At 45.0% G+C, this 142,817-nt stretch overlaps 5 protein-coding genes and 1 long non-coding RNA gene across 12 annotated transcripts in view; 2 read left to right on the top strand and 4 right to left on the bottom strand.

The window, feature by feature from the left end:
* Window positions 1-12,463, top strand: part of VTI1B (vesicle transport through interaction with t-SNAREs 1B) — an 18,205-nt gene extending 5,742 nt beyond the window's left edge. Inside the window, 5 exon segments of the mRNA NM_001079647.2 lie at window positions 4,817-4,875; window positions 6,497-6,688; window positions 8,857-9,030; window positions 10,851-10,912; window positions 12,135-12,463. Coding sequence (NP_001073115.1) covers window positions 4,817-4,875; window positions 6,497-6,688; window positions 8,857-9,030; window positions 10,851-10,912; window positions 12,135-12,231 — 584 coding nt within the window. The 3' untranslated portion in view covers window positions 12,232-12,463.
* ARG2 (arginase 2) lies at window positions 12,426-47,547 on the bottom strand. Its single transcript, NM_001017942.2, has 9 exons — window positions 47,512-47,547; window positions 47,212-47,377; window positions 46,201-46,273; window positions 23,278-23,455; window positions 20,995-21,154; window positions 16,897-16,991; window positions 16,618-16,722; window positions 15,316-15,452; window positions 12,426-12,898 (listed from the first exon to the last, which is right to left on the bottom strand). The coding sequence occupies exons 2-9, from the start codon at window positions 47,320-47,322 to the stop codon at window positions 12,693-12,695; spliced, it is 1,065 nt and encodes a 354-aa protein (NP_001017942.2). The 5' UTR covers window positions 47,323-47,377; window positions 47,512-47,547; the 3' UTR covers window positions 12,426-12,692.
* Window positions 47,548-66,782: 19,235 nt separating this feature from the next.
* LOC132346402 (large ribosomal subunit protein eL39) lies at window positions 66,783-67,434 on the bottom strand. Its single transcript, XM_059890900.1, has one exon. The coding sequence runs from the start codon at window positions 67,382-67,384 to the stop codon at window positions 67,229-67,231; it is 156 nt and encodes a 51-aa protein (XP_059746883.1). The 5' UTR covers window positions 67,385-67,434; the 3' UTR covers window positions 66,783-67,228.
* A 2,184-nt stretch (window positions 67,435-69,618) lies between these two features.
* LOC132346403 (uncharacterized) lies at window positions 69,619-72,543 on the bottom strand. The gene is made up of 2 exons (XR_009496233.1): window positions 72,329-72,543; window positions 69,619-69,761 (listed from the first exon to the last, which is right to left on the bottom strand). It is a non-coding gene; the product is annotated as an uncharacterized lncRNA (long non-coding RNA).
* Window positions 72,544-72,581: 38 nt separating this feature from the next.
* Window positions 72,582-81,054, top strand: PIGH (phosphatidylinositol glycan anchor biosynthesis class H). 3 transcript variants are annotated; one of them, NR_045138.1, is made up of 4 exons: window positions 72,582-72,849; window positions 77,581-77,785; window positions 78,232-78,315; window positions 80,402-81,054. NR_045138.1 is itself a non-coding variant. In NM_001038116.2 (4 exons), the coding sequence occupies exons 1-4, from the start codon at window positions 72,640-72,642 to the stop codon at window positions 80,492-80,494; spliced, it is 597 nt and encodes a 198-aa protein (NP_001033205.2). In that variant the 5' UTR covers window positions 72,582-72,639; the 3' UTR covers window positions 80,495-81,054. The 3 variants fall into 3 exon arrangements, 2 of the variants coding, with proteins under 2 accessions (NP_001033205.2, XP_015328717.1); NM_001038116.2 differs by having other exon boundaries at window positions 77,576-77,785; XM_015473231.2 differs by having other exon boundaries at window positions 72,612-72,849; window positions 77,576-77,785; window positions 78,235-78,315; window positions 80,402-81,047.
* Window positions 81,055-81,056: 2 nt separating this feature from the next.
* PLEKHH1 (pleckstrin homology, MyTH4 and FERM domain containing H1) lies at window positions 81,057-139,763 on the bottom strand. Of its 5 annotated transcripts, none has more exons than XM_010809568.4 (29): window positions 139,671-139,763; window positions 126,167-126,325; window positions 112,529-112,591; window positions 111,478-111,627; window positions 107,438-107,521; window positions 105,855-105,936; window positions 104,981-105,723; window positions 102,075-102,153; window positions 101,379-101,470; window positions 99,182-99,332; window positions 98,869-99,011; window positions 97,759-97,869; window positions 96,437-96,523; window positions 95,973-96,134; window positions 94,790-94,870; window positions 94,296-94,478; window positions 93,786-93,894; window positions 92,866-92,978; window positions 92,087-92,332; window positions 91,649-91,746; window positions 90,995-91,172; window positions 90,159-90,314; window positions 89,050-89,150; window positions 87,933-88,074; window positions 86,703-86,845; window positions 86,463-86,592; window positions 84,790-84,876; window positions 84,388-84,534; window positions 81,057-83,478 (listed from the first exon to the last, which is right to left on the bottom strand). In XM_010809568.4, the coding sequence occupies exons 2-29, from the start codon at window positions 126,290-126,292 to the stop codon at window positions 83,317-83,319; spliced, it is 4,149 nt and encodes a 1,382-aa protein (XP_010807870.1). In that variant the 5' UTR covers window positions 126,293-126,325; window positions 139,671-139,763; the 3' UTR covers window positions 81,057-83,316. The 5 variants fall into 5 exon arrangements, with proteins under 5 accessions (XP_010807870.1, XP_024853864.1, XP_010807869.1 ...); XM_024998096.2 differs by having other exon boundaries at window positions 92,087-92,263; window positions 139,671-139,762; XM_010809567.4 differs by lacking the exon at window positions 139,671-139,763 and adding an exon at window positions 138,967-139,050.
* Between the last annotated feature and the right edge of the window lie 3,054 nt (window positions 139,764-142,817).

Raw genomic sequence — 142,817 nt, 5'->3', positions numbered from 1 at the left:
GGGAAAGGCTACCCACTGCAGTATTCTGGCCTGGAGAATTCTATGGCCTGTATAGTCCATGGGGTCACAAAGAGTCGGACATGACTGAGCTACCTTCTTTTCTTTTTCTACAAGATGGAGAGGCTGCCACCTTGGTTGAGATGAGGTGGGCTTCCTCTAGCGCTTTCAGAGCTTGGTGTTTCATTTTATTCCATGTCTGAGACATTGTGCTGCCATGCACCTAGTTCGCCAAACATTCGGCTTCAGAGTGAGTCACTCACATGTGAATGGTTTGGAAAGACATGAGGGATCAGAAATAGTGTTATTTAGAGTAGCTCATTCTTTCTGAGTTCCCGGTGTCCATTCTACCTGGTGTCAGTCCTGCTGTTTTGTAGTTGATTGTAGTGTTAATTCTAGCTCCCTAAAAAATGAAGAGATTTGAAAAGATTATACCTGTGTACCTTGGGAGCATGAAAGTACCCCTCAGTGCCATAGTGTACATGGTGTACAGTGCCACAGATAGGAGACTTGCATTCTGTAACTAGTGTTCTAGTTACATCTGCTCTTTTCTATGGCCTTGGGGAAGACAGTTTCTTCAGGCTCTGGTTTCCTCAACTATAAAATGAGGTTAGACTAGATGACTTCTGAGGGCCATCTTAGCTCTTAACATTGATTAATTTCACAATTTTGAGCAAAGCATAAAGGAACAGGTATTGATACCTCTCAGTTGGGTAGGGGTTCCATCTCTTGAATCTTTAAAAGTATACAGGCTGTAGAGCACTCATAGGAGAATATATGTCTTATGAAATCAGAGAGTAGAGTATTCCAAAAAGACTGAGAATAACAGAATCACGCAGGGAAGTTAGTGAAAGGATCAAGACTGTGGACTGCCTTGCCGCCCCCGTACCCCAATTCTTATTATACAGCTGCATTCTTTGAATTATTCTAGAATTTGTCTCTTAGGAAAGTAGATATTCATATCCTTTAACAAAGATTAAACGAGGAGAACTTAGGACTAACAGAGATGTAGAAAAATCTAGGACCAGAATGCACTTATAGAATACTGTCATCTTGGATCAGAAGTGAGTGAGTGTGCTTGAGTGTGGAGATGTGCCTCTTTAGAGGAGTGGTGACACGCAACAGTTTTGTGAATGCTCATTATAAAATAATATGATAGCTCTCCATGGAAGTAGCCATTCTTGATTGCAGATATTTCACTGCTGATGGGTGGAAACACAGCCCACTCAAGGATAATAAGGCTGCTTTGGCACTTCCCTGCTGGCTCAGACAGGGAGATCTGCCTGCAGTGTGAGAGACCCAGGTTCAATCCCTGGGTCAGGGACGATCCCCTGGAGAAGGGAATGGCTACCCACTCCAGTGTTCTTGCCTGGAGAATTCCATGAGCAGGAGAGCCTGATGGGCTACAGTCTATGGGGTTGCAAAGAACAGCTAACACTTTGACTCGTGGTGGTAATTTCATGGTGGTTATCTCATGGTTGGTCAAGAGGTAGGCCTTTAGCTTTGCCTGAACTTTCTCCTTTTGGGGGGAGGGGGGCGGTGCGTTGTGAGCAGTGTGTGGTTGAAAGGTTGTTGTTGAATCACGCGAATACACCAGGATTCTTGGCCCCCGGAGGAGAAGAATTCAATCCGGGGCCAGAGACGAGGCTTGATCGCTCAGAGCTTTTGTGTAATAAAGTTTTATTGAAGTATAAAGGAGATAGAGAAAGCTTCTGACATAGGCATCAGAAGGGGGCAGAAAGAGTACCCCCCTGCTAGTCTTTAGCTGGATGTTATATAGTCACTAGCAGTCTGTTAATGAAAGAAAGGAATGTCTTAAAATTCAGAATGGCACCAGGCCCCTCACCCATAAGATGCATTTTGGGATAATCTTGGCACCAAATGGTTTATCCTGGGCCATAAAATGATTAACTTGAGTATTGAAGAAGGGCAGACCACCATACAAATAGTTTCATTTACATAGATTAGGGGAACAATATCCATACTGGTTTGTCAAGTAGGTTCTGGGCCAAGAGGCGGAACCGACTTGGAGACAGAGTTTGGGGTAAAGGCATGGTACATTAGCATAGCTTAAGACAAACATTTCCATAAGAAAAAGGCATTGGTTATCTCTAGGCTCGAGAATAGCTAACTTCAGGCGAAACCGGGTGTCATTATGGCAACACAGTGTTTTAAGAGAAACCTCCCTTTAAATTTGTATAGAGAAGGAAAAAATATTGCTAGTTTGTTTCCTCCTGCCGCTTAAGAGAGATAAAAATGTCTGACATTTGCAGGCTATTTCCTCTATTTGGAGACCCCTGGCCTTCCTGCCTGTTACCCTCTCATGGTGAAAACTAGTTCACCTGGAATACGTATTAAGGGAATGCGCATGACAATGAATGCAGCTTAGTAAAGGGTGGATTGTCACTTGACTCTTGCAGGCAATAACAGTGTCTAAGAAGCACCCTACCAGGTTTAGAGCTCTAGAACCTATGGGATGTATAAAAGAAAAAGTAAATTTCTCTACGCAGAGGGAGATTGAGCTCAAGTTGAGACTATAGAATATATATAGCCAAGTGATTTACATTAAAAAGTAGTGGACAGCCAACATGCTAGATGCTATGTGATTAACACAATATAAATCTATATAAAGCGTGACAGTGGTGTTACTTCCAACATGGGATTGGGTTTGAAAGTCAAGGTGTGAGATGAAAATCAGGGTAAACAAAGTTATCCAAGAAAATCTTAGGACAGCATGTTAAGTACCCGTGTGCCATCCCTTCATAAGCCTTACTCTGCTGTTTTCTTGGCATTGGTAAAGATTGCTCTTACTTCAGTTGATGGCAGTGCCGGCTTGTATTTGGAAATGACACTGAGTGAAAAACACACAGACTGTCCTCATACATGCTACAGTGTGGAGGAACCTTGAAGGTTTTATGCTACGTGAGATAAGTCAAACACGAAAGACAAATACTGTATGATTCCTCTTATATGGGGTGCTTGGAGTAGTCACATTCATAGACACAGAAAGCAGAATCGTGGTTACCAGAGTCTGAGGGGAGGGCATATAGGGAGTTAGTGTTTACTGGGTGGAGAGTTTCAGTTTGGGATGACGCAGAGGTTCTATAGATGGATAGCGGTGATGGTTGCCCAACATTGTGAATGTACTTCATGCCACTTAACTGTACACTTAAAATGGCCAAAATGGTCAGTTTTATGTTATATGTATTTTACCACAATTAAAAAAAAAGTATCCCAGATTGTGAATGTAATCCCAAAAGATGAATTCAAAAAATATTATAAGAAGTGACAGTTTTGTGGTAATAAGTAGATTATGTGTAGATTTCCAGGGAGAACATTCATTTTGCTGTATACATTTGAAAAAAAACAAACTCCTCATAAATAGGGCTAATTTTTGCTTCTTAGGTGTGATTTGCCTCCTCATTTCCTGGCTGAGGAAGGAGGTTAGGTCCCAAAAAGATGAAGAGAATTATCCAGGCTTACATGTTGAGTTAGGCCCAAAGCTAAGACCAAAACCTAAGCCCATTTTCTCCCCAGCACTTCCCCCCATCCAAAGTTTACCAGGTACTCCCTTCATCATTGTGGTGTGTCTAAGCACCATTTTTACTGTAATTATTTCCTTTATCGGAGAAGGCAATGGCACCCCACTCCAGTACTCTTGCCTGGAAAATCCCATGGATGGAGGAGGCTGGTAGGCTGCAGTAAGTGGGGTCGCTAAGAGTCGGACACGACTGAGCGACTTCATTTTCACTTTTCACTTTCATGCATTGGAGAAGGAAATGGCAACCCACTCCAGTGTTCTTGCCTGGAGAATCCCAGGGACGGGGGAGCCTGGTGGGCTGCTGTCTATGGGGTCGCACAGAGTTGGACATGACTGAAGTGACTTAGCAGCAGCAGTAGCAGTATTTCCTTTATATCAGTATTTCATGTAAAATGCATTTATTTAACATATAAAGTTCCTTTAAAAGGACATTTTATATCACTGTCTTAGATGGAAAATCTGTGGAACCTAGCTATATGATCAGAAAAACTACAATGAAGACAAAAGAATGCTGATTTAGTTAGATGTCCTTGCTTTGGGGCTAAAGCCTGTTCTATTTTTTTAAAGAGGACATTAGTAGTTTTTAGGTATTAAAGACTTACTAGAACTAAAATGACAGGATGCAAAGGATTGAACAAGGAATGACATTTTCCCCTGTGTGAGTCAATGGTATTTTACATCATTTCCTATACCGCTGCCAGTGGGTATGGCTAAGAAACTTGTGCTGTATGCCTTGCAGGCTCTCCAGAGAGCAAAGTAGGTGGGCTTTGAATATATTTGGCAGAAAAGCAGTGGATAAGGGTTAATGTAGAAATGTGATTTACCATGGGGATGAAGATTTCAGAGAACTGGTATTGTTAAACATTCTTATTGATCAAACCGTGCCTGGTCCCTTTGTTAGGGTCCGTGAAAAAAGATTGACAATAATTTAGACCTGTTTTCTTTCTTAGTAGGAATGCTCTTGGTCTTTGGGGCCAGATCATTGTTACGCAGGACTGTCCCTAGCATAGGTACTCTTGTTCCCTGGGCACTTAAATGCCAGTGGTAATACCATCCACCACCTCCCCACCCCATCCCCACTACTACCCCCTCCCCCACTCCCCGTTAATTGTGGTAACTAGTTACCTTACTTTTCTAAGTGTCTTTTAGGAGTGATTAAGTACTGTAGGGTACCCCCAGGAAGGGAATGGGGAGTATATTCTAAGCAGAGGATATGTCCTCTACAAATAAATGTTTGGAAGCAGGATTGAGTATTTAAAACTCATCTATCTTTTCCAGAAGAGAAGAAGAAGTTGATTAGAGATTTCGATGAAAAGCAACAGGAAGCAAATGAAACGGTGAGAACAGGAACAATTCTTATTTCCTCTTCCTGTTTGTTGGTCTTTGCCAGAAGTAATGCTTATGACATTATGATCACAGATTTAACTGTTCCCGTCTGTTGACCTTAGTTTTGATTAGTTCTTACTAAATGAGGCCAGTTGATGGGGATGGGTATTGAGTAAAACTTGAACACTCCCCCGAAGTGAGTCCTTGATAAAACATTGCTGATACAATAAGGACATTCTCCTTTTACAAGGGTGGACTTTTGAAAGCACATTTTAAAAGCTGGCCATTAAGATAACTTATTCTCCTTGTTAAACTTACTGTCACAGAAAATGGACCTCAGAGGTGGTTCCTACTCACATTGCCTTGTTTTAAAAAATAGAAGGTTTTGGTACCTTGGGCAAGGCATGCATGGTCAGGATGAGTTCTCAGTCAGGACCCAAAGCTTATCAGAAGTTGGTTCAGGTTGCTAAGCAGTTTAAGAACTGCTTCTCATTTAACCTGTGACTTTTCTTAAAAAAAAAAAAAAAAAGCAAGTTTTGCTCTTACCTTTTAGAAGTAAGGGTCCTCTGTCTTCATTACACTGTGCTCTAGCTTTAGCAAACCCTTTTAGGAGGCTGGAGCTAAAATCTCGGTCTCTGGTAGCACTCCAAAGAAATAGTTGCCTCTAGTATCTGCTACCCCAGAGTAGACTGAAGAATTCTTTTTAAGCCACAGAACTTTATTGTTTGTTGAAGAATAACTCCTTTATTCCAATGAAGTTTTTAGAAGTTAAGCCCATCTGCATCCTTTTTTCTGCTCTGCATGTATTTGAAGAAGGATCAACCTATCAGACTGTGGAAACTATCACCTTCAAAATGGGAGTACCAGAAACTTTTCTAATACCTTTGCATTACTGGGCATAAATCTGTGATATCTGTTACAGAGCTAGGCCTCTTTTTCAGTTAACATCTTGGTAGCATTTTCTAAAGTTAACTAGTCCTACTCTAGCCATCCAAAGCAGAAGAAAATGACTCATGGCCTCTTACAAATGAGTCTGTGTGTTACAATTTACTTGTCCCAGAAAAATGGAAAGGATTTGGACCCCTGGTTTTTCTGACATGGACACAAACAGTTGATTTTCAGGAGGAGGAAGGGAAGAACCTTGATGCCATACCCCTAATTATTTTTAGTACAGTAGGTCCTTAAGTGCTTCGTGATAGCACTTGGACCATAACAGGCTAAGAACTTGGTATACTGAAAAGAGTATGAAGATCTGGAATCCTGACTTATGTAATCTTGAACAGGTTTCTTCGAGTCTCATATATGAAGTAAAACTATTTTCTACCTTTTTGATCTGTTGTGAGGATTAAATGAGAAAATATATGTCAAAATGTTTAATAAGCTATAAGGTACTTGTTAGTTTTCTCACTTATTCATCACATACTTTTTGAAGGCCTGTTCTGTGCCTGCTGGGCACTATGCCAAGCACTCAGTAATGAAGTGAAGGTGTCACATGTGGTCCCTGCCCTCCTGGGCCACATTTTGAGTATTTATTTAGGATGGCTTGTGGTTTGATTAGTCCAAACTAGACATATTACCCATATGAGAGAGAATAGAAGCAGGCCGTCTACTCACTACTTTCTGCCTTCCTAGCTGGCAGAAATGGAAGAGGAACTGCGTTATGCACCCCTATCTTTTCGTAACCCTATGATGTCTAAGCTGCGAACCTACCGGAAGGACCTTGCCAAACTCCATCGGGAAGTGAGAAGTACGCCTTTGACAGCCACTCCTGGGGCCCGAGGAGACATGAAATATGGCACATACGCTGTGGAGAACGAGCATATGGTGAGCATCAGCTGTCTTCCCTGTGGGTCTGTGGCACAGTGATTAACAGAATTGTGGAGTACAGTTGATGTTATCAGTTGCATACTTGACTGGTTTTTTCCATCTTATCTTCTTTCTTGCATCCAATTTCCCTTCTCCCCTTGGGTGCCTGCCTCTACTGAATTTAATGCAGACCATTCCAAACAATTTACCTGTTTAGATTTTTTTGTATCCTTTATGTATAAAACAGTGCTTGATGGGTAGTGGTGATATGCAGGCGTTACCTATTCATGTTACACCTGGACTCTGTAGTCTGACTCACTAATCCAGTTTCTTTCTCACATATCCCCCCAGAGTTCAGTTAGGATTTTAACTTATCAGAGCATTGTTACAAAAGTAACCCACACTTTTCCTTACATTTGTATCAATGGTCCAATAGCCCAGATACAGTAGAGAAAGCAGGATGTTCCTCAAAAAAGGGGGGCTGACACCTTACTCATCATAATAGAAAGTGAGCCAGACTGCCTCTCTAGCCTACAGTGTTCTCATTTATAAAATTAGACTACTAAATTGAAAATGTGTATTCTCAAACTGTCTAAAGAAGCTAGATAGGTAAAGGAGAAAAGGTTCACAAAGATTAAATTTCATGTGTTACATTTGGGATTATGCTCCACAGCACAAAGTAGAAATGGCCTGTCTGGTAATGTGGGAGAGAAGTGGAAGGGGACCCACTAGTGTAGACTGTATGGATGTAGAAAGGGTGATGACACAGTGTTAAACAAATCCTGTTTCATGAAGCATCCTAAACGTAGTTTGAGATATTCACATGATACTGGCCTGACATTCCTGATGTGAAAACTAGAGTTTTTGAGAATGATATAAAATTTTCAAAGGAGAGTGGGAAAACACACGCAAGGAGCACTTGTTAAAAGTGAGATGAAAGGTGTACAGTGACTTTGGTCATCTGTGACCCAAAAAGCCCCAAAAAACAAAACGGGGGAAGATAATTCCAAGCAATAATTTTTCTTTAAAATTATTAGTTTCAGAAATTATAAAAACAATATAGGTATATAAACTACTTTCAGTAGAATTACTGTTCCAAATCTGGGGTTGATTCATGTGACCTTACTGTCTCTGCCTCCTCTTTCTTAAGCCCAATCATTTGAAAATCCTCATCTTCTATGTTTAAAAATGTTGTTTTCCTGCTGCCTTTAAGCCAGTGTAAACTGGAGTTCATTTCAGCCTCATTCAGTGGTTTCCTCACTTGTCTGTGCTATATATGAAGTGAAAAAGCCTTCTTGTTGCTTCTGATCTGGAAACACACCTTTCGGCTTCTTAATGGTGGTATCGAGTGCTAATGGTCACCTGCTCAGTAAATAGGCCTTGTGAGCTGACCCCTTTTCCAGAGTTGGTGCACATGTATGCTCGGAAGAGCTGAGAACTTAGAGCTGCCTCCATTTCTGTCAGTAGTTATTTCTGGCCTGACAAAGGCTGCTTCGGTCTTCATGCCTCCTGTGCTTAGGAATAGGTGGAATAATACTTTGGTGGAGTTTCAGAAATAGTGCGCTTTACTTGGCCCCGGATACTACCTCCCTTGAGAGCAAATCACCAGTGTAACAACTTCAGGATTTGTTTTCTGTTTGGCCTGAGGCGAAATTCTTTGGATGCTTACCAAGGGTGTAGCTACTTTTTTCCAGAGAGTAGTAGTCTCACACTTTTAAGTGATTTCTATGTGTGCTGAAAACGAATAGCTTATTCATGGTCACTCAGTACCAATCAGTGGGAACTTTCAGTGAATTACACTATTTCTAAGGCTGTAGAGTTTAGTTGGTTTGCCCTATCAAAATGATAGGATGTATGAATTTTTAGGTAGCTCCTGCATCCCAGATCTGGGCCATTGCCTCTCAGATGTTGCTAGTCCAGGAAGCACATGAGTCAGTTCAGATTCGTCAGGAGCACAAGGAAGATGCTCTGGTGTATTGAATCCTCTCCTTGCCTCACTTAAGTGCAACAAGCAGTGGACTGGGAGGTATTGTGATCCTAGATTGAATCCCAGGTTCTCTTGTAGTCTGATTCATTAGCATCTTTGATTGTCTTACAAGTATGAAAATTACTGCACACTATATCCCTTCTTATAAATTCATTTATAACGAAAGAAGTCTAACAATTCCCTTTCATACTCCTGTCAGAATCGGCTACAGTCTCAAAGGGCATTGCTTCTGCAAGGCACTGACAGCCTGAATCGGGCCACCCAGAGTATTGAGCGTTCTCATCGTATTGCTGCAGAGACTGACCAGATTGGCTCAGAAATCATAGAAGAGCTGGGGGAGCAACGTGACCAGTTGGAACGTACCAAGAGTAGAGTAAGTCTGGGTGGATAGAAGGGCAAGAATGGGGAAAGTAAGTGGGCCCATTACACCCTGATGCTTTGCTGCTGTCAGAAGCAACCGCAGTTCCAAATTCAGGGTATGATTTTTTAGGTTCTTATGCTTTTCTCTGTTCGTAATTTGCTTGACTAAAACATATCCCTTGGAAGTAATTTTACTTGTAAGATTTAGAGGTCACTGGGCAGGGGGACTGCGATTGCAGAAAACCCAGTTTCTACATTTAGTGAAGATTGTCAAATAGGATTGTAGCCATACCATCCTTTTATTAGGTCCTATATTAGGTCCTGTATTATGAACTAAATTTCTGTTTCTCACACATCTAGTAGAACACCTGCTATTCTTATGAAAGCAACATTTACTTTAAAAGATTCTAAGCTTTCCTGTCATTTAGAGCCAAGGCTATTTTCCACGTGTCATAAAATAGTACTACTGACAATTTATAGAGGTTTAATCCTGGACTCTTCTTAACCTAAGGTAAGGGAGATCATGGGCTTCCCTGATGGCTCAGTGGTAAAGAATCCGCCTGCAGTGTAGGAGACAGAGGTTCAATCCCTGGGTCGAGAAGATCCCCTGGAGTAGGAAATAGCAACCCACTCCAGTATTCTTGCCTAGGAAGTCCCATGGACAGAGGACGTGGCTGGCTACAGTCCACGGGATCACAGAGTCAAATATGACTGAGCAATTAACACTACTACTACTACAAACTAAGGGAGATGACTGTGAGAAAACAAAATACTTAGGCCAAATGATGACTGTACTGTGGCCTCTAATCTACTATCACTTATCACTCTAAGGGGCTCTGAAAAACAACTTATTTCTTCCTTTCTGTACCATCTGCAAAGGAATGGTAAAAACTGCCAGTGGAATGCTGTATTAAGAACATGAGGTAGATAAATGAAACACAGATACTATGGGCAAGACTTAGGTACGAGAAAGTCATCTCAAATCCCCACACTGAGCCCTTATTTTCCCACCTTAATAGCCGTAATTCTCCACTCTTAAAATCAAGTCAGAATGATTTTGACAACTTAAAATCAAGTCAGGTATCACCCTCCTCAGTGAAAATTCACAGTAAAGTACTGAATTCAAGGTAAACTGCAGAGAAAGCAGCTTGTTTGCAGATTGCATGGTTTGTTTTTACTTTTGAACTTACTAGATGGATTAGTTGAATTTTAAAGCTGAGGAATGAGCTGAGAGATCAACTTACCAAGGCCACTGGTGAACAGGAACAGATGGCAGGTGGCATCTGTTGAAATATCCTCCAGCTATATAGGTTAGTAACAGGCAACCAAAAGGGGGGAAAAAGGCTTTTAAAAAAAGATTAATTCCTTTCATAATTCAATATAAGTATCTCTTAAAGGGTAAAGAAAAAAGGAAAAAGAACCAGATCTCAAAAGTGGTAATCCACCAGGCTACAAAAACAAACATTAGCTCAGGAGGCTGTCCTGGAGTTTGGGCTGATGAAATTCACATCTTAAGTTGCTCAGAGTTACTTCAGTTACTGGCAAGGTACACTCGAAGACTTTGTGTTGTGTAGCCACAGTGAAGGATTAGCTCAGTCCCAGAGGTCTCCTCACAGCAGCCTTGGGATACAATCATTCCTAGGCCTATTGACAAGTATTAAAGTATCTTGTCCTTTCCAGTTTCTTCTACTTACAGAGGCCATCATTTAAATTGATTTGATTTCTGGGAGTTTTTCAACATAAAGCCTTTAACACCGTCAGTTTACTAATGTTCAGTTCTACAGTGTGTACTTCTGTGAGAAGAGGGAAATAATTGCTATTTTCTCTTCTCAGCTGGTAAATACAAGTGAAAACTTGAGCAAAAGTCGGAAGATTCTCCGCTCAATGTCCAGAAAGTAAGTTTCAAAAATTAGTCACAATTAATTTCTCTTAATTCTAATCTTTCATCTGAGAATGTCAAAGCTTTAAACCATGACTTGCAAAGGTACTGATAGAACAGAAGAAATAAAGAATATCACATAGTTAAGTATCCCAGAAAAAAATCCATTGTTGGAAGTATATATGCTGCTCTGATTCGGAGCAGTGGAAAACTGGTCCACCGGAAGGACTTTTCATGCCAGTTTACATTCCTTAGAGAAGACAGCACATGAGAACAGAGCTTGATATTCCTGGAAATAAATTTGTAAAAACTTAATTAGAAAACTTTTCACTGCTTTGGCTTTGTACTTGATTTTGGCTCTGCTTGCCCTTTATGGGAGTCAGCCATTATTTGGGAGTTCTGTCTTGTTAGCAAGGAGTTGATTTGAGAAAAAACCCTTTAGGTAAATGCTAACAGCAGCAGAACCATGGGCAGAAGGGAAGTATTGACACTGAGGCTGAATTTGGGGGGTAAGTCGGTGTAGGTAGTATGAGTGAAACCATAACCAAGTCATGGAACTAGCAAGAGAGTGAGATTTTCCAAAACAGTGGTAAGTTCCTTGTGGAGCAGGAGAAAATGTCTGATTTTGATTCTTTGTGTTAAAGAGTATAGGAGCTTCAGAAAAATTTCTACCTTTATAGAGAAAGGCAAGAAGTTGAGAAGACATTGAAAGGCACTCCCAGCTTCTAGTTACTTATCCTAAAGCAGGACCACCTCCTGTACTCAAGCTGGACTTGGACACTGGGGTCTCCCACCGCCCCTTCTCCTAATGTGTCCTCACAGCTGTAGTATGTGGTCAGGGCAGCTATAGATGGTTAGATAGTGAGCTTCTACTTTGAAATCTGATTTAACTGATTTAAAAAATGGTATACTTTTTCACATGTTTATTTAATATTTTTCTAATTAGCCCATCATAGAAAAACTACTTTTAAAGTGAAGTACTAATTACTATTTGAAGACATTTTAGAAAAAAACATTTGTATGTTTTGGTATCTTATTGCCCCGGTTTTCAATATTTCTGTGAGGTAGATAGTAGTAATTATTTACAAGGTTACTAAGTGGCTACATGATTGAACAAAAATTCAGTCTGCCTCACAGTATCCTGCCTTGGCCCCAGGTCAAACTCCTCAGTATTAAGAATGGAAAGAAATAAGGTTACCCAGACTTCTGACTACATCCCACTTTGCTTCTCTTTGTAGAGTGACAACCAACAAGCTGCTGCTTTCCATCGTCATCTTACTGGAGCTAGCCATTCTGGGAGGCCTGGTTTATTACAAATTCTTTCGCAGGCATTAAACCTCCTATAGGGAAGGGGTTGTGGACCAGAACTGTGACTCTGTGAATGAATGGCGTTAGAGGTGTGGAAAAAATCTTATTGCTGCTGTGAACTAGTGGTTCAAGAAGGCACTGTGTAGCCAGACTGTGGGTGGAGGGAGGAAGACAGAAGACCACTGAAATGTGAAGGAACAGCAATAAGACCAGTATGATATACCAAGGTAATAAATGTCATTTATTTGACTTAAGTTTACATAGCGCTCCAACATATTAATACCCTGTGAGCGTCAAAAAACCAAATACAGTACAGTACTATTATCGGTCACCAAAATGAAAGGGAAGGAAACTGTACAATTGTGAGAATGCACAAATGTTCTCATTAAGGCAGTATTGACCCAGATGATCATTCAGTATCTGTCACCACAAACGCCTCACGGCTCTGGAATGCCCACTGTGACACACGTGTCAACAAACAGTATTCCCTAAATTCTTACACGTTCTTCACTCTCTGATTCATCTGGTGAGCTGGGAGTTGGAAGTTGGTCGTAGACAATATGCCCTCCCTCCCTCGTCTGCCCGAAACTCGAAGCAATGACGTCCACTGCCAGGCTGGCTGTAGCCTTGGCCTCCTCCTCTGACACGGCCAACCGAGGATTGACTTCAACGAGGTCCAGGGCCGAGAGCAACCCTGAAAACACAAAGCAGGACAACAAGAAAACTTGCTAGCTGCTCCTTTCAGTGAGGGTCGTCCCACCTGGGTAGAACACACCAAGGTGAAAGGGTCATGTTCTACTAGAAAATTACCCACTGTCAGGAAGGCCCTTACCCCTCATCCTCTTGGGCATGAATTTAAGTTAGAAACACTGGTAATGCCGGGGCAGGATTGAGAGAAACCTTTAAAGCAATTAAGTCAGTTATCCCTGTGTAATGAATGTAACAGGCATGGCTGACAGGCTTTCTGGTTAGGATGAGCAAGGTCGGGGTGAGGGGTAAACAGGGGTGGCAGTAGGAGTTTCCAGTCTAGTTGGGAAAATGTATCATTTCCAGTATTTCCAGGGACCTGCCAGATGCCTGCCTGTAGTTGTGTGATGAGATCTCTCACGTCTCACTAGCCAGCACTCTATTCCCACTTCTGAACTCTGGCGCTGTGTAGCTTTTAAGGCACCGTGTGTCCTAAAGTATAGCTGTTACTGCATACCTTACTCTCACCCCTGCAAGTTTGAACTCTCAGGACAGGCTCCATGTATGACACAGTTCTTAGGTCTCCCTTCAGATGGATGTAGTATCTTGCACTTGGTCATATTTAGTTTGGACTCCAGTTACCTTCTGTGAGGGTCTGGGTACTTGTGCCAAAGGGTTTGAGGCGGGAAGATTAGACCATAAAAGAACCTATCTAGCCCAGCCCTCTGCCCCTCCCCATCAACATATATATCCCCTACTTCTGGGGTGTTTATTTTTAGTTGGTTATTCTGGATGAAGTTAATCTACCTCCTTTAAGAGTCACTAGAAGAAACTAGATTGGAGGATACAAGTATCTGAATATTTAGGGTGGCCATAAAGCCTGGATACATGGATGAATATACCTAATGACTTATGGATATCCCATTTTAGTACATGTACCTTCACTGCTAGTACATCGGCACAGTGTGCCGTCCCTTAGCAATGCGGAGTTCAGTGCGCCGTGCAGAACTACAGTGAGAGGTGTGTCCACCAGCTCCTGCACATGCATCTGTATCCAATCTCCACCTACTAAATGTGGACCTTTTACATAGCCCAGAAGTAAATCAAGAGGGTACAAACTGTTAAAAACATACTACCTATATTTCTAGACTACTGCCACCTTGTGGATTAAGCAAACTGCTTTATCTAGTTGATAGTCTCAGGACAGACAGCCTTTTGGAATAGAATAACACTGCAGCAGGGGAGGGATGGACAGGGTATAACCACTGCCCCCATCTAAGAGCTAGAGGTTACTAATCTCTGCTCTAAGTGGTGTCAGTGGGAACCTGAATGGAGAACTGAATTTCCAGGTTCACTGGCCAAGGACAGCTGACAGTGTCTCAGTTGTAGGTCTGAGAATAAGATTTTCTGGTCCCATCAAATCTGATTGACAAGCATTCTTCTTTATGTAGTGCCTAAGGTTCTGGTAGGCTCCAGACCCAGGGAGACCATTTCTCAACTTCCATATCCCATCCCAGATAGTCAAGGGTTTCTTGTAGTCCTCGACTTTTCAGTCTGGGGTCTCTATGCCATTTCAACCCCAATTTCATGAGGTGGTATTGAAGTACCATGCAGTAATTGTTTAAATTTTACAATGAGAGGTCATTTAAAGTAGCCTTAAAACCAAGAGCTTTCTGACAGAAATGGAAAGTATTTGCAAATGAGTATGAGTTTGGGGACAGTAACCTCTTGTAGCTACTCTTTTCTAAAAATTTTTTATTAATTTTTTGCGCCATGAAGCTTGTGGGATCTTAGTTCCCCAATCAGGGATCGAACCCAGCCACTGTAGTGAAAGCACCAAGTTAAGTCCTAACCATTGGACCACCAGGGAATTCCCCCCTTGTAGCTACTCTTGATCCCCTAGCTTTCAGTTTACTGATCTTCCTGTCAGCCATTCATCTTCCAGTATCCCCATGTTACAGGTCCTAGCAAACAAGCTCTAGTGTAAGACTTCTATGAAAGGGCACAAGGTGGTGTCCAGCTTTGAAATATCTTCAAGGGAAGCTTCAACTCCCAGTGAACCAGTCTCATAGTGTCAGGGTTAAAATTAGAACTATTTGGCCTTGCCTTTTAGTCTTCATCTGCCTTTATACAATTCAGATGCAAAGAACTACATCAGTTTGGCAGTTTATTTTTGTATTTATTAAGTGTTTAAGTGGACAGTATTTTTTTTTTACTCAGTGTTACCCTAATGTATTTTGTTATCAGCCAGGTCCAAACATGCCTCTAAATGATTCCTTATTGGCCTGACCACATGGCTTTTAGCTATAGAAGTTTAAAGAGAAACAATGTCTCCAGTGACATGTAATAATAGAAAAGATCCCCTGGCAGGCAAGAGGCTTCAGCAGATCTACTTAGGTAATTAACAGGTTGATCACTGCTTACCTGTACTGTGTATTTCCTCAGTAATATATATGCCTTCTCGATAGGTCAGTCCCCCTACAACAGGGGTTCCTGTGGCTGGAGCCAGTGTAGGGTCAAATGCATCAATATCGAAACTCAGATGGATTGGCCTTTGTCTTCTTGAAAGGAGGAAAATAAGAGAAAGTCATTTGGGCTGTACTTGGATGTTCGTCCTTCCTACAGCTACAACTCCTTGGTTTTGTTGCTGTTAATGCTAGTACTTTATTAATACAGCAGATTTCCAGATTTCCTGTTCTGAAAGTTATTATGTTAGGTGCTTACACACCACTTCATAGTCTTGCCCTCGGTTCTGTGTGCCTCAGACTAACTCCAGTTTGTATTTCTGATTTACCCTGGGCTTTAGGGCTTCCCTGGTGGCTCAGAGGGTAAAGCGTCTGGCTACAATGTGGGAGACCCGGGTTCGATCCCTGGGTCAGGAAGATCCCCTGGAGAAGGCAGTGACAACCCACTCCAGTACTCTTGCCTGGAAAACCCCATGGACTGAGAAGCCTGGTAGGCTACAGTCCATGGGGTCGCAAAGAGTCGGATACGACTGAGCGACTTCACTTTCACTTTAGAGCCTCTTACATTAAGAACTATCAATAGAGAGAATTCTTCACTTCCATAGGACATGGGTTCTGACAAATTCTAGTTGAAGTTGGATGGGTCTAGGTTACAGTTAGTTATTCTCTCAGAGTAGAACAGCAGCTCTGAACTTAATGACTTTGATCTTAGCATCTCCCAATTCCAACTTGAGTTTAGCCCAGGCATCCAATGGTTGAAGGTAACATACAGTAAATACCTATATAGTAAATTATTTATACTTCCTAACACTTTAAGAAACAGTACTACCAAGGTGGCAATTAATCACCCAGAAATGAAGACTCAGCACTGGGAAAATGTTCTTAACTAGCATTTGATTAGCATTCACCCGTCATCTTTCTATACTACCAAGATTTGCTTAATATAAAATTTTCAGATGATGCAATAGTTGAGGCTGGGAAGAAGAGAAAAGTTGGAACAATGAATGCTTCTCCTTTCAAAAGATAAGCATTAAAAATGGAGCTAAAGAGAAATTCACCAGAGCTGTTTTCCCTCCCAGCCCCAGAAGAACATGACTGAAGTTTCACAGTCTCCCTTTCTGAATTATCTGAATTTTTTCATATGTATGTTTTGCTTTTATAAGGTCATTATCTTACAAGACAGGCCAAAGTTTACTGCCCACTGAGAGTCTGCCCTGTTCCCTTTGGGACCTAGCAGTAGACATCCATTGTAGTTACTTACTTGCCAATCAGCAGATCGAATGTCTGTTCCATGACCTTCTGGATACCAAGTCGATCTATGTCTCTCATGGAAAAATACTGGATATCATAATTCTTTAAAATAAAACTGGTGAGATATAAAGGAAAGAAGCCTTAGCTAAAGAGCAGTTTTTCAATCAGATGTAGGAGTGGGGCTTGTCTTTATAGTGACCTATAACACGGTAAGTCCAGAAATAATCTATCAAATGGAACATTAGTGGCCAGGACAGGCCCAAAACTCAACCCTAACATATCAACTTACTGTTCAGGAGGGTCCACGTCTCTTAGTCCAATATATACAATACTTGGAGAAGAGATACAAGGTTTGATCCAGGAAAATCCTGGGAGCTGTGGTACCTGTGAAGAGAAGAACTCATCAGGGATTCTCAGTCTCCCCATGATAATCGCTGTGTGTGGTGTGACTTCTCTTCTTACTCTCAGTGTATGTGTAAACCAGCAAACACACAATCTGGGAAAGAACTGATAGAAGTGGAAATGATTCAGAAGGGCAGCTGCAGAACAGTATAGTCTTATGAAGGATAAAATACCTTCTCTTAACACAATCACAGAAAACTAATCAAACTGATCACATGTACTACAGCCTCCTCTAACTCAGTGAAACTATGAGCCATGCCCTGTAGGGCCACCCAAGATGGACGGGTCATGGTGGAGAGTTCTGACAAAACATGGTCCACTGGAGAAGGCAACTGCAAACCACTTAAGTATTCTTGTCTTGAGAACCCCATGAACAGTATGAAAAGGCAAAAAGATAGGACACTGAAAGATGAACTTCCCAGGTCAGTAAGTGCCTAATATGCTACTGGCGAAAATAACACCAGAAAGAATGAAGAGACGGAGCCAAAGCAAAACAATGCCCAGCTGTGGATGTGACTGGTGATAGAAAAAAGTTTGATGCTGTAAAGAACAATATTGCACAGGAACCTGGAACATTAGGTCCATAAATCAAGGTAAATTGGAAGTGGTCAAATAGGAGATGGGAAAAGTGAACATCAACATTTTAGGAATCAATGAAATAAAATGGACTAGAGTTGGTGAATTTAACTCACATAACCATTATATCTACTACTGCAGGCAAAAATCCCTTAGAAGAAATGGAGTAGCCATGATAGTCAACAAAAGTCCAAAATGCAGTGCTTGGGTGCAATCTAGAATGACAGAATGATCTCTGTTCACTTCCAAGGCAAACCATTCAATATACTAATCCAAGTCTGTACCCCAACCAGTAACACTGAAGAAGCTGAAGTTGAACAGTTCTACGAAGACCTACAAGACCTTCCAGAACTAGCACCCAAAAAAGATGTCCTTTTCATTATAGGAATCCAAAAATAGGAAGTCAAGAGAGAGAACAAGTAACACAAATTTGGCCTGGGAGTACAAAATGAAGCAGGGCAAAGGCTAACAGTTTTGCCAAGAGAATGCACTTGTCATAGCAAACACCCTCTTCCAACAACACAAGAAAAGACTACACATGGACAGCACCAAATGGTCAATACCAAAATCAGATTGATTATATTCTTTGCAGTCTAGTGGAGAAGCTCTATACAGTCAGCAAAAACAAGACCAGGAGCTGATTGTGCCTCAGAACATCAACTCAATCTTATTGCCAAATTCACACTTGAAGAAAGTAGGGAAAATGACTAGACCATTCAGGTATGACCTAAGTCAAATCTCTTGTTTATACAGAAGTGACAAATAGATTCAAGGGATTAGATCTGATAGACAGAGTGCCTGAAGAACTATGGAGGAGGTTCGTGACATTGTACAGGAGGCAGTAATCAAGAGCATCCTCAAGAAAAAAAAAAAAAGGCAAAATGGTTGTCTGAGGCCTTCTAAATAGCTGAGAAAAGAAGAGAAGCTCAAGGCAAAAGAGAAAAGGAAAGATATACCCATTTGAATGCAGAGTTCCAAATAGCAAGGAGAGATTAGAAAGCCTCAGTGATCAGTGCAAAGAAATAGAGGAAAACAACAGAATGGGAAAGACTAGAGATCTCTTCAAGAAAATTACTGATACCAAGGGAACATTTCATGCAAAGATGGGCTCAATAAAGGACAGAAATGGTATGGACCTAACAGAAGCAGAAGATACTAAGAGGTGACAAGAATACACAGAAGAACTATACAAAAAAGATCTTAATGACCCAGATAACCACGATGGTGTGATCACTCACCTAGAGCCAGACATCCAGGAATGCAAAGTCAAGTGGGCCTTAGGAAGCATCACTACGAACAAAGCTAGTGGAGGTGATGGAATTCCAGTTGAGCTATTTCAAATCCTAAAAGATGATCTGTTCAAGTGCTGCACTCAATATGCCAGCAAATTTGGAAACCTCAGCAGTGGCCACAGGACTGGAAAAGGTCAGTTCTCATCCCAAAGAAAGGCAATGCCAAAGAATGCTCAAACTACTGCACAATTGCACTCATCTCACAGGCTAGCAAAGTAGCAAAATTCTCCAAGCCAGGCTTCAACAGTCCAGATGTTCAAGCTGTATTTAGAAAAGACAAAGGAACCAGAGATCAAATTGCCTTCCAGAAAAACATCTACTTCTGCTTTATTGACTATGCCAAAGCCTTTGGCTGTGTGGATCACAACAAACTGTGGGAAACTCAGAGATGGGAATACCAGACCACCTTGACCTAACCTGCCTCCTGAGAAATCTCTATGCAGGTCAAGAAGAAACAGTTAGAAGTGGACATGGAACAACACACTGGTTCCAAATCAGGAGAGGAATATGTCAAGGTTGTATGTTGTCCCCCTCCTTATTTAACTTATATGCAGAGTATATCATGTAACATGCCCGTGTGGATGAAGCACAAGCTGGAATCAAGAGTGCTGAGAGAAATATCAATAACCCCAGATACGCAAATAATACCACCCTTATGGCAGAAAGCAAAGAGGAACTAAAGAGCCTCTTGATGAAAGTGAAAGAGGAGAGTGAAAAAGCTGGCTTAAAGCTCAGCATTCAGAAAACTCAGATCATGGCATCCAGTCCCATCACTTCATGGCAAATAGATGGGGAAACAGTGGAAACAGTGACGGACTTTTTCTTGGGCTCCAAAATCACTGCCATCTGGTTGACTGCAGCCATGAAATTAAAAGACACTTGCTCCTTGGAAGAAAAGCTGTGACCAACCTAGACAGCATATTATAAAATAAAGACATTACTTTGCCAACAAAGGTTTGTCTAGTCAAAGCTATGGTTCTTGCGGTAGTCATGTATGGATGTGAGAGTTGGACTATACAGAAAGCTAAGCGCCAGAGAATGCTGAGTGCCGAAGAATTGATGCTTTTGAACTGTGGTGTTGGAGAAGACTCTCAAGAGTCCCTTGGACTGCAAGGAGATCAAACCTGTCAATCCTAAAAGAAATCAGTCCTAAATATTCATTGGAAGGACTGACGCTGAAGCTGAGGCTGTAATACTTTGGCCACCTGATGTGAAGAGCTGACTCACTGGAAAAGACCCTGATGCTGGGAGAGATTAAAGGCAGGAGAAGAGACAACAGCAGGTGAGATGGTTGGATGGCATCACTGACTCAACGAACATGAGTTTGAGCAAATGAGTTTGAGCAAGCTTCAGGAGTATGGTGATGGACAGGGAACCCTGGCATGCCACAGTCCATGAGGTTGCAAAGAGTTGGACACAGCTGAGCAACTGACCTGAACTGAAGGTGGCCTTGGTTTCTCATTAACTTACCTAAATAGCAAGAATACTGCTGACTAGATCTTTTCCACCTCTTTGCATACTATTGAATTGTTTACCGATTGGTTCTTGAGATGGGAACCAGGTTATGTTTCAAGTCCCCAAGAGTCAAAATGTGAATTCTGCCTAGTGAATAACCTTTTTACTGTCCTGGTTTAACTTGGTCCCTTACTGAGGGGAGGGATACACAGATTCTAGTCCATGCCTAGCATGAGCTCCCAAGTCTTCTGAAGAGCCTGGGAAAACATTACTGAGGTAATCATGGTTTTATTTGTCTTCTAGACTGGTGGGTCCAAGAGTGAGGCCCAGGAGCTTCTTACCAAGAATTCTTCAGGCTGTAGGTATATCCATATCACCAGAGGGCACTGCCCACTACCACATTCCTTTATTATGAGATGAGATTATGATTATGAGATTATGAGCCACTCCAGAAGCAGGGCCCGTGTGCTAGTCCTCCTTATGCCCCCAGCATCTGGACTATCTGGTCCGAAATAAGTTTGGTGAACAAATGAAGAAGTGGGGAACATTAGTACCATCACCATAAATCTATCCTTCACAGAAATATTACTGAACTAGATTCTCAGAGCCCCAGGATAACCCTTGCAACCTGCTCTACATTCTCTTCATTTCAGCCCACAGACCTTGTCCTGTAGTTCTCTGAGGAGAAACGAAACTGGCTGTCCATGTAGATTTCCAGATGAAGTGGTGAGGGGTGTATTGATGTCAGCATGGGCATCAACCCAGATCACACCAAGGTCTGGGCAGTGTCGGGCGTGGCCACTGATGGTACCGATTGCCAGGCTGCAAAGAACAAATAAAATAATCTTAAAAGCCCCCTGCTTGGCAAACATCATAATAACAAATATCCTCAGCCAGCACAGCTCACACTTTGTCCTCAGGGTGAAGTCAGGCTCTAGATTGAGTCTGGATTTGGATGAGAACAGGGTCCCTCGGACTGTCATTCCCAAAGACAAATCCTGAATGAAAGACAGGGAGAAATGGAAGGCTCTAAAGATTCAAAGCTGACAACTGGTTATTCTTGTGGTGTACCAGGTTCATTGCTGCCCCTAAATTCCTTTAATTGGATCCATTAGTCTTGGCCCAGAAAAGGATCCAAAATTTTTGTTCAACAAATGAAATCCTGTTAAAGAGGTGATCAGTATGTAACAACTCACTAGTACTACTTAATATCTCTTGAGAGACCAAGAAAAATTACTTTTAGAGAATCAGTTATGTTAACTTTTTAAGGATAAAAATTTGTATTACCGCTTTTTAGAAAGATTATGTGATACTTCCTAAAACAATAAGTCAACGTTTTTAAAGACATTAACAGGGCAACCCAATTAAAGACCTCATTAGATCACTGAATAAAACAGAAGTTTATTTGCATGTTCTATACATTAGCATGACATTCAAGTACCATTAGGTGTTCCTAATGGTTGCTTTGCTTGTCCTTGGTCTCTGCTTACATTAGCCAACTATCCTGTCTGAACTGAAGGAGTACAGCTGATGAAATTGTGTTTGGAAAGCTGCTCAAGCTTCCCAGGAACCAAAGAACTTGTCCTCAGGACGATGGGAAATGCAGCTTAAGCATCTTAGGAACTAGCCAGTCATCCTTTTGGTCAGAATACCCTGAGGTAGCATTTTAAGCCCTGTGTTCCATGTAGGACCTTTTCAAGAAAGAGCATGGTATGGTGCTAAAAGCACTGGATCAATTCAGAATACTGGGGGTCTTTCTAGGAAGAACTGTGTGAAATAGGACAAGTCATCTAACTTCTCTAGACTGCTATTTCCCTTTCTATAAGATAAGGATAATAATGTTAGTCGGGTTGATGATCAAAGCAGTAGTGTATGTTACACTGTTAAAGGGAGCTTAGTGACTGAAAAATGCCTGAGCTCAGAGCAAGAGACCCACCCTTGAGTTATTTAATCAATTTCAGTAGAGAATGTGGGACGGACTTCCTTACTCTACCTAAAATTTTATTCTTAATGAGGAATCTACCTGTCTTTCCAGTTCTGTTAATTGATCTGAAAAGCTGAGTAACTCAGGGAAATTGCTAGATTTGATCTCAAAAGATTATTGCCCACAGTGGTCACAATGGACTTGAATCCAAGCTCTACTACTTCCTGGTTCTAGATGTTATTCAGCCTCTGTCCCTCATTGTCCCCAGCAGTGAATTAGATAAAATAGTATCTGCCTTATGGCACGGTTTTGAGGATTAACTGAGACTATGTATTAAATGCTTGATATTCCTAGTACTTCAATGCTATTTTTCTTTCTACAAAAAAAATCTTCATTACTTAGCTCAAATACTCCCCCGTGAAATCTGACTAGTCCAGCCCAGACTGATCTCTTCCTTCTGAGATGTGGAATTCAGTATTTTTTTCTCATTCCATGTGTATTTATTTCATTTAATTCTAATAGATCACAAGCTTCCAATACTCCTTGGCACTGCTTGACAACTCATCAGAACAGTGCTCAGTAAAGTGCATGCTGATTCACTGAGAGGAAGGATCAACTGGGTAAGCCACCTAGGGTCTATACTGTGGAGGTAGAGACAGTATTCACATGCTAAGTGGGGCATTTCTAAAACCTATTAGCAGAAATGCTTAAAATAAATTCAGCCTATCAATGAATCCCTCCAATTCTCCTAAATAACCAAAATGAAAAGTCATTAGAAGTTTTAAGAAAGTTTTCCAAGAAGCAAGCATGAAACATACCGTCTAAAAACTTTGCTTAGTCTAACTCTGAACTTGTCCTCATACTATGTGACACGTCTTACAAAGGAAACTGTACGTGCCTCGAGTGGTTCCTGATCTTAGACATGAAAATGCTATGTACATGATGCCCTAGAAATTCTAGAGTATTTTACTCTAAATGAGCCATGCGGTCCAGCCCCTCCACCACCCTGGCTCCCTCTTACCTGTGGTCTCCTCCCACCGTGACACAGCTGTAGCCACCTGACACAGCTCGGCTAACCACCTCCGCTAGTTCCTGGTTGGCCAGGCCCACTGAGCGAGGATTCACTATCAAGTTGTTATAGAGATCATCTTTGGGAACTGGAGTAAAATTCAAATCTCCGAAGTCTTTAAGGTGGCAGCCTAGAAATGAATGAGAGATGACAAGAGTAATCATGTTATTCCTCCTTTTACTGGCCTGGGGCCACAAATAACAGTTTTAATAGAGTACACATTGGGTAACTAAAACCTCACACGATAGTGGCAGGGTTCTCTCCATCCTCCCAGCAATCCTGTGGGGTAGATCCTTTTAGGAATATCATTTTGCAGATAAAGCTGAGTTTTAGAAAGTAAAACCCAGAAATGTTCACTCACTTAACCTACCCATTACAAAACTGGTCTCAATTAGAGCTCAGATAGCCTCAAGTTACAGAGTGAAAGTAAAATACCAAGAGGAACTGAAAGGATTTACAGAAAATCAAGTAGCATTAATTTAGGACAAAAAAACAAATATAGGAATTTTCATAATATCAACTTTTTAAAAAATAAAGGCCAATCTGAGTACCTAAATATCTCTTAGGTTTAGGAGGCTTTTACAATTATTACTTATAAGATCCCAAACACTGTTGCAACTGCTCAACAGAAATTCTTAAGACTTACAATCCTATTAGGCAACTATAGTATGCCATTCTATAGGTGAGGGAACTGATGCAAGGCCCCAAGGTCACACAGTTTCCAGGTGTCAGAATCAGGATCCCAATTCAGGCTGTCTGCCCCAAAGTGTGTACTCTAGACTATGCAGTTGAGACCTCAAAGACTCCCTCTTGATTCCAACACTTTAAGAACTAAACAGCCCTCTCTGAGGAGCCAACAAGACAGCAGAAGGGGAGCAGGCAGCAGTGGACCTTCCACACATTCACCCACAGGGATGAGCAACCACCAGCTGCTGGACGTGCTAATGCAGTGACACAGCTGCACGGCACCCCATGGCCGTGGTAGAAGCTCCTGGGCAGGACCAGTCTTGGGGCTTGACCCAAAGAGAAGCCATAGGTACTGAAGTCATCCCGCTCAGATGGTGGGTGTCTACAACTGCAAGACATTCACCCGGGTGGAAATCAAGTCCAAGATTACTGGACACTACCTGGGCAAGTTCTCCATCACCTACAAGCCCAGGAAGCATGGAGCCATCCACTCCTCCTGCTTCATCCGCCTTGAGTACCTGTTTGGCCAGTAAAGGCACAGACTTATCTTTAAAACAAACAAAATGAGCTACTGGTACATTCGGACAGTAAGCTGTAATATTTTCCCACCCAGGCAGGGTTCACAGTATTCCCACAGTGACATTAGTCACTCTGCCTTAACCTTTACTAACTACATGTTAATCTTTAGTGTAAGTACCAGTCTTTCAATCTTAACCACTTATATCAATAAATCAGTTACATTTAGGTGAGGACTAAATAACACTTATCAGGAGATCTGAATAAACAGAATGTTAGAACAGATTGTATTCTTAAGGGCCTCCTTCTCCATCTGGGATACAAGTATGATGGGAGGGGCAAGGGGTGGGTCACGGGATAGATAGACATCTTAGTGTCTGCAGAGATTTGTGTTAAAGATCTGGATTAAGACCAGCACAGACCAGTCTTGAATGTTGTACAGTTTTGAGCTTTACCTCTTGAACCCAAACTCAATCCAAAGCCAAACTTCTGAGAGAATGTAGAAACTTGAGAAGCCATGGTCTGGAACATAAGGCCAACAATGGCCTGGAACATAAGCCCAGCCAAGGGGTCACCACTAGTAAGGATACTGGAAGCAAAACAGACTGCCTTATCCTATTCTCCATTAAAGGTAAGATGCATATGCAGCTAGACTTCTGTGTGTATCTCCTTTGTGTACCATTGCTTTTTAAAAAATAACATATGAGAGATCCAAAACCAGAGAAGATCTCAATGACTAAATAAAAAGGAAAGGTTCTAGAGGTAGAATATGAAAACAGACCAAAGATATTGGGAACCAAGAGAAAAAAATAATCAAAACAACTATAAAAAATTTTCTTAAAAGTCTTTTAAACAGAAAAAAGACATGAGTACGGTCACTATTAAGAAGAGGTAGCAAGAATACACAGAAGAACTATACAAAAAAGATCTTAATGACCCAGATAACCACGATGGTGTGATCACTCACCTAGAGCCAGACATCCAGGAATGCAAAGTCAAGTGGGCCTTAGGAAGCATCACTACAAACAAAGCTAGTGGAGGTGATGGAATTCCAGTTGAGCTATTTCAAATCCTAAATGATGATGCTGTGAAAGTGCTGCACTCAATATGCCAGCAAATTTGGAAAACTCGGCAGTGACCACAGGGCTGGAAAAGGTCAGTTTTCATTCCAATCTCAAAGGGAATGCCAAAGAATGTTCAAACTACCCCACAATTGCACTCATTTCATATGCTAGCAAAGTAATGCTCAAAATTCTCCAAGCCAGGCTTCAACAGTATGTGAACTGAGAACTTCCAGATGTTCAAGGTGGATTTAGAAAAGGCAGGGGAACCAGAGATCATATTGCCAACATCCATTGGATCATCGAAAAAGCAAGAGAATTCCAGAAAAAAATCTATGTCTTTATTGACTAAGCCAAAGTCTTTGTGTGGATCCAAGCTGAGGGAAATTCTTCAAGAGATGGGAATACCAGACCACCTTGACCTGCCTCCTGAGAAATATGTATGTAGGTCAACAAGCAACAGTTAGAACTTGATATGGAACAACGGACTGGTTCCAAATTAGGAAAGGAGTATGTCAAGGCTGTATATTGTCACCCTGCTTATTTAATTTATATGCAGAGTACATCCTGCGAAATCCCAGGCTGGATGAAGCACAAGCTGGAATCAAGATTTCTGGGAAAAATATCAATAACCCCAGATACACAGATGACACCACCCTTATGGCAGAAAGCAAAGAGGAACTAAAGAGCCTCTTGATGAAAGTGAAAGAGGAGAGTGAAAAAGCTGGCTTAAAGCTCAACATTCAAAAGACAAAGAACATGACATCTGGTCCCATCACTTCATGACAAATAGATGGGGAAACAATGGAAACAGTGACAGGCTTTATTTTCTTGGGCTCCAAAATCACTGCAGATGGTTGACTGCAGCCATGAAATTAAAAGACACTTGCTCCTTGGAAGAAAATCTATGACCAACCTGCTGTTGCTGCTGCTACTGCTAAGTCGCTTCAGTCATGTCTGACTCTGTGCGACCCCATAGATGGCAGCCCACCAGGCTCCCCTGTCCCTGGGATTCTCCAGGCAAGAACACTGGAGTGGGTTGCCATTTCCTTCTCCAACACATGAAAGTGAAAAGTGAAAGTCAAGTCGCTCAGTCGTGTCAACCTAGACAGCATATTAAAAAGCAGAGACATGACTTTGCCAACAAAGGTCCATGTAGTCGAGGCTATGGTTTTTCCAGTAGTCATGTATGGATGTGAAGAGTTGGACTATAAGGAAAGCTGAGCACCAAAGAATTGATGCTTTTGAACTGGTGTTGGAGAAGACTCTTGAGGGTCCCTTGGACTGTAAGATCAAACCTGTCAATCCTAAAGGAAATCAGTCCTGAATATTCATTGGAAGGACTGATGCTGAAGCTGAAGCTCTAATACTTTGGCCACCTGATGTGAAGAACTGACTCAGTGGAAAAGACCTTGATGCAGGGAAAGACTGAAGGCAGGAGGAGAAGGGGACAACAGCAGATGAGATGTTTGGATGGCATCACTGACTCAACGGACATGAGTTTGAGCAAACTCTGGGAGTTGGTGATGGACAGGGAAGTCTGGCGTGCAGCAGTCCATGGGGTCACAAAGAGTTGGACACAACTGAGTGAACTGAAGGTCACTATGTACTTTACTGAATCTCAAAATATGGAAGGACACTGGATTTAAGAGAAATGAAGCATTAACTTTCAAGTTAATATTAGGTCTTGCCACTGTTGCAAGACAATCTTGTGCTGGACAGATTCAATGGCAGTGCCTATACTTGGATGTTTCAACTTCCCTCCAGTGCTCCAGTGCTAAGTAGCTTCATTCACGTCTGACTCTTTGCAACCCTATGGATGGTAGTCCGCCAGGCTCCACTGTTCATGGAATTCTCCAGGCAAGAATATTGGAGTGGGTTGCCATGCCCTTCTCTAAGGGATCTTCTTAACGAAGGGATTGAACCCATGTCTCTTAAGTCTCCTGCATTTGCAGGCTGTTTCTTTATCACTAGCACAACCTGGGAAGCCCCTTTAACTTCCCTATCTGTGTTTATCTCAGCATCCCCTTAAACCACATCAAGCATTTAGGCTCTTCCTAGGTGTTTTATGTTAGGTGTATAATTAGAAAGGGTTTATAATCTAAGTAAATAATACTAATATTAATTTTTGAAGACTAACTCATTTAATCCTCCCATAACCAATAAGAAATAAATGAGAACTAAAGTGATCAGCCTGGTGGTTAAGTGACAGAACTTGAGGAACGCTCAAGTCCTATCATGGAATATAGGATGTAGGCTTCGATAAGTGTGACAGAAACAGTACTAACTAGGCTCACTATTGTTTGCTTATCAGAATAAAGCTTCAGAAAGCCTAAAAAGGAACCTTAAGAGAATCTGGCAGTCTTAAAAGCAACACCCTCCATGGCAGAGAGACTGAATTTCATAAAAGGATTTTGGTCATTAAATGTGTAACTGTGGAGTGAATCACCAGATTAATTCACAGCCTGGATGGTGGGTTCCGATTCCTTGCTTGCCAAACAGCCTTCTGCTTACTCAGTTTCCCAGCAGCCCTCATACCAGCAAGAGGATTTCCTCTTCTGACAGTGGATGTCAGAAGGACCATTGCTCACTGTAATTACGTACAGATGGGCATTTGGGTTTATACATCATAGTTAGCATCAGTCTCTGGGTGTTAAAGTCCGATAAACTCTGCTGCACACTTTAAGACTTCTGTTCCTGGATCCACAAAGCTGAGGACCAGACCCCTTGAAGGGATTAATACCTTGAGGGCCCTGCCTGAGTGGACCACCCTGTATGACTCCCAGCTCTGCTCCTGGATTTCCACAATAAAGTCCAAGTAAGGACTAGGAACAGTGAATGCTAAAGAAGCAAAAGGAAATTCAGGGAGGATCAGGTAGACAACAAAGGGCTTCTAAATGAGTGAATTTTGTACCAGAAAATTTTGTTACTCTATTGTTGTTTTCCTTCCTAATTGACAATAGAAATTTTTGTAAAATTGTCAAGGAAGTGTCGAATGGTGAGAGTCCCTTATCCCAATTTCCAAGTTTGACTAGTCTGTCCTTGTAGACCTTTATGCCTAAACAAAATCCATGGTATTCTTTGTTTTTTCAGTTCATTTCAGTCGCTCAGTCATGTCCGACTCTTTGTGACCCCATGGACTGCAGCACGCCAGGCCTCCCTGTCCATCACCAACTCCTGGAGTCCACCCAAACCCATGTCCATTGAGTCGGTGATGCCATCCAACCATCTCATCCTCTGTCGTCCCCTCTCCTCCTGCCCTCAATCTTTCCCAGCATCAGGGTCTTTTCAAATGAGTCAGCTCTTCCCATCAGGTGGCCAAACACTTCACAAATTTGCATATCATCCTTACATACAGACTGTGCTAATCTTTTTCTGAATTGTTCCAGTGTTTTAGTATATGTGCTGCTGAAGCAAGCACCATAATATTCTTTTTTTATATGTATTTTTTAACACCAAAAACATTTAGTATTGGGGTATAGTCGATTAACAATGTTGAGATAGTTTCAGGTGTACAATGAAGGGACTCAGCTGTACATATACATGTTAGATTGGCTTCTTGTTCATTTAAGTATCCAGGGTTCGATATTCTAGGTCAGCAAGCAGCTTTCCTCTATATGATTCAGAAACCAGACTCCTGGCTCGTAGGTCTGCCACACTTAGGAGCTTGTCATCTTGTACGACTAAGGTTAAGTCTCTCCAGGTTCAAGGCAGGTGGAGAGGGAGAAGGCACTAAGAAGGCACACCTTTGCTTTTAAAGGCCCCAGCCTAGAAGTGGCACATCATTCCTGCATATATGGCATTGGCCAGCAAACTAGGTTTTCACATCCAGAAGAGGATGAGACTGGATAATTCCACTGCCATAATCTTTAAGTGATTAAGAACTCAAAATATGAAAGCTTATGTTGCTGATCTTAACTGTTCTAGTTCATTACAGAGCTGAATCAGTGAGGGGACCATGCCATCCTGATGCAGACTGATGCGGCTTTCTCCTATAATGCCTGCTGCACCAGTAGCATTGTAACACCCAAAGGACTAGTGGAACAGAGCCTAAGACTGGTGTCTAAAGAAAATGAGGACCTGAAAGAAGAAATGTATGTATGCCTTGTTTGGAAACAGTTGAACAATTTAATAAGAATGAGATGTCTGCATTTTGGAGCTAAGCAATATGAGGTTATAGGGAACATAAATTATGACCCATAGGCTGTTTTTGAGGTGTAGAGAGGTTGATGGGAGGTTAATTTTTTTGTTAAGAGCAGGATGAACTGAGTAAAGTTAAAGCAGTTACTCTGAGTGCTAATGGAAAATTTTCTGGTTCAAAAAACAAGAAATGATCTCACCAATTTTAATGAATCTTGGAATTATAGTGAAAACTGCACAGAGTATAACATGGAATAGCTACCATGCTGGAGGGAGCTCTCTCTTCTCAAATCTTTTGTCCTTCAGGTCAACTCATCTGCAAGTCTAAATTGGAAGAGACACAATATTCCATTGCTGCTCTTTCCTCTTTTAGAAGGTACTGTAAGATGAAATAAACCCGAAACTTCCAAGGAAGCTCTCATATCAAATAGATCTGGAACCAACTAGAAAGGGCTCTCATTTTTCATTTGCTGTGGGGAAAAAAGTCAAGCCCTATATATACTGGCACCGCCTCATTGCTTCTCTCCCCAGTGCTGGAAATAAAAATACACTGCCTACTACTCTGATCTTTTAGGCCTGGATGTTACCTTTGGCCTTGATAAACCTCTCAGGTTCCATCAGAGTGCAACGAGAACACAAGTGCATCCACAGAATGATGCAACTGGAAGAAATGAAAAGAGCCCTATCTGACCTTAGCAATGTCTGCGAACAGCACTTCTATTTCAGGGCCCTCATCACCAGTGAATCCCTGAAAGAAGCCAGTGACAGGAAACAAGGGAAAGGAGCAAAACTTGTCTCTCTCTGGCTACCATGCAGTGCTGGCTAGATGCTTTACAGAGAGCTGCTAATCCTCAGTACTTCCTCTCTTGGTATCATCATCCACATGCTGCAGAAGAAATTCAGCAAAGGTAAATGGCACCTAAAGTTCAGAGCATGCCTGAATCCTTCTTTGGTTAGAGATCAGATAAGAATATTATGAGTGAGCAGGCATTTCTACAGCAGAAGGGCACCCCGTTCTCTCTGCTGCTCTACTTGTACTTACAGGTAGCTTTAGCTGCTCCCAAGGCCTCTAGCAAATCAAGAGAGATGGGTCAAGTGGGCTGACACATGGGTGAGTATAGCAAGCCACAGGGAGCCTACTGGCAGAATATTCGACTTGGAGTAAAGCTAAGAGTCTATTGTGCTGTTGTTTAGTCGCTAAATCATGTCCAACTCTTAGCCAGGCTCCTCTGTCCAGGATTTCCCAGGCAAGAATACTGGAATGGACTGCCATTTCGTCTCCAGGGGATCTTCCCGACCCAGGGATTGAACCCATGTCTCCTGCTTGTCAGGCAGATGAGCCACCTGGGAAGCCCGAGAGTCCATTAGTGTACAGTCTTTTGAACTGTCCTTGAACAGGATAAGTGCTTATGATTTGTCAGGAATAATGAGTCAGTGAAACGTGCAGAAAAACGAAGACTCTGAGTTCTCATTTGGTGCCAAGAGAACACTGGTGGCTCTTAAAGTTACAGATTCATATATTGTACATGGCAGATTTCATCCCACAGAAAGGGATTTCCTGGTATTTTAAAAGCACTGCACCTGCTAATTCTTAGAACCTCAAAGTTGTACCTGGAAGACCAACTTATTGAAAACAGTTACAATGCTACTCTAAGACCACAGCTGAGGAAGGCCAGGGAGAGTGGCACAGGGGGCTCGAGGATGGAAGGTTAATCCCAGCATCCAGGCTGGTCACTCCAGACATGTCCATCTAACACATACCGGACTTAACCTCAAGATCAGCTGATACAGACGTGGTGTTACTAGATGCCTGTGCGTGACTGTGATCCTGGTGTAAAAAAAACCCCAACACAAAACAAGCTCGAAAGTTTGGCTCAAGACATGTAACAAGAGATGACTTGCAACACCATTTATATTTATATTATATTATATTCATATTTATATTGTTTCCTGCTAATTGGTTTTCCAGCTACATCTGAACTTCTTGCTGAAGGAGAACAGGGCATCGCCTGCTGAGAATAGGCTTAGTAATGTATGCCCCTCTGTACCCAACTCATGTCAACCCTCCAGGCACTTCTAGACCATGGTGAGCCAGCCAGCTCAGCTTTCTCAGGCAGATCTTCAGATCTTCAGTGGACAGATGGCAGCCTGATTCCAACACAGGCAGGGGCAGAGAGAAGAGGAGGGTTCCTCTGGCTTCACAAGTCACTGCAACATAACCACTTTCCCTCATTCCAAACAAGACTGTTAAGCTTCTCTGAGAAAAAGATCTGTTGTTAACATGCTGACAAGACCTCAAGCTACTTCACTATCTAACCACAGAAGGAGATAGTGACGATCCCTGGGGCTAAAATAGTGCTCTTCAGAATATGTGATCTTTTTTCTTTTTTAAATTCTTTATGCTTCACCTTGTTCCAGGAAGGACTGAAAGGGCGGGTAACTACTCAGGCTCTGCCAGTGAACCAGTCCAGATGTGTAGCTCCCTGCCCCAGACCTGGGCTAGCACCCCAGTGAGTTTCCCAAGGAACCTCAACAAACCAGACCAATCACATTCCACACTATTCAAAAGCACAGTGCATGGAGACCAGGTGGCCAGGGTGGCTCATGTATGGTCACAACAGATGCAAAGGAAAGCTGTCCTCTGGCTGTGACTGCCCAGAAGAGTCAAGATCTCCAACCAAGTTCAGTCTCGAAGTATGCCCACCCTCACACAGTTGTTAGTTAAAATAAGGTAACAAGGAAAACACAAGCTGGAATCAAGATTGTCGGGAGAAGTATCAATAACCTCAGATATGCAGATGACACCACCCTTATGGCAGAAAGTGAAGAGGAACTAAAAGGCCTCTGGATGAAAGTGAAAGTGGAGAGTGAAGAAGTTGGCTTAAAGCTCAACATTCAGAAAACGAAGATCATGGCATCCGGTCCCACCACTTCCTGGGAAATAGATGGGGAAACAGTGGAAACAGTGGCAGACTTTATTTTTCTGGGCTCCAAAATCACTGCAGATGGTGACTGCAGCCATGAAGTTAAAAGATGCTTACTCCTTGGAAGGAAAGTTATGACCAACCTAGATAGCATATTCAAAAACAGAGACACTACTTTGCCAACAAGGTTCGTCTAGTCAAGGCCATGGTTTTTCCAGTGGTCATGTATGGATGTGAGAGTTGGACTGTGAAGAAGGCTGAGCGCCGAAGAATTGATGCTTTTGAACTGTGGTGTTGGAGAAGACTCTTGAGAGTGCCTTGGACTGCAAGGAGATCCAACCAGTCCATTCTGAAGGAGATCAGCCCTGGGATTTCTTTGGAAGGAATGATGCTAAAGCTGAAACTCCAGTACTTTGGCCACCTCATGCGAAGAGTTGACTCATTGGAAAAGACTCTGATGCTGGGAGGGATTGGGGGCAGGAGGAGAAGGGGACGACAGAGGATGAGATGGCTGGATGGCATCACTGACTCGATGGACATGAGTCTCAGTGAACTCCGGGAGTTGGTGATGGACAGGGAGGCCTGGCGTGCTGCAATTCATGGGATCGCAAAGAGTCGGACACGACTGAGCAACTGATCTGATCTGACCTGATCTGAACAAGGAAAAGCCTACACACACTAAGGGTCACAGGGTATTAGTTCAACAAGATGAGGCATCTTTGTGGTTTTTCTCTCCACCCTACCCTTTCCTCACAACAGATGGTGTAATTTACGACTTCCCAAAACTTGTTTGTAATATGATTATGTCCTTTTGAGAAGAACAAGGGTTTTCGGTGAGAAGTAGCAAATACACATAGGCCCATTGATTTCTCATCACAATGGCTCCTAAGGAGTCCAGCTCTCACACACAGTTCAAATTTTCTACCTTCCCTACAAAAGAATTGAAAGGCACGGCCAATTTCATTTGGGACACCGATTCTCCAAAAGCCCTAACCACAATGCCACACCCCACTGTGACTCAATTCTCAGTCACACAGGAAGGTATTTTCTACTTCTTTTCCTATTCTGTAATTCTGGTTTCTTGGGATAGAGGAGGGAGCCAGAAAGATGCTATCTTCTCATCAGATCTTAGCATTACTACATCTATTACAGGAATACACCCTCCCTACCAGGAGAGCTTGCTCATTAATACAAAGGACAAGTAAATTTATTCAAGGACTAAGTTATTTAAACTAACCACAGTAATCCCTTAGGTTCTAGGCATCTGAATGGTATTGTCTTGGATATGAAAGGAACAATGCCTCTTCTGTCTAAAGCAACTAGAGGTCAGCCTTTCTTGAAGCAGTCATCATTGGATTCTTAGGTTCTAGATTAAGACCAAGCATGTTTCAAAAAAGGAGGCAAAAACTGGCCATCACTGCTTACCAGCACTTAGTGTGACTAAGTTCATTCAACTGGTAGCCCAACACCTTGTAAGAATTAAACAATTTGATACATGACAGATATATAGATTAATATATATAATCTGATAATATATCAATTTGATATATTATTTATTGTCATACATTTTTAAAATCTGGGAAACCAGGGGGCTTCTGAGGAGCAAACCATTTGGAGAGAAAGGAAGTTGTGATCCTGGAAAATCCCATGGGTCACGATGGGAATGAAGTTCCAGAAGACAGCTAGAATGCTTCGCCCCATTTCTTCCTTCAACAAAAGCTGACTGTGTGCTGACTGTGCGCCTGGCTGCAGCCTTCAGGGTGCTCACAGCCTGGTCAGAAGACAGGCGGGGAAAGCACAGACCGCTGCTAATTGTGATGATGCCGTCATACACAGGGTGTGATGGGAAGAGTCACAAGAAGGTGCTGACTCAGACCCAGGGTGAGCCAAGAGGGCATCTCAGAAGAGTCGGTATCTGAATCTTGAAGGTTTTAGTCAGGAATAAAAGGAGAGAGGCTTGCCAAGCAGAAAAGGCACACAGTGCCTTCAGCCCTACACAACAATGCCCAGGGACGGTCAGGGATGATTGCAGAGAGATGAGGCGGGAAGAAGCAGGGTTCAGGTTCTATATGCAGTAGGAGCTACTAAGGTTCAATCAGGAGGTGACGGATCAAATCTGCACTGTAGATCTGGTGATCCGGTGGCCTCTGGAAAACTGCCTGGCCTGCAGAAGAGCCACTGCCAGAGGGGCTATAAAGACAAGGTGGTGGGAGAGAACTAACAAGATTCCAGCAATACTTAAAAGGGCTACGGGGGAGAAAGGATTTGCCCTCCAGCTTTCTGGCTCTGCTACCACCAGAGATAAGAAAGCACAGGGAAAGGGGGTAGAGATGTTGGTAAGTTCAGTTTTGGATGCACTGACATTGGGGTGTTAGAGACTATCCTCTTGCTCATACACAGGAGTGGGTTAATGGCTCAATTCAACAAGTTAAAGGCTCAAGAAGTATTCAGTGACTGACGAGATCACTTTGAATGAAAACATGTCACCTGGTGGCTCAGATGGTAAAGAATCTGCCTGCAATGTAGGAGACCTGGGTTTGATCCCTGGGTTGGGAAGATACCCTGGAGAAGGAAATGGCTACCCACTCCAGTATTCTTGCCTGGGAAATTCCACGGGCAGAGGAATCTGGTGGGCTACAGTCCATGGCCCCACAAAGAGTCATATGTGACTGAGCACAAGAAGCAGAACTGCCAGGAAAAAAAAACAAAAAGCTGGACCTGAATTTGACCAAGAATCTAGATTCAGTAACCAGGTGACAGGAAATACAGAGGACAAAGAACATGTCACAGAATGCTACAAGGATGCCATCTGCAAAATCCAAGCTGAGAGGTTCTACAGACAAATGACCTAGTTTCCTCTACAGATCAACCACAAGTGTAAATCACTTGGGCACTGTGAATCTTAACTGTGCAAAGATAGATACAAATTGAAAATAGACTTAATTATCCCTGTTGAAAACAAGGGTAGACTTTTCCCCTCCCTGTGTTTCAGAATTTCTTTCTCTGTCCTTTTCACATGCAAGTAATCTTTACGACTAAATAGGCCTCATAACCTAGGAATGTTTCCTCAGGGAGCTGGGAACCACTTTTTGAAATGCAAACATCCAGGGTCTCAACCTCCCAGTTCTAAGGGCATGGATGGTGGGCTCCTTGCTTCAATTAGCCAAAAAACTACCTCCCATGTTAAGATGTGAGATGTTTGTTTCCCCTCCAGATAAAGCCAGTCAACTAAAGTAGTCCCTCCAAGTTCCATGATAATTTAGGATGAACTACATATGATATTTTTTCCAGTAGTCATTTATGGATATGAGAGTTGAACTCTACAGAAAGCTGAGCACAGAAGAATTGATGCTTTTGAACTGTGGTGTTGAGAAGACTCTTGAGAGTCCCTTAGACTGCAAGGAGATCAGTCCTGGGTATTCATTGGAAGGACTGATGTTGAAGCTGAAACTCCAGTACTTTGGCCACCTGATGTGAAGAGCTGACTCATTGGAAAAGACCCTGATGCTGGGAAAGATTGAGGGCAGGAGAAGAAGGGGACGGCAGAGGATGAGATGGTTGGATGGCATCACCGACTCAATGGACATGAGTTTGGGTGGACTCCGGGAGTTGGTGATGGACAGGGAGGCTTGGCATGCTGCAGTTCGTGGGGTCACAAAGAGTTGGACACAACTGAGCGCCTGTACTGAACTGAACATGTGATATAACTGTGTGCCTGCTAAGTCGATTCAGTCATGTCTAACTCTTCACAATCCCATGGATTGGAGCCCACCAGGCTCCTCTGTCTATGGGATTCTCCAGGCAAGAATACTGGAATGGGTTGCCATGCCCTCCTCCAGAGGATCTTCCTGACCAAGGGATTGAACCTGAGTCTCTTCTGTCTCCTGCATTGGCAGGTGGGTTCTTTACCAATAGTGCCACATGGGAAGCCCTGTGACATAAGGTCAACTCTCAAAGTCTTCTAACTGGAGGTCTAGTTATTAATCTTAAAAACATGGATTGTACTTGCACCTGCTTGGCTATAGAAAAGAGTAAGATTTCTTTATCTTTGTAATTTTTCAGCAGATTGCCTGATTTAATGCTTATTCAAAAATAAACTGTTTTCCTTCTCTGTGGACAGGTTCTCAGTTGAGAAATTCTTTTAAATTATATTTCCCCAATACTCTGTATTTGATACTAACTTATTTTAGATGCAGTAAATATTGTAGTTAATTTTAAAGCTTTCTTGAATTTTGAAGAAATACAATGAAATATTTGCAGATGAAAAAATATGATGTCTGTTATTTGCTTCAAAAGGTATGGAGGTGGGATGAGAAACATTGCCAGGTATGGATAATTGGTACTAGGTGATAGACATCAAATTCATTATGTTACCATCTCTACTTTTCTTATGTTTGAACACTTCCATAATAAAAAAGTTAAGATACATGGAAGCCAGCTGGCATATAAGTTTGGAGCTGGAAGGAAAGGGAATTTTAAGTGTTGGAGATAAAGCTCTGGAGGCATTAATGTACCAGTACCAGAAAGGCCATGGAAATGGACAAATTGCCAACCAAGGCAGCATACAGCAAGAGGATCAAGGGCAAAAACCCTGATGAATACCAACATGTAGGCGGCGGAGAATATTGCAAAGAAACCCAAAGAATTAAAAGCAGAAGAGGGTGGTGTCAGCTTCAATAAGGATGGCATGGCTAATAGTGTCAAATGTGAATGTTGCAGAATCTACCGTATTAGAAAGTAGGAGGTCAGAGACCTTAGCAAAATCAGTTTCATTGCAGTGATGGCCCAGGACACCCGGTTATAGCAAGGAGATGTGTAAAAAGACAGTGGGGAAGCTAAGACAGTGGCTCTGAAGAGAAGCAAAATATCGGACAAGGGCTGGAAGGCTACATTTGGCAGACAGGGGTGGGAGGTGGGTAAGATTTGCACTGAATTATTGAAGGGACAGGTTAGTAGACAGGTGCTGAGAAACAAGGGAAAGAAGGGCTAAGTGCTGGAACAAGGTCACTCAGGAAGTAGAAAGGCACAGGCTCTAGACCACAGGGAGATGGCATGGCCAAGAATCACTTGTCCAGTATCTGCTCTTCCCTTCCTCCAGAAAGAATTTTATTAATAGCTGAGACGTGACCCCCTAGAATAGACTAAATTCAGCATCTTCCTTTCCAGCTGGCTGTGGCCATGCGACATGCTGGGGCCAAGAGGACAAGCAGCGGCATCCTCCAGCAACGTCCTGGGAACTTCCCTTAAGGGAAAGCGCAGGCTCTCCCTCTGCCCTTCTTGGTTCATTCTCCCATCCTGCCACCAGAAACAAGGCCACAGCCTTAAGGGACCATTAGATAGAGGCCTTGCTGGTAATACAGCAAGATAAGAATCTAGGTCTGAATGTCAAAGAACTGGGCCTCCAAACCAGCTCTGACTTCTCTCTAGACTCTATTTCCTGGAGAGTGAACTGTTTTTCTTAAAGCACTGTTATCTGGGACTTTCATCACGTGCAATTGTACCTGTCTATTAAGGAAGGACTGGATACCTCATCCTCTAAGGAGAGTGTCATAACATCTTTGTAGATACAACTAATTGGAGGGATGATGGGGAGAAGAGCTAGAAGTTAAGGGAGTTCATACTTGAGTTGGAAAAATAGGAGAAGTGTGGGTAGGTTTGAAATAGTCATCATGAGAAATACAGGAATTTCAGAAGAAGCTGGAGACCATACCTTTATGATGGGGCCACTCAGCTTATTCAGCTGTGATGAACCAAGAAAGCAGCTGACTGCCCCAACTGAGGGGCTAGGTTGTATATGGCAAGTTGTGAAGCTCTCAACTACTTCTACTGCTGACTGTATGACCTTCAGGCCATACTTTTTCTTTCCATTCTCAGTTTTTATTTATAGAACAGTGTGCTAAATAACAAGTTGAAAAAATTTCAAGCATACAGCATTATTATGTCCCTAAGAAGTTACAACCTCAAGTGAACTTCCATGTTCTTAGAATATTCTAATACATTTTTAAATTTTAAATTGTGGTAAAATACACATAAATTTAAATTATGGTAAAATACACATAAAAATAACCATCTTAATCACTTTTAAGGGGTATTAAGTACATTCACATTGCTAGGTAATGATCACCACCATCCATCTCCAGAACTCTTTCTTGTAAACCTGAGATTCTGTACCCATTAAACCATCTCTCTCCATTCCCTCTTCTTCCAGTCCCTGAACCACCATTCTACTTTGCCCCTATGAATCTGACTACTCCAGGTACCTCATAAATGGAATCATACAGTATGTCTTTTTGCAACTGGCTTATATCACTTAACATAATGCTCAAGGTTCAACATGTTACAGCATATGTCAGTTTCCTTTCTAAGGCTAATTTTCTGTTGTATGTTTGTACCACATTTTGTTTATCCATTCGTCCATTAGGGGACGCTTGGTTGCTTCCACCGTTTGGCTGTTATTATGAAGCATGCTGCTATGGATATGGGTATACGAACATCTCTTTGAAACCCTGTTTTTCAATTCCGTTGAATGTGTGCCCAGAGTAGAATTTGTAGCTCATCTATTAACCATTTTTAACTTTGAGAAAATGCCATACTGTTTTCCACAGTACCTGAATGATTTTGTATTCCCACCAAGAGTGCACAAGGGTTCCAACAGCTCCACACCCTCACCAACAGCCGTTTTTTATTTTTGGTGCTAGCCATCCTAATGTCATAATTTGCTCTTAAGAGTAAGGATCTCATAAGAGCAAAAGCCTATCACAGTGCCTAGAACACAATAAAGGTTAGCTATCAAACAACTTTGAAATACAAGATGTAAGTTAAATTCTGTGCTGCCTTTTTCTAAGCAGGAAAGATACAGTTATATTAAAATTTGCCAAACCCCACCCAGTAATGCCTATAATAGATTTGCCTATATTCAAGCTCATTAGTGACTTGTACTTTTGCCAAGGCATTAATTAGCAAATTACTAATTCCAGAAATGTTTAACACACTCCAAAAGGACCCACTAGCAGTCACTCCCCATTCTCTCTCTCCTGAGTCACTGGGAACCACTAATCATTTTCTGTATAGATTTGCCTGCTCTGGACATTTCATATAAATGGATTTATACGATATGTAGTCTTCTTCCTTCTTTCACTCAGCATCATGCTGTCAGAGTTTATCCATTTTGCAGCATGAACTGGCAATTCATTCATTTTTGTGACTCAATATTCCATTTTATGATATCATGTTTTTTTTTTAATCTCCTATAAGAACCCAGATTTCTGGCTTTTCTTGAAAAACTGGAGATGAGAATGTAGAAAGGCCCTCCCCTTTCCACAAGACAACCACTGGAAGGACCTTCAGTTCAGTTCAGTTCAGTCGCTCAGTCGTGTCCGACCCTTTGCAACCCCATGAATCGCAGCACAGCAGGCCTCCCTGTCCATCACCAACTCCTGGAGTTCACTCAGGCTCATGTCCATCGAGTCAGTAATGCCATCCAGCCATCTCATCCTCTGTCGTCCCCTTCTCCTCCTGCTCCCAATTCCTCCCAGCATCAGAGTCTTTTCCAGTGAGTCAACTCTTCGCATGAGGTGGCCAAAGTACTGGAGTTTCAGCTTTAGCATCATTCCTTCCAAAGAAATCCCAGGGCTGATCTCCTTCAGAATGGACTGGTTGGATCTCCTTGCAGTCCAAGGGACTCTCAAGAGTCTTCTCCAACACCACCTTAGGAATAGCTTTTTGTTCCCTCAGCATTCCAGGCACTTTTCTATCTCAGGGTCTTTACACTTCACTTACTGCACTTACCTTTTTCCTAAAATGCTTTTCTTTCAGATATGCACATGGTTCCTTTCCTTATCTCCCAAAGGTCTGTTCACAGGACCCCTTCTCAGTGAAGCCTCCTACCTACATCTGCAATGCTTACCCCATCCCCCAACTCTTACATTCATTTATTTATTTATGTCATTACATCTGACATACTGTATGTTTTAATTATATCAGCTTCCAACTACCCCTCATTAGAATGAGAGTTCCATGATAACAGGTATTTCTGTTTTGTTCACTATTGTATTTCTAGTACCTAAAGCTTCAGTCAGTTCAGTTCAGTTCAGTCGCTCAGTCATGTCCGACTCTTTGTGACCCCATTAATTGCAGCACGCCAGGCCTCCCTGTCCATCACCAACTCCCGGAGTTCACCCAGACTCACGTCCATAGAATCAGTGATGCCATCCAGCCATCTCATCCTCTGTCGTCCCCTTCTCCTCCTGCCCCCAATCCTTCCCGGCATCAGAGTCTTTTCCAAGAGTCAAGTCTTAGCAAGAGGTGGCCAAAGTATTGGAGTTTCAGCTTTAGCATCAGTCCTTCCAAAGAACACCCAGGACTGATCTCCTTTAGGATGGACTGGTTGGATCTCCTTGCAGTCCAAGGGACTCTCAAGAGTCTTCTCCAACACCACAGTTCAAAAGCATCAATTCTTTGGCACTCAGCCTTCTTCACAGTCCAACTCTCACATCCATACATGACCACAGGAAAAACCATAGCCTTGACTAGACGGACTTTGTTGGCAAAGTAATGTCTCTGCTTTTGAATATGCTATCTAGGTTGGTCATAACTTTCCTTCCAAGGAGTAAGCATCTTTTAATTTCATGGCTGCAGTCACCATCTGCAGTGATTTTGGAGCCCAGAAAAATAAAATCTGACACTGTTTCCACTGTTTCCCCATCTATTTCCCATGAAGTGATGGGACTGGATGCTATGATCTTAGTTTTCTGAATTTTGAGCTTTAAGCCAACTTTTTCACTCTCCTCTTTCACTTTCATCAAGAGGCTTTTTAATTCCTCTGTAGTACTCAAATTTTTTGAATATACAAATTAATGAAATTGTGGGCTTCCCTGGTGGCTCAGATGGTAAAGAATCTGCCTGCAATGTAGGAGACCAGGGTTCTTTCTCTGGGTCAGGAAGATCCCCTGGAGAAGGGAATGGCTACCCACTTCAGTATTCTTGCCTGGAGAATTCCATGGATAGAGGAGCCTTGCGGGCTACAGTCCATGGGGTCACAAAGAGTTGGACACGACTAAGTGACTAACACCTGCAGACAGTCACAATGCAAATTAGTGAACTTGTTATAGTCTTTAGTGACTAAAAGCTGATCCTAAAAATAAACCTATTGTTCAATCACTAAGTCATGTCCAACTCTTTGTGACTGTGTAGGCTGCAGCATGCCAGACTTCCCTGTCCTTCACTATCTCCTGGAGTTTGCTCAAACTCGTATCTATTGAGCCAGTGATGCCATCCAACCAACTCATCCTCTGTCGACCCCTCCTCCTCCTGTCCTCAATCTTTCCCAGCATCAGGGTCTTTTCCAACGAGTTGGCTCTCCACTGGAGAAGAGAATGGCAAACCACTTCAGTATTCTTGCCTTGAGAACCCCATGCACAGTATGAAAAGAAAAAAAGAATAAACCTAGAAATGTTTAAACAGCTTTGATGCATACTTTATATTCATTGACATTTTAAGTGCAATGAGTTTTGGCAAATATATGTACTCCTATAACCTCCACCATGCTTAAGATACAGAACACCGAACGTAAAATTCTTAATAAGTCATAGTTAACACACTAAGGTAGGTCTGTTTACCATAGTCAGGCATGCCTAGAACTTGATGATGTTTTCAAGTTTTACGCTTGGGACTTCCCTGGTGGTCCAGTGGTTAAGACTCTGCCTTTCCAATGCAGGTTTGCCCAGTGAAGACACTCCTGCAGCCCTCAGCTCCACTACTGGCAGGTAGGAAGCACTGCAGTTTGCATGGCTGACCCCACGGACTGAAGCTACTGCTGGAACTGCTGCCACCACAGCCCCTCACGGAATGAAATCTTTACTGCTCCATCCAGAATATCAAGACAAAGTTTAGGATGGGTGTTTCTATTGATAGAGCCGAGGTCAAGTGCCCACAACCCTAGTTACAACAAAAATGAAGTGGAATGTGGATGGAGAGAAGTCTGAAGAGGTAGTTGAGGGTCAAATTATAAAGGATCTTTTTTTGAATATTCTCTTTTTAAAAAAAAAAAGTATGTGTTTTGCTCCACTGGGTCTTAGGTGCAGCATGTGGGACTGTCAATCTTCACAGTGGTATGCACGATCTTTTTATTTTTATGTGGACCTTTTTACAAGTCTTTATTGAGTTTGCTACAATATTGTTTTTATGTCTTTTTTGGGGGGGGGACCACAAAGCATGTGGGATCTTAGCTCCCCTACCAAGGACCAAACTGGGGAGGGAGGTAATGAATTTTGTTTCTATCCTGTTGAGTTTGAGACATCTGTGACAGTGAGATGAAGCTACTCAGAAGAAAGCTGGAGGAACACTGGGGACATGAGCACTTGAGAGTTGGGAAGAAGAGGAGGATCCCACAAAGGAGTCCAGGAAGGACCAGGCAATGGGGAGAAGGCTCAGAAGACAGCAGTGTCTTGGCTTACAGGATATTTCAGGAATAAAGTGGTATATAGTAGAGAGGTCCAGCAAAAAAGAGGCTGACAAAAAAAAGTAAGTAAGCTTACTCAGGGTAGTTTCAGTACAATGGTGGGATGGGAGCCAGGCTGAAGCATCACTATCATACAACTAAATGTGTGATGGCTACCATTCTCTACCAAACATTGAAACATTCTCTACTACACACAGACCCCTGCACTCACATAGCAATCTGTTCCAAACAAACAGCTCTGATATCTCTATGTTTAAACTATCTCCGGCTCTCTATTGGTTCTTGCTGAAGCAAACCAGATGCTTAGGTCTCAACCAGAGATTCCTGCCCTGCTCTCCAATGGAGCACCAAATGGGACAAAAGCATAAATGTCCCTCGCCTAGTTGAGGGGAACAATGGCTTCCTGAACTCCAGAACCCTTAGCTGATCTCGGGAGCACTGTCATTTAGGTTTGTCGTTTCAGTGGCTGCCATCACTCCTTACCACAGATGGGTCAAATTACCATAATTACAATAACAGACACCTCAAACTGTTAGTCTCAGTTTATAACTATCTTACCTACAGAACATTCATTCCCCTTCTGGAGGAAAGAGTGCAAATTACCATGACCATAAGCGCTAACTAGAATCAGGAGCAATGGACCTGCACCTAAGCCTTGCCAGAGAAATTACTTCTTCGTTTCTCTCAGGCTCTCTTTATATACTAAAGTGGTCACCCAAGAGAGGAACCACTGAATGGCCTAACTAAGCCCAGGGAAAGGAACAAACAAACCCAGACAAAATCAAATACAAATACATTCATTCAGGGAACAGGAAGTTTAACTGATGCCATGGCAACACCAGCAGCCTGTGACATCAGAGCAGAAGGCGAGGAACAAAGGGATTTGTGAGCTACCTTTCCATGGGTCTTCTCTCCCTTGAAATTTGACTCATGCTGCTTATTTGGTACTGTTTCAGAATACTGCCATTTAAAACTTCTCTTGGTACTTTTCTCCAGCATCTTCTTGGAGATTAGCCAAAACCACATGCTGGAAATCTGCTGAGTGCCACGATCTTATTAATATGCAATGAGATCGTATTTCAGACTGCTTGTAATAGCGGGCTGCCAATCAGCTACAGGGTAAGGACATAAAGTGTAAAACTAAAAATATCTGAAAAAATTAAAGGGGAGACCAAATAAACTGAAACTTCATCATCACTTTAGGTTGGAAATTTACACAAGAAGTTTTTGAGCGAGTGGAATTTTTAGGGAGAGTGGCTTCCCCAGGTTGGAGTGGAAAAATACCAGGCTCTGGTATTTGAAGGTCTACAAAGCAAGAGCAAGAGAAGCTGCTATAAATGTTCCCCTCCCCCTCATTCAGCAGCAGCAGCTGGATTTTACTAACTTCCCCTGTAAGAAGCTACAATTGATTCCAGTCAGGAGTCTCTTAAGGCAGAATAGAATGAGCAGGCAATTTTAGCAAAGCTAGGCTCAGTTTATCAGATGGGCTGCAGGTTTACCCAGTATTAAAAAATAGCGATTAGCAGAAATTGCTTTCCTTAGTGTAAAAGACATTTTTAAAAAGAAAGAATATACAGCTGATTCAAAGAGACAGTATCCTCATTTATGGGGTTCCCTGGTGGATCAGATGGTAAAAAATGCGCCTGCAATGTGGGAGACCTGGGTTCAATCCCTGAAGTGGGAAGATCCCCTGGAGGAGGGCATGACAACCTGCTCCATTATTCTTTCCTGGAGAATGCCCATGGACAGAGGAGCCTGGTGGGCTATAGTCCATGGGGTCTCAAAAAGTCAGACATGACTCATCGACTAAGTACACACACCTTCATTTATAAGCAGGAAGAGGGGGATGATCTCATCCCATCAGGTAACTTGTTGACACATGAAGAGTAAATCTTCTCTCTCATCTTTGGTGGTAAACTTGGAAAGTTATTAAAGTGATCAATTATAGTTCCTTCTTCAGTAGGGTTCTTTATTATTTAACAGAAAAGTTTTCAGTATTCAAACCAAAACACCACATCCATATGTAGCCAGTGGTGTACGAAGGGCCCCTCACAATTCAAGGTGATTTCGGAGAGTTCATTAATCCTGTTTTAGAGGGAGATGACCTACCCCTGGAATGGACTCAATGATCAGCAGAGATTTCTAAGCAAGCGTGGGGAGTGGATTAGCATGCTTAAGGGATTTCTAAGCAAGCATGGGGAGGGGAGAGTCCACCTAGCCTCTGTATTACTGTCTCCAGGACCTATAGTTCCCTACTGCCATGCCTTTTGCACTTTATAGCTCCAGAAGAGATATGTGAATGGTCCTAATATAACAGAGGAAATGGCCTTGAATAGCAGCTAGAAACATCTGAGTTCGATATATGAAACTTCATACCACAAGGGTATTGGAATTTGGTGCCCTGTTACTAAAAAGCTTTTTCATTACTAGACAAATGGCATATATCTGTGGGTGGGATTTACTTCCGGTTCTGTATGTTTAGAACACTATCCTGATTACAAGACAGCAATATTACTTCTGATTATTTGGGTTGTCTGTGAAAATGCACATGCCTGGGTCCCACTTCAGAGCCAGAAAATCAGATTCGTCCTCAGTGAAGCCAAGGAATCTCTATTTCTGACAAGTAAACCAAGTTATTTTCATAATCAGGGAAGTTTGGAGAACACAGATCTAAGTCTCTGCTTACAGTCATAGCAAGTTCTTAAAACTAAGGAAGAAACAAATGACTTGAAGACAGGAAACTGGTTAGACTGATAAATCAGAAGGACCTCTCACTGAGTTAGGAGAACTAGAATTTCGAGGAAAGGTTGACTGTCCAGTGGGAGCAGGAGCCAGCATCCTCAGCACCACTTTGCAGTCACCAGCACTTGCTCCAGGTCCTGCCTTACTCCACTTCCTCGCTCTTCATTGCAAGAAGACTTTGCCTTCATAGATCTTAAGACTCCTCCATAGATCCTAAGCTGCAGGTGAAATCCAAGGGAGGATGGGAAGTGCTTTCCAACGCACCATGCAGTTCCAGGATATAAGAGAATAAGACTCTGAACTGGCCTATTAACAGCCTTCAGACTTCTAAAATCCAGCCACTCACCCAGATCCGAGAGCCTTTTCATCAAGCCAGCTTCTCTTACAGCAGCAGGACCATATTCCACTCCTTTTCTTTTCTGTAAGTTAAATTAGAGCTAGATGTGAGGGAAGATGACTGAAAATAAGACCATTTTAGTTCACAAAAAATACAGAAGTCTGCAATGGTATTCTTAGTTTCCAGCAGATCCCTCTGGAAACCTGTGACACATCAGCCCTTCCTTTCTTTTAATCTGAGTTCTGGTCATTTCAAACACTTGGAGGGAAGGAGGAGAGGGACAACAACCACTGGATTCAAATCAACCTCCCAAGCCACTCGGTGTCGACTGAGGCTGAGCCAAGTCAGAATCTGGCTGTCGGGTGTGTGCGTCGCTGGCCTGGACTGAGCCCCGGCTTCTCCATCAGTGAGCTCTCCATGACTGCAGGTTTCTTTCATTGAAGAGAGGACAAAACAGCCTCTTCAGTCTTCCCGCCGCTGGAGAGACCAGCGCCGACTTCCTTTCCAATGAACGCTCTTTCTGAGAATAGACCCTGGAGGCTTAAATCCTCGGTCGCTCTCTTTAGCCTCTCCGCCCTCGATTTTCCACCGGGAATTCTCCTCGGTTTCTCCTCCTCCAGCCCCTCTGTGAAATCCTCTCCCGTCTTTCCTCTCCTCCATCACCCCGAGGGGAATCCACCCCTTTCTCTCTCCTCGGAGGGGAGGCTGAAGAAACCCACCAGGCCGCTAGCCCCGATCCGCCTCGCAAACAGGGTGCCTTCCATCCATCCCCTCCCTCCTTTCCCATCTTCTACCGGGGGGGTGGGGGGGGGTGGGGGGCAGGGAAAATCCCACGTGCTCTCCCGGTGACCAATCGCGGGAATCCACCACCTCATCCCCCTCTCCGTTTCTCCCCATCCTCTCCTCGCCTCCTCGTTATTTCCACCGGTCCCGATTTTCTCCGGGGCTCGAGTGAGGGGTGGGGGGTGGGGACTGAGGGAAGAGGAACCCTGCCCCAAAGTGCTATGTCCCAGTCCTCACCTGTCCCTGGGAGAATGGGGCTCCAATGACAGCCACGGAGTGGACAGACTTCTTCCGGACGGAGTGCACTTGCGTCCGGAGGAGACGCGAGAGGTGGCTCCTCAGGGACATGATGGGCAGCGCAGGAAGTAGCAGACTCAAAAGTCTGCTGCATGCGGATCGCCGCCTGAGGTGAGCGCCGGGGCCGGCAGCGCTTAAAGCCTAGCGGCGCGCGCCGCCCCGCCCCCGCCCCATGACGTCACCGCCTCCCGGCCCCGCCCAGGCCCCCGCAGCCTCGCCCCCAGCCAGCCCCCGGCACACCTTCCTGCAGGCCCCGCCCGTTGTTGCTCCTTGCCCCTGCTCTCGCTGGTGTCACTTGGCTCCGGTCCGAGCTCTCGGGCCAAGGACATGCCCCTGCCGCTGACGCCACAGGGCCAAGATCGGGGGCCTGGCCAATAAGAAAGAAGTCCCGGAGAGGTGTGTCCCGTGGCGGGAAGCGGCCGCCGCCCCCCACCCCGCCCCCCAAAATTCGCGAACTCAACGGAACACGCGAACGAACCAACACGTACGTGGGCTCGAGGATCGTGACTCTCTCCGCACAAATGAACGCCTGGCAGATGCCAGTTCTACGGAAGAGTTGGCTGGGGCTGGACTTAGTCCGACCCCACGTGAGTGCCTGGCCAACACCAAGCTGCTGTCCATCGGTTCCATTTCATCTCAGAGCTCAAGGTCCAGGAAATGTGCTTGTCACCCGCTTTGGGCGTCAAAGGCTAGGAGATCCAATATAGATTAGAGCTCTCCGGGAGGGCCATGTTAATATTAATAACTCACCTATTTTAGCTATTTTGGATGTGAAGGTTAGGATTTATAAATTACCTTCTAGGCGTTTTCAGTTCTTCATCTGAATAACGGGAGTACCAGTTATTAAAAAACAAGCATAGCAATATATCTGAACTACTTCTCAATATTAGGGAGGCTAAAGAGCTGACGGGCTCTTTATTTAGTATCTCATATAATAACTTCAGATATGCAGATGACACCACCCTTATGGCAGAAAGTGAAGAGGAACTAAAAAGCCTCTTGATGAAAGTGAAAGTGGAGAGTGAAAAAGTTGGTTTAAAGCTCAACATTCAGAAAACGAAGATCATGGCATCTGGTCCCATCACTTCATGGGAAATAGATGGAGAAACAGTGGAAACAGTGTCAGACTTTATTTTGGGGGCTCCAAAATCACTGCAGATGGTGACTGCAGCCATGAAATTAAAAGACGCTTACTCCTTGGAAGGAAAGTTATGACCAACCTAGATAGCATATTCAAAAGCAGAGACATTACTTTGCCAACAAAGGTCCATCTAGTCAAGGCTATGGTTTTACCTGTGGCCATATATGGATGTGAGAGTTGGACTGTGAAGAAAGCTGAGTGCCGAATAATTGATGCTTTTGAACTGTGGTGTTGGAGAAGACTCTTGAAAGTCCCTTGGACTGCAAGGAGATCCAACCAGTCCATCCTAAAGGAGATCAGTCCTGGGTGTTCATTGGAAGGACTGATGCTGAACCTGAAACTCCAATACTTTGGCCACCTCATGGGAAGAGTTGACTCATTGGAAAAGACCCTGATGCCGGGAGGGATTGGGGGCAGGAGGAGAAGGGGACGACAGAGGATGAGATGGCTGGATGGCATCACCGACTTCCTGCACATGAGTCTGAGTGAACTCTAGGAGTTGGTGATGGACAGGGAGGCCTGGCGTGCTGCGATTCATGGGGTGGCAAAGAGTTGGACACGACTGAGCAACTGAACTGAACTGAAAGAGCTGACAGTAACTACTTAAAGTTGTAATAGTAATATTCTAATAACCAATGTAAGTTCTAAGAACTTTTAGCCCTCTGACAATTCCATGAAGTAGGGACTATTTTAAGGTCATGGAAATAGGATTAGAGAAGATATTTACTTTTCCAAAGTCAGGAAGCTTGTAAGTGGTAGCTACCTGACTCTCGATTCCAAACTCTTAACCATGATTAGTGTCTTACAGGAATGACTTGTAAGGAATGACTTATAGGAATCTGGACATTAGTCCTATCAAAAATAAATTTTTATATCAGACCAGGTCAGATCAGTCACTCAGTCGTGTCCGACTCTTTTCGACCCCATGAATCGCAGCACGCCAGGCCTCCCTGTCCATCACCAACTCCTGGAGTTCACTCAGACTCATGTCCATCAAGTCAGTGATGCCATCCAGCCATCTCATCCTCTGTCACCCCCTTCTCCTCTTGCCCCCAATCCCTCCCAGCATCAGAGTCTTTTCCAATGAGTCAGCTCTTCGCATGAGGTGACCAAAGTACTGGAGTTTCAGCTTTAGCATCATTCCTTCCAAAGAAATCCCAGGGCTGATCTTCAGAATGGACTGGTTGGATCTCCTTGCAGTCCAAGGGACTCTCAAGAGTCCTCCAACACCACAGTTCAAAAGCATCAATTCTTCAGCACTCAGCCTTCTTCACAGTCCAGCTCTCACATCCATACATGACCACAGGAAAAACCATAGCTTTGACTAGACGAACCTTTGTTGGCAAAGTAATGTCTCTGCTTTTGAATATGCTATCTAGGGGTAACTTTCCTTCCAAGGAGTAAGCATCTTTTAATTTCATGGCTGCAGTCACCATCTGCAGTGATTTTGGAGCCCAAAAAATGAAGTCTGCCACTGTTTCCACTGTTTCCCCATCTATTTCCCATGAAGTGATGGGACCGGATGCCATGATCTTCGTTTTCTGAATGTTGAGCTTTAAGCCAACTTTTTCACTCTCCTCTTTCACTTTCATCAAGAGGTTTTTTAGTTCCTCTTCACTTTCTGCCATAAGGGTGGTGTCATCTGCATATCTGAGGTTATTGATATTTCTCCTGGCAATCTTGATTCCAGCTTGTGTTTCTTCCAGTCCAGCGTTTCTCATGATGTACTCTGCATATAAGTCAAATAAGCAGGGTGACAATATACAGCCTTGACTAACTCCTTTTCCTATTTGGAACCAGTCTGTTCCATGTCCAGTTCTAACTGTTGCTTCCTGACCTGCATACAAATTTCTCAAGAGGCAGATCAGGGTGGTCTGGTATTCCCATCTCTTTCAGAATTTCCCACAGTTTATTGTGATCCACACAGTCAAAGGCTTTGGCATAGTCAATAAAGCAGAAATAGATGTTTTTCTGGAACTCTCTTGCTTTTTCCATGATCCAGCGGATGTTGGCAATTTGATCTCTGGTTCCTCTGCCTTTTCTAAAACCAGCTTGAACATCAGGAAGTTCACAGTTCACATATTGCTGAAGCCTGGCTTGGAGAATTTTGAGCATTACTTTACTAGCATGTGAGATGAGTGCAACTGTGCGGTAGTTTGAGCAGTCTTTGGCATTGCCTTTCTTTGGGATTGGAATGAAAACTAAATACCTGAAAATTTTTTCACCTGATGCCAACTTACATGCTGCTATTTAAAATATTTCAGAAGTCTCCATGGCGGTGTCATAATTCCAAGGAGCTTTAGTACTATAAGACAGGTTTTGTTTGTTTTTTGGCTGCGCTGCAGGGGCTTGTGAGGAATCGTAGTTCCCCCGACCAGGGGACCAGGGATCCATCTGGTTGTTGGCAGTGAAAACATGGAGTCTTTCCCACTGGACCACCAGGGAAATCCTAAGGCAGTTTTATTTTTAAAGGATAAATTTTATACCTGTCTCCCCCTGCTGGTTTAGAAAGAGGTGTCTTTGGAGCCTTAGCAAAGTAAGCAGAGTATTACTGTGAGGCAGTGGTTTTGAAAGTGTGGTCCCAGATCAGCAGGGTCAATATTTGCATGCTTGGCAAAAATGAAAATTACTGAGTCTGACCCCCAAACAAAAAAGATCTTCACGACCCAGATAATCACGATGGTGTGATCACTCATCTAGAGCCAGACATCCTGGAATGTGAAGTCAAGTGGGCCTTAGAAAGCATCACTACGAACAAAGCTAGTGGAGCTGATGGAATTCCAGTTGAGCTATTTCAAATCCTGAAAGATGATGCTGTGAAAGTGCTGAACTCAATATGCCAGGAAATTTGGAAAACTCAGCAGCGGCCACAGGACTGGAAAAGGTCAGTTTTCATGCTGATCCCAAAGAAAGGCAATGCCAAAGAATGCTCAAACTACCGCACAATTGCACTCATCTCACATGCTAGTAAAGTAATGCTCAAAATTCTGCAAGCCAGGCTTCAGCAATATGTGAACCGTGAACTTCCTGATGTTCAAGCTGGTTTTAGAAAAGGCAGAGGAACCAGAGATCAAATTGCCAACATCTGCTGGATCATGGAAAGAGCAAGAGAGTTCCAGAAAAACATCTATTTCTGCTTTATTGACTATGCCAAAGCCTTTGACTGTGTGGATCACAATAAACTGTGGGAAATTCTGAAAGAGATGGGAATACCAGACCACCCTGATCTGCCTCTTGAGAAATTTGTATGCAGGTCAGGAAGCAACAGTTAGAACTGGACATGGAACAGACTGGTTCCAAATAGGAAAAGGAGTTAGTCAAGGCTGTATATTGTCACCCTGCTTATTTGACTTATATGCAGAGTACATCATGAGAAACGCTGGACTGGAAGAAACACAAGCTGGAATCAAGATTGCTGGGAGAAATATCAATAACCTCAGATATGCAGATGACACCACCCTTATGGCAGAAAGTGAAGAGGAACTAAAAAGCCTCTTGATGAAAGTGAAAGAGGAGAGTGAAAAAGTTGGCTTAAAGCTCAACATTCAGAAAACGAAGATCATGGCATCCGGTCCCATCACTTCATGGGAAATAGATGGGGAAACAGTGGAAACAGTGGCAGACTTCATTTTTTGGGCTCCAAAATCACTGCAGATGGTGACTGCAGCCATGAAATTAAAAGATGCTTACTCCTTGGAAGGAAAGTTATGAACAACCTAGATAGCATATTCAAAAGCAGAGACATTACTTTGCCAACAAAGTCCGTCTAGTCAAGGCTATAGTTTTTCCTGTGGTCATGTATGGATGTGAGAGTTGGACTGTGAAGAAGGCTGAATGCCAAAGAATTGATGCTTTTGAACTGTGGTGTTGGAGAAGACTCTTGAGAGTCCCTTGGAATGCAGTCCATTCTGAAGGAGATCAGCCCTGGGATTTCTTTGGAGGGAATGATTCTGAAGCTGAAATCCCAGTACTTTGGCCACCTCATGCGAAGAGCTGACTCATTGGAAAAGACTCTGATGCTGGGAGGGATTGGGGGCAGGAGGAGAAGGGGACAACAGAGAATGAGATGGCTGGATGGCATCACTGACTCGATGGATGTGAGTCTGGGTGAACTCCGGGAGTTGGTGATGGACAGGGAGGCCTGGCGTGCTGCAATTAATGGGGTCACAAAGAGTCGGACATGACTGAGTGACTGAACTGAACTGAACTGACCCCCAAAGGTTATTGGCTAAATAACTCTGTGGGGGTAGGGCGCCAACAGCCTGGTTTTTAAACAAATTCTCCAGGGTAGGGGAATGTGGAGAGCCTGGATGGGGCTGTGATCAGGGAGTCACTGGTTTGTCACACTTGAGCAGATCCTTGTGATTATCTAAGTGCATTTTTCTTGCCCATCGACCCATCCATTTTTTCCCCCTTGCTATGTTTTCAGAAGTTGATACTGTCACAGATTACCTCAGGCTTTCCTGGAAACCTCAGCTCATGAGCACCTACTGCGAGTCACCAGATTGATTTTCTAAAGTATTACATGAATCCTGCACGTCACTCTCACTGGTCCTCCACCACCTACAGTTTACTCACAGGTAAATTACTAGTTCCACAATACTATACATCAGGGGAGTGAATAGTAGATTTTTATATCACTATTATACTTTAAAATGATTAATTTCATATATCTGAAATATTTTATAGTTCATTTCTTTAAAACCCAAAGTTCAAATAACAGGTCTGCTTTTATTTCCAAATAGGTATTTATTTTCAAAATAAGTAATTAAAGATAATATTCTAAAATTACATAAAAGAATGAGTTAAATTTTAGAAATTTATTTTAAGACTTGTAGTACTCTTTTATAATATAGCTCTTGGACCTTTCCTCAAGTCCAAACCAGCTGGTTTTCTTTTTCTTCTTCCTTTGTAGGAGGACCTAGAGATTCTGCCTCAGCAATTCACTGGCTGCCAATACGTACTCTATCCCTTGATAGGTTGCTGGGAGTGTGTGCTGGGGGTGATAGGTGGGGGGTGGTCAGTAGGTAAGACCTGATGATGGTGTTGAGAGATCTCCCTGGTGTAAATACTTCACAAGGGCTATCATTTCAAGCTACCATTGTGATGTCACTGAACATGAAACTGGGAAAATGTGCTCATTATAAAATATTTTCACCGTATGTATACAATCACCATAAATAACCTCAAGAGGATAAAAAAGTAAAATATAGTAAAATAATTAGGCATAAAGTTTTGAGTATATCTTTGTTTTTATGTTGATTTACTTGTAAGTTTATATAATTTGACTTTTAATGATGGCAATGTTTAACAACTGGCTTGCAAAATTCCTGAAAATTTGACAATAGGGTCTTGTGTGTGCTTAGTCGCTCTGTCGTGTCCAATTCTCTGCAGCCCCATGGGGACTGTAGCCTGCCAGGCTCCTCTGGCCATGGAATTTTCCAAGCAACAGTACTGGAGCGGGTTGCCATTTCCGGCTCCAGCAGATCTTTCCGACAGGTGGCTAAAAGCAGTGTCCAGCACACCACTGTTTACTACAAATCTAAGGGAACTTGCTGCTGCTGCTGCTAAGTCGCTTCAGTCATGTCCGACTCTGTGCAACCCCATAGACAGCAGCCCACCAGGCTCCCCCGTACCTGGGATTCTCCAGGCAAGATCACTGGAGTGGGTTGCCATTTCCTTCTCCAATGCATGAAAGTGAAAAGTGAAAGTGAAGTCGCTCAGTTGTGTCCGACTCTAGTGACCCCATGGACTGCAGTCTACCAGGCTCCTCCATCCATGGGATTTTCCAGGCAAAAGTACTGGAGTGGGTTGCCATTCTTAGAGAAGACTAAATTGCAAATTCTCAAAGGCAGGAACCATGACTCTTTCTGTTCATCATTTGATCCTTTCCAGAGTACATCGCTTGGCACATAACAGGAGCTTGGTAATGAACAAACTTACAGACTTTTATGAAGCCCTTATTCATGGTCCTTGGTCTATGGCTCTGATATGGTAAGTGGAAATTTCCAAAGGGCTGAGCTCATTGACCACACCTTTTCACTTGAAAGTCTGTGTGTATACTCACTCAGTTGTGTCTGACTCTTTGCGACCCCTTGGACTATAGCCCACCAGGCTCCTCTGTCCATGGGATTTTCCAGGCAAGAATATTGGAGTGCGTTACCATTACGTCTTCCAAGGAATCTTCCAAACCCAGGGATCAAACCCGAGTCTCATGCATTTCCTGCACTGGCAGGCAGATTCTTTACCGCTGAGCCACCTGCGAAGCCCTACTCTAAAGTTTAGAGCCTCTTAGTTAAACTATTCATGTATTCATTTATTGTCAATATTTAACACATTTAAATACTGTCAATATTTAATGTGCAAAAAAACCCCAACATTGTTCTATGTGCTGTTGACAACGACAGATAAAATCTCATCACTCCCAGTACTTACATTCTAGTGGGGAAAACAATCAAGTAGATGCATAATTGAGCAAGCTCCTGGGAGATAGTGGAGGACAGGAAAGCCTGGCATGCTGCGGTCCATGGGATTGCAGAGTCGGTCCTGACTTAGTGACTGAACACACACACACAGGTACATAATTTCAGATGGCAGTAAATGGTATGGAGAAAATAATGCAGAGTAATGGAAACAGATGTACTGTTTTAGAGAGAAGGGTCAAGAAAGGCCTCTCCAAACTGACGTTTGAGCCAAAGACCTGAATGATTAAGGAGCTACCGTAACAAGTTCTAGGAAAAGAGCCTTTCAGGCTTACAGGAACAGCAAGACCAATAGCCCTAAGTTGAAACCGGCTTATGGGTCTGAAGAACAAGAATGCCTATATAGCCCAAATGTCCACAGCAAAGGGAACACGGTGACCTGGGTCATGTTGGTAGGTGGGGGTCAGATGTCAGGGGCATCATTGAAGGGGATAAACTTCAGAAAAAGAATTTTTACAGAAACGCAGAGGATTAATGTTTCTGAATCTGCATTAGGGAGTTGGGAAAATGTGGTCCCTTCTTTCTTGCTTTTCCACCCTGGAGCTGGGAGAATTCATGCAATAAGGGTAAGGTAGCCAAGGATGAGTTCTAAGGAGGGTAAGACATAACAGTCTGTTTACCATGCAGTGGGGATTCCTGGGTTCAGTAGAAAGCCCGAAGTGAGGGGAATAGAAGAGGGGACGTAGGAGTAAATGACTGGCCTCATTGCCTGCCCAACCAGTAGTTCTGTGTGGAGGGGGGTGCCTGAGCCCTTCACATACTCATCACTGCCCCCCCCCCCCGCCACCTTCACCCTCACCCCCACAACACAGAGAGGGGTTTTATTTTTAGCCTTGATCATTGATAAAGAAGTAAAAACAGACCGACAGCTGCCATCAAAGGCCAAATGAAATTTAGGTGTGAAGTCTCTTTTGGTGCCAGCAGAGGCTGGGGCTGCAAAGGACACCAGAACTCTTTGTCCTTTCTTCAGGTTCTACTACAAACAACCTTCAAGCCCTTTGCACCTTACTCTTCTTTCTGTTTAGGGCCTTACTTCCTTTCCCTCCCTCCCTCCCTTTCTTAATTCCTTCTCATTCTTCAGGTTTTCAGTTTGAAGTCACTTCTTAAGGAAGCCTTTCCAGACCTTCCAATGCTGAGTTAGACATGCTAGTACTAGCCAACATTATTGAATGATCACTATATACTAGATACCCGCTCAACGTGTTACAAGTGTTATTTAAATTTTCATCACAATGTAGTGAGGTAGGCACTGGTATTATCTCCATTTAAGATATGGACACCAAGACTTGGTAAGGCAAAGTCATTTGCTCAGGGTCACAGAGTAAGTTGTCAAAAGCAGAATCCAAAACCAAGTCAGATCAAAGGTATTGATTACCCCTCCCCTGGTTCCCTGCAGCCTCTGATTTACAATCATCCATTTAGAGGATTATCTCTTTCTCCTGGAGAGCAACTTCTTTGAGAGCCTGAATGGTGTCTTAATATCATTTAACACAGTGCCTGGTACAGGAGGGGTGTTCAATAGATTTCTATAGAATAAATAGATACTAAATTACATATGTAAGTGTCTTTTTAAATTGAAGTATAATTAATTTACAATGTTGTGTTGGATTCTGCTGTACAGCAAAGTGATTCAGATTATATATTAATACATATATTTTCATATTCTTTCCCAGTATCAGTTCAGTTCAGTTCAGTCACTCAGTCATGTCCGACTCCTTGTGACCCCATGAATCGCAGCACGCCAGGCCTCCCTGTCCATCACCAACTCCCAGAGTTCACCCAGACTCACGTCCATCGAGTCAGTGATGCCATCCAGCCATCTCATCCTCTGTCGTCCCCTTCTCCTCCTGCCCCCAATCCCTCCCAGCATCAGAGTCTTTTCCAATGAGTCAACTCTTTGCATGAGGTGGCCAAAGTACTGGAGTTTTAGCTTTAGAATCATTCCTTCCAAAGAAATCCCAGGGCTGATATCCTTTAGGATGGACTGGTTGAATCTCCTTGCAGTCCAAGGGACTCTCAAGAGTCTTCTCCAACACCACAGTTCAAAAGCATCAATTCTTTGGCGCTCAGCTTTCTTCACTGTCCAACTCTCACATCCATACATGACCACAGGAAAAACCATAGCCTTGACTAGACAGACCTTTGTTGGCAAAGTAATGTCTCTGCTTTTGAATATGCTATCTAGGTTGGTCATAACTTTCCTTCCAAGGAGTAAGTGTCTTTTAATTTCATGGCTGCAATAACCATCTGCCGTGATTTTGGAGCCAAAAGAGTCTGACACTGTTTCCACTGTTTCCCCATCTATTTCCCATGAAGTGATGGGACCAGATGCCATGATCTTTGTTTTCTAAAAGTTGAGCTTTAAGCCAACTTTTTCACTCTCCTCTTTCACTTTCATCAAGAGGCTTTTTAGTTCCTCTTCACTTTCTGCCATAAGGGTAGTGTCATCTGCATATCTGAGATTATTGATATTTCTCCCAGCAATCTTGATTCCAGCTTGTGCTTCTTCCAGCCCAGAGTTTCTCATGATATACTCTGCATACAAGTTAAATAAGCAGGCTGACAATATACAGCCTTGACCTACTCCTTTTCCTATTTGGAACCAGTCCATTGTTCCATGTCCAGTTATAACTTGCTTCCTGACCTGCATATAGGTTTCTCAAGAGGCAGGTCAGGTGGTCTGGTATTCCCATCTCTTTCAGAATTTCCCACAGTTTATTGTGATCCACACAGTCAAAGGCTTTGGCATTGTCAATAAAGCAGAAATAGATGTTTTTCTGAAACTCTTGCTTTTTCGATGACCCAGCGGATGTTGGCAATTTGATCTCTGGTTCCTCTGCCTTTTCTAAAACCAGCTTGAACATCAGGAAGTTCACGGTTCACATATTGCTGAAGCCTGGCTTGGAGTATTTTGAGCATTACTTTACTAGCATGTGAGATGAGTGCAATTGTGCGGTAGTTTGAGCATTCTTTGGCATTGCCTTTCTTTGGGATCAGCATGAAAACTGACCTTTTCCAGTCCTGTGGCCGCTGCTGAGTTTTCCAAATTTCCTGGCATATTGAGTTCAGCACTTTCACAGCATCATCTTTCAGGATTTGGAATAGCTCAACTGGAATTCCATCACCTCTACTAGCTTTGTTTGTAGTGATGCTTTCTAAGGCCCACTTGACTTCATATTCCAGGATATCTGGCTCTAGGTGAGTGATCATACCATCGTGATTATCTGGGTCATGAAGATCTTTTTTGTAGAGTTCTGTGTATTCTTGCCACCTCTTCTTAATATCTTCTGCTTCTGTTAGGTCCATACCATTTCTGTCCTTTATCGAGCCCATCTTTGCATGAAATGTTCCTTTGGTATCTCTAATTTTCTTGAAGAGATCTCTAGTCTTTCCCATTCTATTGTTTTCCTCTATTTCTTTGCATTGATCGCTGAGGAAGGCTTTCTTATCTCTCTTTGCTGTTCTTTGGAACTCTGCATTCAGATGCTTATATATTTCCTTTTCTCCTTTGCTTTTCACTTCTCTTCTTTTCCCAGTATAGGTTATTATAAAATATTGAATATAGTTCCCTCTTGATAGATAGAGTGCCTGATGAACTATGGAATGAAGTTCGTGACATTGTAGAGGAGACAGGGATCAAGACCATCCCCATGGAAAAGAAATGCAAAAAAGCAAAATGGCTACCTGGGGAGGCCTTACAAATAGCTGTGAAAAGAAGAGAAGTGAAAAGCAAAGGAGAAAAAGAAAGATATAAACATCTGAATGCAGAGTTCCAAAGAATAGCAAGAAGAGATAAGAAAGCCTTCTTCAGCAATCGATGCAAAGAAATAGAGGAAAACAACAAAATGGGAAAGACTAGAGATCTCTTCAAGAAAATCAGAGATACCAAAGGAACATTTCATGCAAAGATGGACTCGATAAAGGACAGAAATGGTATGGACCTAACAGAAGCAGAAGATATTAAGAAGAGATGGCAAGAATACACAGAAGAACTGTGCAAAAAAGAGTTTCACGACCCAGATAATCACGATGGTGTAATCACTGACCTAGAGCCAGACATCCTGGAATGTGAAGTCAAGTGGGCCTTAGAAAGCATCACTACAAACAAAGCTAGTGGAGCTGATAGAATTCCAGTTGAGCTATTTCAAATCCTGAAAGATGATGCTGTGAAAGTGCTGAACTCAATATGCCAGGAAATTTGGAAAACTCAGCAGCAGCCACAGGACTGGAAAAGGTCAGTTTATGCTGATCCCAAAGAAAGGCAATGCCAAAGAATGCTCAAACTACCGCACAATTGCACTCATCTCACATGCTAGTAAAGTAATGCTCAAAATACTCCAAGCCAGGCTTCAGCAATATGTGAACCGTGAACTTCCTGATGTTCAAGCTGGTTTTAGAAAAGGCAGAGGAACCAGAGATCAAATTGCCAACATCCGCTGGATCATGGAAAAAGCAAGAGAGTTCCAGAAAAACATCTATTTCTGCTTTCTTGACTATGCCAAAGCCTTTGACTGTGTGGATCACAATAAACTGTGGGAAATTCTGAAAGAGATGGGAATACCAGACCACCTGACCTGCCTCCTGAGAAATCTGTATGCAGGTCAGGAAGCAACAGTTAGAACTGGACATGGAACAACAGACTGGTTCCGAATAGGAAAAGGAGTACGTCAAGGCTGTATATTGTCACCCTGCTTATTTGACTTATATGCAGAGTACATCATGAGAAACATTGGACTGGAAGAAACACAAGCTGGAATCAAGATTGCTGGGAGAAATATCAATAACCTCAGATATGCAGATGACACCACCCTTATGGCAGAAAGTGAAGAGGAACTAAAAAGCCTCTTGATGAAAGTGAAAGAGGAGAGTGAAAAAGTTGGCTTAAAGCTCAACATTCAGAAAACAAAGATCATGGCATCGGTCCCACCACTTCATGGGAAATAGATGGGGAAACAGTGGAAACAGTGGCAGACTTTATTTTTTGGGGCTCCAAAAACACTGCAGATGGTGACTGCAGCCATGAAATTAAAAGACGCTTACTCCTTGGAAGGAAAGTTATGTCCAACCTAGATAGCATATTCAAAAGCAGAGACATTACTTTGCCAACAAAGGTCTGTCTAGTCAAGGCTATGGTTTTTCCAGTGGTCATGTATGGATGTGACAGTTGGACTGTGAAGAAGGCTGAGTGCCGAAGAATTGATGCTTTTGAACTTTGGTTTTGGAGAAGACTCTTGAGAGTGCCTTGGACTGCAAGGAGATCCAACCAGTCCATTCTGAAGGAGATCAGCCCTGGGATTTCTTTGGAAGGAATGATTCTAAAGCTGAAACTCCAGTACTTTGGCCACCTCATGTGAACAGTTGACTCATTGGAAAAGACTCTGATGCTGGGAGGGATTGGGGGCAGGAGGAGAAGGGGACGACAGAGGATGAGATGGCTGGATGGCATCACTGACTCGATGGACGTGAGTCTGGGTGAACTCCGGGAGTTGGTGATGGACAGGGAGGCCTGGTGTGCTGAAATTCATGGGGTCACAAAGAGTCGGACACGACTGAGCAACTGATCTGATCTGATCTCATCTGATGCTATCCAGTAGGACCTTGTTATTTACCATAAATGAGTTTTAAAAGAAGTCATGTGTCTGTACAGACCGCTATGCTTAAAATGGATAACCAACAACGACCAACTGTATAGCTCATGGAACTCTTCTCAATGTTATATGGCAGCCTGGCTGGGAGGGGAGTTTGGGGGAGAATGGATACATGTATATGTATGGCTGAGTCTCTTCATTGTTGACGGGAAACTATCACAACACTGTTAATTTGACTATACCCCAGTACAAAATAAAAAGCTTAAAAAAATTAAAAGAAGTTATGTCTTTTTACGCTATGAAAGTTCTGAGGATGTAATTACCACTCTTATATGGGGCAGGGAAGAACTCACGGAAGTGGTGTTGAAGCTGAGCTTAAGGATTTTCCAGGAGGAATCTGTAGGGTGTTTGGAACTGCAGTGATGAAAGTGGAAGGAGAAAGTCAATAAATATTTGGGCTTCCACTATTTATCAGATAGTGTTCTAGGATCTGGGGGTATAGTGATAAAGAGTCCAAGCTCTCCTTGAGACAGAGAATTGTAGGTATTGATCTGCATGATAAATAAAAGATGTGTGATAAATAACATAAGGTACTGTGGTAGAGAGTATGTATGGGGGAGAACTTTGTCAACCAGCGCAGTCAGGGAGGTGAGGGAGAGGTTAAAAGTACGGAGCAGCTGAAATACGGGGCACTGAGCTGCAGATTAGGAGAGGTTTTAAGCCTGGGTGAGGTGGAGGATGGTGTACTAGAGTAACATATATACAATATATATTATATAATATAGAGTAACAAAATGGTTGGGCTAGAATGCTAGCTCTAAAAGAATGAATAGGGACTTCCCTGGTGGTCCAGTGGTTAAGAATTCGCCTACCCACGCAGGGGACTCAGGTTCAATCCCTGTTTCAGGAAGATTCCACATGCCATGCTGGAAGCATGCTAAGCCCTTAGGCCACAACTACTGAGCCCGCACCCTAGAGCCTGGACTCCGCAAGCAGAGAAGCCACTGCAGTGTGAAGCCTGCGTACCGCAACTACAGAGTGGCTCCCGCTTGCCACAAGAGCAGCAAGAAGACCCAGAGCAGCCAAATACAAAGAAAATTTAAAAGAGGGATTGTGTGGTTTTTTAAAAAAAAGATGAAGAGCCCACCTAAGTTGTATGAAAATTATTTTAATAATATCTGATACAAGCCATAAAAAGAACATTAAAAAAAAAAAAAAACTTAAGCGGAGCCTCCTGAAAACACAATTGCCATTGACTCCCACCCCTCACTCCACTGAGGGATTTTCCTGATTGGGAAATGACTGACCTTTAACACCAAAGAGGGAACCGGCTGCCTATTGGCGTCAAAAAGCCAAACAGAATTTTCCATACTTTGAAGTATGAAGTCCTCTCCACTTCTCCTTTTGTTAAGTTGGTGTATATAGCTTTACTCTGGCTATTCAGTGAGTTACTCTTACTGAGTAACTTGCTTTCTTCCTGTTAATCTCTTGTCAGTTAATTTGCAAGCCCTCCCCCGCCCCCCCACCCCGCCCCACCCCACCCCACCCCCCCGTCCCCACCCCCTTCACTTAAACTTAAAATGGCAGAGGAAAAGATTTCTGCCAGCAGTTTTTGACCCTTGCAGCTGATAAAAAGAACCTAGGGACCTTTTTCGGAGAAGGCAATGGCACCCCACTCCAGTACTCTTGCCTGGAGAATCCCAGGGACGGGGGTGCCTGGTGGGCTGCCATCTATGGGGTCGCACAGAGTCAGACACGACTGAAGCGACTTAGCAGCAGCAGCAGAGACCTTTTTAAGAAATACTCAATTCCCTATGCTCTCTCCCCCACCACTCATTAGTTATCAGAGATGGCCCCAGACAATAGTTTTGAAAGCTCCCCAGGTGGTTCTAATCAGTTCAGTTCAGTCATTCAGTCGTGTCCGATTCTTTGCGACCCCATGAATCACAGCACGCCAGGCCTCCCTGTCCATCACCAACTCCCGGAGTTCACTCAGACTCACGTCCATCGAGTCAGTGATGCCATCCAGCCATCTCATCCTCTGTCGTCCCCTTCTCCTCCTGCCCCCAATCCCTCCCAGCATCAGAGTCTTTTCCAATGAGTCAACTCTTTGCATGAGGTGGCCAAAGTACTGGAGTTTCAGCTTTAGAATCACTCCTTCCAAAGAAATCCCAGGGCTGATCTCCTTCAGAATGGACTGGTTGGATCTCCTTGCAGTCCAAGGGACTCTCAAGAGTCTTCTCCAACACCAAAGTTCAAAAGCATCAATTCTTCGGCACTCAGCCTTCTTCACAGTCCAACTGTCACATCCATACATGACCACAGGAAAAACTATAGCCTTGACTAGACGGACCTTTGTTGGCAAAGAAATGTCTCTGCTTTTCAATATGCTATCTAGGTTGGTAATAATTTTCCTTCCAAGGAGTAAATGTCTTTTAATTTCATGGCTGCAGTCACCATCTGCAGTGTTTTTGGAGCCCCAAAAAATAAAGTCTGCCACTGTTTCCACTGTTTCCCCATCTATTTCCCATGAAGTGGTGGGACCGATGCCATGATCTTTGTTTTCTGAATGTTGAGCTTTAAGCCAACTTTTTCACTCTCCTCTTTCACTTTCATCAAGAGGCTTTTTAGTTCCTCTTCACTTTCTGCCATAAGGGTAGTGTCATCTGCATATCTGAGGTTATTGATATTTCTCCTGGCAATCTTGATTCCAGCTTGTGTTTCTTCCAGTCCAGCGTTTCTCATGATGTACTCTGCATATAAGTCAAATAAGCAGGGTGACAATATACAGCCTTGACGTACTCCTTTTCCTATTCGGAACCAGTCTGTTGTTCCATGTCCAGTTCTAACTGTTGCTTCCTGACCTGCATACAGATTTCTCAAGAGGCAGGTCAGGTGGTCTGGTATTCCCATCTCTTTCAGAATTTCCCACAGTTTATTGTGATCCACACAGTCAAAGGCTTTGGCATAGTCAAGAAAGCAGAAATAGATGTTTTTCTGGAACTCTCTTGCTTTTTCCATGATACAGCGGATGTTGGCAATTTGATCTATGGTTCCTCTGCCCTTTCTAAAACCAGCTTGAACATCAGAAAGTTCACGGTTCACATATTGCTGAAGCCTGGCTTAGAGAATTTTGAGCATTACTTTACTAGCATGTGAGATGAGTGCAATTGTGCGGTAGTTTGAGCATTCTTTGGCATTGCCTTTCTTTGGGATCAGCATGAAAACTGACCTTTTCCAGTCCTGTGGCCGCTGCTGAGTTTTCCAAATTTGATGGCATATTGAGTGCAGCACTTTCACAGCATCATCTTTCAGGATTTGAAATAGCTCAACTGGAATTCCATCAGCTCCACTAGCTTTGTTCGTAGTGATGCTTTCTAAGGCCCACTTGACTTCACATTCCAGGATGTCTGGCTCTAGGTGAGTGATCACACAATCGTGATTATCTGGGTCATGAAGATCTTTTTTGTACAGTTCTGTGTATTCTTGCCACCTCTTCTTGATATCTTATGCTTCTGTTAGGTCCATACCATTTCTGTCCTTTATCGAGCCCATCTTTGCATGAAATGTTCCTTTGGTATCTCTAATTTTCTTGAAGAGATCTCTAGTCTTTCCCATTCTGTTGGTTTCCTCTATTTCTTTGCATTGATCGTTGAGGAAGGCTTTCTTATCTCTCCTTGCTGTTCTTTGGAACTCTGCATTCAGATGCTTATATCTTTCCTTTTCTCCTTTGCTTTTCACTTCTCTTCTTTTCACAGCCATTTGTAAGCCCTCCCCAGACAGCCATTTTGCTTTTTTGCATTTCTTTTCCATGGGGATGGTCTTGATCCCTGTCTCCTGTACAATGACACGAACCTCATTCCATAGTTCATCAGGCACTCTATCTATCAGATCTAGGCCCTTAAATCTATTTCTCACTTCCACTGTACAATCATAAGGGATTTGATTTAGGTCATACCTGAATGGCCTAGTGGTTTTCCCTACTTTCTTCAATTTAAGTCTGAATTTGGCAATAAGGAGTTCATGATCTGAGCCACAGTCAGCTCCTGGTCTTGTTTTTGTTGTCTGTATAGAGCTTCTCCATCTTTGGCTGCAAAGAATATGCAGTCAAGATAAGAGAATCAAGTATGAGGAGTTAGATCTTTCAGTGCTTCTCAAACTTTAATGTGTAAGCAGATCACCTAAGAATCTTGTTGAGCTCGGATTCTGAGTCTGTAGACCTATGGGCAGGGGTGGGAGAGGCTTTCCAGGTGGTGCAGTGGTAAAGAAGCAGCTGGCCAATAAGGAGATGCAGGAGATGGGGTTTAGTCCCTAGGTTGGGAAGATCCCCTGTAGGAGGAAAAGGCAACCCACTCTAGTATTCTTGCCTAGAGAATTCCATGGACAGAGAAGCCTGGCGGGCGGGGTTGCAAAAGAGTCAGACAACTGGGCACACGCAGGTGCGCGCGCACACACACACACACACACACACACACACAGATCTACCGTGAGACCCAAGAATCTGCACTTCCAACACGCTCTTCGGAGAAGCCGATGGCACCCCACTCCAGTACTCTTGCCTAGAAAAACCCCATGGATGGAGGAGCCTGGTAGGCTATAGATCATGGGGTCACTAAGAGTCGGACACAACTGAGCGACTTCACTTTCACTTTTCACTTTCATGAATTGGAGAAGGAAATGGCAACCCACTCCAGTGTTCTTGCCTGGAGAATCCCAGGGACGGGGGAGCCTGGTGGGCTGCTGTCTATGGGGTCGCACAGAGTCGGACACGACTGAATCGACTTAGCAGCAGCAGCAGCAGCAACACACTCTTAGGTGATAGCCATGCAGCTGCTCTACCTACCACACTTTGAATGGTAAGGCTTTAACCAGCCTTTTTTTTTCTTCACTTTTCCTTTTAAATCTTCAGAATCATTTTCACACGAAGGTAACAACTTCCTAGGCTACACAGTTGTGGCTTCATCAATGACTTAAAGAAGTCATTGATACCCATCACTTGAGATCGAGCTGTGAATATAGTGGTGTATCTGAACCTGTTTCTCAAGCCCATGTCCTTCAAACTAGATCCATCATTTTAACTCAACTTTTCCACATTTGGTTTATTCCATTTAAAACTCTTTAGTGTTCAAGGATATACAGTCGCTTGATGTTTCAGGGGTGAGAGAAACGTCCCCTCCACACACACAGAAAGGGCCACTGTGTTCTTTGATTTAAATATCCTAAAGTACCACAAGGTGGAGATATGACTCCAACAAAAACCCCCTCTGCTTTCTATATCTCTTTCTGCAAGTTTCTTTCTATTTCTGTGTGTCTATTTTCCCTTTCTAGTTGTCTATATTTTCCCATTGTCTTTCTTCTTTATTTGAAATAGTTACTAGCCATTTTCACTGAGCAGGAAAACAATAGGGGGGTATGAAGTAAGTTATGGTGGATTAACAGGCTGGAACTCTATGTAGCTATTTTAAATGTATTCATAAATTCTATAGAAATATGGAAAATGTTTGCCAAAACATTCATTTTTAATTATTGTTAAATACATTACACTGAGGTGATTCTAATACTTTTGCTGCCTACATAAGCAAACCAAAAAACCTATAAACGCCTCAAGGTTAAGAAATCTAAACCTAAAGACAACCAATCACAAATGGCTGACCAGGCTTTCCAAATACTATAACCTTATGCTATAGCCAATCAGATGCTTTCCTTGTTTCACTTCCATTTTTTCTCTATAAGGGCTTCCCTGGTGGCTCAGTGGCAAAGAATCCACCTGCAACACAGGAGATGTGGGTTGGATCCTTGCATCAGGAAGATCCCTTGGAGAAGGAAATGGCAACCCACTCCAGTATTCTTGCCTGGGAAATCCCATTGACAGAGAAACCTGGCAGGCTGTAGTTCATAGGGTCGCAAAAGAGTCAGACACTACTTAGCAACTGAACAGCAGGAACAATTTCTCTATAAAAGTCTTTTCCCTAGTGCCTGTCAGTGGAGTGAGAGCTCTTACTCACTTCTGGCTTGGTAGTGCCCTATTTGAATAGATTTTTTTCTCAAATAAACATATTTTTTTTAATGCCTCAGTTTATATTTTAACATTACAAAATGGTGTGTATTCTATCACTACGATAATATTTTAAAGTGCAGAAACTAAGAGAGAATGATGGAAAAGTAATATGTAAAACTGAAAGGTCTTTAGGATTTTTCTCTCTCATTCACAGATTTTCTATATTATATCATATTTTCAATAATTAAAAACATTAAAACAAAAGGACTCAAACGCTTAAGAAATGAAGATTTTCTAGGTGACAGGGTTAGGAATATATTTTCTTTTATAAAATTTCAATTTGATGTTTTTGGGAAAATAACATATCTTATTAAAAGAAACAGGTAATAAAATTTTTAAAATATTATTTGTAAGAGTATCAAAAAGCACCAAATACCTAGAAATAAGTGTGATGAAAGATGTACAAGACAACTACAGAAGACGTAAATAAACAGAGATATACAGTACCAGGTTCATGACCTAGAAATCTTAACATAAGTAAGATGTTTGTTTTTTTTTTCCAATGTTTCATATTTATTACTGGGTCTCAGACCGATAGTGAGGAAATAACATCAGGAGCCAAGCATTACAGTAGTGATGTTCTCATTGTGATTTGGCTGCTTAAAAAAGTGGTCTTAACATGTGTGCCACACATGTTAAGACCACTTCTTATAGACCCAGCTTGCTTCTTATAGACCCAGCTTGCTTCTTATAGACCCAGCTTGGTTCTTCTCCAATGTCTTCTCTTGGAGTTGTACCTGATTTTATTGCCAGTTTTCATTCGAATCCATTGAGGAATGGGACGATTCTGCTTTTGTTTCTTGGCCAGGAATCGCTTGATCCTGAAAGTCTTGTGAGAAGACATGGTGAGGAGAGAACTCAACCGCACATAGGATGGCGGAGAAGAGAAAAGAGTCATAAGTAAGATGTTAAAAAATAAATAAGCAAAACAAAAGTTAAAAAAAAAAACAAAGCAAAAGCAAAAAAAATAAGCTACAAGAATATATTGTACAGCACAGGGAATATAGCCAATACTTTATAATAACCATAAGTAGAGTATAATCTTGAAAAACTGTGAATTACTATGTTGTACACCTGAAACTTATATATTGTAAGTCAACTATACCTCAGTTAAAAAAACAAGATGTCAATTCTCCCTAAATTGATTGACAGATGCAATCCAAGCAAAATTTTTGGTGAAAATACAAAGAACCTAGAACAGCCAGCAATAGTCTTGAAGTAAAATATTTCAACAGTCTTGAAGTAAAATATCACTGTTGAAAGACTTAACACTATGAGAAATCAATGCCTACTGTGAAGTAATGAGACAGGTTGATGCTGGCACAAGGAAAAACAAAAGAGAACAGAACATAATGGAGTCTGAAAACTGGTGTCACAGAGAATTATTGTCCTTGGTGTGGGACCCCCCTCCCCAGCATTTGGTGTCAGAAGTGTTGTGAGTGTGGTAGTAGTGTAAGAGTAAAGGAGAAACACAGTAGACCAAGTTTTTTCTAAAACAGTTTCATATATGTAATGTAGTACCAAAAGAAATCTCACTAAAAAAAGCTATAGAAAGAGGCATATCCACACTACATAGATAATCCAAAATGAAATTCTGGACAAAATGAAGTGTTATATTTACCTTTTTTTATGCAAAGTAAATTCTTTCTTGATCAATTTCACAAAATTCCAACAAGCTTTTTAAGTTCTTTTGGTTGGCTTTTTAAAAATTGAGGTATAATTTTCATCTTTTTAAAACCCTATTTCTTTGGAATTTCTTTTCACTTAGATGGGCCTCTACTTTTTCTCCCCTATGAGTAAGTGGTCCTAAATTAAGTCTACTCTCAGTTAAGTAAGTGTTAGTGTTTGTTGCTCTGTCGTTCCCGACTCTCTGAGACCCCATGGACTGCAGCCCACCAGGCTCCTTTGTCCATGAGATTTTCCAGGCAAGGATTCTGGAGTGGGTTGCCATTTCCTTCTCCAGGGGGTCTTCCCAACCCAGGGATCGAACCCGGGTCTCCTACACTGCAGGCAAATTCTTTACCGACTGAGCTACAAGGGAAGTCCCCCCGAAAATAAGAAAGTGAAGTCACTCAGTCGTGTCTGACTCTTTGTGACCCCATGGACTGTAACCCGCCAGGCTCCTCCATCCATGGGATTCTCCAGGCAAGAGTACTGGAGTGGGTTGCCATTTCCTTCTAGCAAATCATTACTGCTATATCATAAGAAAAAGAAACAATAAAAACTACAGAATAAGACAGTATTCTTAGAAAAATTATGCCATCAATAAGTGTAAGTAAATACTAAGAGAAAGCTCTATAGAAAGGTTTTAAGAATCTAGCATGGGGATTTCCCTGGTGGTCCAGCGGTTGGGAATCCGCTTTCCAATGCAGAGGATGCAGGTTTAATCTCCGGTAGGGGAACTAAGATCCCACGTGCTGCAACAACTGAGCCCACACACTTGAGAGCCTGTTCTCCACAACTAGAGAGCGCCCCAATGTCACAATGAAGACCCATCACAGCCAAAAAAAAAAAAAATGGAATCTAGCATGGGCCATAAAAGTAAAAAGTTATCTGAATTCTTTGGCTAGATATTTTTCTTACTATTCATAAACACTCAGCTTCCAAGAACAACTTCAGCAGTTGAAGTAAGTACCCGTTTTACCAAAAACAGGTCAGATTAATCCTGTATATTGCCACCACAATGCTCAATTCACTCAAATATATTTCCTAGTTCTTGTAGCCAGAACTCTTTGGAAAGTGTAGCAAAGACTGGCCAGTTGTTCACCAAATCATTTTTCTTTCACCACTTGGCATACTAATAGTGTTTCCCAGCCTCCTTTGAAGTTACATATATCCATGTTTATGAGTTCCGTGGGTCGAAGACTGGGCCATAAAACCCTCCCAGGAATGATCCTCTATGCTTGCCCACTCATCTGTTAGATGCAGATCAAATGGAAGGAAACTTGAGGAAGCCCCAAGAGATTGTGAAGCCACTAAACAGAAGGTGCCTGGGTCCCTGAATTATCACTAGGCAGAAATGATGAGTCATTTGACCAGAAGCACTTAAATGGACTATAGACAGACAATAAACCAACATTTATTGTTATGCTACTGACATTTTATTTTCATAGCAGTTAGTACCTTGACATATACAGGGTATGTGTTTCTCCTACTTCCTTTCTCTGCTTCTCCACAACTCAATTCACTAGGGAATTAGTTGTTAGACTCCTTTAGTGACCCTGAAAAAAGATATCATTAATAACACTCCATGGAAAAACTTGCCAATTGCTAAGTTTGAATTCTTTTCGTCAGCCCACCCTGCCTTGCTGCTATATTCTATCGACCTTTTTAAAAAATTTTTTTATTTAGTTAGTTCTATTTATTTATTTATTTGGCCTCACCAGGTCTTAGTTATGGCACGTGAACTCTTAGTTGCAGCATGTGGGTTCTAGATCCCTGACTAGGGATTGAACCTGGACCCCCTGCATTTGGAGCACAGTTTCAGCCTCTGGACTGCCAGGGAAGTCCCCTCCACCGAACTTTTGAGGCTGATGAATACTTAGAAGTCCAAAATTGAGAGCTAAAAAATATATATATCACTCCTTGCTGTCTTTACAGGGTTATGGTCGTGAGAACTTATCACTTTATATCCCAGGCAGCATCTAAGCAAATGGCAAATACCCAGATTTCAATTTCTACCGCAGATAAGCAGGTCAAGAAGACGCTCTGATAGAGCAAAGTGATTATAAAGATTGTGGAATTATATTACCATACTATTTGTCCCTAGAATTTAATATTTAATATAATAATTTAATATTCAAAAAATTAACTATTTTAAATACTTAAAGTAGTACTTTAAATAGGTGTCTTAGGTGTCTTTTTTCAATGACTCTAGAGTGGTGAAATTCTGAGCATGCATAGGTTCACTTTTTTTGTTGTCACAGATACTTTGTAAATCTAGTAAACCTAATGGACCCCTTATCACAGTACTGTTTGTAAATGAACACACAGAATTTCAAACATAAGTGAATTAAAATAGTTATCAGAATATTTTAAAAAATGTCTTATGGTAATATGTGTTTCCACTGACACATTAAATAAGGAGATCTAGTAGTTGGTCTCGGAGAAGGCAATGGCACCCCACTCCAGGACTCTTGCCTGGAAAATCCCATGGATGGAGCAGCCTGGTAGACTGAAGTCCATGGGGTCGCTAAGAGTCAGACACGACTGAGCGACTTCACTTTCACTTTTCACTTTCATGCATTGGAGAAGGAAATGGCAACCCACTCCAGTGTTCTTGCCTGGAGAATCCCAGGGACGGGGAAGCCTGGTGGGTTGCCGTCTATGGGGTCACACAGAGTTGGACAAGACTGAAGTGACTTAGCAGCAGTAGCAGTAGTTGGTCTAATAATTACTGCAGAAATTTTGAAGTAATGAGTGGAAATGACATTTTGAGATGATGAAAATATCTGTGGTTTCTATCAGTGACAAAAATCACAAGTATTACTAATACTAATTGGTTTGTTGCCTAGTTTCATAATCAAAAGAAATGTTAAATTTCAATTAGAAGTTAAGAAACTAAAGATAAAACTCTGATTTTATCTATGGTGTGCAAGTTAAGAACTCTAGGACTAGTGGGTTCCCCAAAATGCTGAACGTGTTTATCTCTGAGTAGTGGAAATATGGATGGTTTAAATTTTTCTTCTTTTTTTTTATAACCATGTATGGTGACGATTTTTAAAAAAATTTATTTGACTAAACTGGGTCTTAGTTGTACACGTGCATAATCTTCAGTCTTTGTTGTGGCATGCAGGATCTTTAGCTGTGGCATGTGGGATCTAGTTCCCTGACCAGGGATCGAAGCCAGGACCTCTGCCTTGGGAGCACAGTCTTAGCCACTGGACTACCAAGGAAGTCCCTCTTCTTTTCTGTATTGTTCAAATTTTCCATAATAAGCAAACATCACTTTTATCATTATAAAAGACATCACATGATATTTACAAAATGAAAGGGGTGTATTGGTAAGATTAAGTATACAGAAATAAAATTGGAGAAACAAAATAATGCTTGAAGAAAAAGGAAAACAAAATCCTGGGTGAAGATGGAGAAACTGAACCTGACTTTCATCAGGATACAAGCTGATGAGACCTTTATACCATTCATCTTTTTACACAAATTCTTTAATACACGATGCTGCCTCAGGGTTGAAGCACCATAATTCTTTTAACGGGCCACACGGGCACTCTTGGGCCACACTTCAAATAAAAAAGAAAAGGGAATCCACAAGTCTCTATTACTCATGAGCTTAGTAATTTTATTATCTATACCTTCTGCATCCTTCACTCTTGCTAACCCTTCCAGCCAGGACTTGTCTGCCTACTCAGTGCTCCACTTAGTGGTCTGGGAGAGAAAACTAGGCAATGAAATCCAGACCCCTCACCAGGCCCTACAAGACTCTCCTGGATCTGACCCCTACCTACTTCCCTAACTTCCAACTGCATTTCCCTCGCATTCGCCTCTCTGACCTATCGATTCCTCCAACAGCCAATCCTGTTTCAGCCTCGGGGGCTTTGTCTTTTCTGGTCCTCCTTCCTGGCAAATTCTTCCTCTAGCGTTCCCAGAGACCAAGCCACCCCTGCAGGTCATATTACTGCAACAACACTCCCTGGAATTATTTCTATATTGTTTCTCAATAAGAAGGAAGCTGATTGAAGCCAAAGACCTTGTCGATCCTGTTCACCTCTGTACCTTCAGCACTTAAAACGGCACCGGAATGAATGAATAAATGAGTGGTATGAACGAATACCTGCTGACTGCCTCCTGGGGATGCCCTCTAGCTTGGAAATAAAAATCAGTTTGTCGAGCGGAAAGCACGTTAATAGCGGTTTTTATCTGTCCGCTCAGGCACTGGCACCCCCTAAGAATCTCGGTGATTATATACGCTTAGAATTCCGGCCGCGCAAGGCGTGAAAAGACAGCCCCTCAAGAGCCTTCCCCGTCGTCCGCGCCGAACTGCGGCTGCGCGCCGCCAGGGGAGGGGCGTGGCCAACTCCGCGGTGGGGAAGTGAGTCCAGAGCCAGCGAGAGGACGCTGGAGGGCGCGCTAGAGCGGCGAGGCATGGCCGGGCCTGGGGCGGGCGAGCCGGCCATGGAGGACGAGCGAAGCTTCTCAGATATCTGCGGCGGCCGCCTGGCCTTGCACCGCCGATACTACTCCCCTTCCTGCCTGGAGTTCTGCCTCAGCTGCCCTCGGATCTCTTTGCGCTCGCTCACCGCTGTCACCTGCACCGTGTGGCTGGCGGCCTACGGACTCTTCACACTCTGTGAGGTAAGGCCGGCCTCGGAGTCGGGGCTTGGGTTTGGAAGGATATGTGGGGTCTTAGGCTCGAGCCCAGAGCTCTCACCGGACCCTCCTACAGTCGTGCGGCCTGGAGGGCAGAAACTCGCTGGTTTTGGGGACGCCATTCCGCTGCTGGACAGCTCTCTTCCTTCCTTAACGTTGAGTGAACTTTGCGCTCTTGTACTTTATCCCCGCTCCGGGGTCGCTGCTCTCTGCGCTGTGGTTCCACTCAGCATACATCTCGTCCTTGCTCGACAGCCTAAAACGTTAACTTCCATGTGCTCTGTGTAGTACAGGCTCACGGTAGTTCAGTTCCAAGAGTTTAGAGAACTAGGTGGACGGATCGTCCTCACCCATCCCTTCCACTCTTCACAGGAGTCGCTGCTGACAATACCTTTTACAGTCTTCGAGAAACTGCGTTTGCCTCCACAGTTCTCATACGCAGGTTAAGAATCTCTCTTTTCAGGACAGTCTAACCTCCCGCACCCCACAATCACTACCCCACTTCCAAGTATTTTCTAAAGAACTGTTGAGATTGCAGAGACGGGTGGTTTTGTGCTTAATTTCCAGATTGACTCCTATCAGTATTTTCTCAGGTTCAGTTTTCACACCTCTAAAATGGAATTGATACCTGCTATGCCAACGCCACAGCATTGTGAGGGTCATATGTAGCAGCATCGTGACAACTCTCAAATGAAAGGAATCATCCTAATTGCCCTTTTCATTTTTAACTTAGTCTCATATGTAGTGTCCTGAGTGACATGTCTTATTCCAGGAGTGATCTGACCAGAGCTAAGTACAGCAAGGCTATTTGTTTCTGTAATTTGGGTATGGTTTTCAATACTGCATCTATTTGTTTTTCTTAAAAAAAAAAATTGTTTTTTTTTATTTTGGATGTGGCAGGTAGTTGCAGCTGCTTGCTTATTATAGTTGCTCCGTGACCTGTAGGATCCTAGTTCACCCAACCAGGGACCCAACCCCCATCCACTGCGCTGCAAGGTGGATTCTTAACCACTGGACCACCAGGGAAGTCCCCCACTAGCTTTTTGAAAAAGCCACTAGAGCATATTTCAGAGCATGGTTAATTTAGTGTAGATATACACAAAATTTAGACCCTTACTTGTATCAGTTGTATCTAAAAGTTCATAAGTCAGTTGAACTGGTTGAAATGCCAGGACAGTTCTTCCTCCTGCCCCCTAAAAAATTTAATATATAATACAGTTGAATTTCAGTACTAGCCTGAGTTCTTTCCGAATAGTCATGTGAGGAGGCTGCTACTGCTGCTAAGTCGCTTCAGTCATGTCCGACTCCGTGCGACCCCATAGACGGCAGCCCACCAGGCCCCGCCGTCCCTGGGATTCTCCAGGCAAGAACACTGGAGTGGGTTGCCATTTCCTTCTCCAATGCATGAAAGTGAAAAGTGAAAGTGAAAGTGAAATCGTGTCCGACTCTTCTCGACCCCATGGACTGCAGCCTACCAGGCTCCTCCATCCATGGGATTTTCCAGGCAAGAGTCCTGGAGTGGGGTGCCATTGCCTTCTCTGTGAGGAGGAGGGAACAGATATTTATTAAAGCCCACTGAGTGCCAGCTGCCTTACTGAATGTCTCATTTCAACCTTAGAAGAAAACCGAGACTTAGAAAGAGTAGTAGCTTATCTGAAGTGATAAAACTAGTAAATGGCCTACTGGGGCTTCAAACCCAAGGCTGTCTGATGGCTTGCTTAGCAGAATTTTTAAATGGGAGGTTTGTTCTACACCAGCTCCCTTGTGTACTTATCTATCTCATCCTGGTATATCCTACTTAACCCTCATCAATGTCCAGGGCTAAGTAACCTTACCTTCCTTTAAACTCCACTGCAGCACTTCTTAAGGGCTCTGTGTACCAGAATTTCTATTTTTCCTCCTATTCAAAACTATTAATCAGAGTACTGAATCTCAGCTTGTATAAGAAGAAATCTGTTGGAGGAATTCATTAAAACATGTGGCTTTACTTCAACCCAAACCAATATTGAATTGTTAGAATTTCAGAAAGAAAAATTAAGTATAAAAAATGCAGGGGTAATAAAGTTTTGGGCAGTGATTACTTTATAGGAAAGCTGATATGGGTCAGACCCCCGAAGTAAGCAGATGAACTTACCTACGAAATAGAAACAGACTCACAAACTTAGAAAACAAACTTATGGTTACCATAGGGGAAAGAAGGGAGGAGGGATAAATTGGAAGTTTGGGGTTGATACATACACACTACTATATTTAAAATAGGCAACTCACAAGGACCTACTGTATAGCACAGGGAACGCTACTTAATATTTTGTAATAACCTCAATAGGAAAAGAATTTCAAAATGTGAAGATATATGAATATGTATAACTGAAATCACTCCGCTCTACACCTGAAACTAACACATTATAAATCAACTATACTCCAAAATAAAATAAAAAATTTAAAAATAATATTAAAATCCCCTAAGTATATACTTGTTCTTCATTCCTTCTTTCCTCCCAGTTTTTTAATTCACAGTTCTATTAGAATTCTAGGTTTTTACCTTACTTATTTCAACCTGGAATGTTCTTTCCCCTTCCTTTTCTCAGCTAAGTATATCTGTCAATAATCACCACCTCCTCAGCACCAGTTAAATCCTGCTTCCTTAGAAGTCTTCATAGGATATTCCTGTGTGCTTTAATCTCTCTCTTTCTTGCTTTTTCTCTCTCTCTGTTAATCCTGTCTTAGTCACTCTATATCATAGTATTCTCCAAAAATATTTTATATATTTAATCTTGCCTCTAATAAATCTGTAAGGGCCAGAACATAAGTTTATCTCTCTCCATTCTTCCATAATGCTTATTCAGTTCACATTATGTACAAGACACTGTACTAGGTACTAGACATTTAATTAACTCAAAGTAGATATTTCTGGGCCCATCAAAGACCCAGCACATAGATTTCTCCATCTTCCATTTGTAATTAACAAATAATTATCTAGTGCAGAGGTCAGCAAACTTTTTCCTAAAAAGGCCAAACTAAATATTTTAGGCTTTGCAGGTCTCTATCTCATATTCTTCTGTTTCATTTTATCAACCCTTCAAAAAATGTAAAAAAAAAAAAAACCAAACAAACCAAAAATAGTTTTAGCTTAATGTGGACCAGACAAAAGCAGATCACAGGCCCAAATAGTTCCTAGACTTCTTATCTAACTCTTAACTATGTGTTATATATAAAGAAGTAGAAAGGTACTTTGAAGGAAAACCAGAGCTAGTCAGTAGTTAAAGCAGTAAAAACAGATTTCATTCAGAAACTGTTGCAATGGGAGAAAAGAGACTTCAGTATTGAAGGTTGGGTTCAATTCTGCATACCTCAGGGACCAGTAGAAATTTATAGCCAAAGAGCAGGGTCAGTGGTCAATGGATACAAAATTACTAAAAGGAAACATGAGGAGTAAATGGGGGATTCTGGCTAAATTGATTCAACAGGATTCTTGCTGAAGGCAGGCCAGGGTGATCAGATAACCAAGGTGAGAGTCTTCTCTAAACTCACTTAGCAAGAGTCTTGCTACAACTTGGCCAGCAAGGCCTGCATTGTTCAACAAGAGTCTCACTAGAGTTAGTAGGTCAGAGAGGATATCTTGTCAGTAACAAAGATTAGTAAAACACCTCCTGCCTTCAAGGAATGACAGCCATAAATTAGTGAATCTCTTGTGATTCTAGGTCATCAATGATTTTTTTTTCCTGTGCCATCCTTCTAAATAGCTTTTTGGGGAAAAAAAAAAAAGGAAAACAAACATACCTCGATAGAAAAACACACTTCAACTTCAGAAATGTTAAAAGGTTGTAAATGTTAAAAGGTTCTTAGAATCAAATAAATACCATTTCGGGGACTCTTAACACTGTCCTTAGTCATTTCAGCTAGTCAGTCAGCCTTAACATATCACTCAGTCATAACCCAAAACAACCAAAAGGGCCCTGAGTAGTAAGATCTTTATTATTTAACAAAACCAGAAGTCAAGATGAAGAAGGACTCTAGAGGGCATAAGAGGCTCGGTTGATTTTAGTTTTTTCATCTTACCAATCTTCTACCCTTTACCTGTCCTCAGCCCAGCTTTCCACACAGTTTTGGCAGAGGCCTTGTAGTTCTGGGCATCCAAACTTTAGGATGAAGGGGCCTTCTCTTCCTTAGACCTCTTTCTTGAGATGGACTTAGTTTTCTAGAAAGCCTTCCAGCAGACTTCCCCTCATATGTCACCGGCTAGAGTTGTGCCATTGGTCCATTTCTGAACCAGTCGTTTGCAGGAGTGTTGGGAAGCAGGAATGGCTGTTGAGTGTTATCTGCTGCACTGTGCTAAGCATGTTATTATTTATTGTGTTCAGTCTGAGATTTTGCTACATGTTTTACTGATGAAAGGTGAGAAGAAAAAATCTGAGTCCTTAAGTTGCAATTTTGGAAGGAAAATCTCTGAGAGCAGTGTGATGGGTATCCTGCTGAGGGAGGTTCTTCTCCCCAGACCTGTCCATTTGTTGTCTGGGTGTGTCTTATCATGTGCTTTCCTAGCACTGCAGAGCCCACATAAAAGTAGCTTCCTCTTACTTCACGCACGTTCTTCCTATCCATTCACCTCAAGGAGAACAAAGGTTTTTTTCCACATTGTCTGGAGTTGACTTATTAACCAGCAGAGAAACACTTGATAATCTTAACCGCCTGTGTCTGGCTCTCTCTTCAGAACAGCATGATCCTCTCTGCTGCCATCTTCATCACTCTCTTAGGCCTGCTTGGTTACCTCCATTTTGTAAAGATTGATCATGAGACTCTGTTAATCATTGATTCCCTGGGTATCCAGATGACCTCATCCTATGCCTCAGGCAAAGAAAGTACCACCTTCATTGAGATGGGCAAGGTGAAGGATGTCATCATTAATGAGGCTATTTACATGGTAAGTATTTAAATCAGTAAATGTTACAGGCCTCCCTAGAGGAGGCAGCCCATGGGGTGTGTCTGGATCTAAACTGAGTCTTAATACCTCAAGTAACGATGTCACAGAATTAAACTTTAGGGCTCTGTGTACTAGTACTTAGAGTGTTTTCTTTTTGGCTGGCATGTCTTTAAACCATAAAAGTAAACTTGTATTGAAAACATATGCCCTTTATTCTTATAGAGATGCAGTAGGTTTTCATGGGTAGGGAGTTAGCATTTCAACTTTATTTTCTAGCCCAGCTTCAGAATCATCTCTGGTTGTTGTTCTTTTGTCTTTTTTCCTCTAAAGAATGAGAATATACCCCTCTCTCAGTTCAGAAGCTATCAAGTGCTATTTATGAAGTTTTGAGAAAGAAAACTGAGTTTCACCTAGATCTCTCCTTATTTGGTTTATTTTTCTTACAGCAGAAGGTGATTTACTACCTCTGCATTTTATTGAAGGATCCAGTGGAACCACATGGGATATCCCAAGTAGTACCCATCTTCCAGGTGAGCACAGAAGACTTTTCTTAAGTTTTTTCTCTAGAGAAGTCCTTTACCTTACTCCTTCTCTGAGCAGATCCACTGCTTCTTAGGTTCAGTAGGAATGTGATCTTCTATTGTCAAGAATATTTGAGGATTCCTGAGGGATATTTTTACCAGGAATTAGAATGTTATTTCAGAAATTCCTTTCTGAGGCAGATAAAACTTTCAGAAATATTAGGAACCTATACAAATTCTAGAGATAATAATACATATATAGCAGCTTCTGCGGAGAAGGCAATGGCACCCCATTCCAGTACTCTTGCCTGGAAAATCCCATGGACAGAGGAACCTGGTAGGCTGCAGTCCATGGGGTCGAGAAGAGTTGGACATGACTGAGCGACTTCACTTTCACTTTTCACTTTCATGCACTGGAGAAGGAAATGGCAACCCACTCCAGTGTTCTTGCCTGGAGAATCCCAGGGACAGGGGAGCCTGGTGGGCTGCCGTCTATGGGGTTGCACAGAGTCGGACACGAGTGAAGCGACTTAGCAGCAGCTTCTGCGTATATATCATCATTCACAGCAGCAGCTTCTGCATATATATCATCATTCACCTGCTTCGATTCTGTCAGTCTGCTAGTATGTGATTTTTGTTGTTGTTTAGTCACTAAGTTGTGTCCAACTCTTTGAGACCCCATGGACTGTAGCCCCCTAGGCTCCTCTGTCCATGGGATTACACAGGCAAAGATACTGGAGTGGGTTGCCTCTTTCCTTCTCCAGGGGATCTTCCCGACCCAGGGATGGAACCTGGGTCTCCTGCATTGGCAGGATTCTTTACCACTGAGTCACCAGGGAAGCCCAATATATGATTTTACATAGATGTTACTGATCCATACAGACTGCTATACGCTATTTTGGCGTCTTGCTTTTTTTTTTTTCAGTTAACTCTTTTCTTTAATCTTTCTTTTTTAATTGAAGGATAATTGTTTTACAATGTTGTAATTGGTTTCTGCCATATAACAATGTGAATCAGCCATAATTGCTTTTTTAATATATTTTTCATGTATCTACAAAAGCCATTATACTTATTATTTTAAATAATTATATCATCATATCAAATATTAGTTTATTTAGCCACATCATTTGCTAGCTTTTAAAACCACATCCAGATTATTTTTTGTTTTGCTCGTATAAAAAATACTTATACAAACATAATTACAGTCAATTATTTTATAGGTATGTAAATCATGTATGCAGTTAATTCTGCCTCACTGCCTTTTTCACAAAGGATTTAAGGCAGCTAAGCTAAAATTCTTTTGAATTTATCTCAAAATTATATTAAAGCTTATGAATACTTTCATAGATTTTAATAGTGTTTGAGATTTGGCTCTAGAGATTAGACCATACTTTTGGGAATTTGTGCTTGTTTTTATGTAGTCTTGTCTAACAGTAGTTTTAGCTATTTTTTAGTTTAGTATATATTAAAGGAATTTAGAGTTACTAAATTTGTATCTCTTTAAATAACAGACTTTTATATTTCCTTGTATTACCTATCAGTATTTTCTCTTGTTTTAAACTATCCATCTCCTCTATTAGTCAAGCAGATACTACATATTGATTATGCATTATAACAATTTATTTTAGGTAGCCAACTTTTATTAAATATGCTTTCCACATACATTTTTCTCATTCTGTGGCTTTTCTTTTGATTGTATTATATTTCATTATACAAAATAATTTGCAGTATTTACATATCAAAGTGCCCTTCTTGTCTCTGAGAGCTGCTTCACAGCTTGCGACACTTCCCAAGAGGGTCTGTCCTTGTTACTCCCCTTTCTTGCTCTTAGGTGGGTATCATGAAATTTAGACAGATTAAAAACTGTCTTTTGAGCTCCTGCTTCCCACAGTTCACAGGCTGGGCTGTGGGCCTGGTTAAGGATCACTCTCAGCAAAGTCCTGTGAGGCCTGAACTTCCACCTCTCGAGCCCACACCTGTGCCGTTTAGACCCCCTGGCTTGTGGGTGAGAGATCAGGGTTGCACTTGGACACAGCACCACTCATCAGTCTCTTATGTTCATCTTGACTCTGCATTTCTCCCCTTTGGAATTCAGAGTGCCAAGCCCCGGCTGGACTGCTTGATTGAAGTGTACAGGAGCTGCCAGGAGATCCTGGCACACCAGAAAGCTGCATCAACGAGCCCATGAGTCCCAGCATTCAGAAAGCCAGTATTGTCTTCCAGAGGAGACTCCTAAGCCACAGTGGTTGGCTTATTTTCTGTATTTTAAACCTTCAAGTGGACATAGTCTGAGAAACCAGTATGGATGTGGTGGATCTCAGAGCCATAGAGAAGGTGACTGAAAACCTAACTTATTGTGTGATATTGAGCAAAGTATTAATGTATATTTTAGTGTTCCTTTTGTAAGGTTTTATTTATTTTACCAATTGAGGGGAGACCTTGAAACTCTATGTTAGGAGTAATGCTGACTAAGCGCACTTTGTGAGCACACTTGGGCTTACTTTTTGTTGGAATTTATAGAAAATGGGAAACTGACATCAGCTCTTTTGATAAAGATAATTTTCCAACTGTGCAGTGTCCCTGTATAAAAGTTAGAAAGAAAAAAAGCAAGCCCTTCAGGGACTGGTCAGTAGGAAGCAATGTCCTACAAAAGTCTAGTCTCTCTCCACCTAGCTCCTGTGTTCTGTACAGGGTTACTTTATGATGATTCTCTTAATAAACAGATATTCTTCCAAGACATACACCACTGCTTGGTTCAGACAGCTGCTTTTTATTGACAAACATGATCGTGGCATTTCGGTCAAGGGTGTCAAGTACATTAATACTCTTGTTACTCAGCATTGTCTATGACTCCAAAAACTTCTTTTTCCAAGAGGGATGAAACAAAAAGCCAGACAGAAATTTGACTTTGGTTCCCAGACATGTTGAAGAAGGATAAACATACATACTATAGAAGCCTTTGTTTATAAGGTTGTTTCTTTTGTATAAAATCAACAAACTAGGGAGGATTCCTGAAGGGCTGGGAAGAAGACAGGGCAGGGAAAACAGCTTGACCCTCTAAACTCAGTAGGAACACAGTTCCATTCCTGCTTACTTTTTCTTTGGGATTTTTTATTTTAACTCCTGACATCAGCTCTTTTGAAAAAGATAATTGTTCCAACTATGCAGTGTCCCTGTATAAAAGTTAAGAAAGAAAAAAAGCAAGTCCTTCAGGGACTGGTTAGTAGGAAGCAATGTCCTACAAAAGTCTAGTCTCTGTCCACCTAGCTCCTGTGTTCTGTACAGGGTAGTTCTGTACAGGGTCCTGTAGATAATATCCTTATTAATAGGATATTATCCTTATTTGGATAGGATAATATTTTATCCAAAAGGATAATATCCTTATTTGTCTTAGAGATATTCAAGATATTACAAAACCAGAGCTGTAACTTCTGCCTTTTACACCAGCCCTGGAAGGGTTATTCGGGATTCTGTGGGACATATGACATGTGACTTGTTCGAGGTAGAAATGTCTCAGCTAAATCCCAAATCGTGGGGGAAAGGGAGAAACCAAATTGGGAGGCAGCTATAAAATTGCCAGCCTGGCAAAGTCCAGTTCATTTAAAAGAGGCAGACACTCTGATGTGCTGCCTTTTTCGTCATGCTTCTCAGTTTAAAGGGTGAGAGGGGAAGCTTACAGCAGCTGAGGTGTTCAGATAAACTAGTTCCAGCCTTGCAGTTTTTGCAGTGTGCCCCCACCACACACTTTGTTGGGGTTAAAGGCTTGGTTCATAGATGCTATTGCTAAACTCAGGTAGTTTGTTCAGCACTTTATTGAAAAATGATAAGGCTGAGTTAGAGCTATGAAATAAAACTCAGTTTCTCCCGTGTTGGAATATCAGAGTATAAATGAACTCTTTCGTCTTTTTTTTTTTTTTTCCCTGTCAGGGGAGGGCGGAGACAAGACCATCTCTGCACTCAACAGCAGGTCTCACTCGGGGGTAGGGAGATACTGGCATCACCAGGAGGCAAAAGGTGAAAGAAACTTTCAGTCAGGCATCAGATAACACATGTGTGTGCTCTGCCCTCAAACTAATTCCCAGTACAAGTTCACCAGAAGTCTTAAGCAAATCCTCACAAGCCTGGAGGGGGGATCTTCTGTTTCTGAGTCATTTTTGGTGGCCTCACAGAGTAGCAAAAAGCAGGATGCATTTGCTTGGTTTTTCAATGAGCAGGGGAATAAGTGATGCCCACCTTCTACAGTAGTAAGCACAGGCTTCACTGAGCCCTGTCCAGTCGTTAAAATGAGACAAGGAGAAGCCAGGGTAGACCCACCCCTGCCCTTGCTTGTACTCCGTTGCGCTGATGGTCCAGTGTGAGGAGACCAGCTTCATTCTCGGGGGACAGTATCTTGTCCTGCAGGGGCAGGGGCCGCTGCCCCAGAAGGGCGCCACTGATGCCTCGTGTGTAGCAGGGGAAGGGGAAAGGTGGGTCAACTCCTTTATCTCCAGCCCCGCCAACACCTCTCCCGTGTGGGAAAGGAAGTCCAGCCTGAGTGAGTTCCAGGCTTTTGTTGAAGTTCAAGTGAATTGGAAATTCTAGTCCTCTCCCGTTCAGGGATGTCAGGAAAACTTCAAGTATAAATCCCTGCGTGAGGACCATAGCCAATATAAAAAATACTAGTCTCCCTGAGAGCAGCAGTGCAGGAAAGCTGACGTACAGCACTGATGCCCTCAGTGACCAGGGGCAGCGGGCAACCCTGCGTCTAGAACCGAACAGCATCCACAGCTCAGTATTTTTGTGTGTGTGCGGGGGGGAAGTGGTTTTTATACTGGGTCTGGATTTTTAAAGGTTGGCCCTGGAACATGATAAGGCACCTGGAGAGTAAAGTGGACACCGAAGTACACATTTCACAGAACAACTGGGGCGGGGTGCGGGGGCTATCAGACCCATCACAGTAGTATCACCCGAGGATACATGTCTAATCCCAGAGGCACCAGCTGGTGGTGGGGAAAAGGGCAAGAGAAATATTCACAGCAACGTTGGCCCCTTGGCAGCACAGGGAACAGAAGCAAAGAACTGTCGTCCATCCAGTTCCCATGGCTGGCAGGCAGCAGCGGGCGTGGAGGGTGGGTTCACAGTTGTGGAGCAGTGGTTCATGTAGCTGGCCAAGATGAGGGTCACCTCTGCAATCTAAGGAGACAACAGAGAAACGAAGGAATGGAACTAGCTTTGGCTTGAATTCTGGCTCGCTCTCTCACTAGCTGTTGCACTGGGTACATAAGCTTCTTGGGCTTTGGTTTGTCTCTTAATACCCACCCGGGGTGGAAATGTCCAAGCGGGGGATCATTACTGGTGAGGTTCAGACAACCAGTGAAATGGGCGTCTGGAGTCCATGGTACCTCCTGAAAACAGGAGGACCAACATTCCGCTTTGGCTGTCTCCAAGCCGGGGCAGGCGGCCTCCCTGGAGGAAGGGACCTGCGTGTCCTCTCCTTGGGCAGGGACAGTATTAAAAGAAGGAGGAGGTTTGTCAAACTCCAGCTTTAGCATTAAAACAACAGGGTTTCCAGCTGCTCAGAAGGGAGCCAGAAACTATAAATCAGAACTTCGGTTTCAGAGTCTCTGGAATTGTTATTTTTGCCAATCAACATTTCCTGTACCGAGTAGGAACAAGGCCCTTAAAGCCAAACAGGTCTTTGGACCTTCTTCAAAACCCCAGGGAAGGGGAATCTGTGCTGACTGGCCGACTTGTGACAAGTGCTGGGATAGCAGAACCCAAGGCAAGGGGAGAGCGCCTGGAGGAGGAAGCCGCCCTGGGCCTGGGCCTGCTGCACGGACGAGCAGCGAGAGGGCCCCAGCCCAAGCTGCCCAGTGCTGTGGCTGACAGAACAGAAGAAGTAACGTGAGGAGTGCCCCCACCAGCCCCTCTACCTACCAGCCCAGCACCCTCAGGAGTACTGATCAGAGACAAGGCCAAACGTTTTTGTTTGGGGCGGGGCCCTTCTGAGGTATTATCATAACCCCAGTTTCCTTTCTGTGCTCCAAGCCCACCTCATTATATTCGATCAGAGTCAAATGTTGTAGCAGCTTTCAGGCCCACCTTGGGAGCAGCCATCCGGAAGATCAACTTCTCAACGTGGCCTTTCCCAGAGCTCTGGTCTGGAACGGATCTGATCACAAGCATGAAGTCATCTCGGCAGCCACCGAAGGTCATCACCGAAGAGTAGGGATAGGTGACGTGCAGTTGCTGTGAGAAGCAATCCAGTTAGTTCCTGGGTAGCTTTCCCCCTGCCTCCTGAGCTGGGAGTCTCGTCAGACCAGGAGAAAGAAGTCTGAAGTGGCCACACTTTGGAGAGCTCCATCCAAATGTCTATAGCTGTGTCTAGACTAGACAGCAGAGCTTGGGGTGGGGGTAGTGGGGGCAGAGCAACCACTGTCACTCAGCTCAGGACTCTGAGTGCAGAGAGGAGCCACCCGGGAGCCAGCCCTCACCCTCCCATACCATAGTGTTGTGGTCCAAGATGCTGACTCCATCCTCATTCACAGCAATCCACACCAGAGCGCTCTCCTTGGAAGACAGCTGTGCAGGCTGGGGGAACAGGAAAATCCCATCAGACCGAGTCACAGCTAGGATTCTGAACCACTAGAGCTTTCTGAAGTAGAAGGCACATCCAGGGATCTGCTAGGCAGTGATTTCCAACTTTTTTCTCCTTTTAGAAAACACAGAAGATGGTATTTGTACAGCATACTGGATAAACAGTCTGCTTGTGGCAGGCGTCTGGCTTGGAGCTCTGGCCGCTTACGAACTACGCTGAGTGGGGAAGGGTATCACTTTCTTGCAGTACCCACAGCCCACCCTGCTACAAAACAGAGCAGAGCACACTCTGTTCCTGCTGCAGAGCAGAGTCCAGCCCTGGCTGTTCCGTCACAGGCATGGAGAACAGGCTGTCTTCTCCTGGCTCTCAGAAACTGAAAGCGTTCCACCCAGTTTCTCCCAGCTCCAGTGCATCCTGCTTCAACCAATTTTCTAGGGATTATTTTTTTTTAAAAATCAGGAAAACAATAATGCAACCTTAAAGGCTTTAGGCCCTACCAGGGAGAAAAGTGACTATTTGGTGGGCAAGTCTTAGAATGACTAATTTTCCCTGCCAGGGCTGCATTAGGGCAATCTGGATCTCCTATCTCTTCTATCCAGAAGTCTGGGAACAGAGATGGACATGTCTCTTTCATCAGGAGCTTTCCCCAACCTTCCAGGCCAAGAGGGTCCCCATGTTATATGCCTTTATAACACCCCTATACTTTTCCTTCATGGCACTGTGACAACTTGTAAAAAAATTATATATGTATTTAGAGAGAGAGAGAATTAGTATTTGATTAATGTGGACCTTCCCTACTAGGGAAGCTCCATGAAGGCAAGGACTGTGTCGGATTTGCTTACATCTTGCAACCACAAACAACCAGCGCAATGCATGAGGTATAATCGGAGCTCAACAGTTCTTCGTTGAATGAATGAGTGAATGTCTACTGTCTGATCTGTACCCTCAGTGAACAGGATCACGATCCAGCATCCAGCATTGATCCAGCATCCACACACTCTGTGATTATGTACAAAGTTCACACGTACCAGATAGCCAGTGAAGAAGAGTTCCAGCTGAAATTACTGTTGGCCACCTGGCCTTCATGCAAGAGAAATGAACTGCTGCCTGAGTAGTCACATCCCCCTTGGCCACTCCATGTCAGTGGAGGTGTGTTTGTTTAGGTCATGATACTAACACGTCCTTTCAAAGTTCTTTTCAAATGAAAGCACTCTTGAGAGGGACGTCACATCAAGTCTGAACCCTGCTGTGAATTAGTTGACCCTATTTTTTTTTTTTTCAAGGGTAGGATTGGGAAAGAAATCAATAAAGGAAAGTTGAGGGTCACCCAGAAATAATCCTGGTCCAAAAGCAATGAGTCACAACTGCTTTGGACCAGGGAAAGCTTGCAGCAGGCAAGAAATGGGTGGAGAGATTGCGACCCCTAGTGGTCACTAGTGTGCAGGCGGACGCTACTAGTTGAGACTGAACTGGCTCAAACCTGATGGAATCCCTGAGAAACTTAAGGGAGTTCTGATGGTATGGTGGGCTTCCAGATGGGATGGTAACCACTCCTTCCACTGGAAATGCTCACACTTACCTGAGCAGCAAAGAGCTTAGCACCAAAGAGGGGCCATTTCCGGGCCACCGTCAGGTAGATGCGGACGCACTCAGGAGAGGAGCAGCCTTGCAGTGCCGCCCACTTCGTGGTCAGCTGATCTGCCAGGTGCCTGGTTTGGACAGACAGAGAGACAGGGTGCCAAGTTTCTGTCGCAGCTCTGAGGTTTCCCCAACTCTGCAGCCCTCCCCACAGTGACTCCTGCAAAACCCTGCAGCCTACCTCAGCTGTTCAGGGGGGGCCCCGTGTCTGTAGCGCCTTGGGTAGAACCTGTCCAGGACCTGCTGGAGGTGATGCTGAGCCTTGGCAGAGGGTGTACCCCCAGGTCCTGGAAGGATGGGCCTCTCCAAGTCCCCGTACTCTACCTGCGATAGAAGCACGCGGAGGGACAAGTCAGGAAATCGGGTGTGGATAGGGTGTGGGTGGGGGCCTGCTGAGAGAGGTACAATAAACCATCATTTCATTCCTTTATTGGTGAGGAGGGAATGGATGAAAAAAAAACATTTATTGTGAACAGACCCTTATCTCAAGTTTCACAGACACCAGAGAAAAAATCTTAGGGTCCAAGAATATTAAAGATTGTCAAGTTCAACGTTCATTTTGGAGCTGAAGTTAAGTGCCTTATCCAAAGATGTAGCTAATCAGTGGCAGACAACACTACAGAAATTCTGGCTTCTAATCCCAAACTATGGGATAGAGGGCGGAAGATGCTACAGATCCTACAGTATAGCAGTGTTCCAGATGTGGCCATGGGAGTCAGATGCTTGACTCAAATTCCAGCTCTGCCATTTACCAGCTTTGAAACCACAATCAGGTTAAACTCTGTTCTGTTTACTCTCCTACAAAGTAAGGATGAGAACTAAATAGGATAATGCATATAAAACGCTCAGCACAGGGCTCTCTCTGGCATATTCAGTACATGTTTATTAAAGATCAACTGTTATTATTTCCCCTTCTCCAGCATATAAACCCAGACTCTTAGGGGAAACAAGAAGGCATCCCTGATGCCTTTGGCAAGACAGCCTCCTAAAGGTAACAGGAAGAAGAGTCAAAGCCTGAACGCACGTTCCTTTCCCCAGTTCTCACTGCAGCGTTTGACAGCTGGTGAGTACACATTTTACAACATACATTATCTAAGACTCATAGTACAACACTGTAGGTGCAGCAGGAAGGGATTTTTGCTTTCAGAATACAAAAGAGAACTAAGGCATAGATAAGAAAAGTAAGTTGGCCAAGATCTCATAGCAGTTAGGTGGCTGGATTCAAACAGGCCCCTGGGCTCCATGCTCTCAGTGTCTGCAGTGAGGTGCCCTACTAGGTAAGGAGTCAGCAAGGCCACCCTCTCTGGCACCTCAGAACCTGCAGAATCTTCTGTTTCCTCCCATGTGATGCATTCTGCCTGCGAGTTCAAGACGGTCCCCTGACCCTCCTGATTCCTGAACAGAACCTTACCTGAGCCATCAGGGCAGCCATCTCCAGAGCCAGCTCCTTGTTGACAGGAAACCTCCCTGCCACTATCTCTCCATTAGTTTGGGAGGCGAGCAGCAGACGCTCTCGCTCTGTCTCACCTTTGACTTGACTCCGAAAATACAGCCTACAGGAGAGAGAAAGAGAAGCCAGGACTAAACTGGAATCCCAAACGGACGAGGCTGTCTCTGCAGCTGTATATCTTGATTTCCAAAGAAAGAAACTACTCTTTTTATACCATTTGTGAGTCTGTTTTCCACTGCCTCCAGAAAATTTAACCAAGCATGACACAGAGAAGATACAGGGCCACCAGATCTCACAGCAACAGTAGCGTGTGGTTAAATCTGAATTCACCTTTAGACTTCCGGATTAGGTGAGGGGAAGCTGGTACCTGGTGCATGCATGCAAAGTCGCTTCAGTTGTATCTGACTCTTTGCAACCCTATGGACTGTAGCCTGCCAGGCTCCTCTGTCCATGGGATTCTTCAGGTAAGAATACTGGATTTGGTTGCCTTGCCCTCCTCCAGGGGATCTTCCCAACCCAGGGACTGAACCCGTGGTGTCTTGCATTGGCAGGCAGGTTCTTTGCCACAGCGCCACCTGGGAAGCCCCTTTTTCACAGTTCATTAGGGAACTGGATGAGTTAAGATTCCAAGAGACTAATGGAAATTATTTGCCTGGAGACATATCTGAGATGAAATTTTCTTACTCAAAGTGATATAAAGTCAGGATGGCTCCTGTATTTCCTGGAATTGGTACAGGAGCAATTTATTCTTTAGCCTTAAATATCCAGTGCTCAAAATCTTCCTCTCTTAAGGTAGCACATGTAGCCACCTGAGGAAGTTGGCTGGCAGTCAGGGGTGTATGTGTATGTGTTTGCACACATGTGTGAGTGTGCAGATACAGTACAGGGACCAAAAGCCTGAGCTGTCCAGGGTCTCACAGAGAACAGCACAGCCTGCCTGGGCCCCCAGCTAGTGACCAGTAGGCAGTGTTATATCTGTGGGCCTATCTGTGAAGGACAGGCCTCCAGTGAAAAAGTGAGGAGCTGCACCCCAGCAGCAGCCCTCATGCTTGGTGCCCGCCTTGGCAGCCCTCAGGACCTGTTCTTGTAAATCAGCTTCACAACACGTGTGCCGCCCTCAGACTTTCCGGTGTGCAGCTCCTTCAGGGCTTGTTCCCACTTGGAGATGGCATCACAGATCTGCAAGATGCAAAAGAGCAAAGTCAGAAAAGCTCCCGATGAGGGGAAGAAGGGCCAGTCATGCCTGGACCCAGGCAGAGCAGAATGATCGTTCTCCATCCGGAGGCTGACCTGAGAGGGCTTCATGCTCCCAGAACCCAGGGTGCCAGCGACTTCCTTACAGACAGAGGTGGATCTCTGCGTGCAGTGTGGGCAGCAAACCGTGGAACACTGTCCCCCACTGCCTTAACATCTGAGGCCACCTCCCAAGGTGGCCCCAGTCAAAAAACATGGCCCCTTACCACCAGCTCCACTTTCCTTCCACCAGCCGCCATTCTCCTCTTCAACAAGTATTACCAGAGGCCTCCTATGTAACAAAGCCTCACAGATGCCAGGCATTTACAAAGAAGGTACATGGCATAGTTTTTCCAGGCAATGGTAAAAGACTATAGAAGCCTTTGTCCTGTCACCATAGAGAAAGCATCCTTATCAACTGCTCCAGCACATTCCCACCAACAGCCAGCATGCCCTGCAGCTCTAACCCCAGACCCTAATACAACACAGGGCTCGAATCCCACTCAAAGTCCATACAGAGGGATCTACCTCTTTATGATGGAACCTGTAAGCACAGTGGGCCTTGGCAGTTGAGGTAAGAGTGAGTGGCCAGCAACACATCTGCTGGGTCCAGCATACAGTTGTCTGTCTGTGCGTGTGTGTATGGAACTGGCAGGGGGCTCTGCCCAGGTCAGGCTGATGCTGACAAGAGCCTCCCTGTCCTTCCAACACTGAGCTGAGAGGCAGCTTTTCCCCTGGAAGCTGAAAAGCCTCTCAAGGAAGGGAGGGATGTGGAAATCTCTCCAGAGACAAGGGCAGAGACAACTCTGCCTGTATGGGCTCATTTTAGGATGGCACAGAAATGCTGGCCTGGGGGAATGCCTCGGGCTAGTCTCCAACAGGTTGGGAACACAAAATCCTGAAGGCCAAGGTGGCGCAGCAGGGACTCAGTTGGCTTGGGGGTGGGGCCATCACCTTGACGCTCCCCTGCAGGCAGTGTTCCAGGTCCCTGCCAGCAGGGTCATCCGTGAATAGGGCAAAGCCCGAATGGGAGGACTTCCTCATGCCCGTCTCCTGGTTTAGCCGCTGGAGGAACTCGTCCACGGTGGAGGAGCCGTCAAAACCCACCACCTGCCGGGAGAGGGGCCAGTGGAGGGGTCAGGGCCCAGGAGGTGGAAAGGCGTGACTGAAAGAAGCAAGTGAAGTGAAAGTCGCTTAGTCGTGTCCAATTCTTCGCAGCCCCATGGACTGTAGTCCGCCAGGCTCCTCTGTTCATGGAACTCTCCAGGCAAGGATGCTGGAGTGGGTTGCCATTTCCTTCTCCAGGGGATTTTCCCAACCCAGGGATCAAACCTAAGTCTCCTACATTGCAGGCTGAGCTACCAGGAGTCTGAAAGGGCAATTGCAAAGGCCAAAGGAAGCTGGTTTCCATGTGGAGTGGTGAGTGCCTAAGGGAGGAGCCTGCCCACAGTGAACTGCAGTCCCACATGCTATAAACGCTTTTGGGGGGCCCTTTCCCAGGCCACCCTCTTGGTCAGTGTCTCAGCTTCCCTGTTCGTGCAGTGGGTTCAAAAGATCCACCTCCCAGGCCTCGAACACTGAAGCACTTTTGAGATTCCAGCCCCTTCCTCCCTCCACACTGGCGCAAATGGCCCCACTCGCCCTCTAAACCCCAGGCCTGTGCTTCGGCTGGTCTTCCTATTATGATCTGCTGGGCCTACGGAGGCTCAGCACCCTCTGGCCCAAAGGTGTTCTCCTCTGGGTCAGTGACATGAGAAGACTCAGCTCAGGGATCTCGGCAGCCTGGTCACCTGGTAGGTCCCATTGGCGAAGTGCACGGGGATGCTGAAGGGCAGGGAGTGGTGGAAGGGGTTCCGCAACAGGATGGACACCACCTCCATGCGCGATGGCCTGGCCTCCCGCTCCCCAGTCTGCAGCGTCCGCTCCACCGCCCGCTGGCAGTACGTGGCGTACTGACCAGTTTCGTTTCTAAAAAGACAGGTGAAGGGAAAAAGGAACACTGGGGAATCCACTCACCCCCGGCTCCCTACCGACACATAACCTGTAGGACTGAACCCGCAGCTGGGAGGCTGTGATAGGAGCCCTGAAGACAGGTCTGGGGTGTTACTTTGTCTTTCGGGGTCTATTTGCTGCAGGCTGCTGGCATGGCTATTTTCTGCAGGAGCCCAAAAACATGGCAACAGAGAATGAAAATATGGGGGTGTGGGGGCACTGTAGCTTCACATGAAAGCCCCCACAAAATACCCATGCCTACGTGGACTGGCATGTAGAGGAGCCCAGAGTGCCTGGATCGCCATGTGCCTATCAGTGTACATGCTGATGGGCAAAGTCTCCACGGCCACCACACAAATCCCAGGGAGCAGGGGCGATCTGATCCATCCTGGTCTCCCTCAGCATCCCTCTCGATCACGCCTGCCAGTAACGCCAGAGGGGCACTATCTCACCTGGGATCCGCATGGCGCTGGAGCTGCTGCTTGACATACCAGAGGAAGTGGTGCTGAGGCAGGAAGAGGGGGGCGCACAGAGCCAGGAGCTGCCAGCACTGAGCGGGGAAGGAAGTGCGGGGTGAGTGCTGGGTCTGCACGCCACCACCCTCACGGTCCTGAGCTGCAGAGCCTTCAGCAGCCCCTCCAAACCACAGCCCCCAACCTTCTGTGGGCACGAGGAGGGCCAGCTTGGCCAGGCTCCATCCAAAACTGTAGTCAGGCAGTCTGTGTGTGGACATCCAGGAGGGGCACAGAGCAGACAGTGGGACAGCTTTGTACCCCGAGGCTGCCTGCTGGCCGCCAGGCTCGGAGGATATGTGCCCAGTCACCTCCTTCCACCTTTCCCACCTCCTGGGCAGCCCTGGCCCACAGCTGTTCTGCCCCAGGGACGCCCACCTGCATGAGGGAGTACTTCTGCGGCGGGCGGCAGCTGATCTGCTTCATGAGTTGGCAGTAGATCTCGCTCTGCAGCTCGGGGTGAACCAGGCAGACCTGCAGCGCCGTCTGCGCCAGGGACACGTGGTAGTCCACCGAGGCGGCTTCCACGGGCACGTTGATGAAGAGCTGGCAGGACTGCAGGGAGACGACGGCAGGCTCGGGCGGTTCCTTGACGACTGTCCTCTGTGGCTGGGACAGACTGGCCTGTCCCCCCCGACCCCGAGAGCTCAAGGGAGGCCCCGGTTCACTGCAGACAGCGCTTTCTCAGAGGGAGCATCATTACTGCTTGAGAATATCTATGCTTTCTGAAATGGTTACTTTGGGAGAGGATCTTTCCTTCTTTAAATATTCCCGTTACATAAACAAGACATATTCATTTTTTAAAAAGATAGAATATTCAGAGGGGAACAAAGAACATCCAAAATAGACCAGAACCTCTCAGGTCCAGAAGCAACAGAAACCTGCCCCTTCCCACTGTGCACTCCAGAAGGACGGCAGCTCTTCATTTCAAGGGCCCAGGGGTGACATCCCAGAGCTTCCAGTATCTTCCCCATAAAGGACACGGTGGGAACCCTGAGGGACTGTCTCCCATCCTCTTCAGATCCCTCTGTAAGCTACCCCCTAAACTGCCTGGGTCTCCATCACCACGGTGCACAGAACTGCTCTGGCCAGAGCTGAGATGCAGGGCAAGGGTGCCAACTGCCAGCCTGTGGGCCTGGGCTCAGCTCCCACTTTACCTTGAAGAGCTTGACAGCTTCCGTCTGCAGGGCCTCGGAGGGCAGGGTGGTGAGGGAGGTGTACAGCCCGTCTTTGCTGTAGCACAGCATGGGGTGCCTCCAGAGGGGGGAGTCTGCCCGGAGCACAGCACCAGAGAGCAGCGGCAGTCAGAAGTGCGCAGGAAACGCGCCCCCCACCCCACCCCACCCCTTCTCTGATCTGCAGGGAACACAGGGTTTTCAGTCTGGACACACGGGTTGTGCTGCGTTTACACCCACAGAGCGTGGGCTGGGCAGGTGTGCGCTGCATTTATTCAGCACACTCAGAAGCACAGCTTACAGGAAGGCTGCTTTGCTCATGGGGCTGCAGTAGGAGTGAGTGTGCAAGGCGTGGGCATCTGTAAGCGTGTGTGTGTGTGCGCGTGTGTGCAAGGGAGGCCCCCTCATTGCAGCGTCAGGTCTGGATGAAGGAATGTGTATCAGCCTGGAACAAACAAGCCTTGAGGCAGCAGTGGAGCAGTGTGTGTGTGCTGGGAGCCCTTAGGTCCTTAGGGTCCTGAGAACCAGTAGCAAAATACAGACTTCTAAGTGCCCCAGGCTCAAGTCAGCCTGATCCTAACTTCATTTATTAACCACCTCTAACTACAGATTAACCAGCCACCTTCTTTCCTCAACCCTCTGTCTGGCCAGCAAAGTTGCAGGGAACAAAGTAAAACATTGACCAAGTGTCTGCTCCCCAGACAACTCCCCCAGATACTGAGTGGTCTCCCCAGTATCCTCACCAGAAACAAGGCCCTGGAGCATGGGACACGAATGCCCTTCTGTTGCTCAGATGCTTTCCAAACAGCTTCAGGGCACGGTTGTGCTTTCTTGGGGTTCCCAACCACCAATTACTCAGCCACCACCCTCCAACCCAGCAGTGATGGCCACCCTTGCCTTACCCGGGTCTCCTTCACCATCCATCAGCTTTCCAATGAGCTGCTCATAGGCAGTGCCCACCTTGGCACTGCTGCCACCTGCAGCCACCGTGAGGTGGTAAAGCCACGTATCCTGGAAGCGGACGGAAAGCCAGCTGATGGGGCTGGGCTGGGAGAGAACGGAGGCAGGACCTCCAAGGGCGCTTCCCTGAAGGGGCCAAGTCCAGGGCGATGCTCAGCCTGCTTGGTTGGCACAAGCTGAGGCCACTGGTCTCTAAGAGGAAAGTCTTGGGATCGAATGAATATGAACCTAAGTTCCTAAGCTTGTGGTCCCCTCCATCTCATGGCCCCAGTGAAGAGATGTTGGTCGCTGGGAATGAACCCAGTACAAGGAATATTCCCAATCAGGAAATATGAGCTGCCAACATGTCTAGGAGGAAAATAAGTTTGAATTTTGGGAATCTCAGGGAAGAAGGAAGGAAGATGAGAATCAAAGGTTTGAGCTTTGCCACGGAGGCCCAGCCCCTCCCTCACCTTTTCATGCTTGGTGCCAATGAGGAGGTAGGTGGGGCTGTGCTCCGGGGGGTGGATCACCAGCGTGTAGTGGGAGGACAGCAACCGCCGGGTTCCTCCAGCCTCATAGTCCTCGTCTGAGTCGCAGGATCGATCTACTTCCTCTATGCGCGCGTCCCGCACAGGCAGACGGCCCAGGGGTCGCTGCAGACAGGAGCCTTGCATGAATGGGAGGGCTGACAGGGATGGAGGAGTCTCCTCTCTCTGAACCTCAGGGCTTATAGGGCTGGGGATCAAGGAGGTGGATGGATGACAGGATGGGGAAGGGGAGACAGGCCTGGAGGAGCACAGACATGCCACACAAAAACAACCTGTGGGCCTTGCACACTGGTCACACACTCAAAAGAGGGCCACTAGCTTTGTACTGGTTATAGGGTTTGGGGTGGAGCCTTCCATCAGGACACGGAGCCACAGGAATGCGGATTGGGGGAAGCTATTGGGAGGCCAGGAAGTACCTTGTCCTCATGGCTTCGATAGTAGTAGAAGGTTCTCCCAACAAGAGCACACCAGACCAGCTTGGAGTGGCCATGCTTGACCTGCAGGTCAGAAGTGAGCCAGCATTATCAGAATCAGATGACCCCAGAAGTAAATCTGGGACTGGCAAAGAGAAGCCACGAGGAGACAGATCTCAAAACCCCTGGTTCAACTCAGACCCTTAGGTCAATTCCAGGTCAAACTCAGATGCCACCCAGATTCTCGACTAATGGAACCAGCCCTTTCACAGCAAGGGTCCATGGCCACAACACCCCCATTCACCCTCATATGAACTGCCATTAAAAGGTCGACCTGGCCAACCAGATGTCCTGTCCCAGGAATGTGACCACAAGAAGAACTTGCTAGTCAGCAAGGACTAGAGTTGGGAGGGCAGGGCCACTGTGGGCTGAAGTCCTTGGGCAAATATAATCATGAAGTGTAAAAACACTGCACCCGAGCAGAGGAGAGGGCTGTGAACCCAGACTGAACAGGAAGGCAGAGGGAGAGCCCCGAGCACGGAGCTTCTTACGTATCACTCCTGACAGTGTCCTGGCCTAGTTACTGCACTTCCCTGTTAACCTCCCTCCCTGGGGGTCAACAAGTGCTTCTCAGCTCCCTGCAACCAGAAAGGCCCTAATTAAAATGTCTTTAGGGATTTCCCTGGTGGCCCAGTGGTTAAGACTCTGAGCTTCCGCTACAGAGGGCACTGGGGTCGATCCCTGGTCAGGGAACTAGGATCTTGCATGCCAAGTGGCACGGCTTAAAAAAAAAAAAAAAAATCAAAAAACATCTTTAGGGCAGCCTGAGATATTATGAATCTTTGGCCACGCCTGCCTCACTGAGGTCACAGCTTCCCTCTATTCATACTGAGCTGTGGTGGGTACAAAGCAGCAGTGGGGGCAACTTCAAATGACCTCAAAATGGGTCCAAGACATTCGTTTCCCCCCTCTGACTTGAGAACAGCTGTTGCTCTAACAACCTTGATCCCTGTTTTTCCAGAGAGTCATTCACCATCACCTTATGTGGCTCAGACCACAGGTAACCAATGTGAGGAACCCTCTGCAGAAAGCTGTGTCAGGAGGGGACCCGCCACCCCTGGGACTCACTCCTGGCTCCCCTGACTCTCAGGAGGCCCACATGCCTCCCCCATCCCCCAACCCATACCTTAGTCAGCCAGCCCTTCACGGTGGGCTTGGTGCCCCCCTGAGGCAGGGCTGGAGGCCCAATGGCCTGGACCTTCAGCAGGCTCTGCAGGACACGGATCCACTCCTCCAGCAGGCTAGGCGAGTCAGCCGTCAGGTAGTAGGTCTTCTTCTCAGAGATGAGCTGGGGGGTGAGGGGGTGGGGAGAGGAGGATGGAAAAACAGGGGCCCAGCTATGAGGTGGCACAGAACTCTGGCCCACCGGCCCTTCCTTCTTCTCCTTTTTTTTTCCATCTCTCTCCTACTTCACTCCATCTCACATCCTGCCTCCTCTTCTTCCTCAAACCCACAAATGAGGAGCGATGCAAATGTCAGTGTCATGTCTTCCACACACGCTCATCTTGCCCCATCTTTGTTTTCATCAGAGCCATATCCAAACCCAGCACCTCTTCTATCTAAAACACCAACTGCCAGGACCATGTTCACCTGGAATGTCTGTGCACCTTCCCCTCGAACAATCTGGCAACGGGAGTTTAGTTCCACTTGGCCTTGCGGTTTCCGGATGACATCACTCTGTAAAGAAAGGAAGGAGAGGAAAGAGGTTGGAGCCTTCCCAGAGCACACCGTTTCCCCTCCGATCTTATTCCAGGTCACAAAGGGGAAAGTGACTCCCAAGCATTCCTGGGCTGTGGTATGATGGGTAACTTGTTCTGGATCTTGGTTCTAAGTAAATGGAGCAATGATTAGAGACATGGGTCCTGTTGATCCAGGCCTCAAAAGCATAGCTTGAACCTTTTTAAAAATTGAGTAAGAAGCCACTAAGTTATTCCTGAGCTATAAAGCCCTTAAATTCTTTCTACTATATATTTTATAGCAAGTGTCATCAACAGGTGGCCTGTATGTCACCATTACCCTTTCCAGACATTATTAATCAATCAGAGCATGCCTACTCATTGAGTGGTACAGGCCCAGAATCCTTAACATGGTGCTCAGGGCATGCACTACCAATCAATTGGAGTTGCACAAGAGACAGGCCTTTTCACCTTCTTTAAAACATTAACATTGAAAAACATTTTTAAATAAAAAAAAACATTAACATTGGTCCTCCAGGGAGATCCTGCCAAACTAGGTCCCAGGATCCTGCTGCTGCTGCTAAATCGCTTCTGCTGCTAAATCGCTTCAGTCGTGTCCAACTCTGTGCGACCCCATAGACGGCAGCCCGTGAGGCTTCCCCATCCCTGGGATTCTCTAGGCAAGAACACTGGAGTGGATTGCCATCTCCTTCTCCAATGTATGAAAGCGAAAAGTGAAAGTGAAGTCGCTCAGTCGTGTCCAACTCTTAGTGACCCCATGGGCCGCAGCCTATCAGGCTCCTCCATCCATGGGATTTTCTAGGCAAGAGTACTGGAGTGGGGTGCCATTGCCTTCTCCTAGGTCCCAGATCCTAAGGCTCCCTAATTCCAAACAGCGTTGGAAGGAGATGGAGGAGGAAACAAGCCTCCCTGTTAGAACAGTCCAGATCACATGAGGGCAGCCTAGGAATAGTTCATTTACAGGACCAGGCATAAGAAGAACTCAGCTTCCGAAGGAAAAAGAAATCACCAAGCCAAGTGGTCTAGAAGTGCCCTTGACTGCTCAGGGCTTGATTTCACTCCTGGTCCCATGTGGGGCTCAGAGCCTCAGGAACCTGCCCAGGCTGCCTCTTCCACCTGCCAGACCTTCGCCCTCTGCCCGGCTTCCAGTCCCTCATGCAGTTCTGGGGCTGGGGTGGGTACTTTTGCCTACTGTCCAGGGAAGGAAGGTCTCACCGGAGACTTGTAGTACATGATCTGTCCCTGTCTCAGCACAAACCAGCGCCTCTTCCACGTCTTCACCCGGCTCCCCATTTTCAGCAAGTAGCCCGACTTCTCCAGTGACTCCTGCAGGAGTGGAAGGGTGCAGGGCAAGAAGGGGAAAAATCACTGGGGTTCCTGGACATCACACAGGCCAAAAGGGCCCAGCAGAATCGCTGCTTTGTCATCAATTAAAACAAACTATCGAGTATCTACTGTGTGTGTCGGACATGACTTAGCGACTACAACAACAACAACGTGTGTTTTCAGGGAACTGCCCGGCTAAGGGTGCAGAGAGAGGTCATAAAGCATGGGTGGTCCTGCTGGCAGGGGGAGACAACACATGACCGTGAGGAGGTGGTGGATCAGGGGCTGTACAAGCGAGAGGCTGGCCAGGGGAGGCTTCCAGCAGGAGCCATACCTGAACCAGCCTTGAAAGGAAATCAGCCTTTCCTTCGAGATGAACCCAGAGGAGGAAGGAGGCCATTCCAGGCAGCAAGGAAGAGTGAGAGAAGAGTTTGGGGAACATGAGCTGAGTGGGGGAGGAGAGTCTGTGGAGGGGGAGGGAAAGACAAGACAGGGCAGCACAGGGGTGTGGAGCAAGGGCTGGGGAATGAGCCACCTGGATTCACTGCCGGCTCTGGAGCACAACAGCACACCTGAGCCTCAGGCTTCTCATCCTCGAGGTGGGGTAATAAGCCTGAGATGACTGTGAGGACAAATGAGACACGGCATGCAAAGCCCTGAGCATGGTGCCCGGCACAGTAAGAACTCAATAAATACACTGTTAGCGCTCACAGCATTCCCGGGTCAGCGTGGTGCTAAAGAGGCAACACGTGTAAACTCCTCCTGCCCCACGGGGCCCCCCGGGCCATAGTGATGAGGTCTGAGTGCACCTGACCTCGTAACTGCATACCCCCCGCCCACTCCCCGAGGCCTCACAGCATCAGTGGCAGCCCCCAGGCCCCGCTGTCCCTTCGCCAGTCCCAGGGACCCCACAGCTGCTGCCTGGGCCTCCTACTGGCGGTCCGCTCCCACCCAGCCCTGCCTTGGCCCCGTGGGGTGGGAGTGGAGCTCCCAGCTCACCCCGCCCGGGCCCAGCCCATCAGTGGAATAGGATGAGGTGCGCTGCAGTTTGTGCTCAGGCTCAGAGTAGTCACTGTCCAAGGAGCAGGCATCCGGGGGAATGGCGTAGTCACCCTCGGAGCTCAGCGAGGACACGGAGACGCCTGTCCAAGGGAAGAGGAGTCCAGGCCTGGGTCCACACCCTCTTGGCTAGCCCAGCCTGGGAACTGCAGGGCCTTCCTCACCCGCCAGGGACCCCCAAGTAGGACTGCCCATGGGAGGAGAGGAGGGGCCCGTCATTGTTTCATACCCCTCCCACCCCCCTCCTCCCTACCTCTCTTGATGGCCCGGGGGCTGCCCAGTCCACTGGTTTTCCTGGACTCAGAGCAGGGGAGTGAAGTTCGGAAGCTAGCCTGGGAGCTGCAGTCATCATCGGACCCAGAGGACTCGTCCACAAAGGGCACCGTGCTGATCTGCGTGGCTTTCTGCAAGACAGGCCCCCTCCCCACTGCAGCTCCTGCTGCAAAGCAAGCCCCACCCACCTGCACTTTCACTCCAGCTCCATGTGCCCCGGTGTGGCCAACACAGCCTGTCTAGCGCATGGGGACGCCTCCACCCAGCTGGAACACCCAAAAGACAACTGTCCCCTCCTGACCTGATCACCTTACCCCTGCATCCTCACCTCCATGCTTCTCTCTCCCCCACACACCACGTGGTCCCCAGGGGAGCTGCCCACTGGGGCTGAACAGCTGGCCACTGGGACCCTTGCTCCCTGCCACTAGGGGGCCAGAAAACCACACCACCGGCCAAGGCTGAGACTGGAGCTTTAAAAGTGGGTGGGGATGACAAATCGAGATCATAGTAAAAATTTTAAAAGACCAATTACTTCAATGTTGGGGAAACTGTGCGGAAAAGGATACTCTCTATAGTGTGATAACATCTTTTTAGGAGGTTATTTGTCACTACCTGTCACAATTTAAAACATACATATTATCTACCCATAAATTCCACCTCTAGAACTAGGTCCTTATGTATATATAAGTGCACAGAGAAGTATTTGCAAGGTGATGTTCATCGCAACATTGATTTTAGAGATAGAGATGACCCACACTGTGAATCAGGGGAGGACAAGTTAAAGTCGTTATGGGGCGTCTATACCAGGGATACTGGACAGCCCTAAAAAGGGAGGCAGAGCTGTGCCGCCTGTGGAGGTGGGGCAGGAAGACCTGACACATGGCTGGGTGCAAAAGCAACGGGCAGACTAACATGCATGACGTCATCCTCTGTGTGTGTACACGTGAGAGAGGGACAGAACATTTGTAAACACATCAGAGGGCATTACAGAATAAACACCAAACCATCAGTGATAGCTGCCTCTAGGGTTAGGAGTAAGAGGAAATTTCACTTTGGGCTTTTTATCCTTCTACAAACAAGTTTTACAAAGTATTACTGTTATGATCTCAAAAAACAGTAACAAAAACAGATCAAAAAGTATACGAAAACATCATGTTGCAGCAATATCTGATTTTTGTTAAAAAAAAAAAATATATATATATATATAGAGAGAGAGAGAGAGAGAGAGAGAGAGAGGGACTTCCCTGATGGTCCAGTGGTTAAGAATTCATCTTACAATGCAGGTGACATGAGTTTGATCCCTGGTCAGGGAACTAAGATTCCACGTGCTGTGGAGCAACTAAGAGTCTACGTGCCACAGTGAAAGATGCCATACGATGCAGTAAAGATTCCATGTGCTGTAACTAAGACCCGAGGCAGCCAAATAAATAAATGTTTTTCTAAAATGTAGAAAAGTTATGGGAGTATATATGGGAATACATGTTTGAACACATAAAAAATTCAGGATGGAACCCCACTGGTCTCTGGGACAGACATGTGAAAAGATGAGAAGAGGTGGAGCAGGCATTGGTTTAACCTCTAACTTTTTACTTTGCCCTCCATCATAATCTTTCACATTTTTGTAAATGTAGAATTTTTCTAATAAAAACCTAATAAAGATATTGCTATGCACCAGGAACTCATATAGTGTTGTAGGTCAATTATACTTCAAAAACAAAGAAACTCATAGAAAAAGAGATCAGACTTGTGGTTCCTCAAGTGGGGGAATTGGATGAAGATGTGGAGCATAATAGTTTGACTTACATACATCACGAAATGGCTTACTAAGCCATTTGGAAATAAGTCAATTTGAAGTATAATTGACCTGCAACACTATATAAGTTTCTGGTGCACAGCAATATCTTTATTAGGTTTTTATTACCTCAATAAAATTGGAAGAAAAATTAAAAATAGATTTAAAAAAATCTAATAAAGATAAATGAAATGATACATGGTGTGGGGGGCAGGGCAGTAGTGGAGCAGGCACTGAGCTGCCTGCCTAGAGTTACATGTGTGTTCAGAGGCCTGACCCTAGAGCTCGACTCCAGCCACTGCCTGCAGATACGGGTGGTGGTCAGCAGGTGAAGGGAGGGCCTTTCTGGAGGAGGACAATCCCTCCTCCAACAGCGGCTTCTTACCCCCTTCAGGGCTGTGTAGACAGGCACGGCGACGTTCTTGTAGACAAGGCCAGAGAATGGCCCAGGTGATGCCAGAGCAGGAGGGCTTGAAGCTGAAGGGGCAGGAGAGAGGAATGAGATTCACTCCGGTGACATAACCCAGGAAGGGGTGGGAGGGAGGCAGAGACCTGAGCGGCGCCAGGAGGAGAGAGATCCGCATAGACAGCATTCCCTGAAACAAACAGCACTCTCGACAGACCGGAAAGACCGGGTGACAGATACCAGGACGAGGGACTCTTGCCAAGGTGAGTTACACGCCATGTGACTAGCGGCGCTCGCATCACTGTGGGGCCGCTGTGGCGGGTGACTCCGGAGCCACACACAGCAAGGGGTGGTGGCTCCTTCAGCCCACAGTCCTCGCGCTGCGGCAGGGAAGGCCAGCGCAGGTGGACGGCTGCTGGAGGCCCCGCCTCCAAAACCCCTTCCATCTCCGTAATTGGCTACAACTCTGTTCACGCCCACTCCCACCCTACACTGGATGAGCAGAACCCTGCAGCTTCCTTCTCCCTCCAAGGGAGCCCTGGCCACGTGCTTTCACGTGAACCTCACCTGTTGTGGGAAGGAATGGGCTGCAGGTGACCTGGCCTGGGTGTAGCTCAGAGTCCTCTCCTCCACGCATGCCCACCCTGCCCGCCACAGGAGCCACTTGGGACTCACCGCAGCAGGTGGCATTACTTCTGACAGGCACTTCAGACAGCCGCATGCCGGACGTGGCCACAGCGTAGATCCGGCTCTCCTGGAACAGGGCGGTGGCAGGGGGTCAAGGCCCATGCACCCCACCCACCTCTGTGCCCATCCCGGCCCTTGGCTTTGGAGGCCGGCAGACCTGGGTCCACATTCACGCTTAGCCTCCAAGGGTAGGGGTGGGGGGATCTGGGGGCAAGTTAACACCATTTCTGGACCTCATTTTCCTCGGCTTTAAATGTGGGCTTCCCTGGTGGCTCAGTTAGTAAAGAATCTGACTGCAATGCAAGAGACCCAGGTTCGATCCCTGGGTCAGGAAGACTCCCTGGAGAAGGAAATGGCAACCCACTCCAGTATTCTTGCCTGGGAAATCCTATGGACAGAGGAGCCTGGCGGGCTATGGTCCATGGGGGTCACAAGAGTTGGACACGATGTAGTGACTAAAACCAACCAACCAAAATGGGCATAATAAATAATACCTTTCAGACTGTTGTGACAATCAAATGAAATTATCAACAAAAACATCTAACGCCTAGAACACAGCCAGTGCTCATCAGGTGATATTCCCTCCCTCGCTGCGGCCCTTCCCCTTGGGGCAAGAAGTTCAGGAGGAGGGGGGACCAGGACCTGTTTCTCTGCATCTTAGAGCCCTAGAAGTTGGGGCACTGACAATGATGAGGTGAGAGTCCCATGGCAAGGACGTGCCCTTTTGTGAGCCAGTTGTTAGAAAACTGAGACATCGTTTTTCCCTACGGCAACAATGTCATATCATGGTTAGGCTTTAAGCTCAAAGTCCTAGCTCACTCAGACTCCTGAACCCCACCACAGAAGACAACAGGAATGCCCACCCCAACTCTTCCCTTGCCCCTCAGGGTTCCCTGGTTCTGAAGCAGGCCCACAGGCCTGGGGAGCTTTCCTTAGGGTTTGGATCCCTCCCAAACAACCCAGAAGTCCTTTTCCATATCTCTTTTCCACTCAAAGTAAAGGGAAAACAAAGGCCCCTTCAGGTGACATGTGAGGCACAGGGACTGGGAAAGGTTGTTGGCCTGGTTCTTGGGGTTGGGCTAGGAAGCGGGGTGGATGCTATATCAAGGCCACTCCAGAGAGGAGTGGCAGTGCTGGGGCACGTGGGAGAGGGAGGAATGAGCTGGCAAGGGCTGGAATGAGAGCCTGCGGTACCTGCAGGCAAGGGAAGGGAAATGATGGGCAGCAAGGAGGGATTACGGGGCGGGGGTGGCACTGGGCTGGGGCAGGGAATTCTCTGCTTATGTAGGGCAGATAAACTGGGTCCAAGTGGTAAAATCAGGCATAAAAGAGATTATTCCTGCCAGGAATAGTTGTGGAATTCAACTACAGATAGGCCTCTGACTTCACAGACAGAAAGTGAAACTTGTGGGATTTAGGTTAAACAAATGCAAGAGTGTTTCACAGAAGGTTACCTGATGCCTAACTCAGACTTCCCAGATGGCAGTGGTGGTAAAGAACCCACCTGCCAATGAAGGAGACACAGGAGACGTGGGTTTGATTCCTGGGTCAGGAAGATCCCCCCGAGGAGCAAATAGCAACCCACTCCAGTATTCCTGCCTGGAGAATCCCATGGACAGAGGAGCCTGGTGGGCTACAGTCCATAGGGTTGCAAAGAGTGGGACACGACTGAGCCAACTGAGCACACAGCCCACGATGCCTAACTCACAAGGTTATTTTGCAGACTATCAGAAAAAGGAACTCTAAATCAGCAAATCAGTCCATCTGACTCCCTCAGATTGAGAAACGGCCTTCCCGCAGTTTTCAGTCTCAATTTTTCCCATGTGGTTACTGCCCAGCTGGCCCCACCCAAGAAGAGACGTTGGGTTTTCTGGCCATTATGGTTCCCTAAAGTGACAAGCCCACTCTAGTACTCTTGCCGGGAGAATCCCAGCGTCGGCAGAGCCTGGTGGGCTGCCGTCTATGGGATCACACAGAGTCGGACACGACTGAAGCGACTTAGAAAAAAAATGACAAGGGTGATCCTATCTCACGGACGGAAGGAGCTGAGCCCTCCTGCCGAAAGCTCCCTTACTGCCCACCTCGGCTTTAGCACTCCAAAGCATCTGGATTTACAAGATGGCAGTGAACCAGACGAGGAGAAGGCAATGGCACCCCACTCCAGTACTCTTGCCTGGAAAATCCCATGGATGGAGGAGCCTGGTAGGCTGCAGTCCATGGGGTCGATAGGAGTCGGACACGACTGAGCGACTTCACTTTGACTTTTCACTTACATGCATTGGAGAAGGAAATGGCAACCCACTCCAGTGTTCTTGCCTGGAGAATCCCAGGGACGGGGGAGCCTGGTGGGCTGCCGTCTATGGGGTCGCACAGAGTCGGACACGACTGAAGCGACTTAGCAGCAGCAGCAGCAGTGAACAAGACGAGGGATGGTTCTGGTGGTATTCTAACCTCTCTTGGCCCCTGCCCTGTTTCCAACAACCTCTCCCCTTGCTGTGAGCCACTGCTGCACCTACTCATCAAATACACATTAACACACTGAATCCTCAGGGCAACCCTGTAAAGCAGGTACTACTATCCCCATTTTATAGAGAGGGGAACTGAGGCACAGACGTTCAGCAGCTCATGCTAACTCAGAGCTAGTGATTCAGTCCTTCTTGTTTGATCCTAGGTGCTCTTAGCCACCACACTGAGCCTCCTTGGAGACTCACAAAGATTACAAGAGAAAACAGGCATGCAGCTTGGCTGTGGCCCAAGTTCAGGAAACAGCCGGCCACCATCTGATCATCAGAAATCTTTGCTCCACCCCTTGTGGGTGGGGTGGTCTGGGCACCACAAAAGTGGTCATATCATCAGCCAGGCCCCTCTGTCCTGTCCCTGAGGGAGCTTCTTACCCAGGATGGAAAGCGGTGCAAGGGGGGTGTGGGTGGTTTGTTCTCCAAATCCACTTCCTCCAGCTCTGTTCCTTGGGCCTCCTTCTCCCCTACAGGGGGTTGTTCCTCCATCTCCATCTTCTCTGGTTCCTCCCGGAGCTTGGCTCTGACCACCCCCTTGGGAAGGCTGTGGGGGTGGAAGGCTGAGAGGGTCCCCACCTCAATGCGCACCACATGGCTGAAGTGCCCAGGGCCTGCCTGAGGCTGGCTGTGGTGCCGCTTGGCCAGCTGGATGCTGTCCCGGAGGGTGCTGGGAGCCCGGGCCTTTGGCAGGGTCAGGCTACAGCCGGGGCCACCTTCCTTGGCAGAAGTCTTCGTCCGAGGGAGCGTCCCTCCCTGAGCAGTGACCAGGCCCTCACCCCAGGAAGCCAGAGCATGCCTGGGGGTACGAGGCCTCAGGCACAGCTGGCCAGGAGAGCCCTGTCTTCCCAGATGAAGTGGAAGGGTCTTGGCCTCTGATGTTGCTCCAGGGTGGACTGTCTGGGAACTAGAATCCTCCATGGGGCTTCCTGCTTTAGGAACAGAGTCCTTGCTCTGCAGGGCACCTGGAGAAGGTGCAGGGATAGCTGCCTTCAGGGCACCCTGGGCCAGAGGACCACTGTCCTGCCCCGCTGGCTGGGTCCCTGGTCCCGAAGGGACAGACTCCTGCTCTGTGGTTCCCTGGGGGGCCACCAGCAGCTTCCCCGAAGGTGACATCTGAAGAGCTGTGGTTGGGACAAATATAGGCATATTAAGAGCTCCCCCAATTCAGCCAGTACCCACCACATATACAAGCACCCCCAAGCCCTCCACACACACCCTACTCCCCAGTCCCCACACAGACTGGCCCATTTACCTTCCACTGCACGTTGAAGGGCTCCCACCTGCTCCACCAGGTGCTGATTACAGCTTTTCAGGTGCTGATTCTCCATCTCAAGCTAAAGAAAAATGAAGATTTAGAATACTCAAGCCTACAGGTTTAGACAAATAATTCAAAACGAGATTAAAATCCTTCTCCAAGATCAAATCCTCAAAAAAGAACCCATGGTGCCCTTAACCCAATCCACTGATGACTCTTCTGGGAGCCCTGACCTCTGCCTTCCCTCTGGGCTCCCCGGTTTTGGTTGGGATAAGATTCCATTTGGGAGTCCTCGGGCTTTCTTTTTCTAGGTTGTTTTAACCTTTCCAAATAATGGTGAAATATAACACAAAAAACGCATTCCACACCAATGAATATCTTAACAAATGACTGAAATGAACAGTCATGTGACCACCACACAGGTTAAGAGAGAGGAATCTGCCAGCACCCCAGGCAACCGAGACTCATCCCTCCCCAGTCGCACCGTCCTCCCCGCCCACGGAGGAGACAAGTCTTCTGAGTCCCTAAGACTCATTTCCTTGCTGTCTGCGTTCTACCGTCTAAGTATGCATCCCTACGCTCATTCATGTAGTTGTACCCATTAGAAATTTATGTAAATAGAACTTTTCGCGGTGGACTTCTATCTGGCTTCTTTTGCTCAACACACCATTCATGAGATCCAGCCTCAGAATGGCTGCATTTTCTTGGAAATGAAAGCCAACACACTTTTATTGAGCTTCTTTTAGCAAGAGGTCAGGGCTGTGGAAGATGGAGTAACAGGCGTCAGCTCTGTCCCCAAGGACTTATAGTCTAGCAGGTGACCTGAGTTGTGCACCCACAGAAGGGACAAGAGGCAAAATGAGCAGCTACCTCCCGCAGGTGTGGGTCACTTGTGTCAGGAAAGAGGAAGCCATGATGAGTGTTCGCTCCTCTCCAAACGTTAATTCCCTTTCCTTTTGTTTAGAGCTTTTTTCTTTTTTCCACAGTGCTATAACTTCTAGTCCTGAGTTTCCTAAATAAAGCTGTAGCAAGTGATGAAACTATGAAAGGAGATGGACAGAGGTGGAAGTAGAATGGAGACAATAGGGAGTTAGTGATTAATGGTACAGAGTTTCTGTCTGGGGTGATGAAGAGTTTTGGAAATAGTGGTGATGGGTACACATCACTGTGAATGTACTTAATTCCACTGCATTTGTACACTTTAAACACAGCTCAAATGGTACACTTTATGTATATGTGACCATCAAAAAAAAAAAGTTAAAAAGAATGGCAAGGACAGAGGGTGGATGGTAAGGACCATATGTGCTTCTCTGAGGGAAACTGATGGGATTTCTCAGAAGGGAAAATCCTTCCTTCTCCCCAGACACAAAGCTAGCCAGAAGCTCTCAGGAAACCCAACCCTAACAACAGGAAGGGGAAAGTGAAGTGTCTCCACATCTAAGCTGAGTGGGGGACAAATAGTTAACAAAATGAAAGGCAGGCAAGACCCCAAATACAGATGGAGGCAGAAACACACAGGGGGACCAGAGCAACCCCACACAAGTCCCTCCCAGGTGTTCCCAGACCAGCTTTTAACTCACTTCTGCTAATTTCAGTGTCACCCATTCCTTGATCTTTGCAGCTTTTTCTTGAACAACTTTTGCCTCTTCTGCTCTCATCTGCTTCTGCAAGACGGAAAGGGCCTTTAGTTAGCCATGGCAGTCCCTGGTTTAGTGAATAAATGGAGGTGGCAGGCCCTGAGAAGAAATATTACCGGACAGGATGGAGGTGAGCCAGTACAGAAGACACATTCATTTATGAATATTTCGAAAATATTCTAAAGTGAGAAAGGCCTTCCTAAGCATACTACAAATACAAATCCCAAATAGCCATGAAGGAAAAGACTAATAAATCTACATCATCACTATAAATTACTATACAACCAAAAAAAGATGCCCTTAAACAAAATTAAAAGACTAACTGGATGGCTTCTCTAGTGGCTCAGTGGTAAAGAATCCACCTGCCAATGCAGGAGACACAGGTTAGATCTCTGGTCTGAGAAGATCCCACATGCCATGGAAGAACTAAGCTAAGCCAGTGCACCACAGCCATTAAGCCTGGACTCTATAGCCTAGGAGCTACAACTACTGAAGCTCACGTGGTCTGGAGCCCACACTCTGCAACAAGAGAAGCCACTGCAATGAGAAGCCCGTGCTTGTAACTAGAGAGGAGCCCCGGCTCGCCATAACTAGAGAAAAGCCCGCACAGCAACAAGGACCCAACATACAGCTCCCCCCCAAAAAAAACCCAACTGGGGGATGATTTGCAACACAAATGATTTACATACAAAGGGGATAATTTGAAATGATCAAACCAATAAATTATGCAAAGGATATGAATAGGAGATAACAGCAAAATTAAGCTAAAGAAACCCATGAAAAGCTGCGCAATCTTAATTATAATTTTAACAATGCAGATTAAAGTGAATAGACTAACACAACCTAAAAGGTTGACATAACCCCAAATTATCAAGGGCGTTGGAAAACAGCTCACCTCCTACATCCTGGCAAAGCTTTTTGGGGGAAACACTTGATAGTATTTGTCAACATTTTACATGTCCATACTATTGATCTAACAAATCTAATGCTTAGGAATCATTAGTTGCATTGTTATTGGATAAAGCAACAAAAACAAAAAAACCCCTCAAAACTGGAAATAACCTCTAAGAGTCCACAAATAAGGGTTTGACTGAATAAACAAAATGAAAATGGAACGCTGTGCTCTGATACACAGGAAATGGTCGCAAAGAACAGTGATTAGTGGTGAGGAATGGAAATGAAGGATGATGCCAGAGGGAAAAATGCTGTCATTTTATATCCTTCTGGTCCATTTGTATTTTTTACCATAAGCATGTATTACCTTTACAGTTAAAACTCAAAAAATAAAGGTAAATTAGCACATGAGTGCAATTCCCTCAAAATAATCAATAGTATACAGTGATCCCTCGGTATGTACCGGGATACTGGTTTCAGGACACCCTGCAGATACCAAGATCCGTGGGTGCTCAAGTCATCAGATAAAAGAGTGGAGTACAGTCGGCTCTTCCTACTGGTGGGGTTGGCATCCACAGATTCAACCAACCACAGACCTGATTCCACAGATGTGGAGGATCTTTATATACCCTTTTCTATATAAAAGGGTACTCCGCCCTTTTATATAATGAACTCCAGCATCCGTGGATCTTGTTATCTGTGGGGCGTCCTGCAACCAGTCCCTTGTGGATACAGAGGGCCCACTATAAAGTGAAAAGTGAGGTTTGCATCTGAAGAACAGCAGCCTAGGGAAGAACAAAATACAGGCTGTGGGGATCTGCCTCTGCCTCTGAGGCTGATTTGCTGCTGGGCACTGCGCAGGCTCCATCATCCCCTGGTGATGTCATCTCTAAAATGGGCAATGACACATCTCCCTTCCGGGTCATATTGAGGATGAAGGGACAGAATGTGCACAGCACAGCGCCTGAGGAGCAGGTGATAACCCGTTCCAGAACGAGTTCCCTGCTCTAAAGAGCATGGAGACAACTGGTGTCTTCTCAGCCGTTCGGAGACCACCTGGAACGACTTTGGTTACCCTTCTAGGGGAAAATGGCCTCGAAACTATAAGATGATGGATGTAAGCCCCAAACAAGAGGGTTGGTGGAAATGAGATGGGGCTATGAATATGTCTGACTCAGTATTTCAGAGCTGGAGAACTGGTAAGCTTTTCTAGTGCAGTGGTCCCCAACCTTTTTGGCACCAGGGACCAGTTTCGTGGAAGACAATTTTTCCACGGACTGGGGTAAGTGGATGGGAGGGATGGTTTGGGGATAATTTAAGCACTTTATTATGGGCATTATTTCTATTATTATTACAGTAGCTCCACTTCAGATCATCAGGCACTAGATGCTGGAGGTTGGGGAGCCCCTGGAGGTTTGCATACTGGCCACAGGCCAAATCCAGTCTTCCACCTGGGCCTTCCCCAAACAGCCCTGCCCATTCATTTCTGTGTTATCCAAGACTGCTTCCAGGCCGCAGCAGCAGAGTTGGGTAGTTGCAACAATGACCATGTGGCCTGCAAAGCCAAAAATATTTACTACTTGGCCCTCTACAGAAAAAATTTGCCAACCCAACCTAGCCTGATAACCTGATCTTTATGTGGCTATGGAAACTGAGGCCCAGAGGGTGAAATGACTTGCCTCTGTTATTTTATGGCCTGGCTGGGACTAAAACCAGGTCTACTGACTTGCAGAACAGCATTTTTCCTATTCTGATCTGGTCCTAGTATTACCGTGAAAGGATTTTTTCTTGACCTCAGCTTTAGCAGGACGCATTTTGCCCACCCGTGCCAGATGCTGCCACTTTTAACTATGAACCACTCAAAAGAGAAATGTGCATGCGTGCTAAGTCGCTTCAATTATGTCTGACTCTGCGACCCCATGGACTGTAGCCCACCAGGCTCCTCTGTCCAGGGGATTCTCCAGGCAAGAATATCAGAGTAGATTGCCATGCCCTCCTCCAGAAGTCTTCCCAACTCAGGGATCGAACCCATGTCTCTTATGTCTCCTGCACTGGCGGACGAGTTCTTTACCACCAGTGCCACCTGGCAAGCCCCAAAGAGAAGACAGGCACCTAAAATCAATGGGAAATTGACGAAAGATTCCATGTGTCAATATTATACTTTCCCATGATTTTTCAGGAAGACACGGTGCCCCACACTGTGGGAGGTAAAAGCGGAAATGTTCAGTGACTACTGGTGAATGGTTACGAATGTACCTGTGACAGTGGGAAGGCATTAGCAGGATCAGCTGGGAGTTCCATAGACAGTACACATGTGGAAAATTGCAAGTTGTCTGGCCAAGCTATGAAGTTTTTTTTTGTTGTTGGAAACAATGAAGCTCTGGCACCAGGGAAAAGCTGGGTAGGTAAGACCAATGGCAGAGGGGAGGGACAGAATTAGGATGATGTTAATGAGATCATGACGGGGAAGCTGGGTGTATGGGACTGGTGGCGGGGGGTGTCCCAGATGTCCTCTCCAGAACAAAGGTGCTGACTGGCTGCAACACTGGGCACTGGCCTCTCCTGAGTTCTATGCGCTTTTCAGAGGAGGCAGCAACCTTGGTCTCTGCCTACTCAGGTGCATTGAGAGACTTTGGCCAGCCGAGGCTGACAGTCTGGCTCTGTGCTGCTCCAAATACTACATGTCCCACAGGTTGGCAGGGCACATGGTGGAGAAGGAAAAGCTCTCCTGACCAAACACCAACCTCGTGTCTGACACTGTACCCTGACTCCCTGAGTTCATTCTGCCGACAGCCCTATGACATATTACAACCCCTATATTACAGATGTATAAAAAGAAAATCAGCAATTTAAGTCATCTGGTCACAGGTGCTAAAGATGGGATTCAACCCAGATGAGTCAGCCTCCAATTCCGTTTCCCACCACATCCCCTGCCTGGCTCCTCATTCCCCTTCCAAATATTACATCTCCATGCGGATGAACAGCCTGGTGAGGGAGTGAGCCCCTGCCACCAGAGGCTGAAGCAGAGGGGCTCTGCTCAGGGGCTGTGGGCAGCTGCTCCAGCTGCTGCAAAGGGCGCTAGTACTTACCTGCTTCTCCAGCTGTGCCTCCAGCTCGCTGATGAGCTCATCTTTGCCCTGCATGGCTTTCAGCAACTCTTGGTACTTCCGGTGCAGGCTGCCTGCTGAGTCCACATTCATCAGATTGGACAATTTCACCTTCTCTTCCATCACACCCACCTGGAAAGTACCAATTATATCATAGGGTGGGGATGCGATGCCACTGACATGGGATGGGATGCTTCCTGATGCCCCAGCTTGTGACTCCAAGGCAGAGTTCTTACCCAGGGCAATGGGAGCCAATTAATTCAGTGACCATTTATGAAGCCTCATCTGGGAAAAAGAAGGAATTGACGAGGAAGGAATAGCCAGGTGTAGGGCCATCTAACTCTGGGGGCCCCAGTAAGGACAAGCTGGACAGGACAAAAAGTCCTGGAGAGGAAATGCTCCAACCTCACTGTGACAGACGCATTTGCTGCTCATTGAATCTTCATGAACTTCCTAATACTTCTCAGCCATCTTATAGTTAGGTGGCCGTGGAAGTCATGAAGTCAATGGGTCGGAGTGGAACGATGCATTATTTCTGGGCTGAAGTATTTACGAGCTGGTGCACAAGCACCCAGCTCTCTTTCCCTGCCATGGCAACCAAGAAGACTGCATGTGCTAGCTGATTCAGCCGGAAGATGGGGAACTCTATTCACCTGGATCCCCAGATCACTGTGTGAAGCAGAATCCCTGGCTGACCCTCAGTAGAGGTATCATGAATGAGAACTAAATATGATAAACTGTGGACATGTCAGACTCCACAGGTTACCTCAGCATAACCCAGCCTATTTGGACTATGCCACGCATCTGCTCACTGCCCTAACCCTTACCCGAGATTCCCTCATGCCCATAGAAAGCCCCAGGCACCTTTATTTGTTCAGAAGGTCTAACACATGACTGCTGGTTTTCCTCGTCCCAGTAAGAAGCAGGTCTCTCTGGGGCAGACCACATCGGTGTGATGTGTCCATGAGTGTCCATGGGAAGGGTCAGGAAAGGTCATTCTCCCTGCACACTCCCACCATCTCCTCCCCATTACCTGGGTCTCCGCGTTCTCTGCTCTCTGCTCTGCGTCCAGCAGCCTCTGCTCCAGCTCCTGCATCTGCTCAGCCAGAGAGAAAACGAGATATAACTGCGGCGTCCCTGCTATGAACATGGCATCAAGGCAACACACGTGAATTCTGCAGACACTACACACAGGCCAGCTTAAACTACTCCTTGCAAGAGGCTCAAGAATATCAGGGTAAAGATGTCCATGGCAGCCCTGGTTGTTGTTCCGTCACTCAGTTGTGTCTGACGCTTTGCAACCCCATGGACTGCAGCACGCCAGGCTTCCCTGTCCTTCACTATCTCCCAGACTTTGCTCAAATTCATGTCTGTTGAGTCGGTGATGCTATCTCACCATCTCATCCTTCACAGCCCTCTTTTCCTTTTGCCTTCAACCTTTCCCAGCATCAGGGTCTTTTTCAATGAGTCAGCTCTTCACACCAGGTGGTCAAAGTACTGGAGCTTCAGCTTCAGCATCAGTCCTTCCAATAAATATTCAGGGTTGATTTCCTTTAGGATTGACTCATTTGATCTCCTTGCTGTCCAAAGGACTCTCAAGAGTCTTCTCCAGCACCACAGTTCGAAAGCGCCAATTCTTAGGTGTTCAGCTTTCTTTATGGTCCAACTCTCACATCTTACATGACTACTGGAAAACCATAGCTTTGACTGGATGGACCTTTGTTGGCAAAATGCTGTCTCTGCTTTTTAATACACTGTCTAGTTTTGTCATAGCTTTCCTTCCAAGGATCAAATATCTTTTAATTTCATGGCTGCAGTCACCATCTGCAATGATTTTGGAGCCCAAGAAAATAAAATCTGCCACTGTTTCTACTTTTTCCCCATCTGTTTGCCATGAAGTGATGGGACCAGATGCCATGATCTTTGTTTTTTGAATGTTGAGTGTTAAGCCACCTTTTTCACTCTCCTGTTTCACCCTCAGGTAGCCCTGAAGCCTGGGGCAGGTAAGGAGCCCAGAGGTGCTGTCCTCTCTACGGTGAGTGAGAAAACTTGAGGTCTTTCTCCCTCTGGGGGCCCCGGGAAGGGGCAGCAGTGCCACCATCTCTTCCTGGGGCGTCCTCGCCCAACTCTTGCCTTCAGGCTCCTCTCCCAGGCCGTCCTCCCCACAGCAGCGGGCTGCAGGCAGTGCCCAGCCACTGCTCGCTACGTGTCTGACATGGACCCTGCTCCCACGTGAGCCCCCATCATCAGGATGAGGATGTTCCCTCCCACTGGGAATGGCTCAATGGCTGGGGACAAATACTTACTTTCCTTCTCTCAGGATGCCTCTGACTGCAAATGGCATTCATGGATATCCCCTTCTTGATTGTTTTAATCTTAAATAGAGGTTTAAGACACATTTCTTAAAAATTCTTTCTTGCTTCCCGTAGAGGTCTGAGGATCACAGCAATTCTGGAATCTCATGCCAACTGGCCCAAGGAAAGGGACCAATGCTCTTACACACAGAAGCTCATCAGGGAACAGATCTAAGCTAAAGCCTAAGGAGCAGCTCAGGAGCAGTGGGGGCATCTCTGCCACTTCTCGAGCTTACAGCCTACCGAGTGGAGTGGATTTCAGCTCCCACCATCCCCCTGGTCAGGGCTCAGAGGGCACTGCCAAAACCACACGCCATCACATAAAGGCCCTGCGGAAGCACAGCACAGTCACACATTCCATTCTCCAACCAGACGCCAGGGCCTAGTTGAGTCAACTCCTGCTTCCCCTACCATGCCTTGTCTCAGGGCAACAGGTCTGCAGGAAAACCATAGTAGAGGCGTCATGTCCCAGGTGTGTCCTCCGTGCGACTGGACAGGCCTCACGTCCCAAGCGCTGGTCCAGTCCTTGCCCACCTTATCTCTGCAGATTTGGCCTTTTCTCTGGCTACTCAACTTTCTGCATCTAGCATGGACCCTGGCTCGATATTTACCAGTGAACTGAGCAATTAATTTTCTCTCTTTCCCAATCTCTCTTCTGCCTAGGTGAAATTCTGCCTTCAGGCTTTGATTGAAGGATGGAAAAGAAAAGAAGTCCCCCGGTCTGGTGCCAGGCAGTGAAAGGAGGGTTACCCAGGAGCGGTTCAAGTTAGAGAGCCTGGAGAAACTGCTCTCAGGACCACCTTCCCTCATCCATTTTTTCCTCCTTGGAGTTGGGGAGAGACAGATGTTTTCAGTACATGTTCCCTTTGAAAGGACAGAGGATACCAAATAAAACCTCAAGATTTACAACCCAGGGGACAAAAATGCTCCCTGGGCTCCCAACAGACAGGACCATCTTTGATAAGCATTCCTGTGCTCAGTCCAAGGATGTCTGCATCTCCTCTTTCCTTCCTCTCCTGGGTTTAATAATCATGATGGAACCTCTTGACTCAAGCCTGAGACACTGAGTTTGTTCTGGCCAGACTCAGGCATCAATTATAGCCAGATGGCCTTTCCAAAATCAAACAGTCCTTGGGACATCGTAGCTACAGGGGAGGTAACAGCATAGAATAAACCAATCTTATGGTGATAGGCATGGTTGCATAGTGCAAAAAAACATTCTACTTGGTGGAGGGGTGGGGTGGTGGTTGACACATAACCCAGTGACCACGTTAGTACTATATAACCCTTCCCCCTTGGGCACCAGAACTGACTCTTCCAGGAGCAAATCAGGTTCTCTCTCCCCAGAAAGCCGAAATGTGGGATTAAGAGGCCAGAGATGAGAGTCAGGGGACTGCACCAGAGATCATGCACAAACTTTACCAAGTCATGATTATCAGCTAAGTCCTTCAGTTCTGTGATATGTCGCAGGACCTTCCCAATAAATGCCCTATTTAAGCTAGCCAGGGTTGAAATTTCTGCCCACATCAGGAACACCTCTAACTAATACAATTACTAGGAGCATTTAATTTTTAAGAACACAATGAAACACTGATTGGGAAGGCTTTAGATTCTTGACAAGTTTCCTAGATTCACCTTCATTTAGATCTGACATCTGCTCTGTAGCTCAGAAGACATATGATTTCCATAAGAAATGATCACTCATATCCGTGACCTTACACAGTAAAGAAACCATGGTAGAGGGAAGAAGAAGATGCATTTGAGTCTTACCTCCCACTTGGGCATTTCCATTTGGGTCAAGAGTGATCAATGACACGGGTCAGAGCCATAAATCACTCTGTTATTAACGATGTTTGAGCATTCTACCCCCTAAATTTTTAATGTCAGATATCCTTTAGGGTAAGCTATCACTGAAGCAGATGGGAAGGAAGGCGCCCCTGGGAACCTAGGGTCTTCTCCCAGCCTTGGCCTGACTGCCATGTGGTCCTCCTCACCACCCACCCTCCAGCCATTTTTATCTCCTAGGCAAGGGCACTTGAGACTCAAAGCTAAAAGCAGTCTGTATTCACCTTTATGCTGGGGCACTCTCTTGTCTCTAAAACAAATTTCTGAACATTGAAACCATTTGGCACATCCGGTAGTTTTTTAAAAGAGAAGAGTATAAAAGACCATCTATGTATCCATGACTGTGCTCCAACAATTACCAACATCCTGCCATCCTTGTCTGAAGAGAATATCTTTAACATCATGTTTCCCTCCATTTTTATGAAAACGCGTTTTCTCCATTGCTACGGGAACACTCCCAACTGTGCCTATACCTGAGTGTCGATTTTGGAGTTTTCAAACTCTTAATTCCAGGATCGACACAATTCATGACGGCAGATTGTCCCCTGCACTCACTCAAAGGGCCACACTGGGAGATCTGAAAAGGTGATACAGGCAGGCCCCCTTATTTGGGTTCTGTTTCTCCTTTCAGAGGGTTCCCTAGGACTGAGTCCTCAGCTATCCTTTTAGTCTGGGTGACACGCTAGCCAAGGTGGCGTCAGGTTTGGGCGGCTGGCTTTTAGGCAGGATCCACTTTCACCAGCTTCGACTTACACATGAGACTCGTAAGCCATCCTAGAATGGGCTGCAGTGACCTGATGAAAGGTTCTTGGCACTAACCTGGTATTTAATCCCCATGTCCACAGCTCCTTTTGGTGCTGTGAAATACTGGCCCCAAGGCAGCAGGCACCCTCCTGTGCTCCCAGGACAGACCTGCGTGCTGAGCAGTGGTTCAAGCCCGGAGCCTCGCCAGGCTGATCTCAGCTATCCCTCTGAAAAGGCTCAACATTCTTACCATTGCATCACACCCTCTGAAGAGAATGGTACCGGTAGGCAATAAGGCTCTGGAGCCCGGCTGGCCCCACCACAGTGTGACTTATAAATTCCTTAACCTCTCTGAGCCTCAGTTTTCTCACCAGTAGAAAAAACAGTAACGAATGTCCACCTCCTAGGGTTGTGGTGAAGATCACAGGAGATGCCTCACGGCCAGCTCACGTGCATAACCTGGCACTTCCCGAGCAGTTTGCAGATATAAGCTACTTGCTGGATTTTCACAACCAAAGATGGGGCTTAGGACCAGGCAGACCAGTTTCCCTGGGACAGTCCTGTGGTCACCTGTCCTCCAGAATAATGAGTAATAGAGCCTTCCTTTCTCTCTCCAAAGTCTCCTGGTTTACATGGTAAATTACCTGGTCATGCTGCTTATGATCCATCTACAGAAAGAAAGGCTTTAAGTCAGGGCTATTAGCCTACAGAGCATTGTGTAAGACCTACCATGTTGTGGGCATTTAGCCAACACAGATACATCTAAACAAGGCCACTTGTATGTGTCTGGCACTGGCTAAAGCACTTTCAATGTATCAACTCATTCCATCTTCATCCCAATCCTAGGAGGCAGGTCTTGTTATTATCCCTGTTGTACATATAAACTGACGCAGAGGGATAAGGCAATTTGCCTAAGGTCACACAGCCAGGAGGCAGAGCCAGGATTCAAACTCCAGAGGACTGGCTTAGTCTATTATACCCTTAGCTACCGCTGCCCTCACATCCAAATTTCACGTCCTGCAAAAACCCAGACTCCAAAATGCAATCCCCGATTCTCAGCTTCTCCTGAAAACTCAGGAGACCTGGACACGCGACAATTACCTTTTCTTCTGGCGACACCTGGCTTCCTCCTCTAGCTATACAGCACATTCCTTGAATCCTCCCCAGAACCCTCCCACTGAGTTCATAGAAGCTTAGTTAACTTCTGCATTCATAGAAAATTAGTTAAGCCTTTGAAATTACAACCCCCAGTGCTAGCTATTAAATGGTTCTAACTCTGTTGTCATCAAAGACCTTGATTCTCAGCTTTTTGTTTTTTAATATCAGATCCTGTGTTCAACTGAAATCATATTCTTATTCCCATATATATAAAACACACAACTGTGGGGCTGCCCTGGTGTCCGAGTGCAGAAGAGGCAGGAAAGAAGGGACTCCTAAGTCTTGTCTGTGGGTCCAATGGCCCCACCCAGCCCAAAAGTCCCTCTGAGGCGCACAGGGCTCAAGGCTAGAAGGATGGCTGAATGGGGCCCAGGACATGTTCGGGGCAGGAGTTTGTGGCAGTAGATTTCACACCCTCAGGGGCACAGTCATCCACACGGATCTTGTTACAGATCCCTGCGTTGTGCCCACAGAGGTTTTTATTTAGCACGTCTGAGGCATGAACCCAGGAATGTGCTTGAAAAGAAAACCCCAGGTGATCCTGATGCGGGTGGTCCACAGACCACTCTCTGAAAAACGCTAGACCAGCTACAGAATGCAAAGCAAAGCTAACTGACTCCTTTGGGGATGCAAACATCCCAGGGCCAAGCCCCCATCAGTACAGGACTCTTCTCAAATGACTTTATAGGAGTACAAAGCTCTAGCAAGACTACAGTTCCTGGGAAACATTATAGTGGGCCTTATTAAAAAATGGGGGTTAGGAGAATAAAAAAAATTCTCTACACTCACACGCACATGCATGCACACCCTTAAACATAGTGAATAAAAGTTCTAGAAGGCAAATTGGATCTATCAGCAAGGAGATCTGCTAAGGCTGATTCTGTGATGACTTTATGCAGACTTTATTTCCAACTAGTCCTAATTAGCCCTAGTGTTCTCCTTTTATATAACAGTACCGGCCTTCTCACAAATTCTGAAGTATATAAGGATGTTTTTCTGGGTTCTGTGAACTATCTTGCTCTGTCAAGCTGGTGCCTAAACTGAATCACTGCCTCTGTATAATCCTTGGTCAGAGTGGGGAAGAGCAATAGTCATTGTTCCTTTGTTTAAGGGACTGAACGGAACCATTGATACACACACACACACACAAAAAAAATCCTGAAGTACAAATTTTTGGTATATAAATATAAAACTGAGTTACTGTATTTCAAAACCTTGGCTGGAGAAACCAGTAAGAGATTCTAGAAAAAGAGGAAGTGCGTACAGACCCACCAGAACAGGCCTCAGGAAGACCTGCCTCGGTTAAAAATATTCAAGCTAAAAAATGTGGGATATTTTATTACATAAAGTCCTCTCTTTAACAGATCCACTCAAATCCCCTTTGGAAGCAGAGAGGGAGTAAATAAACAAAAAAATGTTAAACTCGTTTTAGTCCTCATATTGATGCCATGTACTCATCATGATAATTCCTACGAAGCTCTGTTGCAGATAGATGCCATCCTCCCACTTTTCTGAAGGGAAAACTGAGGCACAAGGTTGGCAAGAATGAACAAAGTCCAAGGGACTTTTAACACATCCAGCTCTTAGGACAGCATCAACTTTTAGATTGATCTAGGCTTCCCTGGTGGCTCAGAGGGTAAAGGGTCTGCCTGCAATACGCGAGACCTGGGTTCAATCCCTGGGTTGGGAAGATCCCCTGGAGAAGGAAATGAAACCCACTCCAGTATTCTTGCCTGGGAAATCCCACGGAAGGAGGAGCCTGGTAGGCTACAGTCCACAGGGTCGCAAAGAATCGGATACGACTGAGTGATGACTTCACTTCACTTCACTTTAGATTGATCAGATTAGCTGTGACTTCTTCAACACAACCAAGAGAGCCAGAAAAACGGCTCCCGGAAGCAGAACAAGACGCGACCTCCAAAACATGAGCCATTCTCTCGACTCCTGTGCCAGACGGAAAGTGAGTCCACAGTTCACCTGGCCCCCGGGATGGGTGGCCCTGGCAAGGGCACAGCAGACCGTGAGAGGCGTCCCAGCAGAAACAAGGTCTAGACCTGTCTCCCCTCCTCCCATCTCCCCTCCTCCCGCTCCCTCCCCTCTCTCACCCTTCAGTTCAGTACAGTTCAGTCGCTCAGTCTGACTCTTTGCAACCCCATGAACCGCCGCACGCCAGGCCTCCCTGTCCATCACCAACTCCCGGAGTCCACCCAAACTCACGTCCATCGAGTCAGTGATGCTATCCAGCCATCTCATCCTCTGTCATCTCCTTCTCCTCCTGCCCTCAATCTTTCCCAGCATCAGGGTCTTTTCAAATGAGTCAGCTCTTCATATCAGGTGGCCAAAGGACTGGAGTTTCAGCTTCAGCATCAGTCCTTCCAGTGGACACCCAGGACTGATCTCCTTTAGGATGGACTGGTTGAATCTCCTTGCAGTCCAAGGGACTCTCAAGAGTCTTCTCCAACACCACAGTTCAAAAGCATCAATTCTTCGGCGCTCAGCTTTCTTTATAGTCCAACTCTCACATCCATACATGACCACTGGAAAAACCATAGCCTTGACTAGACAGACCTTTGTTAGCAAAGTAATGTCTCTGCTTTTTAATATGCTGTCTAGGTTGTTCGTAACTTTCCTTCCAAGGAGTAAGTGTCTTTTAATTTCATGGCTGCAGTTACCATCTGCAGTGATTTTGGAGCCCAAAAAATAGGTGAGGAATTATCTGGCAGCCTTGACATTTTTTCTTTTTTAAAAAAATTTGGTTTTCAGCACAACGATTTCATGTGTCAAATGACAATTCTGAAAGAGGGAGTCAGGTATGAGCAGGCTGTGTGATGGGGAAGAAGGAGGGCTCCTTCCCAAGCCTTAGCAGCCAGCGGGTGGCATCTGATCACAGGCAGGGCCCGTCCCCTGGGAGACACGCAGGCTCGGCTTGCTCTGCACCACTGCCAGCGGCGAGTGAGTGGCCATCAGTCATCCAGGCAGTGCCATCTCCACGAGCGGGCGGGCTAGTGGGCTAACTGTGTGGAACAGTGGCAGTGGAGGGGGCAGGCAGGTGAGGGGGTGGGGCAAAGGGACCCAGCTGACCTGGCTCACCTCGGTGCAGGTGGGTGCTGATGATAACTAAGAAGTAAGTTCTGGGAGCAGGGACAGGGATGGCGACCAGGGCCCAGCCCCAGCAGGAGCTCTCCTGAGAAATCTGGGTCATCTCTTCCTAGGACCTGAAACTTACCTTGATGTACTGGGGAAAACCTCTAATGAATTGCAGAATCTGGCCTACTGGTTTGGGGAATGACAGCAGATGACAAGAGCGGCCTGACATTGAGCAACGCGGTATTTATGGCCTTAAGGTTTCCTGCCAAGAGGTCCGATGTCAGGCTAATGCCCTAACCCTGCTTAAGTCTTCCAGCCCATGATTCCTAGTCAAGATTTCTTTCTCTCCCTTCTCCACTCCTATACCCCCAGGCTCTTCTGCCCTGAGTCTAAATACTTCTCCTTTCTTTACTCAAGTCCCACCCTGAGCCCCCAAGGTCTTATGGGAGAGCGTTCTGGTTGCTTAGATGATAAGTACTGGTACTTAGAGAGCATTCTGGTTACTTAGCAAATACAGTCTGGAAGAAAAGAAAGGGCTGATATTATACTCTGTTGGCCAAAGGGTTCGTTTGGGTTTTTCCGCAAGATCTTATGGAAAATGCTGAGTGAACTTTTTAGCCAACCCAATAGAAGTTCAACCTCCCCAGATCCAAGGGGCTGTGGAAAAAGAACATGTTTATTTATAATGTGTTTAAGGCCACTGGGGAATAGGGGAGGAAAGCATTTAAAAACGCTTTATTTTTCTATCATGAAATGTTTCAGGCCAACAGAAACGCATAGACAATAATTTTTAAAAAAACACGTATCCACTATTCATCTTTGTCAAATCTTAATTTTTGTCAGATCTGCTTCTGACTTTTTATGAAATAAACCTCTACAGACAGCTGACGCTTCCAGTGTTCCTCTCTCCAGTGTTACTCCTCTCCTTTGTATGTATGTACCCTACACTTGACTATGTTTACATTTTTACCTCATTTGTAAACACCCCTCAACAACAGACATTACTGTTTTGTGCAAGTTTAATACTTTATATAAACTGTAGTTTTGTATACATATTCTTCTGATCCTTTTTGTTCAGTGTTGGTTTTTGAGATTTGTTGATCTTAAACATATAGCTTTACTTGACTCATTTTTAACTGCAATGTAGTATTCCATTGCACAAATGCACTCAACATAGTTACCCAATCACGTTGATAAACATTTAGAATATTTTCAACTTTTCATGCATCAATGCTGCAATAGACATTCTTGTATAGGTCTATTTATGACCAATATATTTGGATTCCTTATTTTTTTTAATTGAAGTATAGTTGGTTACAATGTTGTATATGGATTTATTTCTACTGCTGCATTTTGTGCTTTGTATTTACTCCTTATTTTCTATATTCCTGTTTCTCTTCCCTGCCTGGATTTAATAGATTTTATTCCATTTCCAGTAGCTACTCTCCTGATTGGAAAGTCATACATTCTATTTGTTATTTCTATTATTCTAGACACAGATGACATCACCCTTGTGGCAGAAAGTGAAGAGGAACTAAAGAGCCTCTTAATGAAAGTGAAAGAAGAGAGTGAAGAAGTTGGCTTAAAACTCAACATTCAAAAAACTAAGATTGTGGCATCCAGTCCCATCACTCTATGGCAAATAGATGGAGAAATAATGGAAACAGTGACAGACTTTATTTTCTTGGGCTCCAAAATCACTGCAGATGGTAACTGCAGCCATGAAATTAAAAGACGCTTGCTCCTTGGAAGAAAAGTTATGACCAACCTAGACAGCTATTAAAAATAGAGACATTACTTTGCCAACAAAGTGTGTCTAGTCAAAGCTATGTTTTTTCCAGTAGTCATGTATGGATGTGAGAGTTGGACTATAAAGAAAGCTGAGCCCCGAAGAATTGATGCTTTCGACCTGTAGTGTTGGGAAAAGACTGTAGTGTTGAGAGTCCCCTGGACTGCAAAGAGATCAAACCAGTCAATCCTAAAGGAAATCAGTCCTGAATATTCATTGGAAGGACGGATGCTGAAGCTGAAACTCCAATACTTTGGCCACCTGATGCAAAGAACTGACTCATTGGAAAACATCCTGATGCTGGGAAAGATCGAAGGCAGGAGAAGGGGATGACAGAGGATGAGATGGTTGGCTGGCATCACTGACTTGATGGACATGAGTTTGAGCAAGCTCCGGGAGTTGGTGATGGACAGGGAGGCCTAGTGTAGTGCAGTCCATGGGGTCGCAGAGTCAGACATGACTGAGCGACTGAAGTGACTGAGACTTAAAGACTTCTATTTGTTTCCCACATTCTCTTCTCCCCCTATTTGTCATATAGGTAGAAGCTCTGACTTTTAACAGAGCACATGGTTATCTAGAATAAAGACTACACTTTCCAATCTTCTCCGTGGCGGGATATAACCACATGAATAAGTGGCCAATGGGATGTGAGTGGAAGGAATGAAGGCAGCCTTTGGGTCATGCTCTCAAAGGGAAGGGACCGGAATGTGGTCATGAGGGTGAACCACCTTCAAACATGCGCAGGCCTCCCCGCAGAGCTAGGCTGCTTATGTCTGGAATGTCACATGAAAAGGAATGGATTTTTTAAACACATGTACTGCCTGGCTCATCCTGTTTCCTAAATCTCAGGCTTCAGGTCTTTCATCAACTTTGGAAACTTTAAAGGCATTATCTCTTGAAGTCATGCCTCTCTTCTCCACTTCTGGAATCTTCAAAAAGGATCTTGTCATTCTGGCATCCACGTCTTAGCCTGTGTCTTCATCTCTCTGCATTGCCCTCGAGTCTGGGTTATGTCCTCAGGCCCATCTTTCCATTCCTGAGGCCTGTCTCGCGTGGCGCCTTATCTGATGTTAATCTAGCCACTGAGTATTTCATTTCGGTGCAAATATTTTCCATGTCTAGCAGTCCTATTTGGTTCTCTTTCTGATCTTTTCGGATGATGTCCTGTCCTCGTCTTATATTTTCAATCACTTTATTATGTCTTCAATAGTTTTATTTTGGGGAGGGCGGGGGCACACTGACTGGCTTGTGGGATCTTAGTTCCCCAAGCAGGGACTGAACCTGGGTCCTCAGAAGTGAAAGTATGGAATCCTAACCACTGGCTGCCAGGGAATTCCCTCAAGTAGTTTTGAATTCATGGACTTTATAGTGTCTTGCCCACAGTTCTTAGAACAGTTGGAACAACAGTTACTAGAAATTCTTGGGGGGCGGAATTGAGTCCAGTCTGTTGCATACATGGACTCTCACTCACTGTGGGCTATTCTCTCAAGTATTCAGTCACTGTGGATCACATATTCGTTTTCACTAAGGACTTTCCTTTTTCCTGTGTAGGTAGACATTTGTGTCCTTGCCTGAGAGGTAAAGGGACTTGCCCTCAGTCACAAAGCTAGAAAGTGGCAGAGCCAGGTAGTCTGGCTCCAAAGCCTGGGTCCTTGTCACCAGCAAGCAGGCTGCCTTCCACAGTTCACACTCTTAACAGAGGGTGAGCAGCAGGGTGGGGATATCCATTCTCCTCTCCTAAAATATCGCGGGGACCTTCAAGATGGCAGAGCAGTAAGATGTGGCGATCACCTTCCTCCCCACAGATACATCAAAAATACATCTACATGTGGAACAACTCTCCTAAAATATCTTCTTTCTCTGAGAGAAAGAAGTATTACTTCTTTCTGAGTAATACTTCTGAGAAAGAAGTATTAGGGGAATAATAGAACCTCCACTGCAGACACCCATGACTCAAGAAGTGATCCAAGACCAAGGAGATTTGTAGCATTTCTTTGGTGTGTTACAGGGAGAAGCAGAGTCGGAAAGAATGCCAGATGACAGATTAGTAAACTGCTTAGATTTTGATCTTTGAAAAAAAAAAAACCTACCTGGGATTTATTTTATGAGTGTGGGAAGCACCTTATTAAAAGTTCACCTTCCTTGTATTACTAGTTTTGATTTGCATTTCTCTACTAATGAGCAATTTGAGCATCTTTTCATGTGTTTATTAGTTGTCTGTATGTCTTCTTTCGGAGAAGGCAATGGCACCCCACTCAGTACTCTTGCCTGGAAAATCCCATGGATGGAGGAGCCTGGTAGGCTGCAGTCCATGGGGTTGCTAAGAGTTGGACACGACTGAGTAACTTCACTTTCACTTTTCACTTTCATGCACTGGAGAAGGAAATGGCAACCCACTCCAGTGTTCTTGCCTGGAGAATCCTAGGGACAGGGGAGCCTGGTGGGCTGCCGTCTATGGGGTCGCACAGAGTCGGACACGACTGAGGCGACAGCAGCAGCAGCAGCAGCATGTCTTCTTTGGAGAAATGTCTATTTAGGTCTTCTGCCCACTTTTTGATTGGGTTGTTTTTCTGGTGTTGAGCTGTATGAGCTGCCTTCGTATTTTGGAGAGGGGTGGGATAGGGTAGGAAGTGGTAGGGAGGTTCAAGAGGGAAAGTGAAAGTCACTCAGTCGTGTTCGACTCTTTGTGACCCCATGGACTGTAGTCCATGGAATTCTCCAGGCCAGGATACTGGAGTGGGTGGCCTTTCCCTTCTCCAGGGGATCTTCCCAACCCAGGGACCGAACCCAGGTCTCCCGCATTGCAGGCGGATTCTTTACCAGCTGAGCCAAAAGGGAAGCCCAAGAACACTACAGTGGGTAGCCTATCCCTTCTCCAGTGGATCTTCCCGATTGTAATTTAACCGGGGTCTCCTGCATTGCAGGTGAATTCTTTACCAACTGAGCTATTGGAGAAGCCCTTTCAAAAGGGAGGGGACACATGTATACCTATGGTTGATTCATGTTGATGTATGGCAGAAACCAACACAATATTGTAAAGCAATTATCTTCCAATTAGAAATAAAATTTTTTAAAAAGTTCACCATACTGCAACAGGTACTAAATAAGCCCTAGAGATCAAATCCACAGTATAATGAATATAGACAACAATATTGTACCCTAGGGCTTCCCTGGGGGCTCAAATGGTAAAGAATCCACCTGCAATGCAGGAGACCTGGGTTAGGTCCCTGGGTTGGGAAGATCCCCTGGAGAAGGGAATGGCTACCCACTCCAGTATTCTTGCCTGGAAAATTCCACGGACAGAGGAGCCTGGCGGGCTACAATCCATGGGGTCTCAAAGAGTTGGACATGACTGAGTGACTAACACTTTCACTTTTCATTGTGCTATAATCATCAAACTTGCTGAGACTAGAATGTAATTATTCCAACCACTAAAATGATAATTATGTAATATGATAGACAAGCTAATTATTGCTGCAATGGTGATCATATTATAATATATAAATGGATCAAATTAACATGTTGTACACCTTGAATTACACAATGTTATATGTCAAATATATTACAATCAATCAACCAATCAATCAAACCTCTAAAAAACAAAAAATGAAAAGAAAGTTGGCCTTCCCCAACTCTCCTCTCTGACAGTGATTTCTTCAGGGACCTTAGAGACTACCTGCTCCCCAGGACTCACCTTGTCGGCCAGCAGCTCTCTGATCTTGCTGGCCTGCAGTCGGAACCGGAAAAGCTGGGTTTCTAGGGCCAAGCAGCGCTTCTGCCAGTCCACACTGGCCCGCGTCTCCACCGTGAGTTCTGCCATGATGGGAGCACCTTGTGGAGATTCCAGGGCGCCCTGAGGACCAGCATACAGAGAAGGGAAAAGATAAGTGTGTGAGGAGGAGTTCGGTGGGGAAAGGAGGAGATCGACGGAAAGCAGAGGAAACAGGGTGGGGAAGGTAAGTGAGCCTGGCTCTCCCTCTGTCCCATGGGCAAGTTCTGAGCTCAGCTGGTCCTGTTTCATCATATGGCAGCTGTGCAGCCTCAGAAAAATCACAAAACCTGAGAAACCGCAAGGAGAACCTTGTCTCACTGTTACAGAAGTGAAAAGCAGGGCTCACTGGTTTTTCATTCAATTATCCATTTAACAAAAATGTGTTCATTACAAATATTCAGTGCCAGACACTGTTCTAGACATTGGAGATGCAAAGGGAAATGAAAGAGGTCCCCGTGTCTTTTCAAACAACTCTTTGGAAAAGTCTAATTGCAAAATTACAATGTAGTCACAATTACTAATCAATATGCAAATAAGAGGAAGCAGAGAAATGGAGTGGACTGTGCTAGGGGGAGGGTGTTGAGGGAAAGCTTAAACTGGGTAGCAGATTCATCCATGATCACAAGGCTAACTGGAGATAGAACTGTGATTCCCAGCTGGGTACTGATTTTTTACAACAATAAAGATTTCAGATGGGGAAAAAAAAATGGAACGAAAATGTAATCTTCAAATTTCCTTGACAAGTTTCTATTCAGTTGGGATTTCATATGTTGTCATCAAATCATCCTGTTTTGGAACAGATTCCCACTTTCCTTTAAGTTATAAAATGCAAACCAGAAAATTGGTAGGTATTTTTCTATAGCCTCTGGAGGAAACCGTGGGCTTCCCAGGTAGCTCAGCTGTAAAGAACCCACCTGCCAATGCAGGAGACACAGGAGACACGGGTTCGATCCCTGGGTTGGGAAGATCCCCTGAAGGAAGAAATGGCAACCCATTCCAGTATTCTTGCCATGGAAAATCCCATGGACAGAGGAGCCTAGCGGATCATTCCATAGGGTCGCAAAGAGTTGGACACAACTGAGTGACTAAGCATGCACACACACTGGAGGAAACCACAAATCTTTAGAATACATTCCAGACAGATGCAGAACAAGCCAAGCAGACACCTATAATATCCCCAGCCAGGGGAATTTACCCAGATGTCTCCTGAAGAGAAACAAACCTGGGTCAGGGATGAGAAAATGAAGAAGAAGAATGTGTATATGTGCATGAGAAGGGAGATATAGACGCAGAGGGGGAACAGAGCAGAGAAGGGCTGGAAGACACATCCATCACCAGGACTTTTTAAATCCCCTTTCTAGGGTGCTTTCCACTCCAGTACTCTTGCCTGGAAAATCCCATGGACGGAGGAGCCTGGTAGGCTGCAGTAAGTGGTGTCGCTAAGAGTCGGACACGACTGAGTGACTTCACTTTCACTTTTCCCTTTCATGCATTGGAGAAAGAAATGGCAACCCACTCCAGTATTCTTGCCTGGAGAATCCCAGGGACAGGGGAGCCTAGTGGGCTGCTGTCTATGGGGTCAAACAGAGTCGGACATGACTGAAGCAACTTAGCAGCAGTAGGGTGCTTTTAATAATTATGCTTGACAATAAGCATAAATTTGGTCTGTCCTAAACCATGACATATGGTCTCCCTACTATCAGGTGATTTTAAAGAATGATTGTTAATTTTCTAGGTTGATACTTTTTTTTTCATTAAAAAACTGGGGGCAGTATTGGAAATAAAAGCAAAAATAAACAAATGGGACCTAATTAAAATTAAAAACTTCTGCACAACAAAGGAAACTATTAGCAAGGTGAAAAGGCAGCCTTCAGAATGGGAGAAAATAATAGCAAATGAAGCAACTGACAAACAACTAATCTCAAAAATATACAAGCAACTCCTACAGCTCAACTCCGGAAAAATAAATGACCCAATCAAAAAATGGGCCAAAGAACTAAATAGACATTTCTCCAAAGAAGACATACAGATGGCTAACAAACACATGAAAAGATGCTCAACATCACTCATTATCAGAGAAATGAAAATCAAAACCACTATGAGGTACCATTTCACACCAGTCAGAATGGCTGCAATCAATAAGTCTACAAGCAATAAATGCTGGAGAGGGTGTGGAGAGAAGGGAACTCTCTTGCACTGTTGGTGGGAATGCAAACTAGTACAGACACTATGGAGAACAGTGTGGAGATTCCTTAAAAAACTGGAAATAGAACTGCCTTATGATCCAGCAATCCCACTGCTGGGCATACACACTGAGGAAACCAGAAGGGAATGAGACACATGTACCCCAATGTTCATCGCAGCACTGTTTATAATAGCCAGGACATGGAAGCAACCTAGATGCCCATCAGCAGATGAATGGATAAGAAAGCTGTGATACATATACACAATGGAGTATTACTCAGCCATTAAAAAGAATACATTTGAGTCAGTTCTAATGAGATGGATGAAACTGGAACCTATTATACAGAGTGAAGTAAGCCAGAAAGAAAAACACCAATACAGTATACTAACGCATATATATGGAATTTAGAAAGATGGAAACAATAACCCTGTGTACGAGACAGCAAAAGAGACACCGATGTATAGATCAGTCTTATGAACTCTGTGGGAGAGGGAGAGGGTGGGGAGATTTGGGAAAATAGCATTGAAACATGTATAATATCATGTATGAAACGGGTCGCCAGTCCAGGTTTGATGCACGGTACTGGATGCTTGGGGCTGGTGCACTGGGACGAACCAGAGGGAGGTGAGGGGAGGGAGGAGGGTGGAGGGTTCAGGATGGGGAACGCGGGTGGCAGATTCATTTCAATATTTGGCAAAACTAATACAATACTGTAAAGTTTAAAAATAAAATAAAATAAAAATAATAATAATAATAAAAATAAAATAAAAATAAATCTACTGTTTATTCTCACCCTTCAAAAAAAAACCAAAAAAAAAAACCCGGGGGCAGGGACTGTGCTATGTAGCATGTGGGATCTTAGTTCCCTGACCAGGAATTGAACTTGTGCCCTCTGCAGTGGAAGCATGAGTCTTAGGTTGATAATATATTTTAATGTTATCTTTTAGAGATAAATATGGCTTACAGGTGAAACGATGTAATGCCTGGGGTTTGCTTTAAAACACTTCACCATAGGAGGTGAGAGGCTGGTATATAGGAGGTGAGAGGCTGGTATACAGGAGGTGAGAAGCTGGTATATAGGAGATGAGAGAGATATATGCAATAAGACTTGTCAAAACACTGATAATTTCTTAAACTGGGTGATGGGTATACTGGTCTGTCTACTTGAATATATGCCTGGAATTTCCCATAATAAAAATTTGTCTTTAGAGAACAGACTTGTGGTTGTCAACGGGAGTGGGGAGAGATGGACTTGGAGTTTGGGATAAGCAGATGAGAACTATCAAATTTAGAATGGATAAACAACAAGGTCCTACTATAGCAGGGAACTATATCCATTCTCCTGGGATAAAACATAATGGAAAAGAACATTAAAAAAGAATGTATACACCACATTAACAAATTGAAAGATAAAAACCATATGGTTATCTCAACAGATGCAGAGAAAGACTGACAAAATTCAACATCCGTTTATGATAAAAACCCTCCACAAAGCAGGCACAGAAGGAACATACTTCAATATAATAAAAGCCATATATGATAAACCCACAGCAAACATTATCCTCAATGGTGAAAAATTGAAAGCATTTCCCCTAAAGTCAGGAATAAGACAAGGGTGCCCACTCTCACCACTATTCAACATAGTTCTGGAAATTTTAGCCACAGCAATCAGAAAAGAAAAAGAAATAAAAGGAATCCAGATTGGAAAAGAAGAAGTAAAACTCTCACTGTTTGCAGATGACATGATCCTCTACATAGAAAACCCTAAACACTCCACCAGAAAATTGCTAGAGCTAATCAATGAATATAGTAAAGTTGCAGGATATAAAATTAACACACAGAAATCCCTTGCATTCTTATACAAATTAGGGAAATTAAGGAAACAATTCCATTCACCATTGCAATGAAAAGAATAAAATACTTAGGAATAAATCTACCTAAGGAAACAAAAGACCTATATATAGAAAACTATAAAACACTGATGAAAGAAATCAAAGATGACACAAATAGATGGAGAAATATACCATGTTCATGGATCCAAAGAATCAATATAGTGAAAATGAGTATACTACCCAAAGCAATCTATAGATTCAATGCAATCCCTATCAAGCTACCAACAGTATTTTTCAGAGAACTAGAACAAACAATTTCACAATTTGTATGGAAAGACAAAAAACCTTGAATAGCCAAAGCAATCTTGAGAAAGAAGAATGGAACTAGAGGAATCAACCTGCCTGACTTCAGACTCTACTACAAAGCTACAGTCATCAGGACAGTATGGTACTGGCACAAAGACAGAAACATAGATCAATGGAACAAAATAGAAAGCCCAGAGATAAATCCACACACCTATGGACACCTTCTTTGACAAAGGAGGCAAGAATATACAGTGGAGAAAACACAATCTATTTAACAAGTGGTGCTGGGAAAACTGGTCAACTACTTGTAAAAGAATGAAACTAGAACACTTTCTAACACCATACACAAAAATAAACTCAAAATGGATTAAAGATCTAAAGGTAAGACCAGAAACTATAAAAATCCTAGAGGAAAACATAGGCAAAACACCCTCTGACATAAATCACAGCAGGATCCTCTATGACCTACCTCCCAGAGTAATGGAAATAAAAGCAAAAATAAACAAATGGGATCTAATTAAACTTAAAAGCTTTTGCAGAACGAAGGAAACTATAAGCAAAGTGAAAAGACAGCCTTCAGAATGGGAGAAAATAATAGCAAACAAAGCAATTGACAAAGAATTAATCTCAAAAATATACAAGCAGCTCCTGCAGCTCAATTCCAGAAAAATAAACGACCCAATCAAAAAATGGACCAAAGAACTAAACAGACATTTCTCCAAAGAAGACATACAGATGGCTAACAAACACATGAAAAGATGCTCAACATCACTCATTATCAGAGAAATACAAATCAAAACCACAAAGAGGTATCATCTCACACCAGTCAGAATGGCTGCTATCAAAAAGTCTACAAACAATAAATGCTGGAGAGGGTGCAGAGAAAAAGGAACCCTTTTACACTGTTGGTGGGAATGCAAACTAGTACAGCCACTATGGAGAACAGTGTGGAGATTCCTTAAAAAACTGGAAACAGAACTCCCGTACAACCCAGCAATCCCACTGCTGAGCATACACACTGAGGAAACCAGAATTGAAAGAGCCACATGTACCCCAATGTTCATTGCAGCCCTGTGTACAATAGCCAGGACATGGAAGCAACCTAGATGTCCATTGGCAGATGAATGGATAAGAAAGCTGTGGTACAAAAACACCATGGAATAGTATTCAGCTATCAAAAAGAATGCATTTGAATAAGTTCTAATGAGGTGGATAAAACTGGAGCCTATTATACAGAGTGAAGTAAGTCAGAAAGAAAAACACCAATACAGTATATTAACACATATATATGGAATTTAGAAAGATGGTAATGACGACCCTATATGCAAGACAGCAAAAGAGACACAGATGTAAAGAACAGACTTTTGGACTCTGTGGGAAAAGGTGAGGGTGGGATGATTTGAGAGAATAGCATTGAATCATGTATATTGTCACATGTGAAATAGATCGCCAGTCCAGGTTTGATGCATGAGATAGGGTACTCAGGGCTGGTGCACTGGGATGACTGTGAGGGACGGGATGGGGAGGGATGTGGGATGGGGGTTCAGGATGGGGAACACATGTACATGCATGTGATTCATGTCCATGTATGGCAGAAACCACTACAATATTGTAAAGTAATTAGCCTCCAATTAAAATAAACACATTTTAAAAATAAATAAAAAAGAATGTATATATGTGTATAACTGAGTCACTTTGCTGTACAGCAGAAATTGGCACAACATTGTAAATCAACTATATTTCAATAAAAAAAAGAGAGATGAAAAAATCTGTCGTTTTAAAAAAATCTCTTTTCCCTTCTTCAGGAGACACATGGTCTCAGAAAACCCAGCCACCTCCTGTATGTCACTAAATATTACCCTGGGGCACCAGTGAGCCTGTCTTTGGTAGGTTCACCACCAATATGCCTCCCACCTGACATGTGACCTCTACAATATCTTTCTCCCATTATACACCACAAACAGCTATTATCTACTGAGTCCTTATTGTATACCAAGCACATGTGGCCTCTTTCATTGTCATGAGAACCCATGAGACAAGGAGTGGGAATTAGTCCACACTCTCAGGTAAGGACTCTGAGGAACAGAGTCTGTGGCTGGTAAGCAGCAGGGCTGAGATTCTCATTCTAAAGTGCCTACTCTTAGCCACTGAGCTCCTTACCCATCCAAAAACTGCAAGAACTGATTTCACAAAGAGTGGAATGGAGAAGACTTCCCTGGTGGTCACTGGTTAAGACTCCAGGTTCCCAATGCAGGGGGCCTGGATTCCAGCCCTGGTCAGGGAACTAGGTCCCACATGCGACAGCCAAAGATCCTGCATGCTGCAACTAAGCCCTGGCACAGCCAAATAAATAAAAATAAGTAAGTATTAAAAAAATTAATAAAAACTTGCATTGTTTTTTAAAAAAGAGTAGAGCAGACTGTTAAGAATGAAACATTTTATAGGCTCTCTCAAGATCCTCAGTGCAAAGGTGAACCTATACCTTAGACTTCCCAGGGCACCCTGGTCTCATATATTCTGACCCTTTATCCTCCATAAGCATGGAGGATATTTGTCATGTGCCCTTTTTGTTTAAAAAACAAGGTCAGTAGACCTGTAGAGAAAGGCCCAACAACGAAACCACTGACAGGTCAGGTGATGGAGCCTTTCGGTTCTGGGCACTCAGAACACTGGACACATGATCTCAGTCCTGCGCTCCCAGAACTGTCATCCCAAACAATTCGACATTGTGACCTCCCAGCGATCCCCACCTCAAAAGACTGGGACCAACTGGAACGGGCAGGAAGACAAAAGACAAAAACAAAACATGACCTTCTCTGAGCTAAGATCACAGCTGAAAAGACACAACAGAACCTTGTGGGGCCTCCATAGAAGGCCCGGAGGCTTCATGTTTAGTTTTCTTTGTCCTTTAGAGGGGATTTCACTTTCCCTGCCTAAGTACAAAAAGTGGCAGACCGAAGCTAGGACCTTAGAACCTTGCAACCTAGCCCGGGGCTAAGAATTAGCAGTAAAAGCACCCAAGTAAAACCAAAGGGCAGCAGAAACTCAATTCTTTTGTGTTGTTTAAAAAAAGTTTGGTGAGTGTTAATTCCCTCTTACCAATTGCCAAAGCTGCAGCTCAGATTCTGCTGGAGGGCAGAAACCCAAATTATCAAAATCTCCAGGGACTTTGGAAATAAAATACATCACTGGTCTCTACCCCACGGTGATACCTGAGATTATACCTAGTCTGGAAGGAGTTCTTTCCCCAATCCAGCATCTTCATGACATCACAGTTTTTAGAAGTGCTCAGCTTAATCCTCTCCCTGCCTTGGGGATGCTGGTGAAGGAGCTGGCACTCTTGTTAGGCTTGTCTCAGCATGTGAGTGGAACTAAGAGGTTTCTAAATGGATATAGAGCAAGGTGCCTGCTGTGAAATCAAGACCCAGAGGCTCTTTCAACAGAGGCAGGTGGCTGGAGCTGCAGCTTTAGTATGCAGGATGTTAGGGGGAGATACCAGTAAGTTGAACCTCAGCTGCTAAGTCACCTTGCATTTGAACCGCCCATAAAGATGTGCAAGGATAAGCAGAAATGAACTTGCAGAATGGTCCTTAACTCTTCAAAGCATTGCTTTGTCAGGTGTTATTTCTCTTGTTACCCTCTCGATATCCCCGAGATGGAGGCCAAGTGATACAATTCACACTGAACAGGTGAGCAAACTCCTCGCATCGGTGACTTGCTCAGGGACACAGAGGCAAGTAGTATCAGAGCTGGACTAAGAATCCTGATCTCCCAACATCTAGAACTGTCCTCTTTCCATGAAGATGCTTCTATAGTGGCTGCTGCTGCTGCTGCTGCTGCTAAGTCGCTTCAGTCGTGTCCGACTCTGTGTGACCCCAGAGACAGCAACCCACCAGGCTCCCTCGTCCCTGGGATTCTCCAGGCAAGAACACTGGAGTGGGTTGCCATTTCCTTCTCCAATGCATGAAAGTGAAAAGTGAAGTCACTCAGTCGTGTCCGACTCTTAGCGACCCCATGGACTGCAGCCTACCAGGCTCCTCCGTCCATGGGATTTGCCAGGCAAGAGTACTATAGCGGCAGTGGAGTCTTATGCTACCAGGCTAGCCTAATGAAAATACAGCATTAATGTGCTGCGTTAGATGGGGAAATGACAGAAGGGATATGAGCTGGGGACAAACCCCAGCTCAACTGTTTGTTTCACGTTTTATCCTGGAAAGCTTCACACACACACAAGTAGGGAGGACAGTACAATAAATCCCCATGTGCCCTCCGGCCAGCTATAATGATCACCAACTCATAGTTGCTCTTGTGAAACCTAGTTCTCAATTCCCACTAGTGCCCAGCATGCTGAATGGCTTGGCAGGCAAGAGTCAAATGGTTGCCATGGCCTTGGCACCTGCTTTAGAACTCCCTAAGGCTCCCAGCGCTCTGGACTGACACGGCCACAGAGGTTAGCAGAGACATGCCTCAAGAGGCAGGGGCCATGGGTAGAAGGGTGGTGGAAAGAGGCAAGAGGAAGTTGTTAGGTGACTTCAGTCTGTATCAGAGAAAACACAAACTTGACCTGGGATAGCTCTGGAAACTTTAGGGATATGGACCAGAAATGGACAAAATGCTGACAGTAAATTTAACTTAACCAATTTTTGTTAGATGATTCCTATGTGTGAGGCTGGAGACACAAAGAGGAACAAAGACCCTGTAGTTTGTGAGGTTTCAGGTCTATGGTCTGAATATCCTGCAACCTTCCTGCAAAGACGGCCAATCAGAGCAAGTGCCTGAAGTCGCTGCAGGAGGCATCAGAAAGTAACAGGGACTGCGTTCTGGGTGCAGTCTCCACTAGGCTGTCCTGTGTCACCTCACTGTGGCTCACTCCCTGAGCGTGAGCACCTTCTGTGAGTCCCACTCACTAGCAGTGGGCTTCTGAAAGGGCTGTGCAGATGAGGCTGACTACCTGCCCAGCTCTGGGCGAGGAAGAGCCCCTTTTCTGGGGATGAAGCCGGAGGGAGGGTGAGTGCACACAGGGGCACAGCTCCCTCAATCTGATCTCCGACTGTTATCTGATCAAGCCAACAACATGCATTTTACCTCTTTCGCATGCTGAGTGAGCATCCCATTTCACAATGGTGGGAGAGTCAGGAAAAGGTGAGCATGTTACAGACTTCTGGGACACAAATCCCAAAAGGGGCTAAGAAATCCAGGAATATAGCATCCCTCAGACAAAAACCAACAAAAAGAAATGGCAGAGTGTAGTACTCAAGATCCTGAGGTTTGGCGCCAAACAGACCTGGGTTTGAATACTGACTCAAGAACGAACTGTGACCTTCAACCATCTGCTTGACTTCTCTGAACCTATTTGAAATTGAAGGCAATAATATTTGAAAGGAGCACAATAATATTAGATCGAACCATGTGAAACTGTCAACACTTAACCATTTTTTGACTTTCAAAAATGGCAATTTCATAGTCCACACTATGTTGGATTTTTTTGAGAATCAAAGGAGGTATTATAATACAAAAGCCTGGCACACAGGAAGTACTCAATAAATAACAGCTACTATCAACAAACAAAAGGCAAACCAACAGTGCCCTGGGCATATTTGGAGATGTGCTCAACACCATTATCAGAGAGCAAGTCAGGAGATTTTTTAAAAAGTCTTTTATCTTAGGACTTTTATCCTGATGGTCCAGCGGTTAAGACTCTGGGTTTCCAACGCAGGGGGAATGGGTTCGATCTCTGGTCAGAGAACCAAGATCCCACATGCTGTGCAGTGTGGCCAAATAAAAAAATTATTTACCTCTTTGTTTTTGAATACTAAGCAAAAGAGTATATGTACAAAGTAAGGCTTCTTCCCACCCCTGAACTCCAGGCAGAGTTTTCCCCAGAGGCAACCACTGTTAGGAGGATTTGAGTCTTTCTGAGATGTCCCTGCATATACAAGTGTCCATATGTATGCTGCACACACACACACACGCAAATGGTGGCATACTATACACACTGCACTTAATGTAACTCAGAGAGCTTCCTATATGTGCGTGTGTGCGTATGCATGCATGCTCACTCAGTCTGACGCTTTGCAACCCCATGGAATGCAGCCCACCAGGTTCCTCTGTCCATGGGATTTTCCCAGCAAGTACTGGAGTGGGTTGCCATTTCCTCCTCCAGGGGATCTTCCTGACTCAGGGATCAAACCCATGTCTCCTGAGTCTCCTGCACTGCAGGCGGATCCTTTACCACTGCGCCACCGGAGAAACCATGTACATATATAATTATATATACCTGCCCCATTCTTCCCTCAAGCTTTTTAAGAGCTATATTGTATTCTCTTGTATGGCTATTACCTGATTTCATTTGAGTCCCTAATTGACAGACACTTGGGTTGTTTTAAACCTTTCACTAAAACTGTGCTACAATGAATACTCAATGAATAGACATTATTTCATACACATCTCAGTTTATCCCAAGGATAAAGTCCCAGAAATGGAACTGTACCGCTGAGTGATGTACATTTTGCAATGGCCAAAGAGTTTCAACTGCCCTCCCCTGAGGCTATTCTAATTCATACTCCAGCCAGCAATAAGCACCAATTTCCCCACAGAGGTGGTCAGTTTTTAATTCGTTTTTGACAGAAGGGTTGGCCAGAGAACACAGGATGGTGGCTCAGTGGCCAGACTGCTATGGAGTCACTTGGATCAGTAGTGAGGGGATCCTGACACTTCAGCGCCAGCATGTGGAACGCACTCTTCAACCCACAGGGAGCACAGAGTTCTGCAGTTACACAGCCTCAAATGGGGCTTCCCCGGTGGCTCAGGCGGTAAAGAATCTGCCTGCAATGTGGGAGATCTGGGTTTGATCCCTGGGTCAGACAGATCCCCTGGAGAAGGAACTGACAACCCACTCCAGTATTCTTGCCAGGAGAATCCCATGGACAGAAGAACCTGGCAGGCTACAGTCCAGGGGTCCCAAAGAGTCAGACACGACTGAGCAATACACACACACAGCCTCATAGAGAGAAGATGGGAACAATATGGAGCACTCCTCTGCAAGCAGAGTGACTTCTTCCGGTAGCTGATGCCTTCTGGAGAGGGCAGAAGGGGTGCCAGAGGCATTTTCTCAGCTCACTTGTTAGTTTCAATTAGTAACCCAGCTCTGAACAGGCCCCCTCAGCAGCCTGTGGAGAAGGAGGGTGGTGAACAGCGATGTAAATGCAGTTTAAGAGGCTTCCGTTTGAGTCTTGCCTCCTCCACTTTTCAGTTATATGACCTTGGGCAAGTCACTGTTTTTCCGAGTCCTAATTTCCTCCTTTATAAAACGGGGATAATAACGTGCAGAAACACTCGAAGTGGTGTTCTATAAAGACTTAAGTGATGTTACCAAAGACACAATGTTTGCAGCATAGAAGACAGTCCAAAAAGTTTAAGGAGCAAATAACTTTTCCACTGAAGTTGATATTAAAATCATCTTTCAAGCAGCAGTTTTAGCCAGAACTAAAGCTTTGTCCTGAAGTTTCATGAGGTGTATTCATAGTAAAAGCTTACTTGTCCCTTGGCAGGAACAGATCCAGAGCTTCCCTGGTGGCTCAGTTGGTAAAGACCCTGCCTGCGATGCAGGAGACTTCCCGCAACACTTAGGTTCCATCCCTGGGTGGGTGAAGATTCTCCGGATAAGGAAATGGCAACCCAATGCAGCATTCTTGCCTGGGAAATCCGATGGACAGAGGAGCCTGGCAGGCTGCAGTCCATGGGGTCTCAAGAGTCAGACACGACTGAGCGACTAAACCACCAGGCACAGATCCAACAGAGAGCAGATCTACTCCCAAATGAGGGTCTTCATTGCCCCTGCCACCTCCATTAAGACCCCCCGCGCCCCGGTGACCGATTCCTCTCTAAGGCTTCTAGGACGCAAAGTTCCTGCTGTCATTTGGCGCCCGACTGGTTTTCTCTTCTGTTTGGCTGACCTGCCTCCATAAATCAAGCCTAATCCACCGGGACCCTAAGAGAACCACCTAGGAATCACAGAAGCGATAACCCGAGATGAGACCGGGAAGAAAGCGGGAGCCTGCTAGAGCTCAGGCAACTCGGTGGAAAGCCTGCAGGTTCGCTCCGAGGGCCCTTCAAGGGAGCAACTGGATCGAGCCGGTCCCAAACTCCGGATCCTCTCCAGGAAGGCTACTCCTCGCCTGTTGGTGCCAGTTCCCCGAGCCCGACGCTCCGTTCCCAGCGCTCCTGGCTGCTAGGAGCTTGTTTCCAGGTAGGGAGGCACCTGCTCCGGAATCGCCCTCCGGCCAGAGGCAGCGGATCCTCTCTCAGTCTAACCAAACACCCTCCCCGGCCAGCGAACCCTCACTCCCACGCCCGCGCGCACCGTATCTCTGCCCGAGGGGCTCCCGGGGGCCGCTCACCTCCAGCCAGATCCCGGGCGTCCCCGCCGCGCACCGGGCACACGGGCGCCTCCGGCGCGCGTCCGCCGCTGACCTTGCGTCGATCTCGCCCGAGTCCTCCGCGGCCGCCGGGTCTCCGCTCCCCGGCAGCAGGGGTCGGCGTGGGCGGGGCGGGCCGGGCTGGCCGGGGAGGTTTGCCCGCCCGCTGGCTGCACAAAAGCCGAGCCGACCTCGCAGAGCCCCAGTCAATACTCCGCCGCGCCCCCTCCCCGCCCGCTCCTTAAAGGCAGAGCGCCAGGCTGGGTTCCCGGGGCAGCTCGCGGAGAGGCACAGGAAATGACCTCAGCAGGCTCCAGCCTCCCACCTCTCGGCACCGCCGGGCTCGTCCCTGGGGCGGCGGGGGCGGCGGCGGGGTCCCGCGGGCCGAGAGATGTCCCGAGCTCCGGCCCCGAGCTCTCTGCAGAGGCCGAAGCAGCGGCCACCTGGGGCGGCCGGGGCGCCCCAGCATCTCCTCAGCTCCCAACCAGCCTGAGACCCTCCCTGGATGGGGCGCAAGACCAGACCCTCCCCCGTCCCCCCTCGAAAGGAGGTTCCCGTGTTGGTCGAACGACTTGCAGGAACCGTCACGCCTGGATATTTGGAGCAGAAATCCTTATTTCAAAGAGTCTGTCCCATTGGGAGACCAAAGTTCTGATATGTAATATGAAGGAAAAAACAAAACTCACCGCAGCCTAGAGGGTAACTTGCTTGCGTCCGTACGTCTGTATGTATGCATGCACGCATTATTTATTTTAAAGGAGCCGGCGGGCCGAGGAACCGGAAAGGCAAACAGGACGTCGCCTGCGCGAGCAGCTCACCGTGCACCCTTGCAGCCCCTGCGCTCACCAGTACAATCCTAAACCTGCCGGGGGTTGGGGATGGGGGTGGAGTACTCAGTTTTTAGTTAGGTGGATATGGGGTAAAGACGATGAATATGGAGAATATTGCAGGAAAGGATCCACGTTTCAGAACAGCTTTCTTCCCCAATCCGGCAGGCTCTCAGGCTAGTTCTGAACAGAGGCAGACTCACCAGAGTTTCTCCCCAGGGACTTTGAAAGTTTCTTTCCAAGTGGTAGTGCCTCCCCGGCTGCACCCCACGTTTGAATCTGAGTGTCTGGAGGTTAGGCTGGAAAGTTGTGCAGTTAATAAGGCCTCCAAGTAATTCTCATGCACAATTTTGAGAGCCCAGACTCTGGAAAGCTGACTCATGTAGTTCAGGAGGCCAAGGGCGAAAGTTCAATAGGGTTAATGGGACTTCATGAGCTTACACGAGAGGGCAATGGCAACCCACTCCAGTACTCTTGCCTGGGAAATCCCATGGACGGAGGAGCCTGGTAGGCTGCAGTCCATGGGGTCGCGAAGAGTCGGACACGACTGAGCAACTTCACTTTCACTTTTCACTTTCATGCACTGGAGAAGGAAATGGCAACCCACTCCATATTCTTGCCTGGAGAATCCCAGGAATGGGAGCCTGGTGGGCTGCCTTCTATGGGGTCGCACAGAGTCGGACACGACTGACGTGACTTAGCAGCAGCAGCATGAGCTTACACATGGACTCATACCTCCTGAGGATTGGAATAGATCAACCCCAAACTGTGGGTAACTGGCCTCTGTCCCCTTCAAGACTGGAAATATTGCTAAGGAAGCCCCAAAACAAGTCCTGTGGAGTTTGTCAAGGAGACTTATGCTCATTCATGCATGCATTCACTCACTTTGAATAGGTAATCATTCACATAGTATAAATTTGAATTATTAATAATACCAAAGGGCTAACAATGAATAAGTCTTCTTCCTCCACTGTCCCTTGTCCGCTAGTGTGTGTGTATGCGTGTGTGTGTGTGTGTGTGTGTGTGTATGTGCACTCAGTCGTGTCTGACTCTTTGCAACCCCATGGACTGCAGCACGCCAGGCTTCCCTGTCCTTCACCATTTCCCAGAGCTTGCTCAAACTCATGTCCATTGAGTCGATGATGCCATCCAACCATCTCATCCTCTGTTGTCCCCTTCTCCTGCCTTCTGTCTTTCCTAGCATCAGGGTCTTTTCCAATGAGTTGGCTCTTCACATCAGGTGGCCAAAGTATTGAAGCTTCAGATTTAGCCTCAGTCCTTCCAGTGAATATTCAGGATTGATTTCCTTTAGGATTGACTGGTTTGATCTCCTTTCAGTCCAGGGGACTCTCAAGAGTCTTCTGCAACACCACAGTTCAAAAGCATCAATTCTTCGGCACTTAGCCTTCTTTATGGTCCAACTCTCACATCCATACATGATTACTAGAAAAGCCATGCTGCTAAGCTGCTAAGTCACCTCAGTCGTGTCCAACTCTGTGTGACCCCATAGACGGAAGCCCACCAGGCTCCCCTGTCCCTGGGATTCTCAAGGCAAAAACAATGGAGTGGGTTGCCATTTCCTTCTCCAATGCATGAAAGTGAAAAGTGAAAGTGAAGTCACTCAGTCGTATCCAACTCTTAGCGAACCCATGGACTGCAGCCTACCAGGCTCCTCCTTCCATGGGATTTTCCAGGCAAGAGTACTGGAGTGGGTTGCCATTGCTTTGACTATATGGGCCTTTGTCAGCAAAGTCATGTCTCTGCTTTTTAATAGGCTGTCTAGATTGGTCATAATTTTTCTTCCAAGGAGCAAGCATCTTTTAATTTCATGGCTGAAGTTACCATCTGCAGTGATTTTGGAGCCCCTCCCCAAAAAAGTCTGTCACTGTTTCCACTGTTTCCCCATCTATTTGCCATGAAGTGATAGGACCAGATCCCATGATCTTAGTTTTCTGAATGTTGAGTTTTAAGCCAACTTTTTCATTCTCTTCTTTTACTTTCATCAAAGGCTCTTTAGTTCCTCTTCGCTTTCTGCCATTAGGATGATGTCATCTGAATATGTGAGGTTATTGGTATTTCTCCCGGCAATCTTGATTCCCATTTGTGCTTCATTCAGCCTGGCATTTCACATGATGTACTCTGCATAGAAGTTAAATAAGCAGGGTGACAATATGCAACCTTGACGCACTCCTTTTCCGACTGAACCAGTCTGTTGTTCCATGTTCGGTTCTAACTACTGGTTATTATGATACATCACCAAAAAAAGATACTACATAATTATTAACTATATTCATCATACTGTACATTTCATACTCATGACTCATTTATTTTGCAACTGGAAGTTTGTACCTCTTTATCTCCCTCACCTATTTCTTTCCTCTCCCCAGTCTCCTCCCTCTGATAACCACCTGTTTGTTCTCTGTACCTATAACTCTGTGTTTTGTTATGTTTGTTCATTTGCCTTACTTTTTAAATGGTTCCCTAGCATGCCTAATGATGGATATTTAGAACATTTCCAGTCTTTGGCTATTATATACCTTGCTGCAGTGAGTATCTCTATACCTATTTCTTGGTCCACATATGTGACTATCTTTACGGTTTAACACTTAGAAGTGGAATTGCAGGATGTAAACACAATGTGAATTTTAAATTTCAATAGATGCTGCGCTCTGCCCTCAAAGGAGACTGCAGCAACCAACACTTCTGTCGATGCATTTGAGTGCTCCTTTGTTCCCTCCCACCCACAATGATAAAGTGATTTATCACAAAGCACAAAGCTTTTAGGAAGGGAGGATGAAACGAGTTAAACACATGGACAATTTTAAAACGTTGCCAGCACGCAGAAAGGCTCAATAAAAGTGTTAGATGACGGACTCCCAGCCACACTCCCCTGCGAGACCTCCCCTTCTTTGGGCTCTGTCTCAATCCCTGCTCTGTAAACTTGGGTGAGTTCCTTAGTCTCTCTGGGACTCAGTTTCCATATCTTTAATATGAGGATTGTAATGT

Source organism: Bos taurus, chromosome 10 (assembly GCF_002263795.3).
Source record: "Bos taurus isolate L1 Dominette 01449 registration number 42190680 breed Hereford chromosome 10, ARS-UCD2.0, whole genome shotgun sequence".
Lineage (NCBI taxonomy): Eukaryota > Metazoa > Chordata > Mammalia > Artiodactyla > Bovidae > Bos > Bos taurus.
Note: the sequence above shows the minus strand (reverse complement) of the source record. Positions and strands in the feature narration are given on the sequence as shown.

Coding starts and splice junctions, on each gene's coding strand:
- PIGH (NM_001038116.2), top strand. CDS start 72,640: ATGGCCGGGCCTGGGGCGGGCGAGCCGGCCATGGAGGACGAGCGAAGC. Junction 72,850..77,575: donor GACTCTTCACACTCTGTGAG/GTAAGGCCGGCC, acceptor CTCTCTCTTCAG/AACAGCATGATCCTCTCTGC. Junction 78,316..80,401: donor AAGTAGTACCCATCTTCCAG/GTGAGCACAGAA, acceptor TTTGGAATTCAG/AGTGCCAAGCCCCGGCTGGA.
- ARG2 (NM_001017942.2), bottom strand. CDS start 47,322: ATGTCCCTGAGGAGCCACCTCTCGCGTCTCCTCCGGACGCAAGTGCAC. Junction 23,456..46,200: donor GAAAAGGCTCTCGGATCTGG/GTGAGTGGCTGG, acceptor ATTCATTTCTAG/GCTGCCACCTTAAAGACTTC. Junction 15,453..16,617: donor TTCGATCTGCTGATTGGCAA/GTAAGTAACTAC, acceptor CCTCCTTTCAAG/AAGACAAAGGCCAATCCATC.
- LOC132346402 (XM_059890900.1), bottom strand. CDS start 67,384: ATGTCTTCTCACAAGACTTTCAGGATCAAGCGATTCCTGGCCAAGAAA.
- PLEKHH1 (XM_010809568.4), bottom strand. CDS start 126,292: ATGGCAGAACTCACGGTGGAGACGCGGGCCAGTGTGGACTGGCAGAAG. Junction 112,592..126,166: donor GAGAGCTGCTGGCCGACAAG/GTGAGTCCTGGG, acceptor CTGGCTGAGCAG/ATGCAGGAGCTGGAGCAGAG. Junction 111,628..112,528: donor CAGAGAACGCGGAGACCCAG/GTAATGGGGAGG, acceptor GGTACTTTCCAG/GTGGGTGTGATGGAAGAGAA.